General features: G+C 42.4%; 1 long non-coding RNA gene across 1 annotated transcript; it reads left to right on the forward strand.

Moving 5' to 3' along the window:
* Positions 1–2,075: 2,075 nt before the first annotated feature.
* On the forward strand, positions 2,076–67,983 carry LOC123353044. Its single transcript, XR_006574360.1, has 6 exons — positions 2,076–2,533; positions 29,358–29,504; positions 56,781–57,040; positions 60,967–61,046; positions 64,722–64,877; positions 67,880–67,983. It is a non-coding gene; the product is annotated as an uncharacterized LOC123353044 (long non-coding RNA).
* Positions 67,984–144,179: the final 76,196 nt, after the last annotated feature.

Raw genomic sequence — 144,179 nt, forward strand, 5'->3', positions numbered from 1 at the left:
GTGGCCTGCCCTTTAGGGCAGTAGTGTCTAGTGGTCAGCCCACCCCACCACCAGGCATGGCCTTTTAGGGATTTTGAACGGCCAGTAAAGATATATACAAGGATCTAAGGAGTTGTAGGGATAGACAAAGAAAAGCAATCCTTAGGAATAAGTTGTGGTTGGGAGAAAGACTGGCACTGTTTCTGTAAAGGTCTGAGGCCAGGCAGAGTGAGTGGGGCAAGGCTCCCTACTCTCCAACCAATTGGGGATGATCTGGAAGAAAGGGGCCAGCATAAAGCCCGTCTTCTCCCTCACAGGGAGGGGAGACACTAATGGCTATTTTGCTGAGTTCTCCAGACAGGAAGGCTAATTAGAGTGGGTGTTCAGCTGAAGGATGCTTGCAAACGCCTGGCCCAAGGCAAGAGGTCTGAGATCCAAACTCCAGATCTAGGAGAGGTCTGAGGGGGAACTTCTGTTTGGAGGAGGGAGATACTGATTGCTGTAAAGACGGGAGACAGAGGACTGCTTGCAATACAACCCAGCTTCTGCAGAGAAGGGCTGAACTGGTCTTTGAGGAAGCACCTTCATAGCTGGCTAAGAAGAAGTTGTGAAGAATTGCAGAGTCCAGAGACCTGGTGAAGATGTTGACAAGTGGGGTGATGGTAGAAGTAGGTCAGGAAAGAGGCAGAATGACTACAGGAAACGGTCCTTATTAGCCCAAAATAGGATCCCTGGGCTGGAACCTGGAGGAGAGGGTGAGCCTGGGTTCCCCTACCTCTCCTCCCAGACCAAGAGAAGGTTAAAAATAGTATGTGAGGCCAAGAATGACAAGCTCCAGACAGATGTTGGGAGACAGGCTTGAAGGCCATTAGCTTCTGAGTTTCCTATTTTTGGACACTCTTGCTTACCCTTGAAGGGCAATGGACTGAATAGTGACCTGGCTGGAGGTCTAGGCCATGGAAAGTGACAGACTGATGTGGAACCAGACTGGCTACAGGGAATGCTAAACTTGCAGGGGAGCCCCCAAGCACTGACTCAGATGTACCCTGGCAGGCATATTACCCTTATCAGACCACCTTTTCAATATTTCACTAAAAGGGGTCATGTGTGCTTTCGGCCAGAAGCTAAGAACTAGCTGATTGTCATGGTTATTGAGATGTTTATATGGAAAATAGTTTCAGATATGTAGAATGTTAGGTTGCAAAACCGTTGAAGTGAGGCTTGTCACCTGAGGAGAGACGGGGTTTTAGAGAGAACTCAATGAGCGTGGAGAACAGCGGACATCAATGGAGACCAAACTTTTTTGTTTACAGTCTTGACCAGGTGGAGACTTGAGCATTGAAAAGACGAACCCCAGGAGAGCTCTCTGAAGAGCCCCCCGGGGTAAGAGACAACAGTCTGTAACAGTATAAGAGCAGAAGAAATGGCCCAAGTTGTGATCCATTGCAGAGCCGAGGCTGCCAGTGAGGGGTATCTCAGGGCAGGTCTAGTTCAGAAAGCTAAGATCTACGAGCACTACAAGGTCTTGCCAGAGGTATAGGCTATACATGTTTGTTTTTTTTCTTTTAATTCTAACCTTGTGTTTGCAAACCCTTACACTTGCTTTTATTTGAATCTGTTTCTCAAGCTCTGTTAAACTTCAGTTTGGTTCTATAATAGACAGGTCTAAGTGCCCTGTTCTAAGGAAAGTGTTGAACTGAGGTGACCCCAGTGAGCAGGGGTGGGGAGAGCACGGCTTCGTGTACATTGTGGGTGTCTAGAAGACAAGTGACTGCACTCAAGTGCAACAAAGTGGGCTGTGTAAATTGCTAGCCTGCAGGAGGAAAGAGTGGGGCTTGGGGCACTTTGACTTGAGTGCCTGTATTCCCAGCAGCTGTGGCTGGGGAGAGTTTCCTCTAGTAGGTACTATAACAGTGTGATCTGCCCCTTTAATAGCCTGGGGGAGGGGAGGGAAATCAGGGAGCAGTCCAGCAGGCAGGTGCTAGGAATCAGCTGAAAACAGCCCATCAGCATTGCATGATTGGCCCCCCACGCTCAGCTGGACAATATAAAGGAGGAAAACCAGGAGAAAGGGGACTGGTAACCAGAGCAGAAGGTTGCAGCCAGTCCCTATGATTTAAATCTGTGGGGGTCAGAAAAGGCCCTATCAATTAGCTACACATGCCAGAGTACCCCAGTCTGAATCCTTGACCAGATGGTTTGCTGTTTTGCACACTTCTTTCCTGCTTGTGAAGACAATAAACAGAACCCTGAAGAAAGGGACAGAAACCTAGCCTGGGCATGGCTGATTGTCTATTCCCAGCTGGTGACCAGGAGGAGATAGTGTGTTCTCCAGGGTGAATCACTGCCACCTGCTCACTTCAGGGCACCCCGGTAACCTCCTGAAGTGACACAAATATGACACCTGAATACATGGAGGTTCTCTGGAAGCAAAAGGCTGATATGCAGCTCTGTCTCATTCATGAAGCCCAGATGGTACAGTATCTTCTCTTACCAAGAGGCTGGCAGAGATTGGGAGATGGACGATAAGCAAGTTGGCTGAAGTTTAATCTGGGTAAGACATAGAGGTGGTGATAGAGGAAGGACAGAATGGTGCAGTGGACTCTGTTCTCTTTTTACAAGGCTTTGTCTAACCTTCATCCAAGAGGTGGCAATTTTGGGAGTGTTTTAGGAACCCCAGCTACTTGTGGAGTCACAGGTAGCAAAAGCACCATCTCTCATCTGCATCTAGCTAGACGCTTGTGACCTTTTCTTTCAGATGCAGGACAATCAATAGGCCAGCCCTTTCTGACTTCTAGATTACAGTATTCACTCTTAGTGGGATCATACTTTAATATCACGGGGGGTCAAACGCTTGCAAGCTGCATGCTGAATCCCACAGAAGAGTGGAGTAGCAAGCACACAGCTTCTGCATGCCTGGGAGCTCTGGAAGACATTTGGCTTTGAGACAGAATGCCTCCCAGAGCTGCTCTGATGATACAGTTACATCCCACACCCAGGGCAGGGCTCTATCTAAATGGCACAATCAACCCTTACATGGTTTAGGATTGCTCTCGCTTTCTCCCTCTGAGCTGCCATGATGGTAGAGGTCAGGCTGGGGCACATGAGCTAAGAGTATCTAGACTTAATTGTCTGGGAGACGGTAGCAAGGCATCCTCAGTGGAGAGCTCTTGACTCTGGAATTCACTTCCCCAGGTGGCCCCATAGTCCCTTTGTTGACTGTTAGGGTCCACTCATCTCTCTAGTCTCAGGCTTTCACCTGAAGTTAGAACGGATAAGTTGTTAATTTGTTTTGGGGCTGGGCACTTTCTCTTTGTATAATTGTTTGTGGTTCTGTAATCTTTGTACCTGTGCCCTGAGATGTACAAATGTGCACATTTTATAAATCCATACACTAGGGACTTGTGATTTAGGCCTCCTCCTGCTCTAGCTGCTAATTTTCTAGGCCACACAGCCTTTATAGGTGAATGAATTTATTATTTCCTGGCTTTGCTTCCCCCACCCAGAAAAGTACCATATACTCCTGACAACCTCATACATTAACTTGACAAAGAAACAGCTGACTGGCTTAACCCTAGTGACCTTTCTGCCAGATTGTAGTTTTGGACAATAGAGCTAAAATTAAATGTTCAATTAAAGGTAAAGGTTTGTGGACATACCATGTGTTGCAGACACCTTTAACTTGGGTAGTGACTAGAATAGGTTGGCTGTTTGCTTGTAAAATCTAGTGGTATTTAATACACTCAATATTATTATTGAGTGAATAAAATAAATCTGTTCTTGCTTCCCCTTTCCTAGTTCATCTTCCATTACATCAGCTAAACCAGGGAGTTGCCATTAGGTATAACCTAGTCTATAATGTATAGAATACAGAAGCATGTGAGCAGATTAACATACAATGGAGCTACATATAACTGGAAACACAGAAGGATGTGAACATTAGAATCCAAGAAATACTGGCATTTGTAGGCAAAACCCTTTTTCCTCTCTTGATTTGGATATTAGGGGCCTGTGGTAGGGTGCTTTGTTTAGTCAGCAGACCTATTGGTCTGTGCCTCCAATTCCAGCTTTTCTGTTAGTTCAAGGTGTCCCAGCCCTTTGGATGGGGTCTTAGCTGGACTGACCTCTTTGATGGTAACCCCTAGCTCTGCCCTTCTTGAGGCCAGGGGTCATAGCTCCAGGGTGTTTAGAGGGACCTGGACCCTCCCTCTCAACTGGGACCCAGCCCTACAAGTGAAATGGCATGGACCAGCCTGAGTTCTGCCAGCCCCCTGGTTCATCTCCCCTGGACTACTTTCTATCACTGCTACATCTCAGTTTGGGGCATGGTTCTAGTGGACTTAGTCTTTCCTTCCAGCTTCTCACCATCTAGGGCTGATGCCTGCAGCCTTCTCAAGCCCTTGTCCCTTGGGGTTGGAGGGGTGGGTGAAGACTTAGATCTCCTCAGTAGAAGCTTTCTCTTGTTGCTGCAGAGTAGTGTTCCTTCAAGAAATGGCCTCTTTCTTTCCCGCTCACCTGGGGCTGCTGAAGTTTCCTGAGGGGCTGGGCATCCTTAGCCCAATGCTGCTCCAGCCCTTTCCCTGTCTTGGCCTTAGCTCAGGGTTTGTAAACCCTGTCACGGGGCCAAATCCATCCCTGGTGTGCAACTTCACTGACTTTAGTTTCCATGTTGGCCTGTCTGAAATTTTTTCACCAGCGATGAATCTGGCCCTGAGATTTCAATGTTGTGAGCTTACAAAGAATGGATGAGGATCCCAGGCTGTTGCACTGTCATCAAGAGTTGGAGTCTGACTAATAAGCTATGCTCATGACAAAGTGCAATATAGAACAGACTTTTATTTTCTATATGGGAAGAAAGTCTATGGATTGGAGAGTTTGAAAATTTTCCATTGAAACTTAGACTTAAAAAGCCCACCTAAAATCCCAACCAGCATTAGTAGGGAGTGGTTCAATGAGTAGGGCTCATGGGTGCTATGATAATACAAATTATGTGGGGTAAAAGTCATCAATGCTAGTGAAATGCCAATCATTTATTTAAATGCTCAAATGGGCTGGGCACCATATGTACAAAAGATAGGGTCCCTGTGTCTAAGAAATAAGTCTAACATGACTCAGTGTGAAGTGATAAGAAGGCAGGTAGAATGAGAATAACAAAGAGACGCTCATGCTAGCCAAGAGTAGAACTTGGTGGAATCTTAAATACAGATCAGTATTCACAGGCTGTCTTGGTGTGCGGTAGATATAGAGCTGTGGTAAGAGTAATGAGGGACATGTGTGTAGTGGATGGGATGGATGGGAACAGAGAGAGTAGGCAATGGGCAGGGATAGGGTATGAGTGGGTAGAGACAAGGATCAAGAGGATTGAAGCAGGTGGCACAGTGAAGGACTATATGGAAGTACAAATCAGTTAGCACAAAAACAAGTGAATTAAAAGCAAGTGGCAACAGTGAGTCAGTGACAAGTGGTGAAAGCCAGCATTACTGGGGTGTCTGAAGGAGATGGAATGATAGTGTGCTGGAGCAGAAGGTTGTTGAAGACCACAAGTGTGGTGGTTATGGTGAGGAACAGAGTGGGCTTGCACTTTCTATTGGAGTACTTGTCCCAAAGAAACTGGGAGTAATGCATTGGTGAGAAGATGGTTGTAGCCTTCCTAATGGTTCAGGTCTGCAGAAAATAAAGTCCTAGGCATGTGCCATGGGAAATCAGATAGAGGATGTCTGGGTGGAAACAATGAATAGAAACTATGAAGAATCAGCAGCTGGAGCTACCTTCTACGCTGTTGGGCTTTTTTTTTTTTGATGGACACACATTGCCATGGGTAGTTTCATGCCTGAATCTTGCTTATAAGTGTAAAGTTGTAAAGTGCTTTGAGATCCTATGCAATGAACGGTACTGTATAAATCAGCAGTCAGCACTATTTCTCTATCTCTGTGAAAGTGTTTGTTGGAATTGATTCTTCACTCCTTGTTTCTTTGATATTGAGACTTCAGCTTATAGGTGCCTGAGCAGTGCCCCCCCCCAGCCCAAAAACAAAACAAACACATTTTAGAATGAGAAGATCACGCTATTGTGGTTTGATTCTGAACAACCTCAGCTCCTGGCTTCACCCTTTCTATTAGTTCTTATTCTTGGAGCAATTTGAACTCTCAGTGGCTAAGTGATGCTTTTGTCCTGGCAGATTTTTTTAGTCATTTCTTCATTAAAAGTTTGCAATATGTTTTTAAACCTTTTCGGGGAGAAGTTGATCTTTTTATCCAGCCTTTTTCAGAGGAGACACCAGTGAGTTCTGGAGCTTTAATGGACTTATTTGCTGCAGTTTGAAGATGCTTTAGCAACTGCTTCTTTGAGCTCTAACAACAGCAGAATACTTTACAGCCAGGGTCATAATAGCATCCTATGGGAAGAATATTATTTCAAGGTCTCTCTCCTTAAGACTAGGAAATAACAATAAAGCAACATTTTTGCTGTCTTTTACTGAGTGCTTAATAAAAGCAGAAAATAATATACTTCTAATAGAAAAGATGTAGGAGTTTTACACAAATTAACCTGAAATGACTTCGTAACTCTTTATACTTTAAAAATATTTCTCTTAGCAAACAGCAGCTCCTGAAAACCGCTATGTAACTATTTTAATCTCTGTGCTTGAATCTGATTGCAGTTACTCTTTACGACTGGAGACGCCAGCTTTGAAATGTGGGACAGTTTAGTTTTTAGAAAACTTTCCTTCTCCTGTATGTGTTCTTTGGCAAGGGCACATCAAACACCTGTGCTCTCAAGCCTGGCCTGGTAGAAGTACCCACCACAGATGTCAAAGCTCTTTTGTTGACTTCCTATTAGTAGCCACTTAATGGATGGGAGCTGCACACAGCTTTCCTAAGCGCTTATCAATAGACAGCAAACATTCTTCTTTCAATGGGCAAAGGGTCAAACTGTTTCCCTTGGCTATAAAGCTCTGCCAGATAATTGCTGGTGATTAGCAATTTTAATTACCAGGTGCTAGGGGTCGTAGCTTGTGGGTTATTTTGCTGTTGTGGTTGTAATTGGACAGGTTATTAATAGGTAGGGCTTATTATAGCCATGATGTATATCTGACCAATACATTATGCACTTTTTTAAAGCAAGTGAAATAAAGTAAATAAAATAACCCATTTCTGTGTGAATCTGGTTAGTCGAATAGTGCTCCAACAGGTTTTTCAGTAAAACTTGTCTGATAAAGGAATCTTTAATACAACTCACCAAAGCAGCTTTTAATCCTCTTGTAAACACTTGTATGTACTATTGTTACTGAAGAGAGGCAATGATTTTAAAATCTTTTCCTGCTACATCGGTCATGTTGGAGCTAAGCTTGTCAAACATGTTCTACCTCACTGGTTTTGCATGCAGACTTTTAGGGGGTTTTCATAGGATCACAAAACCAACAGCACAATTAGCAGTGAACTAATCTCTTCCCATAGTCAGCAGCAAAAGGGGTTCAAAATAAAACTGACACAAAAGACTCTTCTGTGATCTCTCTCGCAGAGTATGCTGCTATAATACTTGAAGCAATAAACAGTTGCTTTTTATTTTTTAAAATCTCTATTTCTTAATAAACAGTTTATTCAGCTTTGAGGCCTTCAGTGTTTTCTAGGATCCTCTACAAAAAAACTAATCTCATTGGGAAACTGATGTTAGAATGGTTTGAGAGAAATCAAGGAAGTGTAGAAACAAATACATTTTCAATTAGGTTGACCAGACAGCAAGTGTGAAAAATTGGGACAGGAGGTGTGGGGGCAATAGGAGGCTATATAAGAAAAAGACTAAAAAAATCGTGACTGTCCCTATAAAATCGGGACATCTGGTCACCCTATTTTCAATGCATAGCACTACCAGGTTTTAATTTATATTGCGGTAATACCTAGAGTTACTCAGTCAAGTCCAGAGCCACCTGTGCTTTATGCTTTACAAATATAGAGAGCTTGATGGTGCTTGCCTCTTACTTGGCGGAGCAGAACAGAAAAGGGAAGCAAGCCCTCTCACCACAGAAGCTGGGACTGGCTGACATCATTGACAGGGATGGATCACGCAATATATTGCCTTGTGCTGTTTGTTCCCTCTGAAGCATCTGGCACCAGCCATTGTTGGAAGGCAGGACACTAGGCTAGATGGACCATACAGCTGACCTAGTATGGCCATTCTTATGTTCTTGCCTGAATAAGACTTGTGATCTTGGATCAAGGTCTAGGGCAGTGTGCAGCTGTTACAGGATAAAACCCCCTTAGAGCACGTAGGTGGGGAAAAGAATTTCCAACTCCCACTTGTGTGGTGCAGCTGAGCTGCTGCAGGGTTATCTGTATTAACTTCCTGTTGGCCTATCCCAGCAGTAAATTAATAACATATGCACATGTTGCACCCCAGGGAACAGACAGGGAATTATGGCTCTCTTAGTCACAAGTTCCTCCTGGGATGTTCTTTTCAAAGAGACTATGTCTTTATGACACAATCTAGCTATTGGGGAAGGGATAGCTCAGTGGCTTGAGCATTGGTATTCTTAACCCAGGGTTATGAGTTCAATCTTTGGGGGGGTCACTTAGGGGTCTGGGGCAAAAATGTGTACTTGGTCCTGCTAGTGAAGGCAGGAAGCTGGACTCACTGACCCTTCAGGGTCCCTTCCAGTTCTAGGAGATAAGTATATCTCCATTATTATTATTTTTTTATTCCTTGCTGCTCCCAGTCTGATGCTTAGACCACACCCTTCTTGTGTGTTCTTATTAGAACAAGAAAATATATGGCATATATTCAAGAACCTGTGCTTTCAGGCTTGTAAAAATATCATCCTGGGCCAGATTTTGATCCCTTTAGCTGTACTGAATAACACCTTGCCCTACAATCTGTGCCACTGATTTCAAAGGGCCAACTCATGCAATGAGATGCTATCCATTCTGAAAACAAGTGTACTATAAACTAATTTGTACTCAAAAGCTAGACACTTACTTCAGTCACCAGTTATGTGTTTGTGCTCTTAGTGTATAAAAAAGTAAAGGCATTTTTGGTAGGTCTTCAGTCTGATGCAAACCGGAAGCCCCGTCCCCTGCACTAGCCTATTATATTGCCAGCTGCATTAGAAAGAGCTGTTTGCAACATCTTTCAGGATGGGGAACTTGCACAGTCGCTGGCATTCTGGGCTGCTAAGGGCAATTCCCTGCCTTTGAGGTATAGTTCCCCCTGGATAATGTGGATCTGTGCTGCCCTCTGTTCCAGCCCTAATATGTGGCTACTGCAGGTGCTAAATTTCCGCATGCAAAACCCATTTTCTGATCTGAAATCTAATCTCAGCTACATTGGTATGTATTGTACTTTATAATAGCAGGTGTGGTAGACCAGGTGTTCTGGCTGAATTCCCAGATTACATTATGTCTACCTATACTCCCCATTGTAGTTCAGCTGGATTTGGGATTCTTCACTTCCTGTGCTAAACGGCTGTGTGATATTTGTTAAGAGCTGCCATGTTCCACACACACAGGGCCACAACTTTGGTGGTGGGAGAAGTGATTCCTTACCTTGTTCATTATCTTTGAGATTCTCTGGATGAAAAGAAGTATAACTTTGATTTTTCAAAATGAAACATAACATCTCTTGCATGCTCTTGGCATCCCTTTAAGTAAGACAGCTTTCTGCTTCTTTGTTGGATTGCAACAGCAACCAATTGTTTTCCTTTGGACAAGAAGTTAATGCACAAAACAACTTTCCCACCTCTGCCTCCATAAAATTATCATCCATCTCACCACCAATATATAATCTCCACCCACCCAAACCTCACTCCTCCCAAACACTTGCTCCATTTGGCGTGTTTCCTAGTTTGCCCTAATGTTCACAAAATACATTTCTGACCTAGGTAAAAGTAAACAATATTTTAATGCTATTAGTAGATGGTATCTTTACCGGGTATAGTATGGCCCAGTATGCATCTGCACACAAATAAAACAGCAGATTTTTGAGATGCAGAACAACATGTACCTATATACACTTGAGATTAGAATTCAGCCTTAGTTATATTGCAATTCCAAAGCTCAGCAGAGTGGGTTAAAGATAGAGCTTAAGCCTTAACTTTGAATTGCCTTGCTTTTGTGGGTTGAAGTTAGACCCATACAATGTTATTTGAACATAGTTTTTGGTACTTTGTTGATATTAGTTACCTGCTGTGACACACAGTACATGGCAGTTTCATTTTTGTACTCTATAATTCAGGTGTACAATACCTGTATTTTACAATCTTGCTGTGATAATATGCCTCTATTGATTCAACAAAATAAGTTGTCTATTTGTCTACACTCATACATCTCTATGAAGGAAAGACTGACAATCAGAACCATAAATATTGTGGACTTCACATCTTGTGGCATAACAAAAAACAAAACAAAACAGTGCAATAATTTCAAAATGAGAATTCGCAGACAATGCCACTCCATTTGAACCAGTAAGATGAACTTCCTACAAGAAGCACTTATTCTACAACAGTGTGAAAATGTTAGACCAGCACTCACTTAAAAATGTTTGCACTGAAGAACATTCTAGTTAATGTACCAACGTCTAAAGTATGAATATACAGGAACTATAAAGTAAAATAAAGCTGAAATTTTAATGACCACAGATTGCTTTATTTTTATGCCTTATTCAAAGATCTACAGTTTCTAAAATTATTGTACAGTCCTTGTAATAGGATAGGAACAGGTACAACCTCCAGGATGAAGGGAGAGGGGCAGGCACAAGAAGAGAGGCGCAGGGAGTGGTAGGGAGAACACGGGCAGGATTTGGGGCTGGGAGTTAAGGGACAAGGACAGGAGGAGGAGGAGTTGGGAGGGGAAGAGCTGGGAAGGATGGCAGTAGATGAGACCGGGGCAGACTTCTGGGGGTTGAGGAGCTGGGGATGGGGGCAGGATCAAGGAGGATAGCAGGAGCTAGAGGGGAACAAGGATAGGAGCTGGGGAGTGGGGGATAGGAGCAGAAGGCGGTGAGGACAGAAGGCTCTATGACTCCTAAAGCATACTACTGTACAAAACCTGGAATTTAACCCATTTTTCCTTAGCCAGTACAACTGGCAAAGCCTCATCCCCCTCTAGAGACAGGTCCACGTTGAAGATAACCCCTTAATGATTCATTTACCTCCACTAGTTCACGTGATAGGGGACTGTGTTATGGATCTAAAAATCTGAACCCGGCTGATTATCCAAATCTGGGGTTAATATAGTTTGATAAGGCAGAATTTTTTTCTATTTTTTTTTAAATTAGGAAATTACATAGCCCCTCTAACACTTAAAGAATGTTAAAATTGCAAAATTAACCACTCAAAAGTTAGGAAAGGCCTGGGATGTTGCTTATTCCACCTTAATTTGCCCCCTTGTATATATGCACTATGATAGTGTTTAATTGCATGATTACATACTAGCCTTTTACACAGGACTCCTGTCTCATTCTGTAGGCCCCTAGCCTGGATTCTAATTCCTGCCTCTGCCACAGAGTTGCTGTGTGATGCTGGACAAGTTACATAAAGCAAAACTTTCACTGACCACTTTTTGTTCCAAATTTTTGGGTTACCAAATTTGAGACACCTGAGGTCTAATTTGCAGAAGTCCTGGACACCCACAACTGAGACTAAGGTCTGGTCAGAACATATAAAGAGTTAATTACTCTGAAAAATCAGGCCTAAGGCTTCTCAAATATGGCACTCCTAATTAGTTGGCACGCTTGTTAGTTTTGACCGTAATCTCTCTGCTACAGTGCCCCACCTGTAAAATGGGGATGATAATATAGGCCTTTAATTTAACATAAAAAGTCTTAATGAGATCTATTGGCTGGAAGCAGAAGGATGTAGTGGATTCTCAGTCACTTGAAGTGCGTAAATTAAGACTGGCTATGTTTTTCAAAAGGATTTGCTCTAGCTCAAACTGAGGTTATGGGCTTCATGCAGAGATTTCGGAGGTTCTTGGGCCTGTGGTATGCAGGAGGGGTGACTAGATGATCATAATGATTCCTTCTGGCCCTAAAATATATGGGTGAAAAAAAAAACCCCAAACAGCTCCCCATTCAGTGCACTGAGTGAGGCAGGGGTCATGTGGGAAAAGATAGCATGTGATCATGTCATTAAAGACTGTATCATAGTCAGGGGTGGCTCCAGGCACCAGCTCTCCAAGTGCATGCCTGGGGCGGCAAGCCGTGGGGGGCAGCATGCCAGTTGCCATGAGGGCGGCAGTCAGGCTGCCTTTGGTGGCATGCCTGTGGGAGGCCCACCGGTCCTGCGGTTTTGGCGGCAATTCAGAGGCGGGTATGCCGAAGGCGTGGGATAGGCGGACCTCCCGCAGGCATGCCACCGAATCCGCCTTACCAGTGGTCCTCCTGGAGGCACGCCGCCGAAAGCCGCTTGACTGCCGTGCTTGGGGAGGCAAAATACATAGAGCTGCCCCTGATCATAGTGCATATGCATAAGAGGGCTGAATTAAATTTGCCCAGGCTACCTTCATTCTGGCACTTGAGTCCTTGATTTGGCAACCTTAATGGTCTTGTTTTGGATGTAATATAACATCATACAATGATGTAACCTTATTTTGGATGTAATATATTACCAGAAGGGCAGTAGCTCCTTTGTGCAGCCCAGCATTTGGTATAAGACCACTTTTCCTAAGGGTAGGTCTATACTTACCGCGCGGGTCGACGCGGAGAGTTTGACTTCTCGGAGTTCGAACTATTGCATCTAATCAAGACGCGTTAGTTCAAACTCCCCACGCTCTCCGGTCGACTCCGGAACTCCACCACCGCGAACGGCGGTGGCGGAGTCGACCTTGGAGCCGCGGACTTCTTTCCCGCGGCATCTGGACTGGTGAGTAGCCCGAACTAAGGTACTTCAACTTCAGCTACGCTATTCGCGTAGCTGAAGTCGCGTACCTTAGTTCGACCCCCCCTTAGTCTACCTTAGTGTAGACCAGGCCTTAGTCACAAGCTCTCCTGTCCACACATGCCCTCTTTTTTTTCCTAATCTCATCAGCGAGCTAGAGATGGGGGAAGGTATAAGCATGTGGAGTCGGTGGGAGTTTAACTGAGCCCATGAAGGTCAAGCTGTGTTCAGGATGCAGAGTTTACTCTCTTCCTTCTGACCCAGGTTGAATACTTGGGCTGTGGTCTACCTTTCTCTTTTGGGGTCCGTGGCAAAACTCCCATTGACTTCAGGTTGGGCAATTCTCCTTGCCCCATTTTGCTACTACTTTCCTGGGTGCTGGATCAGCCCAAGGTGTCTGAAGTTTTATATAGTGCTGTGTTGTGGGCCTAGATCTTGCTGGGCATGAGAAAACTTGCATAAAGCTTGATTTGAGTGCAAAGTTATTGCACCTTTGTTTACAATTTAGGCTGTGTGCTGGAGACAGTGTTTTCAGTCTAGTTGAGATACGTGGGAACACCCTGAACTGATAAACTTGAAATGTAGATAAGGTGAAGACCTAAGAAATTGTCCTTGCACAAACTGCAAAACTATTGGTCCTTAAACAATCTGTACAATGTTCAACCTAATTAGATTCAAGAAGTGCAGATGTTAGTAGGTAGGAAAAAAGTATATAAACTATGTATTGTGTGATATGATTTGGACCTGTTATCACCCTGTACATCAGTGATAGGCAACCTATGGCACACGTGCCAAAGGCGGCCCGCGAGCTGATTTTCAGTGGCACTCAGACTGCCCAGGTCCTGGCCATCGGTCTGGGGGGCTCTGCATTTTAATTTAATTTTAAATGAAGCTTCTTAACCATTTTAAAAACCTTATCTACTTTACATACAATAATAGTTTAGTTATATATTATAGACTTAGAAAGAGACCTTCTAAAAACGTTAAATGTATTACTGGCACGCGAAACCTTAAATTAGAGTGAATAAATGAAGACTCGGCTCAGCACTTCTGAAAGGTTGCCGACCCCTGCTGTACATAGACCTCCTGCATCTGGTCCTAGCCATTGTGGGCATATAAAGCTGTTACATGCCTAATAAAGTAGCCTGACTAATAAGCTGGAGATGAACTAAGCTTTTGGATCCCAGAGAAGTGGATGACATGTTCTCCCAGAATTGTTTTGGATAAGCCGACTGTAGGGTTAGCACACGTCTGGGCATTGCCTCTTTTTTGAGCTTCTGTCTGGGTGGATTTTTCAAGTAGGAGGAATTGTCTGTTTTTTCAGAGCAGATGCTGCAACTCAGAGCTCTGACTGGTCTGCTTCCTGGTTGGTCCCTCCCCTGAACTGGCAGCTGATTGGTCTATTCCCCTGCAGCCACAGCTGCTAGATCCTGCCCACCCAGGCCCTGGTTCCCAGCCCTGGGGAGGAGGTCCCAGAAGGAGGTGCTGACTGACAGCTGTTGCTGCGTCCTGGGCTTGCGCCAGCCACCGTACCACTGTGACAGGGAGTAACACAACCCCCCACCTCCCGTCAGTACCCCTGCCACAGGTACCCTTCCAGCTCCCACAACTGTACCCCTTCCTCCAGGTCTTTCTCTCCCACACCACCCAACAGTGTCCTCTTTTGGGGAACCTGAAATATGGTAATCCTAGCTGAGTGGAAAAGGTCTCAGAGTGAATCCCAACATCTGGTAACTCTATACATGTTAAATAGTGAGCTGTTATTAAACAAGTCTTCGTCCCTAACTCTTCAAGTTATTTTTTTCCCCTTAATATCATTATGGCAACACTGTAGCTCATAGTAAAAATAGAATGCAAGGAAGTGTCAATTAAAACAAGCTGCCACCCGCATTCTGCTGTGAGCATTTAAGACGGCTGGTTTTTTAATTCTGTGTGCTCATGGGAAGAATTAATATGCTACAAATAAGAGGAAAGCGGTTAATTTGGAAAAATGATTGAGATTTAAAACTGGGTCTGGGATCTTCAATTCAATCTTTACTTAAGCAAAGCTCAGATTAAACCTATGGGGCTTTTTGCCTGAGTAAGAACTAAGCACTGTGGGTTGAGACCCACAGTTTACTATATTCATGTACATAATAAAGTAGGTAAGGGGAAGATGATATCGATGAGGATTGATATAGGTATTTTTTTTCATAGCCAACATGTCTTTGTTGTATAAAATTTAGGGAAAATAGACCTCACGATTCCTTCATTACTCACATTGACTACTGTGGTGACCCTCCGTAGCAGCTGGAGAAAGTAGACCAGGAAATGCTCTACAGATTTAAAAATACAAAACAAACAAACCTGCCACACTGCTCGTAAGGAGGCCAAAACACTGATCCAGGAATGTTAATGACTTGTCTTTGAACAAGAGCAATAGTGAAGTGATGACAAATGTTTTGAGAGGTAATTCAGGATTCCGCTATAGTTTGTTGAATTGACTGTAAGATCATAGGCTGCTCTGGACCTACCCATAAGAAAATAATGAAGTGTTAGTAAACAAAGTCAAAATTCAGCAGTTCCTAGGACCTAGTGACGACAATATTTTTAGATGTCAGATACACATTTAGTCAAAAGAAGATGGGTGGTGTGTGTGTGTGTGTGGGGGGGGGAATGTAATGGGTACTGGCCTTCTAAGGTAGTGCGAGAGGCCAGTTACCCAGTTCCAGGTGTCTGGAATAACCAAAGCAGTTGAGTCCTGGGGAGAAGTTGGTGTCTGGCAGAGGGAAAATACAGGGCCATCCCAGACTATTGTTTCTTTAAGGGTACTGGCGCAGAAGCCTTGCAGCATGTCCAGAGCTCCCTTCTCTCCCAGTCAGCAAAGACAGCTGTCTGGGGTTCTTACACCCACCTGTGAAGGATTAAAGGTGTGTTGTGTTCAAGTGACGAGATGACTCAGGAGGCTCCAAACCCAGTCAGAGGAAGTGCCTCTGAAAGGGATCTGCTGAACGCAGCTCCTGTGGAAAATAAATCAAGTAGCTCACAGTTTCACTCAGAGGACTGAGACCCTTGAGTTGAGGGGCAAGATATGGGCCCGAGAGGCTAGAACTTAAAGCCACAGTCTGTAGAAGGTGAGCTGTGAAACCCTGAATTTAAGGGGCTCTTTTGGGAGACAAATGGTGCTTAATGAATCAGATTCTATGAGATGGAAGAAAATGATTTTAAATACTTGTGCTGTGAGTAAAATATTTCTGGGGACTTAAAGGAAAATGAGGCAGGGTGCCTGCAGGGCCACTCCATGCCACAAGGTGGTGCCCTGAGACAGTGCCAATCTACTGGGGGCATAAGCCTTCAAATATGTAAAGGGACTGTTATAAAGAGGATGGTGAGCAATTGTTCTCCATTCCACCAACAGCAGGGCAAAAAATAATCTGCTTAGTTTGCAATAAGGGAGATTTGGGTTAAATATTAGAACAACTTCCTAACTGTAAAAGGTAGTTAAGCACTGGAACAGGTTACCTAGGAAGGTTGTGGGATTCCTGTCCTTGCAGGTTTTTAAAGAACAAGTTAGACCATCCCTGACAAATGTTTGTCTAGGTGTACTTAATCCTGCCTCCGTGCAGGGTGGGAGGGGTGGCCTGTATGACCTCTTGATATCTCTTCCAACCCTACATTTCTATAATTCTGTAAGAAGAAATAATAGTAGGAATTAGCAGAAAAGGTTTTGAGAATTCAGTGTGAGAATCTCATGTGTAATGGAAAAATCCACTGTAGAAATGTAGAAAATATTTAGTGAACAGCTGGACTGACTGCAGTCAAAATTCATTACAGTTTTAACAGGGGGATAGGTCAGCAGATGCTAACAATGTTTAAGTAGGGATGTGAAAATTAGTATAATCAAGGATTTTTAAAAATATAAACCATCTGGTTAAAGAAGGAGAATTAGAGCATAATTTTAAAATATCAGGAGCTAAATTGAAGGCATAATTAGAGCAAGGGAAAAACTGAATTTTGAATTGCAGACCAATTCCAGCTATCAGCAAAACACATGAGGTTAGCACATGCTGCAGCAGGCTTCCCTTTGGAAAGGGAAGGGCAACACTTCTCTAAAGACTGTGATGCTTCTGATGCCCACTCCCCCATGGGACAGCAGGATTGTGGAAGTAGGCCTCTGGCATCCCACTTATCACCATGATCTGATCTGAGAACAAAACAAATATTGAAATATCAGAATTTCTTGCAGGTCAAAAATTGTGTTTCTATCAGCTCTAGCCCACATACAGAACCACCTGGCCCACTGGAGCTGAGAATTCTGTCCTTGCGCTGACATTTTTCTTGCTGAAGCAAGTCTTTTATTATGGACTTTGCTACTCCCTCTCTCCTCCCATCTCCCCCCCCCCAACTCTTTCCCCCACGAAGACGTGGCCCTAAATGGCACAGAAGTTGGCAACAGCCCAAACACAAATTCTCAGTTTTTAATAACAAAGTGAACGTCTAACATTCTTAATTTACAAAACCAATTGAAAAAGGCAGGTTATTAGCTGACAAAGTGGTACAATAAACACTCTTTTTTTTTTTTTTTAATTAAGACCAATGTGGTCTGATTCCGCTCTCAAAACTGACTTGGGGTATGATGCTGGGAGGGTTGAAACTGGAGCTGGTGAGCTAGAGGACCACAAAAATCTACAGAAAGAATATGGTGATTGTGACTTCCTCTCTGTGAAGATGTGCTAAATCGAAGGGGAATATGGTCAATATGGAAGAGAACTCCATAACTGCAGGATTTACTTAAATTCCAGTTTTGAGGCTCATGAGAAGAGCTTGCATTTTGAATGTATGTGGTTTGGCTATGCCTAGCCAATATGAATCATCTTGTGAAATGTCTGGTCATTAAGGAAGTTATTTCAAACAGGCAGAATCTCGATTTGAGTGTCGAATTGACAGTCTACTATTTATAGTGGGTTGTAAAGCTGCGTGTACTGATCTATTGTTTGTTTGTTACATCAAGTCCTGGAATGGGACCCAAAAAAATGCTACTTTAATATAAATTGTTCTGCTTCACCAGTGTGAATCCAGGATAACTTCACTGAAGCTGATTAAGTTACTTCAGATTTATGCCAGTGGACAGAGCAGAATTTGACTTCCATGCTCTTCTCTTTTAGTGGACATGGCCATATTTGTTGCTGTTTAATGATAGGAGGACAGCGATTTCTTAATTTTTTTGCAACCTTATGGACAAAGATTAATTTGTCGATATAGGTCTCCAATGGATCTTTAAAGGGAATCTAAGTATCCCAATCGCCATCAAAGAAGAGATAGTCATCAATATTTTGTTAGGATATATCATAACCTTATTCCAAAAATCTATATTTTTGGTTTAGTATCCTATAATTAATCAGCATTTATATTTAATTATTTAGACTTATAAAAATATAAAAAGGGCACTCCAGGAGTCCTTGACATTACTTAAAAATATATTCTGACTGCAGCAATCTAAGAGAAACCTTTGGAAATCCACCTCCATTCTTTGAGTTCCTCACTCCTACAATTACAATTATCCCCATTATCAATTGCCAGTGGTGGTGATGGGAGATCAGCTTTGCAGCATTCTCTGGGGGTCCATCATATATGTGCTACTTTTACTAAGGAGTGAATTGCAAAGCCATGGGCCCATTTCCCCACTGCCTATTCTAGTATCTGTCTAGCTAATGCTCATCATTGTGGCATCTAAATGCCTGGGACAATGATACCCTTGAATTATTGGTGCTCTTTAATAATTATTAATATGAACATCTTGTATTGAGTGTCTATCTGTGGCTAGTTAATTTTTTCTTTTTTGCCGCCTCTTTATTTTTCCCATTTCTACCAGATGTGTTTGTATCAGTAATTTGATGTGAAGTGAGGTTATAACTGATGATAACCCACTTTAACAAATGATGACTCACCTCACTGTCTCTAGAGACACAGGATTACTTTTATTTTTATAAATTCCAAATAATCTTGTCTTTTTCCCTTGTGCGAAGTGATATCCCTCGTTGTTCATTCAAAACATCTGTAATTCAATGGGGTGGGGTGGGAGGGGCGGAGGGGAATCTGAAGGAAAAGGATGCATCCTGCTCCAAAACAGAAAATACAGTATTTATCATTTTAAAAAGAACAAAAAAATCTGTAAGTTATGTGGGTTTCTGTGACAGTAATTATCCTTCTATTCAAGAATGAGTAATTACATTATTCTGTGTGCTAAACCCCAGTTATATGGAATGTGTGCATGTGCACATGAGACACGGTTGAACCATAAAAAAATAAAAGCAATGTGCAAAAGTGAAGGTATTTGTTTTGTTGTTGAATTATGGCTGTGGTACATTTTTTTTCATGCCTCACTGTATTTTAACACTGCAGAGAGGAAAAGGAAGGAAGCTGATTATAGAAACACATCTTTCCCATGTACCTGTGGTCACTGTGATACTCTGTACATTTTCACTTTTTTTTAAACAACCTGGACAAACTGCACTATTTGTGGGAACCACGTTAGGTTGGATGAGAAGGATGCTCTTGTGACATTAGTATATAAGAAACACATATTCACCATTGTCCACATGTTTGTATCACGAAAAGACCCTTTTCCTTTTCGTATTTTTGTGTGCAGAAGCTTGGAGCAGTATAAAATGATATTAAGCTCAATCTGCACTAGTTCAAATTCAAACCTCAGAGAGATGAGAGTCTCTGGGCCAAATTCACTGCTATTATACAGTAAATGGTGGTGCAAGTCATACTACTTGGCTGTTTACACTCAACCTGCATCTTGCGCCACTTTGGCATTGGTTGGGTAAAGTAACTTGCATGGCAAAGGGCAGAAGGACACACAACCATCAAACGCCCACTTTATTTTACATTCTCCTATGAGTCACTTAAAGATTACAGTTCTTCAGTGTAGCTTCTGCTGCTGTCACAGAGCTCCTCATGTTTTTTTAAGACAAACCTGGTGTGCTGTTTGTGGGTATTTATGAATGAATAAGGCCATTTCTTCATCCCTATCAAAGACACACCAGCAGTAACTCACTGAGAACCTAGTTCTTTTTAAAGGCATCCTTAAAAAAAAACTAGTTCCAGACTGATCCTTACACTATACCAGGAAAAAAAAATCCCATTCTTGGTACTCTACATCATTATATCTTTCAAGTGAACTATTTGAGTGATTGAAAAAAGTGCCATATAGGGCAGGCTGGAAAATACAAATTCTCATGTGAAATATTTTGAGGTTTCAAAATTTTTCATTCTTTGTTGGGATGAAAATGAGACTTCCAAGAGAGAGAGAAAATAGCCAATAATCCAGTGGTTTGAGCACTCACCTGGGCTATGGAAGATGTGAATCAGGCTGGCACTCCAACCTCTCATTTGACTCACTGACCCACCAGATTGTAGGGTATTCTGGGGTCCTGTCTCCGGTTTTGATCAGAAATTCTATCCTGGACTTGAGAAACGTTCCTGATAAACATTTTTGTCAAAACCCGTAAATGTCTATGAAAACCTTTGGTGCCAATGAATCTGAGTGTCCATAGCCAATCACTACAATGTATGTATGGGCAAATTTATTACAATGTTTCCATATAAGAGTATGGAGGATTTTTTAAAAAATCTGAAATTGGAGGGGGAGTTAAGGTTGTTTGACTAATACCTTGTGATATGAAACTATAATAATACATTTCTGAAGATTTGAAACTTGACACAAATGTTCATTAGTTGAGTGATACTGATTATATGATATTTCGGCTTGTAATAAATTAACAAATATGATAAATTCCTGCTACAAATATGTTTGGCTTTGGATTGTATATTTAATTTTTTTAACTCATTCTAGGCCTTCTAGGGTAGGTATATAAATGTGTCAGAAGTTGAAAGACTTTCAGTATTGGTAAAATAGGAAAATATATATATAATATAACAGTTTGGGACTTCAAGGGCATGGAGAAGTTCTTTGCATTTAAATGTTAGCTTCAAAGGGAACTGGAAAATCTATATCAGGTTTCATTGTGTTTTCCCCACAGCCCTCCATTCTCTTCATCCCTCCTCCCTCTTTTCAGGCCTCAAATAATGACAGTTGCTTTCCTAGTCCAGACAGACCTGATACAGCACTGCTCTAGAAGTTTCCTCACACCTTGTCACATGAGGGGACGTAGTTAAAAGGAAATTGCAGTAACAAGTTAAATCAGTGCGGAGTTGCATTCATTTGGTACAAGAAACATTTTCTGAGTGATCATTCTTACTGGTACATGTAGAATTACTGCAGCATTGTTAACTTGCTATTTCTTACTTAGCTTTTCAGAGCCTGTCAGACACCATGCGAGCCAATATATGTCCGTCTAAGCAATTGCATAGAGTAAAAGACAAAATGAGAAACTCTCTTTTCAGTTTCTAACTTTATAGCAAGTACGAACGTCTAGTTTTGCCTGGTTACTTGTCTGAGTGTAAAACAATGTGTGCACGCTGGATCAAAATCATATTTAACGTAACTCCATTGGCTTCAATTAATAGGGATGTTTGACCTCCAGATAAGTATTCCAGGTACTGAGTATCCAATAACTGATGATTTTTAAGAAAGCTTCTGCTAAAGTGATTTGAATTTAGTGACAGATATGGGGCACAATTCTTAGAGATTAGATAATGTTTTCACCTCTCTTAGCCAGAAGGCGGAGAAGGCCCTGATTCATCATGCCTATTCGCCTTAAGAGCATGTCTTTTGACTTTTGGGATTTAAGCAGGGGCTTAAATTTAAGATTACAAGGCAAGCAGGAGTCTGCATAGATTCATAGATTCTAGGACTGGAGGGGACCTTGAGACGTCATCGAGTCCAGTCCCCTGCCCTCATGGCAGGACCAAATACTGTCTAGACCAGGGGTCGGCAACCGGTGGCTCGCGGCTCGCCAGGGTAAGCACCCTGGCGGGCCGGCCCGGTTTGTTTATCTGCCGCGTCGGCAAGTTCGGCCGATCGCGGCTCCCACTGGCCGCGGTTCGCGGTCCCAGGCCAATGCGGGAGGCAGAAAGTGGCGCGAGCCGAGGGATGTTCTGGCCGCGGCTTCCTGCCTCCCGCATTGGCCTGGGACCGCGAACCACGGCCAGTGGGAGCCGCGATCGGCCGAACTTGCCGACGCGGCAGATAAACAAACCGGGCCGGCCCGCCAGGGTGCTTACCCTGGCGAGCCGCGAGCCACCGGTTGCCGACCCCTGGTCTAGACCTGGTCCATCCCTGATAGACATTTATCTAACCTACTCTTAAATATCTCCAGAGATGGAGATTCCACAACCTCCCTAGGCATTTTATTCCAGTGTTTAACCACCCTGACGGTTAGGAACTTTTTCCTAATGTCCAACCTAAACCTCCCTTGCTGCAGTTTAAGCCCATTGCTTCTTGTTCTATCCTTAGAGGCTAAGATGAACAAGTTTTCTCCCTCCTCCTGATGACACCCTTTTAGATACCTGAAAACTGCTATCATGTACCCTCTCAGTCTTCTCTTTTCCAAACTAAAAAACCCAATTCTTTCAGCCTTCCTTCATAGGTCATGTTCTCTAGACCTTTAATCATTCTTGTTGCTCTTCTCTGGATCCTCTCCAATTTCTCCACATCTTTCTTGAAATACGGTGCCCAGAACTGGACACAATACTCCAGCTGAGGCCTGACACGCGCAGAATAGAGCGGAAGAATGACTTCTCGTGTCTTGCTCACAACACACCTGTTAATGCATCCCAGATTCACGTTTGCTTTTTTTGCAACAGCATCACACTGTTGACTCATATTTAGCTTGTGGTCCACTATAACCCCTAGATCCCTTTCTGCTGTACTCCTTCCTAGATAGTCTCTTCCCATTTTGTATGTGTGAAACTGATTTTTCCTTCCTAAGTGGAGCACTTTGCATTTGTCTTTGTTAAACTTCATCCTGTTTACCTCAGACCATTTCTCCAATTTGTCCAGATCATTTTGAATTATGACCCTGTCCTCCAAAGCAGTTGCAGTCCCTCCCAGTTTGGTATCGTCTGCAAACTTAAGCGTACTTTCTATGCCAATATCTAAGTCGTATAGCTCAGAATAGATTCAATTCTAAAGTTAGGATGGTCTCTTTGCAGAAGTGCCATTGTGCAAAAAGATTCTAATTGCTTGCCCATCAAGGGGTCACTGATGTATAAGGACCCAGGTTCTTATTAAAGAGACCGTGTGGTTTAAACCACTTTCTTCTGACTGGCAGCTAGAGCTTGGAGGTTCCTTTGTACTGCAGAACCGCTGTGCAAAAGAAGGGGTTGATGCTCAGGCTCTCATTTGAAGACCACATGATCCTTGGGGAGAAGTTTTTAGTTAGAGGGGTTTCCCAGGTGGAGAGCTCATGAACTGGGGTGTGAAGAGAAGGACTTTTATTAAGCTGTTGTTTGCTTTGGTGTGAGATCCTTAAGAGACTGAGGCCAAAGATGGCTATTTTGGGGATAGGCAGTGGTGTCTTACCTGGGTTTCTGCAAAAGGGAGCTGCCCTTGTGCAGTTTACTGCCTCTGTTCAAGGAAATATACATTTTGTACATAAATTATGCTAGGAAAATATCCTGATCTTGTTACTGATTTCTGCTCTAAACAGGGAGTTGACATTCAAGGCCCCCAGATCTCCTACCACTCAGGAAAGGGGCAACATGCTGGTAAGTTGACAAAGAGACAGATGCATCTAAGGATGACCTGACCCTGTTTTTAAACATGCATTTTAAGAAAAATTACCATACTTCTTCTTTAAAAATTGCAAGTTCAGGTTCCAGAGATGCCATTTCGCCATACTGTGTATCTGGAGGATCCCTTGGTTGTTGGCCTCACACCTTCTTTGCACTACGTGTATCATTGATGTGAGCAAGAGAAAGTTATTGGATGCAGAGATGACCATTTGCTAACCAGTTTTCTTTCTGTATTACTCCAAGTCTTGCACTTCACAGATACAGAAAACTCTGGCTCCGTGGGGAGGTAGTGCTAAAGTAAAGCTTATTCTTAAAGGCCTCGATACCCTCTCTCATTACAGAGCTAGCATTGTCCTAACACTAGCAGTGTAGCAGTGCACTATACTTTGTTCCTGCTGAAGATGCTTGTATGTATATGGTGGAGGGGGGGGAGAGGGGAGCGAATAGGGGTACAGGTCACCCCTGCCCATTGTTCGTTGACTTTGCTTTCAGATTATTTCAAAGAGAGGTTAATAAAGGCTGTTTTTATTTGAGTGAACCTTGCTTTCTGTGATCCTTTTCTGATAATATCATTTGTTTTTCAGTCTCACACTCACGTTGTGGAGTGAGGGTCCCTCTGGACCTCCTTGACTTTGTATTCTAACTGGCAGTAAATATCTCAGCTCCCTCCCTTGTCACTTGATCTGGAATGAAAGAAATCTGGGGGCAGAAATGATTATTCTGAGGAAGACAGGATGTGTACTGTACGGTCTGTCCTTATTTGGCCTTACAATGAAGCACTAGACTCAAGCGCTGTTTTATTATGCCGGTTAAAAATGTCTCTTAATGCTCAGCCCGTGATTCTGCTGCAAATGGCTGGCTCCAAAACAACCCCGTGTGATGGAGAATATAAAGATACAATTACGTTCCATCAAGCTTTGAAATGAAACCTCTGTGCCAAACCCAGTGCAATATTTGGTTTGCCTGCAAATAAATAAATAAATAAATCCTGTCTTCTATAATTGATTGGGGGTGTAATGAAATATGTTTAATTTGATAGAGAGTCCCTGATAAGACATTATAGGGGTAGGCTGTTGATGTTTGCTAGCTGGCATTTGATCAGACCAACACGATAAAATCAGTGCACATTTTAAGTTGACTTGTAATTGACTGTAGAGGAAAGGTAAAAAGTGAACTCCTCTGTAACCCTGAGATTCTGTTCTCCACATCCAGCCAGAACATAATATAGCTACACTGGCTTGTCGGCCTGTGGGGTTTAAATAGTGTCTGCAATCTGGTGCCATGCTGATTTACTAATCCTTGATCTTAGCTGAACATGATCACAGTCTCTGCTTCTGTTCATAAGGGATAGGCTTACTGTTAATTGACAGGCTTTGGCGTCTTACCAAAAGAACTGCAATGTAGAGAAGAAGGAACTAATACTGGAGCCGAGGATGTTTCAGACAAGTTAATTTGGGGGGAAAAATCTATTCTGGTAGATATTTATGCCAAAAAATAGTTTTCTGTTTTGTTAAAACTACAGTATGTGATTTGCATTTTAACATGTAACTAATAAACAAAATAATCTGAAATGTGGCTGCACGGTAATTAAGTCACGGCATTTGGAATCTTCCCAGACACTCTGCTTTTTGTTTGTTTAATTATTGTGTGAACTTTCGTGTTTGGGTCTCCCCACAGAAACTTGCATGTGTGTGCATACACAGTCACACAGGCACACAACCTCACATGTTCAGTCCCCATATTGCCAAGGGATTTCTCAAGTTGTAGTGCTGTGTGCCATTTTGTCCAGCATGTTTGACATGTGATAGGTACTTCTCTGCCTTTTAACGTTTGCCTGAAAGATTCAAGCTAGTTTTTATTTTATCCAGATCCACTCTAGCCCCTGGTTTTGACCTGCTCTCGTAACTCTGTGAACCTGAATCAAACTTAGAATAAGTGATATTTGAGGGTATGATGGGACTTAACCTCCATCACCTGGTATGCTAGGGAAAGAACCCCAATGAGTTATGCTCTGCACCTGGAGTGTGATTAATTAATTGCCTGCTGGCCAGAGGAGGTGGAACCATGGAGACTGCTCACTTAGGAGGAACTGCAAAAAAGAAAGGTCTTGCTGACAGAGAGGAGCCTGGGTTGAGGTACAACAGGGGGAGCATGTTATGGGAGCAGTGAATGCTCCAGGTATGGTGAACAAGGAAACTATAGAGAAGCTGAAGTGGGGTGGAAGGGCTAAGAGTTTGAAGACTTGTTTGAATTTTTATTTGGACTTGTGCTACCCCTGAACGGGTTTGGACTTCTATGGGACTTGGCCAAAGGGCAAACCCCGGAGCACCCAGAGGGGGAATTGGATGGAGAGAGGTTGTTGCAGGTCTGTGGGAGAGCCAGGCAGGGGAACATTGGACACAGTTCCCTATAATACCATGTCCAGGCATGCGGGGGGGAGTCCTAGAGATGAGAACACTTGCATACAGTGGGCAAGTTGAGGATCTCTTCAGACACATATCCTTAGGTCCATAGGCAAAATAAGCCAAATTCTGGTCCCTACAGTCCTTATGCTGCCCAAGTTAAATGCACAGGGGCAGAGTCCTGTGGGGTTCAAGAGAGATGGAATCCCCTATCAGGGAAATTTATTGCAGACTTATGTCTGCATCATAACTTAGAGGCTTGTCTGTTTTGCACTGTCCTTGCTTCCATACTGAGTGCTGGGACAATTAGATCACTAATCCTACCTTACAGGATCATAGTGTTGCAGGATGCATGGACCCATTTTCCCATGCTCCCTAATTCCTGTGCCTGAGAACTGCTCCAGTCTCACTGCCTAGGGGGTGATGTGTGTCATGGGTGGAGCAGAGGCAAGAGGGAAAATTTGTGCAAATGAGCACAGGTGCCTTGTGCTTGCAGTTTGCACACAGACATAGCAATTATTTTCTAAATTCTAATGGGACCCGATTACTGTAATGAGCTAAACTCCTAGCAGTGCAAGAAATCGCTGACCATGTACTTCAGATATTCATGTGAATATATGAGTCAGCAAACAAAGGGAAAAACCCCACCATCCTTCTGCCCCACCCTGCATTCTTAATTCTTCCTCTGGACTTCTCAGGTCATTCTGGAGTCTGCAATATCAGGATCTAAAAAGGAAATGGAAACATACACCTGCTTAACTTTATGCACATAGTTAGTCTCACTGAGGTCAATGGGATTAACTCACAGGAGTAAAAGTGCACGGGCTAGTATTTGCACAGCTAAAGGCCTCAGATTGTAAACTCCCTGGAACACAGGTTGCCTCCATTTTGTCTTGTGCAGCTCCAAACACATTGTGAGCATGTAACGGTAGTAATAGACTATCGCCACTGATCATTCTAAAATTAAGGCAGTGTATGATATAACTGAAATGATGGTATTCTTTAAGCAAGACAGCACTTCTATCTCTACCGCCTTTCATTTCAGAAAAACCAGACTTAATTGCTATACTCAGTGATACTTTTTCAGTTGCAAAAGGGGCTACCAGGATTTTAAAGAGGGTCCTCGCTACAGGCATTCACACTGCTATTAAATATATTAGAAAACACTTAAGGATGTTCAGCCAGTAGGATTCCTCTATTAGCTAAACATTCAGACCACTATAATTTAGCATACAGTGGTCCATGCAGTGAGAACTGTTTTACTGGATTGTTTCATGGTATCCTCCAACTGAGGCGAGACAAATATTCCATGAGGATTTTAGGGACATAGTGTGATAGGCCTTTGCACTGATGTGAAAGGGGGGAGCATGCCAGGAGCCTTTCTTCCTGTTGTGCAACTTTCATACCTTGCTGGGGGTGGGAGGGAGGCGTGTGTACCTATCCGTGATTTACCCATGTCACAGATAACTCAGAGCTTGCAGAAATCCATCCATGCACAGCTGGGAATGAAATCTAATGGAGAGATTCTGCATTGGGCCCCTTAGAAGTTCAGAACAAAACTCTCAGGCCAGCGGGAGGAAGAGGCTATGGTGGATTAAAGCCATTGCTTGTGCCTCCTACTCTGGGCTGCTCTGGGGGCTGGAGTGGGCCCCCCTAGCTGCTGAAGTTACAGCAGCCTCCCAAGCCTGTCTTATGGGCTCAGCACTGCCTGGAATCTCAGCAGTGGTGTGATCCTGACCTGATGCACCACAGCGGTGGCCTGTGTCGGGGCTTGTGATTAGTCACAAAGTTGCTTCCAGAAGACCAGCCCTGCAGTTCCTGTGCCTGGGGCCCACAAGACAGGTCTGGGAGGCTCAACACAGAATCTCTCCACCAGATTTTGTTCCCAGCTCTGTATGATGGATTTGTGCAAGCTCTCAGTTGGCTTGCTTACTGGCTATTCCTGCCAAGCACGTCCCTGTGAAAAGGATCGCTATTTCACCATCGCCTGGTAAAATTTTTAAAGGGTGATATAAACATGAATGGTCGCATCTGGGAGACTCCTCTTCTTTGGAACTTGCATGTGGTGTTAACGAAAGTCATAGAAGAGCTTTTTGAGCCCTTAGCAGATTGCTCTCTCTCCTTTCATGATGGTCTAATTGTTCCTGGATGAGGTATTGACTACTAAGATCTCAGAATTGGTGGATTTATACTATATTCCACAAAGACAAAGTGGTACTTAGATCACATCCTAAATTGTATTCTATTTTCATGTCAGCCAGTCTGCATCATTGTCTGTGGTTTTACCCAAAGCCTCATAGTCTCCTTGGGGAGACAAGGACATGCAACCCTGGATGTTAAAGGGATTTTGGCTACTATGTAGACAGGATTAAGCTGTTGATAAAATTAAACAGACAATTTGTGGCCTTTTGAGAAAATGTAAGATGTTAGGCTACCCTCTGCTCGAAGACTGTGCATTCAGTCATATTATGAACTAATAATACCATTGGTGAATTGGAATAACTTAATTAGCTTGTCCCGAATAAGAGAAATAACTACTGGTTTAACTTTACAAGTTCAGATGTCTATGTCCAAAGTGTGTGTATGACACACACGCACACATTATTGAAATTTGTGGGGATAGTGGTTTTCTGGGAAGCAGAAAAAAATTGCGGGTGAGGGGGAAATGGACATAATTTAAAAAACGGAGCACATTTTCTCTAAAAGTTAGGGAAGTTTTTAATTAAATTTCATGGAAATTCCATTAGCCCCAGAAAGTTATTGTGCCCAATTTGAAGACAATATTCATCCATTATAGTGTGAAACAGAGAGGTGTATAGTCCTGGTTTAATTATAAATCCTATTACAACCTCCTCTGGAGTTGCTACCAACCCCTTCATAATATACTTGTCAGACTTGATTTTAAGGAATACTGGTTGATAAGTTTACTGTAAATGCTTTATAAATGTGAAAATGTTTTATAAATAGCAGTGTATTTATAGTGACCTTTGACTAATGTTAGTAAATGTTCCCTACAATTAAATAGCTTACTAATAATTCAGGGGAGGGGCCCGGGGGGCATCAAAAGATGCCTTTAAAAAGTCTTAAGTTACAGCTGAGAAGATGTGTTTAAAGACAGCCTGGGGGGGGGGGGAGGGGAGGAAAGTATTGTGGTGAGAATGTATTTAGAAAGCTCAAAAGGGTGTGCTCTGTGAAGGTATTGATAGGCAGTCCGTCCTTTTTTCAAGTCTTATCTTCAGGGTAGCAGAGCTCAAATGTGCCAAACACTTCTCATGTTCGACACTGATTACATCTGTGCAATTTTCTCTGAGATTTATGTCCGGTGTAAATGAAAGCAGTGGGCATTCGATCTTTTTGTCTCGTAATATTTAACATATTTGTTAGATTAACTGATTGCTTAAATGTTTTTATTCTTATCACATCTGCAGTGACAAAACTTCACTGATCAACAAAAGGGTGCTGGCTGGACTGATAACAAAGTGGCTGCTGCCTTGTGCGAGAGATGCATGTTCAGGAGGGACCTCAGGAGTCTTGCTACCAAGGCCAGTAAAGAGGAGAACATGTGCACTCCACAGGTAATGTTCTTGGCCTCAAGGAGGAGGGCAATGATATTAACTCTGAGGCTTTATAAGGATGGTCAGACAACCCTTCCCCCTCTTACCTCTTTGATACTTGACTTAGGGAGCTAGTACAGAAATGGTGAAGGCATCTGCAGAAGGGCTGACAAGGGAAGTTTTGACTGGGAAAATTTGTGCTGGAGAGTGACTGTCGCACCTTGCGAGAGAGGACAGGCTGAATTTTGCTCGTGCTTATTTACCGTGCGAAAGTTGGCAACTGTGTTGTGAGGCCTGGTCAGGCTACTTTCATCCTTGGATGGCAGATCTTCGAGAAACACCTCGGTGTTGAATGAAGAAGTACTTGTGATTCATTAGGAGCCACTCTTCTCTCTGAATCAGCACGGTGCTCCTGGGGATCTCATTTTATAGAAGAGATGCATATCTGAGACCCTGCCCATGTGTGGCCATTAAAGACCCTAACCTATTGTGCAGTATTACTGTATGCAATTCATTAGCTTCCAGCCAAGTGTTGGTTGAAGTGATTCTTACATACCTTTGGGGTATTCTGAGGCTGAATGAAATGACCTATTTCATTCCTGAGATTCTAATCTAAGAAGTGAGAAATGTAAGGAGGATGGGGGTGGGGAGGAAAGTGGGGAGGAAAATGGAGACTATCAGCTATAGATATTTATGTATCTATTTCATTTTCTTATTTTTTTAGTGTAATAAATAAATATTGGCTTTCCACAGTTGCCCCTGAGCGAAGCCGCTAAATACTGGTTCATTTCATGTCGGTATTGCAGCAGAAAAAGGTCTTAAGAAATTATTTGAAGGCAAAAAGGGCAGTAGCCTTATTGATCATTTCAAAGAGGGTATTCCATAGCAAAGGTTGATGTGGAAGAAAAAGCAGACACTTGTGGGAGGAAGGGAGAGGAAGCTGTTCAAGGTTGGCCTCCTGGCATGATGGGGGAGAGGGCAATGTGATAAGACAATACTGGTTAAGTAGGATGGGGACACATAATTAAGGACCATAAAGGTTAAGACAAAAAACTTGAGCTTGAGAGAGTGGAAGAGGGGGAGCCAGTGGGCAATTTCAAATGGGAATGATATGGTCAGAATGATGGGCCAGGAAGATTATTTTAGCAGCTCTTAGAAAAATTTGGCTCAAGATTACTATTTTAAAGTCATACTATTCAATATTCTGATCACTGGTTCATGATCTTCTGGCATTTCCACAAAGTTTACAATGTCATCTTCATACTCCTGATATTCTCCCTTGATTGTAATGCTTTCTTCTGTCTATTCAAGATGTGTGATATTCTTCAACAAAGAGGATGAGTTTTGGAGAGACAATAATTAGCCCACTTAACTGCATGCGTCAACATTCTCTCTGCATTTCAAATATTTATTTATAATGTGGCTGGTTTCAGTATGTGTAAAGAATGTAGAATTTGTGCAGGCACTCCACAGTAACTGAAGCATACTTCAGTCTTCCTGTCAAACTTGAATGTAACTGTCCCATTTATTATGATGTGGGTTATATTATGTTGTTGCATATAATGAACTTTCTCATCCAAAAAAATTAAACTTGATTTTTAAACTCTATAAATGTTAGAGTGCTTACATTTTGTAATGGCTGAATCCATCTTTTTTAAAAAATCTGGTGGGGGACCACAAACTGAGAACCATATTGCTAGCAAACTGGGATTGAGAGCTTTCAAAGTACTCATTTTAAATCTCTTAACTTCTTCCTTTTTAAAGGTCATAAGAAATAGCATTAAGAAAAGCTGAACTTCAAACATTGCTTTTGAGAGAATAAATGATAAACTGTATATTGTACCTGATTCTGCAAACCTTTGTTCATATTAGTAACCCATTGACTTCAAGATAATAAAGATTGATCCAAGACTATTGACTTTAATTGAACCCTGCATGTGAGTAAGCTCTGTTCAGGTGATTAAGGGTTTGCAGGAACTGGCCATTACTATTGTTAGATCATATTCAGAAACCTTTACTGAGGCAAACTTCTTTTGACTTTCTTGCAGAAGCAAATTCATATGAATTCAGGAAAATTGAAGAAGAATATCAGAATTTGTGCCAGTATTATGAAAATAAGATCTCACGTTTTGCTGTTTTTTCATGTGATGGACATAAACATATGTACTAGAAAAGAAATGTAATTTCATATATGTAATTAGTTGAAGGTCAGAAAATGCCTGCAGAATAGGTGAAATTCTAAAGCACCAGGACTGCACACATTCCAGGAAAGGGGAAAGATTCGGGCCAGAAGGAATGAAATTTTTAAAAATGCAAAATCACTTATTGGAGAGGAGCAAATGCAAAAGTCAACTGTTGCCTGTATTAAAGGTGTTCTTGGGCAACTTTAATTTGGCACGATCCTCCCTGTGAAAAATGCTGCTACAGAAACTGCTGGCTTGTTCTCATTCATCTGACAATCCAGGGTCTGCTCTCCAATGCCTTGTACAGATGTAAATGCCTATGCAAGAGGGGAATCAAACCACTGTGGTGGCTCTGCCTCAATTATATATATGAGTAGTCTCATTCTATTTATGTTGCCACATCAGTCACGATCCAAAGGAACATTAACACAAGTGCACATGTTCTCATCTTTGTCAGGAAAAACAGAAGCACAGAAATGTATTACATTTGTTTCATAGATAGACATTATTAAAATATTAATATTCTTAATTTTACTTCCTGTCTTTCTTCTCTTCTCTGATCGGCTTTCCACTCTCCTTATCCCATCCCATGGCCCCGGTTACCTCCTGTCAGTATTGCTGCTGCTTGTTCCTCATTGGTTCTCTTCTCTGTCTTGATGATGTGCCATCGTGCTGAGCCGAGGGGCTTCGCTGAACGACTGCACTGGATGAGCCTTGCACCTGGACTCCATGCTGCATTTATTTTTGCCGATTGTCCAGAGGTGCTGAATCCAGCTAGGCTGCTGAAGCTTGGTGTGGCAGCACATCAGAGGGCCAGGGAGGGAGTCCAGAGCCCCTATGCCCCCCTTGATTCTGGGTAACATGCCACTCCGCACAGGCGGTATTCTTCATCCATGGTATCCGCTGAACTAGTTTGTTTCATCTCGAGTCAATGAGACTTTTTTGGCAAGGCAAAAACTAGGTGTTGCCAAAGTATAAGAAAGAGACTGACCCTTCAAGTATCTGGCCAGAGTTCAGTAAGTCCCATCCACCGACCCCAGGTTAAACACCACATTCGGGGCTTGATCCCCTGTGTCCATTTATAGTTACTGTCAATTCCTGATCCACTGGCAGGTTGCTGTGCAATGCAATGCCATGCTGTGCATGCTCGCGCGCGCTCGCTCTCTTTTTTTTTTCCCCCAGCAGGGTCAGTCACAGCTTTTCCTCTTTGCTTTTTGATTAAATCTCTTGTGATTTCTTCAGATTACAAGTAATGTCTTTCTTGCACTTCCTGGTGTTTGACAGTAGACTAGAAAGTGTCAGTGTCAATCTCTCGTCTGCCACACTGACTGCATAGTCTTTGTGCTCTGGATTGAGATTGTGCTTTGTTTCTGCCTGTTCCCACCTCTAGTTTGTGGTCACTGACTCTGTTAGAGGCAAGAGTCTTCGTTAGTTTTGCACACTTCACTGTGCTGAGGCGGTCCACTAGCGAGGTGAGAGTTCTGTGCAGGGATCAGTAGCAGTTGAGATGGTTGCTGGATTTGATTAGTTCTTCCCAGCAATGTCTATTTTCATGGTTTAGGCACTGGTTTGGCAACTTGACCACTGTTTTGTTTTTGAATGGGTTGGTTATTCCACTGATCAGGAAGTTACGAGTTGGTCAGTGTGGTGAGCAATGGTAGCTAGAAATGGATCGTTTTTTTAATTTGCTTTATATTTTGGCCCTCTAGTGTTTGGTGGCAAAGGGAGCAATTTGTTGCTTTGGTTAAGATGGCCCCTGAAGCTGAATGTTTTCTGTATGTTGATTAATGTGTGGACCCGGCCTAGTTCTGCTCAGCATCTGCTGTTGCTGCAGTTCCTGTGCATGTGGAGGGCTTGTTTGCCAAATTGTAGATGGAGGGTTTTAACTGGTGATTTTTCCGAAGTCAGTGTAATCGGTTTAAGTTGGGCTCTAGGCTTTGTTCATATGTAGTATAATATTGTCAAATAACTTTATTGTGAGGTTTCGCTATTGCATAGCTTTTTCTTCTGATGATTTTAGAGCCAGGCGGAAGCTCCCTGATGTATCTCACAAGAAATGTATGTCATCTAGGGTGTGCTCAATCTCTAGAGTAAGATTTTACGTTTTGATTGGGATCTTTTTCTGAAACACCATGATTTCTCCCAGGGCTGCCCAGAGGATTCAGGGGGCCTAGGCATAGGCGCCGACTTATATGGGGCTCTGGGGCTTTAGCCCCATGAATAAATCCCAAGCAGGGGCTCTGCCCCACCAATGTTTTTTCTCCCCTGCTTGGAGCGCCCCCCCGCCGCTGCCGCCGCCGCCGCCAGGGCTGCCCAGAGCCCTTTAAATCCCAGCCGCCGCCGGGAATCAGAGGGCTCTGGGCTGCCTGCTGCAGCGGGAAGCCCAGAGCCCTCCGATTCCCGGCGGCGGCTGGGATTTAAAAGGCTCTGGGCTCCCCGCGGTTGCAGGCAGCCCAGAGCCCTTTAAATCCCAGCAGCGGCTGAGATTTAAAAGGCTCTGGGCTCCCCGCGGTTGCAGGCAGCCCAGAGCCCTCTGATTCCCGGCCGCAGCTGGGATTTAAAGGGCTCTGGGCTGCCTGCAACCGCGGGGAGCCCAGAGCCTTTTAAATCCCAGCCGCAGCCGGGAATCAGAGGGCTCTGGGCTTCCCGCTGCGGCGGGGAGCCCAGAGCCTTTTAAATCCGAGCCGCGGCCGGGAATCAGAGGGCTCTGGGCTCCCCGCCGCAGCAGGCAGCCCAGAGCCCTCTGATTCCCGGCCGCGGCTGGGATTTAAAGGGCTCTGGGCTGCCTGCAACCACGGGGAGCCCAGAGCATTATAACTCCGAGCCGCGGCCGGGAATCCGAGGGCTCTGGGCTCCCCGCCGCGGCGGGCAGCCCAGAGCCTTTTAAATCCCAGCCGCGGCTGGGATTTAAAGGGCTCTGGGCTTCCCGCTGCAGCAGGCAGCCCAGAGCCCTCTGATTCCCGGCCGCGGCTGGGATTTAAAAGGCTCTGGGCTCCCCGCGGTTGCAGGCAGCCCAGAGCCCTTAAATCCCAGCAGCGGCTGAGATTTAAAAGGCTCTGGGCTCCCCGCGGTTGCAGGCAGCCCAGAGCCCTCTGATTCCCGGCCGCGGCTGGGATTTAAAGGGCTCTGGGCTGCCTGCAACCGCGGGGAGCCCAGAGCCTTTTAAATCCCAGCCGCAGCCTGGAATCAGAGGGCTCTGGGCTTCCCGCTGCGGCGGGGAGCCCAGAGCCCTTTAAATCCCAGCCGCGGCCGGGAATCAGAGGGCTCTGGGCTGTCTGCTGCGGCGGGCCGCCCAGAGCCTTTAACATCCCCGCCGCGGCCGGGAATCAGAGGGCTCTGGGCTCCCCGCCGCAGCAGGCAGCCCAGAGCCCTCTGATTCCCGGCCGCGGCTGGGATTTAAAGGGCTCTGGGCTGCCTGCAACCACGGGGAGCCCAGAGCCTTTTAAATCCCAGCCGCGGCCGGGAATCAGAGGGCTCTGGGCTTCCCGCTGCAGCAGGCAGCCCAGAGTCCTCTGACTCCCAGCCGGGGCTGGGATTCAAAGGGGTCTGGGCTGCCTGCAACCGCGGGGAGCCCAGAGCCTTTTAAATCCGAGCCGCGGCCGGGAATCAGAGGGCTCTGGGCTCCCCGCCGCGGCGGGCAGCCCAGAGCCTTTTAGATCCCAGCCGCGGCCGGGAATCAGAGGGCTCTGGGCTGCCTGCTGCGGCGGGGAGCCCAGAGCCCTCTGATTCCCGGCCGCGGCTGGGATTTTAAAAGCTCTGTGCTCCCCGCGGGTGCAGGCAGCCCAGAGCCCTTTAAATCCCAGCCGCGGCTGAGATTTAAAGGGTTCTGGGCTCCCCGCCGCAGCGGGCAGCGCAGAGCCCTCTGATTCCCGGCTGCGGCTGGGATTTAAAAGGGTCTCAGCTCCCCCGGTTGCAGGCAGCCCAGAGCCCTTTAAATCCCTGCCGCGGCTGAGTTTTTAAGGGCTGCGGGCTCCCCGCGGTTGCAGGCAGCCCAGAGCCCTTTAAATCCCAGCAGCGGCTGAGATTTAAAGGGTTCTGGGCTCCCCGCCGCAGCGGGCAGCCCAGAGCCCTCTGATTCCCGGCCCCGGCTGGGATTTAAAAGGCTCTGGGCTCCCTGCGGTTGCAGGCAGCCCAGAGTCCTCTGACTCCCAGCCGGGGCTGGGATTCAAAGGGCTCTGGGATCCCCGCGGCTGCCAGCAGCTCAGAGCCCTTTGAATCCCAGCCTCTGTCCGCTGATTGCCCCCTCCCCAGACCCCTGCCCCAACTGCCCCCCAGAACCTCCACCCCTATCTAAGCCCCCCTGGTCCTTGTTCCCCAATTACCCCCTCCCGAGACCCCTGCCCCTAACTGCCCCTTGGGACCTCAGCCCCTATCTAAGCCTCCCTTCTCCTTGTCCCCAACTGCCCCCTCCTGAGACCCCACCCAACTTCCCCCCCCCAGGACCGCACCCCCTACCTGTCCCCTGATAAACCTCTTAGACTCCCATGCCTATCCAATTGCTGCCTGTCCCCTGACTGCCCCTTCGAACCTCTGCACCATCCAACTCCCCCTGCTCCTTGTCCCTTGACTGCCCCCCGGAACTCCCTACCTCTTCTCCAACCCCCAAACTGCTTACTGTGCCACTCAGACCAGCGTAACTGGCTCCATGCAGCTCCAGACAGTTGCTGCCATGCTCCCCCATGGAGCCCACAGCCCTCTCCCACCCCCAGCACCTGCCTTCCAGATTTGAACACCTCAAAATTCAGGAGTGCTCAAGCTCGGTTTGGGCAGCTTTTACTTCATTTCTCCCAAATCAGTTTCCCCTGCAAGGTGCCAACTGAAGGTGTTGGAGAACAGAGAGATCAGGTGGCCTCCTAATGCCTGGAAAAGAGACAAAGGCCGGAGGAGGGAGTGTCAGTGCCTGTGCGGACTTCTGGGAAGTGCACGGTGTGGAAGGGGATGCTGTGATGCTTTGGAACATCTCCATACAAAGCCAGTCAGGACTCTGGGGGAGCCTCCTCTCTCGGAGCATACTGTCTCCAGGGCAAGAAGCTTACACCTTCCTGGGTCTGACCTCGGAGCATTCAGCATGCCCTTCCACGTCATGCACTTTCCAAAGTGAGTCTGCCCAGGCTGGTCCTGGGGCAACCAGAGGTCGCTGCACCCCAACTCTGCAGTCAGATGTGACTCTCAGCCAGACAGTAAAACAGAAGGTTTATTAGATGACGGGAACACAGTTTAAACAGAGCTTGTTGGTACAGAAAACAGAACCCCTCTGTCAGGTCCATCTTGGGGGGTGGGGAGCCCAGAACCAAGTTCTGGGTCTCTCCCAATTTCCCCAGCCAGCTCCAAACTGACACTCCCTCCTCTGGCCTCTGTGTCTCTTCTGGACAAGGAGGCCACCTGATCTCTTTGTCCCCAACACCTTCAGTTGGCATCTTGCAGGGGAAACTGAGGCACCCACACAGTATTCAGAGAAAATATTAAGAACATTCCCACTTCATCACAACAGATGCAACAAAATATAATACCGTATATTGAAGTAGGCAAGTGCTGCTTCTGACTTTCCACTTTTAATTGACCCTTGTAATCTTGTGGCGCTGACGCGTTGTAGCTTCATTTTATATCGGCTTACAGGGCGGGAGCGGGGGGGCACCACCATTTTGGGCCCCACCAAAAATTATACAAACCTGCCGCCTATGGGCCTAGGGTCTTTGGCGGCAGGGGGCTCTGCCGCCGAATTGCTGCCAAAGACCCGGCATTTCGGCAGCGGGTCCCGGGGCGGAAGGATGCCCCGCCGCTGAAGACCCAGAGCAGAAGAAGCCCCATGGGCCCGGGTCCCGTGAAAGCTTTCTGGGGCCCCCGGAGCGAGTGAAGGACCCCGAAAAACTCCTGTGAGGGCCCCTGTGGGGCCCAGGGCCTGGGGCAAATTGCCCACTTGCCCCCCCCTCTGGGCGGCCCTGATTTCTCCCGTTGCCCAGGTTCCCCTGTAGGGCCCCTATATTGCACTAAGTTTCTAGAAGGTGGGTGTTTCTTTGGAGATCATTTTGCATAAATGATAGAATGAACAGCATGCAATGGATATTTTTATCTCTAAGGAGTTCAGTGGGAGTCTTGCTCTTGGGGATTGTTTCAGCAGGACTAGTAAGACTCTGACATAAATGTTGAATGGGGTCGAGCTGAGGTTACATCCCTGTCTGGTTCACCTCTCTTGCTTGAAGGCGTGAGTTTGTTTTGGGTGGGGGGTTGGGTGGGTCTTTTTTTTTTTGAAGTGGTGCATTTGATAGACTGGCACGTGGATTTAATGTTTTCCCTGATATTCAATTTTGTAATAATTTAAAGTTCAGTCCAGGATGACTTCTGCATTCAGTGCTGTTTCATCATTTTGTTTTCTATGTTGTCTAGGCCAATGTGATTTAATGGGTTTGGGTTTCTGAAGCCTTTCCCTCAGCTGTACAGGGCTCTTCATGGGTGTTTAGTAGTTTTTTAATGGTATTTTGAAGTATAATGCATTTCTAATGATACTATGTTGTTGTTGAGTTAAATTTCCAGATTGGATTCCTTTATATACCGGTACGTCTTCCCAGATTTTTCACCTCCTATATTGCTGGGCTTTGTTTTTCTGTTTGGCTTAAGTTATTTTCAGGTTTGCTATACTGAGATGGCTTCAGTTAGTGCTAATGTTTCCTTCATGTGCTCTGACTCTCCCTGCTGGGATACAGAATGGCAAACTGTGCATAGTTTAGTGTTGTGAGTTTCTGTGTTTTAAGTCGAAGTTTCCTCACCCCCTTTTTTTTTTTTTTTTTTTTGAGTGTATGGCGGATTGTATCAAACCATTTTTCTTTCTTTGCCATTCAAAGAGAAACAAATCTTGTTTTTCTGGTTGTGTTGTGGGATTGCTTTGCTGCTCTGTTGAGAACTGCATGGACGTCTGTTGTGGAAGTTAATGTAAATTGGTGTTTTCCCCATCATGTATGTTCAGAAACATAATAAAATTCTAAACTGGGGGGGGAAGGGTTGGTGAACGCTGTCTCTTTTCAAAGGAGATGGCGATGCCTTTGCAGTTCCTACTCCCGAGGAGCACGGAGTTCCTCCTAGAGCTCCCATGGCATCACAGTCCCTCTGTACCTCCCTCTGATTTGTAAAAGCCAAAATCAACCCTCTGGAATCCAAATGTTTGTTTCCTTTACAAGGACTATTTGTTACGCTCCATAACTTAGAGGTGAGCCAGATGAAATATTCTAGAGCTAAGGACTGTTTGTAGAAAATGTAGCTCCAGTCTACTGAGTGGAATTATGTGGGCCATGATTGCTGCCTCCCATCTAAGCTTTTTCTTGTGTTGACCAGTGCAAAGCAGAGAAGCCACCAGGTGTTGAGTAAATACTGAGTACGTCCTGAAGTTTAGCAGAATGGATCAAAAAATAAACATGCTCCTTGCAGGTAGGGAACTGGATATGGGAAGTTAAGGGGCCATAATGAAAAGAGTCATGACTTTGCTCTTATGTGAAGGTAACATGTAAACTCAGTACTTGATCTCAAAAGGGGGTGCTGTTGTTACCTCATCTGATTTCTGGGCATTATATGTATCAATTGTCATCAAGGCTTTAAAACCAAACAAAATGTTCACCTTCCTTTGTGTTATATCAACTTTGTGAGCATCAGCAATGAAGTCATTGCTTTTTTATGGAACATTTCTGCTATTATGTCTTCATTCAACACAGTGACATTCTTTAGAGATGCATTAAAACCTGTGAGAATGGGCAGGCTAAGCAGGAAGGAAAAGGGAGGGAATCAAGAAAGTAGACCAATTAATCAATGCTTGAATAATCGTTTGGAAAAAGTATTCTCTTGTACAAATGGTGACAATGTTGTTGAATTAAACAGACATCCCACAGTTAAATGGATGATGTCTGGCTAAAATTAATACATTTAACATCTGATTTCTTAGCTTACGAAATCTGAAAATTTAAAAAAATATTAACTTTTGGCAATTTATGCTGTTTAATTTCTGCATTTCTTGCAGTTCCATCAATTTAAAACAGAACAGTTAATTTAATTTCTCTCCTGGCAATTTGGTCTGACATAAAACTCAATACAACAACAAAAAAATATGGCTCTGAATTGTACAAAAATATGGCTCTGAATTGTACATGTAAGTGTGTTCATTCCTTTTACTATCACCCTTCTCTTCGCTTGTCTATCCCTGCCCAGTTTTCTTCTCTAGTCACATCACACTCCATTGAGGCAGTGTGATCCTGCATTGGTGCCTTAGATTGTAAGCTCTTCAGGGCAGGTGCTGCCTTATAATACGGACTCCGAGTCCTGACTGGGGGTTCTTAATGCTACTGTAATACAAAATAATTGTATTTATCGAGCTTGATCCTGAAGCATTGGAATCAACGGCAAAATTCCAGCTTACTCCAGTGGTGCAGGATCAGCTCCATAGCCAGTTTTGTTTTCTGGTTTTTATGGATTAGCACAGCTCCTCCTACCTTTGTTTGTTAAGAAACAATGACAGTGAGAGACCTGAAGCATCCACACAGGATACAGAATCAATTTATGAGTTGGTGTAGTGTTTGCAGGGGGAGGGGGGGACATTGGTCCGATAACAGATATTCCCTCACCCACCTTGTCTCCCTAGTAATAACAGAACCAACTCTGTTTACAAACTGAGCATGGGATTTTCCACATTAATCAACATTGACCTCCCTGCTCTCATTTCACCCATTGAAGGCAGAGTTAGGCCAGTGCTGAGTGTCTTTGAAAATCCTAAGAGCTACAATGCTGCAAACATTTATATGCACGCTTAAAGTAACACCCATGAATAGTCAATGGGACTCGTGTAAATAAAGTTAAGCATGTGGTAAGTTTTTGCAGGGGCAGGGAACAGGTTGTTCTCTTGTTTTGGCAAGTGCCTAGCACTCTTCCGGGTGCAATTAAAAATAATAAATAGGACTGGATGGATTTCTCTGTGTCCTGTCTTCTCTGGGATGATCCTTTAAAGTCCAGGCTTGGAGATAATGTAGTGTTTGGTTTTTATAAACTCTTTGGGGCCATTGTTGGAGAAGTAGGTTTTTAAGAGGTATTTGAATAAGGAGAACATGGCTTGTTGGGATAGCAGGTGGAAAGGGTCTGGGATAGGTCTGACAGTAAATAAAGTCAAACTCTTCAATCTGAGATTTATTTTCTTAACTATTTCAGAAAGCAGGTATACAATTTTTATGTCTTACCCTATTGTGTAAGTTCATCTTACTGAGACTGTGATAGCTTCTTCTGCAATTAGCTGTGATCGGATTTCTGTGGCCGGTGGGTGACAGTGACCTCACCTTTCAATTCTTTAGTTATGCTTCAAATATTTAAAAATCTTTACAAATAGCTGAAACAAAGGAATGTTAATATTGGTGTTTCTAAAAACACATTAGCACCATCAAACATCCATGAACAACCTGTGTGCTACCTAACAGAAGCATTTAGTCCTTAGCTAATCTTACCTATTAGTCAGAAAACACAGCCTTTGTGATGGGGCGGGGACGAGGTGTGCCTGGGTGCACACTTGCTTGTTAGGAGACCAAGAACCTCCAGACGTACCTCATAGAATACTCACAGGGGCTAGATGGGGATCAGGCCTTGTATAGGAAGCCCTCCCTCACCCCCTTGCATGGCCCACTCAAGAGCCAGGTTCAGAAGCAGTACCTGTGCTTGCCCTTTCCTCCCTCCTGGGAGCAAATTGCCCTAAAGGGATGGGGGGAAATGAGGCAAGGTCATGGCCCTTTCCCTGCTTAGTAGCCTGAGGAGCAGGATTGACATGCTGGAGCAAACACAGAGTATGCACCTCTCCCCCATGTGCCAGGGGACTCGGGGACAGATTGTGCCTTCTGATACCGAAATGGTTGTGGGGCTGCCTCAGGGACACACTGGCCCTACGCTGCCTCACACTGGGTTGCTGGTAAATTGCATAGTCTAGCCCTATTTTGTCTCGTGATGATCATGTCTCCTCCTCCTTGTGTCTCCACAGTTTCAGAGTTTAATAATTCCTCTCATATTTTAGCACTGATTCTGCTGGTGAATTTCATGCTACTAGGATACATTTGGGGGGTCCCAGAGCTATGGCTCCAGCCTGAATCTGGATGTCTACATAGAAATGAAAAAGCCCCATAGCCTGAGTCTTTGTACCCTTTGTAGCTTCAGACTCGTACCATTTTGTCCCAGGATGGGAAACTTGTGGAAAAGATAATTTTGTTGCTGAAACTGGAGTTATACAATACACACAAAAGAGCCTGATACTCAGTGCTTAATTTGTCATGAAAGAGGTGCCAGGGCTCAAGCAATTTATTTACTTTCATAACTGATGTGGCAAGCCCAGAGGTGCCAGGGCTAGGAACTGCCAAGCCCAGCGGTGCCGGGGCTCAGCCCTGGCAAGCTCTGGTGCCAATTAAGTACTGCTGATACTCCATGTTATGTGGCCAGAAGTATAGGGTGTGTTTGCAGGTTTTGAGGACATTGGAATACAGTTTGAATTAAAATCTCTGAATATTTTCAGTGAGAATAAAATATACCCTGTGAAGGCCTTGCATCAAGACACACAATTCAGTTGCTTTGGGAGATGTGGGGGGGCGGGACGGGGAGAAGGCAGGGGGGAAGAGAGGGTATGGCCATTGAAAGTTGTATAACTAAGCTGAAAAACCTAGCGTAAATTTGTGAATATGAAGAACTTACCCAGTGATGGTAAAGTCAGAGATCAAATTGCAGAGCTCTGTAGTGTTTATCACATATAGCATTTGATCAGTTAGGAGCAAAATCTCACTTTCAAGACTACAGGAGATAGCTAGAGCTGCAGAAAAAATGGAGTTCATGCTGGATCTTGTGTGTTTTCCTGACGCCCACCGGAGAGGGGCACACACAACAGGGTGCTGTGTTTTGACTATCTGAGTTTTCTCTTGGCCACATCATCTTGTCTGTTGCAGCACTTGGCATATGTGCCTCACTTGTGCAGTGCTGTCCACCCTTCTTGATGCATAAGGACCGCACAGCAGCTCCGCTTCTCCCTGCTCTCTGCCCCCCAGTCTATTTTGCCTTGCTGTTCCCAGCTCCAGTTGCAGCTCACACTGTTGTGTGCATATATATGGGACAATTGGGCCCTGAGTGTTTGATGCACACTTTTGTTACACACTGGTTGCTGTCTTTAGTATAAGGCTGAGCTGTCCATATAGGTTCGATTATACACTGTTATAAAACACTCCATGAAACTTAGTATAAAGTGATTTTGAAAACCTTCCACCATTACACTGGAGTATAAACAGTTAGCTACAATTGGAAAATCTAAGCTATAGACAATAGGAGATGGTAACCTCTTGTTCATAGGATTTAAAATCATAGGATCATTGACCTTAAATGATTTATGTAGCCTGGGAAATCTAGAGTTAAGCAGCTTGCAAAACCGTGAAAGCCAGACACAAGGCTAAAGAAAAGAAGCCTTCTTCTGTTGATATTCAGTGTTGTTTCCATCAAAGTACAGGTACCACTTAAAGAATGACAGATCATGTGAGCTTTATACCCCTCTACGTTGAATTTATACTTCATGATCCTGGTGCATTTGATTTTTACATTATAAATTATGGTTTAGAAACTCATTTGAACAATTGGCAAAATATAAATGAGAAGAATTTAAAAGGTGCTGTTTTGTTGATTGCACAGCTCTGGGAAGGGAACATCAAAAGGAAGAAAATTAGAAATAAAACAATCATAATATATCCATACCAACGTTTACAGAAATGTAACGAAAAGCATGAAAAACTATTTTCCTCTTACTAGACTTATTCTTATAATATTACTGCATTTTTTTTAAAAAAATACAATTTTCGAAAAAAAATGAACGATAGCTTTTTGCAGTGATAGGCGACAGGTCAGAAAAGCATTTCAGAATAATTTTACACCTTTTAACCTTAAAAAATACTTTGCTGACAATTGAGAGAGGGCCTTAAAAGAAGCGCTGATAGGCATTCTCACAGCAGGGTTGCCATGTCCCATCACATAGCAGAGGGTTTCTGCATAATGTATCCTGTAATAAGAAGTGTACTGCAAATCACAAGGCTTGAGTAGCAGTTTTAAGAAAGTAATCCTTGGCATGAACCGCTATTAGTGATGACACTGAAAGTTTGTTACATAAAACTCTTTAGAAGACATAAAGAAGGTAAACTGTTTTAAAATTTTGATTTGTGCTTGAAAGAACTACTTTGTCATAGAAATTTGTCTGCATTTAAATATAGATTTAGCATTCTCTGTTTTTCATTTTTTGCCTCATGCTTGGACAGTCTTGTTAAATGAAAACTGCAGAGTTTAGTTAAATTTATGTCACTTTTTCCTCATCCCTTTACTGAAAAAGGTAATTGTTAGAAAAGTGTCTTCACAATTACCAGTGCTAATTATGACTGCTAATACAATTGCTGATTACCAAGAGTTTCCCCTATGGCAAGCCCTGTACAAATGGGGTGAAAATTCAAAAACATTTCAGTGTAACAAAGAGGAACCTAGTCCATCAACGAACAGCAAAGCCATATTCATGCTTTAATAACTACACTAATCAAAATGGGATCTGAATCTAGGAAAATCCTCCCTGTTGAAATTAATTTTTATTTTTGTCTGAAAATGTAAATAAAAGAAAATGTGAAGAGGCCATTTCCAGGCAAGTTCTTTTCAATGCTAATGATGCAAATCATTGAAGTTTCTCAGTCCCTGGGGATTCTTTTTGTCTTTCTCATTTACATAACAATGATTTTTTAAGTGATTTAAAATAAAAATATAATGGAAATAAAAAAGTCTTTATACTTTTTCTTACAGTACAGTTTAATAGATACCTGGAAAACAGAACTGGAATTGACTCTGAAACAACAATTAAAGAGCCTCAGATAGGACTGAAAGCAAAATGTATTTTTTCTTTTAAATTTCTGGTGGAGACATTTTTGGTTGTCGTTGGTGCTTGAGAAAAGTTGCTAATATTCTGAAAGCTCAATATTTCAGTGTCATGTCTCAATTTCTCAATTGGTGATATTGGAAAACAAAATATCTCAGTGTTAGGTTTTAAGTAAACAATATATGACAGGAGCGTGGATGTAATGGTTAACAGTTTAGCTTTTTATTCTTTTGGTGGTTAGTTCATTTTCAGAACTGAATGTTCTTGAATGCCAAGAACTCTGGATGGATATTAAAATGTCTGTGGAGAAGAGTTGGGAGTTCTGAATGACTTTGTTTTTAAAAAAACCCTAGTGTTTAGTTTATAGGACTGGATTATGGCTGAAGGGCAGACCAAGGACCATGCTGTGATTTACAGGGGCACAGGATGGTTCCTGGCATTTGCCCCTTCTTCTGTGGGATGAGGAATCGGGGAGGGTGAAAGCAGCCCTATACCTGCAACAGATCACTGCCCCTCCTCCTTCCCCACAAGCTCAGGTGCCCTGGCTAATGGGTATGGGAAAAGGATTAAAGCACCACCCTCTTCCCCTCAACCCACCTGTGTGGGAGGGACAGTAGTTGTCCCAAGGAGGCTGCTCTAACACATGCATGCCTTCTCCTCGCACTGCAACATATGACTTGAGTAGCCCATGCAGGGAGCACAAGGTGCCCCCCTCGTGTAATATAGATTCACAGTTGTGCCTATAACGTTCATTTGAGGAAGAGGTGGAGGGGAGGCCCTGATAATTCTCTAGCCCCTCCATCCAAAGAGCGCATGGCGCTGTACAAACACTGAGGAATGAATGCATGCTGCTTCTCTGGAAACACGGCTTTGCTTTCCAGTCACTCTCCGAGTAAGTGGACTCCGTTTTCAACGTATTTAATGTGTAGTGGCCAGCATTGCAACCTCAAGCTGGGTGCTGAAAGTCAAGCTATGTTCCTTCTGGCTCCTGCCTCAACACTTGTAACAGTCTCCCACTGCGGAGGGGACCCTGTTCGGCCAGATCTCCCCCGAGCATCTGAAAAGAATGGCAGAGCTGCATCATCTCCACCTCTGGGTGCCAGCTTACTAGGAGAGCTGCTCCCCTGGAGTTGTAAAGGAACAGGGCCCTACAGGAGCGGGGGGAGAGGCCTGGGGAGAGCGGGGAGTTAGACTGTTGCTGAAGCACTGTCCCATGCAGACTTGAGGGACTAACACTGGTGGTTATTGAGACTCCAGACCGGTGGGATTTTTACATGGAAATGCAGTTCAAGGTTCATACAGCTTGAGAGTGTATTACCTCCCTCTAGGTCTCCTCTTCAGCTGCTGATGAGCAGCCCTGGGAGCATCAGCCCAAAACAGCTTGGCTCCTGGGAAAGCCAGGCTGCTGAGGGTGAGGGAGTGGAGTAGTGGGGGTAGATGGAGAGATCTCCCTGTGGATTGCTCATACCTATGTGGATCTAGGGTGTAATTTCCCCTCCCTTCTCAAAAAAAAAATCCCCAAAGCAGGAGGGTGTCACCTCTCCAAATTCTGTAGCCACTCATACCCTGCACTTGAGGGGATAATTCCTCAAAATTCCAAGAGGTCAAACACATGGGGTTAAACCTCAGTTAAGTCACTGACAAAACTCCCATTGCCTTTAATGGGGCCAGGCTTTCACCCATGGAGTATTTCTACCCTCCTGGGCTTCCTGCCTGTAGATTCCCCACAAGAGGATGGTGACCTGGGCCATAGTGAAAAATGTTGACACATGAGGAGAAACAGAATCTAACTCATTCTACCCTAACTGTATAGGTGCTGAACTGCTATAGTGTATTTTTTTTTAAATCCTCAACTTTGTAGCCACTAAACAAGTACACATTTAAGCGTACAGAGAGTTGATCTATTGATTTTAGAAGGTGGTTTTTTATATAGTAACCTTTCTGACCATAGTCACTCTAAACCTCACGCTTTTAAATTAGATAATTATTCCGATTTCACAGATTAATTTTGAACACCAGCTTTTCTTCTGTGGTCACTTGAAGAGCAACATGCAAATTAGTTCATGCTAATACAAGGATATTCTTAATAGCACAAGCCGACTTACGTGTGTCATGAACCTCCTGAAGAGCTCCGTGTTGCTCAATTCTTGTCTCGTTCCCCAACAGAAGTTGGTCCTGTAAAAGATATTACCTTCCCCCCACCCCTTGCTTCGTGAATCTCCAGTCATACATAAACAGTGCATCCGCAAGTAGTCTTCCTACTAAAATACCCTTAATAGACCTGACACGCTACTGTGCCACTCCATTTTTATCGGTGATTTCAGTGGAAGTAAACCAGTGTAAAAGTGGAATAATTCAGTGGTGAATAAAGCACAATATTTTTAACGATATTAAAAATACCTGTCACTCTACACTAATCTGGCTAGTTCTTGTTTAACTAATTTATACATCTGTAATTCATACCCCCAAAATAGCCATCTCTCCCCACCTTCTTCCTGCTGAGAGTGGTTAGTGAAGTGTTAAATTACTAAGACTTCTTTTTTATAATATACCCCACTGGGAGGTACCATAAATAAAAACCAATACTTGTTAAATAAATGAACTGCAATTGTCATGCAATAATCTGGATTTTTAATTGAATTGTTTGCTCTCTAACTAGAAAAATCCAGTAATTAAGACTTGTCCTCCCTCTTATTAGTGTGTATTGTCAAAGTATCCATCTTGGAACTTATGCAATAAAACCATAAAATCCCTCATTGATTATATTGTTCTTGGTTGCTAGAAACACAAATGGGCTAATTCTATTGAGAGGGCGTTGCTGTATGTGAATATTTCACCTCTCTTGCACACTTTCATTGCTCCCTACTGCAACCTGCTACCTATAGCTCTTCAGCTTCTGATACAGATATCAAGCAGTATTTCATCTTGGAACTGAGTGCTAAAATGGGCCCAGTATTGCCAGCACCAAGCATTCAAAAATCATGAGTCATGCCTCTCTAAAAATGAGACTGGCTCAAAAATCATGATGTCAGTGCGAGCTGGTGCAAAGACTCACCAGCTGGAGATGGAAAAATAAAGTTCCAGCTAAGGACTCTCTCATCCCTTTCTTCAGGGCTTGATTTATTTCTAAAACCACAAACTCGAAACCATAACAAATCAGTTAAAACTACTGGGTAGTAACCACCTGAGCCCTTTCCAGCTCGGCCAGCTGGGATGGGAAAGGACATTCCCCATCCCCTGTGGTAGCCTCCTTTTCTCCAGCTTCCTCTTTCATTTGATAACCCAGGCCAGATCAACCATGTGATAGACAGGAACCTGGTAACCCCTTCCATGCCAGAGTGCTTTCACGTATTGTCAAAGTCATCTTTGACCACCCCTAAAATAGAGCAGCAACGGTAGGAGACATGGTAATATTTTCTTTCTGAGGTCCCAAGATGACATTTGCCAAGATTAGGAGAAAGAAGAGCGTTTGAAAGTTTGGCAGGAGCTCCTGGCCAAGAATGGTGTTGGGCAGGGAGAAATGAAACATGAAAACTCGTGAGTATCCCTTTTGATCCAGGACTCCTGAGGTTCTTATATATTCCTCATGTTATGTTGCCAAGTGACACTTAGCAATGTGAATCCCACATTCTTCTCTTTCCATTTAGGTACATCTTCAATCTACTTTCCTCTTTGTCTTCAGAGTTAGCAGTATGGTTTACAGCATAAAAAGGACCAGATCTGGATGGAAGGCCATGCTGGGAAAATATACATCAGACCTGTGGAAAGTATAAATGAGTAACTTGGCTGAAACCTGTCAGTGGTAAGACTATCACCTGATTGATTCAGAAATCTATTCCAATCCATACTATTTACACACATCGCTCCCTGTCTTTGAGGAATATGCCAGCTCCTCTGCAGTACTCTGCTTTGTGGCTAGTGCTAGTTGTAGGCTGAAAATTGGTAGCTGCTTTTTTAAGCTATTTGAGTTGCACCGTTCCTGTGGAAATTACTGCAAACATGAGGTAACTTATGGTATGGGGGGAAGAGCCAGAGCGAGCATTGAAAGGGGACCTTCATTCTGGAGTAAACTTAAAAATCCCCCAATGAAGCCATTGCTCAGGTGAAGTTATATTTGCTAGCATCTAGCAGTGGTTGGAGTGCACGTTGTCTGAGGCTCCTGCCCCCTTTCCTCCCTAGTGAACCTTAAAGTGATCATCAGGGCCCCAAACATGGGTCTGTGGGACCCGGATTTGTGGACATGGTGTTTCCAAGCCTGCGCTTGAGTGTCCACGCTGCACTGTACACCTGGATTTACGTTTGCTGGACTCGGGTTTCTCAGCCATGCTGGCACATCCATACTTCACTATGCAGCCCTTCTGACTTTGGTCTGCAGCTTGCGCTGCAAAATGACAGGCCTTGGACCACAGTCACCGTGGGACTTGGGCTCTGATCCAGTCCCCAAAATAGCAGGGTCCTCCGACCCAGGTCCTGAGTGCTTGCTGACCTGAATCAGACTGATTGTGTGTGGATGGAAGGAGGACTGGAGCTCAAACATGACTCAGAGCCCGGGGTTAGTGTCCTGTGTAGACATACCCAAAGTGGCCCAGTGCTGGCATTAGTAGGCTCCTTGGTGCCCTCCACTCCACATACACACTCTTAGTAGGCTCCTACTCTCCAAATGAGCGAAATTTGAATCTCAGAAACCAAACAAGAAAAATTGGGCCACCGGCCTCCTGATGAAATAAAACTGGCTTGTCAGACTAACAGCCTTGGGTGGGCTCAGGAGGTGGAGGGCAATGAACCATTTCTCCTGTCCTGCAGACCTCAGGTGGTCCACAGGAGGAGGAAAAATGCCCCTCCCCCCCGCAAAGTACTCCAGCAATTCCCTTTGGTCACAGCTCCCCTCCCCCACTCCAAAGGGCTGCAGGAGCAGGGCTCCCTTCCTACATATCTCATGAGGCCTGCAGGGAAAGGGGTAGTGGGTGAGAAGAGGAGGCCTAGGGGAGACCAGTGGGTGTTCCGCCCCCCCCCCCGACCCCCTGCAACTTCCTTATAGGCCTTCTGGAAACTCTGAGGTGTGCAGGAGTGAAGACCCTTCTCCCCATGAGCCCTAAGAGTGACTAGCTGGGGGATCCATGAAGCTTGAGGAGGCTCCTCCCCCCAGAATAATCCAAAATCAAAGCGTCCATTTTCCAGTGGAACAAAATAGACTCCTCAGGGATTGACAAGTTGTTCTCAGCAAATACAGTAGTTGGTTTCTTTGGTTCAGGGGACCAACAAAAAATAGAAAAAAATTGGGGTCAAACTGAAAATTTTCAGTTTTTCTTGACAAAATGAAAAAAACACCCCCCCCCCCGTGTGTGTGTGTGTGCGAGAGAGAGAAATGGAATGTTTTCATTGACCACAAACTATTTTTTCCCCCCCTGTGTTGGGGGGGAGGGGTTATTTTTTGTTTTATGTTGTTGTGTTTTCAGGTGGTTTGTTTTTTCACCTTTTTTTAAAACATCTGGCTACATTTGGAAACAAAAAGTTGTCTCGGACAAAAAGTTAAAACAGTTTGTTTTGAAAATGTCTAAACAAATTGTTTTGAGGTATTATTTATTTATTAATAGATTTTTTTTTTTTAATTTGGCCACTGTAAGTTCTTTTGGACTATTTCTTTTGGCAGAGCTCACTAGATCCTGTCTCTCTGTGTGCGCCCATGTGCTCCACTGAGGTATCATGAGGCGTAAATGAGCGCAAAAGCTGATCTCTGAAAACGTGAAAAGTGAATCCCTCACAATATTTGCTTCTTTTGCAGTGAAATAAGAAACCCTGAACCCCTCAACCATCCCCTTTTCCCCCTCTTCCCCAGCCGCTGAATCCAAAAACATTTCTCAAGATGAATGATTATTTCTGTTGCCCTCCATGGTTTATTCCTGTATGGGAGAACACTGCCCCATAGTAGCCCTGGAGATGTATATGATGGCTAAATGCTTTGGTATGGCCTTTCAACATATTTCCTAACCACAACCCGCCCTGCCCCCCCTCCCTGTGGGAACCCAACTCCCCCTTCCCCGAACGGTCAGCAAATAGAAGCTATCACGTTGTGCTGCTTTTTAGCAATGTACTGGTAAACTTTTTAATCTTAGTGTATTGTCAGCTATGTTTCTGGTTATAGTTATCGTTCAAATGTTTCAAGAAACTTAGACTCGGCCCTAGAAAACCAGTGACCTTCAGATATTAAAAACTACACTGCAACAAGTAAGTAGTATCTAAAAAAGCTGTCGGGGGAGACTTTTTCTTTCTCTCCTCATCCTATAACAGAATCGATTGTTTTTCATTTGGAAAGCATAAAAGAGTTAATGAATGGACTGCCGAGGAGGTATGACTGGGATGATGTCAGAATATTTCCAGCAAAAGAATGTCAACTCTCCTCTGGCCAGTAGCAGGATCTGCCACTTCTGTGCTTTTTAACTCCACCCCTACATTCTTCTTGTCCGGTTCCCACAGACACAGAGTGGCACTGAAGGTCAGAGTGGACGAACACAAAAGAAGACCCCCTGCTGCCAGGGCCATCGTGCTGGGCTGTCACTACTACTAATTCATGACTTCACCTTTAATCTCACAGATCCATTATAGGTTAAAAAGAGACCCATTTTACAGCTGACAAGATTGAAGGGAGCACAACCCGGGGGGAAAAAAAAAAGAGCGAGAGAGAAATAAACCCTTTTAAAGTTTGTATAATTATAACCACCTGCTAAAAATAGACTTTTGCTTTCCACTTCTCCTTTCCCTTAGCTGAGAAGATATGTATTTTAGGAGGAGACGTGATAAATACAACTAATTCAGAAATCTGCTAGGTATTTTGATAGAGCACATTGTTAGGGGAAGAAAGAATGGGGGTGTTAAAGGGAAGAGCAAAAGAAAAAAAGAATAAGATTTCAGTACGAGGGATGTACAATGAGAAGGATAGGAGTGTTTTAAATGGCTCATCATTGTGTCATAGAATGTTTTGTATTTCTGTGCTAGATCACCGTGGGGAGACAGAATAAATGTTGACTAATAACTTTATAAAATACTGATGTTACATGTTGGCTAATTAAATGTGCATTAACAACAGTGGGGCAATGAATATATATTTAAAACACTTCTGATGTGAAATTGAATGTAACAATGCAATTATTTATTTTTAAAAATATTCATAAACTAGAGTTGTTCCCTCTCGTCTCCCAGTTACACTTAATTTTTGTCTGTTCCAAAAATACTAAATGAATGCTCTGAAAAAAATAGACATACATTGCAGCTGGGGATGGACAGTGTCTCCAGAGGTAATTCCACTTGATTATTTTGTTGATAGGGCAATCACCTCAAATATGAGCTATGCCACAGATTTGCATGCAGTTATTTTAAGCCAGTTAAAATTGATCTTCACCATGAATTCCGGGTGGGAAAATGGCATTTGTAAAAGTAGAGAAATAAATAGAATCTAATAATTCAGTACAAAGCAAAGTTAAAATACAGCCCTGGAAATTTTGGATGAATTTTCAAGAATACATGTTTGGAAATCCAGAGTATTGTTCTGCTTGGCTGAGGAAGCTGTAGTTACCAGTGTACAGTAGTAACGTAGGGAGGGACCTAGGATATTTTTGTTCAGATTCTTCTGGGGTTTGATTTATTTTTTTCAGTAGAGTTTGTGCCCAAAATTGTATCCACTCTTTGGAAAAAACAAACTATGTCAAAATCGGCTTATCAAGGTCGCCATACAAAGCGTACCCTACAGGCCATCTTCTGCTTCCATGGTGAAGAATAAGAGAACCCAGTGGACCTGGCCTTGGGACTCCAGGGAGAGGACAGTGCAGCCTTTCCATCAGTGTCCTCTCCACCACCTCTGTGGATACTCTGTGGGGTGTGCAGCTGTTTTGAGCACTGGTTCCCACCCACCCTCTGGGCCAACCCCAGCTAAATTTATGCTGTCAGAGCTACACAGGTTCCCCTCTCCATTTTATGCAACCCTTCCCACCCCGCCCCCTTGAAATGGGCTCCATGAGCAGGAGCTGGCACAAAGCCCATGGCCACATGGATCCATTGAAACAATGCTGCCACGGGCTAGGACGAAGGTTGGTGGTTGTGTAAAGTCAGGGGGCTCTCTGAAATCTGCATAGCTTATTGGGCGTCTATGAGCTCAGGGGTAATTCCCTTGCCACTTCTTCAGGAGGGACAAACATGCCACACTGCTGAGGGAAGGGTGAGGAGGCAGAAATGCCGTGAGTGAGACCTCACTTAGTTGTCTGGCCCCTACGTAAGAATAATCCACACAGGGAGGACTGGCCCCTTTGCCACCTCTCCCAGAAGTGCAGATCACCAGTTAGAGGCTTGGCCTTGCTGTTGTTGAAGTCAGCTGCTAAACTCCTATTGACAAAGCTCAAAGTGAGATTTGAGACCCGATTCTGTTTTCATAAAGGTAAATGGTAAAACTCCCATTGACTTCAAATGGAGCAGGATCTAGGTCCATGTCTGCTCAGAACTTTGGGCCAAACCCTGCTTGCAAACAGGCAGTCCTTTCACTGGCAAAACTCCTCATGAAGTCAGCGTCAGCAAGCTTTGCCTGAGTAAGTACTACAGGGTTGGTTTCATAGTCAGCATGCTGGGATTAATCCTACATTCCTTGTGTGACAAGCCATGAGGGTGATTTTTGCAAATATTCATTTTCCTATACAGGAGTGCAAGTTTTGTGTGTTGTTAGCAGCAGCATCAGTTTCAGTGCTGCTTTCTCTTCAACCGTAGTCATTCAGCATATAAGCCTTAAACTTTATCCAAGTATAATTATATGTTAAAGCTGTGGCACAGACTAGCAAGAACTTGAAGGCCACAGTAAAAGTTAATTGTCTGATTTTTTAAAAACTTATACTGAAAAGAAAAAGCTCTGGGTGGTTGGAAGAAAGCGGGATGCTATGAGTTCAGAACAAAGCTTTAATTGTGTATTTATTATGTAGATGTATATTTTTACCTGATAACCCAATGACTCCTTTGGACTCAGTGGAACAAATTCATTCCTGATGTAAATCTATTGACGTCAATACAGTTACACTAGCAATTAATTTGGCCTAGAACATCTTGTTGTATGAATGTATATTTAGACATATGTAAAGTCTATGGGTCTGGTTTGTGATCAATCATGTAAATGTTTCTAAGTTTGTGAATTCTTGAAATATAAAATTGAAATGGCTCCTTTGTATGTTGTGTCAGTCCAGCTGCTGCTCTCAAACACTAAGTTAATATGCTAAAAGTCATGATATTTTCATTTAAAAAAAACAAACTTGTGTGCATGAGTAATGAACACAATTTCTAAATTATAATCTAATGGGTCTGATACTTGTAAGGGGAAAAAACAGTTCTTTTTTGAGTAGCAATTCGGAAAATCTCCCCTCAGCCACCTCCCTCCCAAAAAAAACAAACCCAACCCCAAACCCACCATCCTCCTGTAACGGCTGAACAATTTACTCTTTCAAATTCTGTGTAACTTCTGCTCCATAACTTAAGATATATGCCACGTTTCAGCCAGGAGAAAAGCTTTTTATGGCTTACTGACTAAAGAGAGTGATTTATAATAGAAATGCTCATAATCTGAGTGATAGCAATATCCGTCAGAACCACTCGGCTGCCAGTGGGGAAGGATGGGCTGGTGGCAAGGGCAGGCCAACAGGGTTCTCTCCCCAAGCTGCTGCTGCTGACTCTGTCTGATCTTGGGTGCATCGTGCGGAGGTGCATAGTCAGCTGGCCAGAGACCCAGCTTCTCTTTTATTGAGTACGATTTGAGCCCGCATTTTGTGCCTCCCAAAGTAAATGAAGGTACAAATGTGAGACTTGTGCTTCTAACTCCCTGCTTTGCATTGACAGTTGGGTGGTTAGAGGTGCAAGTGCCCATATTTATGTCCATAATTCAATTCTGCATTCAGAAGCTGGAGGTGCAGATATTGTGGGCATAATTTACACCTATAAAAGATGATACATCTGGAAAATTTCCTATTTAATCTCTCTGCCTCTTTTTTTGTGATAATAAAGTTTATCTTCCAACTTCCATAAAGCCGTTTGAAAACCTTGGGTGAAAGACACTATGACCCAGTATTACAAAAGAGCTCAGCACACGGGGTAGTGAGCGCTTCTGAAAATCTAGCCCTTATTTCGGTGCCTAACTGGGAGCTGAGCTTTTCTGAAAAATTTGGCTCCATATCATTGCAAAGTGTTATTATTTTCAAGCCTGTACATGCTGCAAATCCTGATGTTTCATGCCAGACAACTACATGCCAGGTTCTTATTACAGTAGGCCTGCTATATCTCACACTGCTCTTGCACACTCAAGGAGTTATCTTTAGATCTCATATTTTAAGATAAGGCTAATCCATTTTAAATACCCTGTAACAAGAACTTACTCTTATAGGGAAAACATAACAAAAGATTTACTCTTATAGAGAAAGAATAACCACTACAGCTGTTAGTAATGCATTGGATACTTTAGCAAGATTTTTGTTTTTTTTAAGCCAGGAGTATGGAACTGAAGGAGTATGCCCTCCATCACTGTGCTGTGATGCTACAGAGGAAGAGTGGGATTTTCTTTACACTGGTCATAATAAATACATAAGTTTTGTTGATTAAATGTATTATGGTCTTGTTCTATTATGGTAGTAGAATCCAAAGATCCCAGTCAGGACTGGAACAAGTATAGACTTTGATTCAGGCTGGTGGACCTGACTTCAGAAGTTTGCTCATAAGCAGCTGGTGGAAATATTCTTTGGAGGAGCTGAGTAAAACTGTGAGGCCCCGTGTGTGTGTGTGTGTGTGTGTGTGTGTGTGTGTGTGTGTGTGTGTGTGTGTATGTAGGTCGCTGTCTTCATCCTGGCCCAATGCAAAGGGGAAGCTCTGGGAGGATGGTTTGCCGAGTGAGTCCACCCTGCATTCGCCCCGCAACAGCAGCTTCTGTCCCAGGGAGCTGGGCCCAGCTCCCCCTGCTTGGGTTCTTGCTGCTCACAGATTTGCTATGTTGGGCTTCTCTGAAGGAGAGGAGGCAGCCATCTGACCACTCCAAGAACACAGGGAGAGGAGGGGAAAAGGTTACCAGCCTGTGTAACACTCCATAGGGAAGATGGGATGCTAAGGCACTGTGGGGGGCGTTCCTGAGTGAGCCTAAGGAGACAGGAGTAATTGAAGAAGGGAGAGAAGGGGTTGGTTCAGTCAGGAGCTGTAGGGTCGATGGACTTGGGTGTGGGGGGCAGCAGAAGGAGTCGGGGCGGGGGGGAGATAAAGAGTTGGTGTCTCACTTGTTCCCTCCCTTTCTGTCATCTGCCCCAACTCTGGGGAGGCATCGCTGCTACACCAGGGATGGGGTTGACTTGCTGGGCACTGGCCACTCTTAGGACAGACACTGCCCACAGCACCATACCAGGGCCCCATGGACTCCCCTTGAACATTGGGCTGTGGGGCCTTGCCTGGCTTGTCTTGCTGCTGGGTAGACAGGCGGCTCAGTGCCAAGCAGGTCCTGGACTCAGTGGAGGTGGGACTTTGCCTGCTGAATTGGTGCATGCAGGTAGCAAAGTGGCTCACAGCTGGTGAGGGTGGGGGCAGAACCCCCTCTAGTCATAGCTACCCGCCACCTATGAATTTGCCCACACAGAGCTGACTGCAGGATCAGTCAGGTAGAGCAGGAAGAGATGGCACCTGTCCTGAAAAGCTTATTGGCTAATTAGATGTGTTACAACCAAGGGTGAGAAATGGGGATAAGAGATAAATGAAGGAACAACTAAAAGTCCAGCAGTTATGTAGGCTCCATCTGTGCAGGTCTTCTGGCTCAACAATCTATATATAGAGGCTGTAAAATATAGCCTGGCTCTCTCTACTTTATTTTTCTGTTTACCTTTCTCTCCTCTTCGTTTCTCCTTGCTAGCCCACTGAAACTGTTATGGAAGAAAACCCTTTCTTGGGATTTTCAAGTGTGATATTTAAACACTGAATCTGGAGCTGGCTGGGTGGGAAAGGGACAGCACGTTCATGATCAGCTCTAGTTGAATGCATCAATAGTATTGAACATTATACTTTGTGTGAACGTTATTAGGAATAGTTTGTGTGAAAATATGACCTGCCTTCGTCTCCATTTTTCACGTCATGCTGCCATGGAGAAGTAAGAATCTCGACCCACCACACAAGGGAACCTGGGTAAGGAGCACCTTGTCAGCTCTTAGCCAATAACAATCTCCTCTTGGTCTCCAGGGTTGTTAAAACAGCTGCAGCAGCAGTAACAGAAGTGTTTCCTGTGTCACTGCTGGCCAGCAAGGGTGGGGCAGGAATTGAACTTGCCTTCAAGAGGACTTAGCCAGGACTGTGGGGAGAGCAGAGCCGCCAGACAGACAGAAGAAGAGCAAATGGTCTCCCAAGGTCCCAAGAAGATCTTTGGAGAAGGAGGATGTTATATGAGTCACCAAGACTTTGAGTATGTCTACACTGCAAGTGAAGGTGTGATTATAACACAGGTAGGTGTATGCAAGCTAGCTTTAATCTAGCTAGCACAGGTAACAATAGCAACCCAAATACATACCCAGGGTCCCCAGCGGACTTGTATTGGGGTGGCTGGTCTATGCTCAAGCCCATGCTGCCATGTCTCCACTACTATTGTCACCCATGCAAGAGAGATTAAAGCTAGTGCAGGTATGCCTGCCATGATACAATCTCACCTGGGAGTGTAGACACTCCCTAAGTCTTGGGGGCCTGTGTGAAGAGGAGAGTGGGTAAAAGTTAGGCTTTTCTTCAGTTGTTGGGACTGCTGTACCTTTCACCAAAAGTACCTCTTGTCTTGTGCGGTGATATGCTGAATTGCTGCTTTCTTGCTGCTGGAAGTGAACACTCTTCTTCAGAAGGTTTAGATTTTTACACTCTGTTTTCAAGTATTTCACAAGTACTAGAGGAAAGACTTAGTATATAGCGCTTGGCTAAGGCAGTTCTTGCCTTCCCCTCCTTCATTTCATGCACCGGCACATTGTTTGATGCCTCTAGCAAGTTTCAAAACCTTCCCAATGAATTTTAGGCAGGAGAATACATTGGCAGGAGAATACATTGCACAATAGCACAAAGCAGCCATTATTCCATAAAATTATGGGATGTAAAATATAAGTAAGGAATAGGACACTTCATTCATAAAAGTCACTGCAGAGATATACTGACAGTATTTAAACAAAGGTTTATCAGTAGAACAAAAATGAGCCCTGCTTTAGGGCTTTCAATCACCCATCTCAAGAACATATTTATTTCTAAACAAAATTACTATGCAATTTTAAATCTACAAAAAATGCACTCAAACATTCTGCAGTGCTATTTATATTCCTGTTCCTCTCCCTCCCACTACTCCCAGGCGCATGCTTCCCTTCTTCTTTGCACATGCTTTCTTACCATCTGGTTCCCTTCTCTGGACATGCTGCCTTCATGCCTCCTCATCTTCTCCTACTGTCAGTTCCAGTACCATTGTCAGCTCCCAATGGTGGCCCCATCTTCTTTTCCTTCTCCTTCTCCTCCTGGGTAGCAGCAAATTTTAGTTGAGGCAGCCTTATTGCCTCCTCTTTGGTTTCTCTCTCTGCTTGAAACTCTTGGGATTTTATGTCAGCTCAATGGAGCAATTTCAGACAAGCCCAGCACCCAAGGGAGGTTCTGATCCAGAAAACACTTAAGCATGTGTGTAACTTTAAGTACACACAAAGTTCCATTGAATTTAAATGGGACTATTCGCATGCTTAAAGTTATGCACATGGTTTAAGTACTTTCCTAGTGCAGGGCTTAAGTAAATTGTGAAGTTTCAGAGACTTGTTCATCACTGCAGCTTTAAGAAACAAGCAGCATTATACAGTGACAATAAATGTATCTGAATTCACTTCTACGTTGATCCTACATGTTGATCATGGAAAAAATATTTGAATTTATTTAAAAGGCAAGGGGACAAATCAATGAAGTTCAAGCAGGAATTAAAGTCAATAGAGTTATACCAGAGACGTGTTTAGTACAAGGTTTTTAATAATCGTAAAGCCAATGACATGTTTGCACATAATATAACTAACCAACAACAAAAATATAGCAGTGAGCTGATGTGTCACCTCTACCCACCCACTCCAGACTGTTCCAGGCCATCTCTCACTCTTCAGCTGGCCATGCAGAGCCCATATGCCACGCTGTCAGGGAGCAATTCCCAACACAGCATCTGGCCCCATGGCAGATTCTGGAGGCAGTTGGTGTGTCGGCTTCGGAGCTGCTGTTGCCTTTGTCATGCATTTTGGGCTCATGATGGGCTGCCTTGTCACCCTGAAAACTGCTTTCTTTTGACTCTTCCTTGGATGCCAAGGACTTGGTCGTTTTTAAAAATTTGTCAATAAACTCCTGCTTAAATCCCTCATGAGATCTCTCTACAGGCCCCTTTATGGTGAAATAATGAGAATTTCCTAATGCCCATGTGTGTTTTCTGCAGAAATGTGGGCCAGTTTTAAAGTGGACCATGTCGTAGTACATACAGGTCACTGTCTGCTTGGATTACTTTCTCAGAAAACTCTTGAATACTCTTTGAGTCGTCCCCCCCCTTCCCTCCCTCATGAGTGTACAAGCCACTTCTTGGTGAATAGGATCTATAATGCCTGGAGATATTTGAGATCAAGCATATGGTCCATTGAATATGCATGTAAGGAGGGAGGGGAGGGAGTTTGTGTGTGACATTAAGTAAGCAGTGAGGGGGAAAAAAGTCTCTGAAAGCTAAGTACTGCGGAGTTGTATCACAGCATTTCTATTACAAGTAAACAAACTTTCATATTTGCTCTGATATAGCGGTTAGTAAAACTCATGATCAGTAACAATAGGTGCGGTTTTAGGAACCCATTTAACATCACAAACATTTTGCTATAACTTGCGTTGAACAGAATTGTAAGTTTTTCCTTTGGGTTTTCTATAAAATCTTTGTTTATAAAACAACAAAATCCTAAATTGTGCACCAGACAACAAATAGGTTAATACAGAAAACTTCTTAAACTGAGACATGGTCAAGGTGCAGAAGGTTATTCTTCAGTGTGTAGCTTAGGGTTAAATGAAAGTGTGCTTGGAGAACAGTTGTGAGTTTTCTTTTTAAAGTGAGGCACAGATGAAGGAGGGGGCCTGGCGGATAGAGCAAAAGGGAGACAAGGCTGAAATGGAGTGACTGGGCATGAAGTAGTAAAGATGAGGTCCTGAAAGCAAGAGAGGGGAGAGAGAGAGAGAGAGAGAGAACCTAGTAGAAAGAGAGAGGGGAAAAGGGAAAACCTAGTAGAAAGAGAGTTTATTTAATGGAAGCCAGAGGAAAAAATGTGACACTGATTGCTGGAAGAGGAAGTATAGAGCCTTTAAAGGTGAAAGGAGAAACAGACCGAGACCCAAAGAATAATGGAGACTAATCCTTGGAAATTGCTGACAGTCTAAGATTTGGGTATTTTTAAAATCATTGCCATAGTAATGTATTTCATGCTATACCATGTACATTACTTTACTAAAACAAGTGCATTTTTTCATTACCTTTTTCTGGGAGTAAAAATAATGTATCACATTAGGTTTAGTGAAATAAGTGTTGAAAATTCTGGAGCATTTTAGAATTATAGCACCTTTAAAGGAGACCACATCCCTAACGTATTATAGGAAAAATAATACAGTGCACCAGCATCAGTTCTTCTTACAGAGGAAGCATCCACCTTCTAATCCTATTAGCGAGAGGGGGAGGGAGAGAAGAAAGATGCTTCATTACAGCACATAATAGCCCTGAATAAATAAATCAACATCAACCTATCACACATCATAATCAAGTCCCACAGTTACCATTTTGTGGAGGATAATATATATATATATATAAAAATATGAAAAGTTCCTTAGGGTAACTTGTTCCGATGTTTTCTTCAAGTGAGAGAATCTCCACTTGAATAAAACAAAGCAAAACCACAAAAACAAACAAATAAATAACAAACCCCACAACAATGATGAGGGAAAGCTTCTGAACCTCCTGCTGACAACTAGAGCCTGGAATGACTTTCTGCACTCACTGAACCTACATTCATCCCCTAAACCCGATTTGGACCCAAAACTTCAAAGGGAATGGGGGAGACTCTCTATCATTCAGTATACTGTATTCTTCTTGGCTATTCAAATAGGGCTGCATTTTCAATAGTGTGCTTGCAATTAAGTTTTTCCCATATATTGTGTGCATATTCAAGGAAAATATGCTCATTCGCTAAAGGTGGACTAATTGGTCATGTGGTGAATTGAGAAGCTAGTAAAATATATGTATTGCACATGCATGTATATTCAGGCAGACATTCATTGATATACTGTACAGTCACATGGCGAGTGTGATTGCCTACTTTTGTGTGTGCTTTTCTCCAGATTTAATATTGTACATTCCTTACAGGAAAATTGTTTGCCTGTGTAAATACCACCTTCCTAGAGTGATGTGAGGTCTCTTCCCCATGGATGTAGGTACGTTGTGAGGTAAATACCTTATTTGGAGATGTTCATATCAAGTGTATCCAAAGCACATTAGATATTTAACAGAGATCAGTATCAAGTAGTACATCATAACATTGTTGGATTTTTTGTCCACTTTTTAGATAAGAATACGAATGAAATCAAATAAGGGTAATATTCAATCCTATTCTCCCTGTCCCCTGCTAAAAAAGTACACAAATACATGGGCCTTTTTGAGCTTCTCAGTTGCAGGCTTTGGGTAGAATTTTTAAATTCAAAACAAAACAACAATCCTCCTTAGGTGAATTTTGAAGTCTAAGTTTTTCCAAGTGTCTGAGAACTTGTTGTCAGCTCCCTCTGTCCAGAGGGGTGTAGTTGAATAAGGTGAAGTGGAGTGGATGAATGACACCCCAAAGGAGTGCTGGGACCGCCACGTAGATTTTTTTAAAGTTAAGAAGCTCCTGTTGGAGCTGAGCTTCCAGATGCCTAAAATTCAAAGCTGATGTGGAGCCCCTCACCTGTTTGTAGGAAGCACAAGACCCCACCCCCAGTGTGTGTTAGTTTGGGAGGGAGGAGATGGGTGGAAGGTTCCAGTTCATAGCTTCAGAAATTAGGCATTTTGGGTTTCAGAAAATTCAGGAGAAGGAAACAACTTGGTTGTATTTGCATTCAGATCCATATCTGAGTAAGAGCCCTGTGTCCAAGCAAACTGGGTCCAAATAACATAACATAAAATTGTTAGACTGTGCTGACAATTCAGAATGTCTTCTGGATTCATAATCACTCTGGCCCAGATTCCACAAAGCACTTAAGAACGTGCTTGAATCCCGTTGACTTCAAGCAGTTGTGAGCACATTGTGAAGTTAAGCATGTTCTTTAGTACTTTACTGGATGATGCATGGCCTTTCTTTTTAAACCCTTCCATCCTCCCCCAGCAAAGAAGCCAAGAAATGAATGGGCACAGTGACTGAACTACTGTTACCTGTAGAAACCCAGCCCCTCAGTGCAGGCCTGAGGTACACTGAAAGGACACCGAGAGGAAGCTGGTACTGAAGCAGGCTGCACTGTGTCTGTGTGGCAGATAAATAGATTTCACTCCCTAGAGGTGTCAGGCTGGCAGCTTTCAGGTCACACACACAAAGTTTTCCTTAAAGAAAAGGAAAAAAAATCCACCACTGGGTCACCAAGACATTAAAAACAGCAACAGGCAATCTCCAAAGATAGGAGGATGTAATTTTTTCTCATTATCTGGAGCTCAGGGAATAATTAGTTTGATTAAACTAAATAAGAAGTCATTGAATAGCTGGTGTTTTTATATAAAATATATACCAACTTCAAATAAGTTCATTTCTTAGGTAACATATGTATGTACTAAATCTGATTTTTCCTCCACATTATATCTCTCTCTGCATATGCTTTTACCTGTTTTTTTGTTTTACAAAAATCAATATCCACTGTTTCTGTATTCTCCTACAATACAATATTTTGTTCTGTTGCTGTAAATCCTACCAGCCAGCAAAGAGAACACAAGCTAAGCTAACTTTTCATCACGTTATGTATATGTGTTATATATTTTACATATATAAAAATATAACATGTTACATTTTCTTACGGGGGCTGTCGAGCGATTAAAAATAATCATGATTAATTGCGCGATAAAAAAATCGTGATTAATAGCGCAATTTAAAAAAATAATATAATACCATTTATTTAAATATTTTTGGATGTTTTCTACATTTTCAAATATATTGATTTCAATTCCAACAAAAAATACGAAGTGTACAGTGCTTACTTTGTTTATTTTTTATTACAAGTGTTTGAACTGTAAAAACACAAAATAAATGTTTTTCAATTCACATAATACAGATACTGTAGTGCAATTCTTTATCATGAAAGTTGAAATTACAAATGTAGAATTATGTACAAAAAACTGCATTTAAAAATAAAACAATGTAAAATTGTAGAGCCTGCAAGTCCACTCAGTCCTATTTCTTGTTCAGCCAATCAAGTTTGTTTATAGGAGATAATGCTGCCCACTTCTTGTTTACAATGTCACTTGAAAGTGAGAACAGGTGTTCACATTGCACTATTGTAGCTGGTGTTGCAAGATCTTTACATGCCAGATGCACTAAAGATTCATATGGTGGCAGATGACAGAACAAGGAGCAATGTTCTCAAGTTGCAGTGGGGAAAGTCTAGGTTAGATATTAGGACAAACTATTTCACTAAGAGGGTGGCGAAGCACTGAAATGGGTTACTTAGGGAGGTGGTGGAATCTCCATCCTTAGAGGTTTTTAAGGCCTGGCTTGACAAAGCCCTGGCTGGGATGATTTAGTTGGGATTGGCCCTGCTTTGAGCAGAGGGTTGGACTAGATGACCTCCTGAGGTCTGTTCCAGCCCTAATCTTCTATGATTCTATGTCCCTTCATGCTTCAACCGCCATTCCAGGGAACATGCGTCCATGCTGATGACGGGTTCTGCTCGATAAAAATCTGAAGTAGTGTGGACTGACACATGTTAATTTTCATTATCTGAGTCAGATGCCACCAGCAGAAGGTTGATTTTCTTTTTTGGTGGTTTGGGTTCTGAAGTTTCAACATTGGAGTGTTTCTCTTTTAAGACTTCTGAAAACATGCTCCACACCTTGTCCCTCTCAGATTTTGGAAAGCACCTCAGATTCTTAAATCTTGGGTCGAGTGCTGTAGCTAGCTTTAGAAATCTCCTGTTGGTACCTTCTTTGTGTTTTGTCAAATCTGCAGTGAAAGTGGTGTTAAAATGAACAGCATGTGCTGGGTCATCATCTGAGGCTGGTATAAAATGAAATATATGGCAGAATGCCGGTAAAACAGAGTGGGACATACAATTCTCCCCCAAGGAGTTCAGTCACACATTTAATTCATGCATTATTTTTTTAATGAGCACCATCAGCATAGAAGTTTGCCCTCTGGAATGGCGGCCAAAGCATGAAGGGGCATCCAAATGTTTAGCATATCTGGCACATAAATACCTTGCAATGCCGGCTACAAAAGTGCCATGCAAATGCCTGTTCTCACTTTCTGGTGACACTGTAAATAAGAAGTGGGCAGCATTATATCCTGCAAATGTAAACAAACTTGTTTGTCTTCGCGACTGGCTGGAGAAGAAGTAGGACTGAGTGGACTTGTAGGCTCTAAAGTTTTGTTTCTGAGTGCCATTATGTTTAAAAAAAATCTACATTTATAAGTTGCACTTTCACAACAAAGAGATTGCACTACAGTACTTGTATGAGGTAAATTGAAAAATACTATTTCTTTTGTTTATCATTTTACAGTGCAAATATTTGTAATAAAAATTAATATACACTTTGATTTCAATTACAAAACAGAATACAATATATATGAAAATGTGGAAAAACATCCCAAATATTTAATAAATTTCAATTGTTGTTCTATTGTTTAACAATGCAATTAAAACTGATTAATCGCAATTGATTTTTTAAAAGCAGCAAAGAGCCCTGTGGCACCTTATAGACTAACAGACATATTGGAGCATGAGCTTTCGTGGGTGAATACCCACTTCGTCAATTAATTTTTTGAGTTAATCACATGAGTTAACTGTGATTAATTGACAACCTTAATTCTTACATATTATGTATATCATAATATGACAGACTACGTAATGTATGTCAATATAATGTGATGTGCTCATCATCTCATGTAGGCATATTTGCTGACAATACTGATGTTGCTGATAAGAAGGAAGTGAGGAAGACAAAGTTGTGTTGGCTTGTGCTTCAAAGACACCAAGTAGGAAATCCCATGTTCGCCAAGTGGAAAAGGACAAACTAGAAGAGAAATAAATACTATGTTTAAGTTGGTAAGTGGGTATTAAAACCATGAAGGTATAGAACAAATTACAAAAATACAAAATACCCTGGCAATGTTCCTTTTAAGATACAATATAAAGGAGTACTTGTGTTGTAAAAAGTACCTATGATTTCCCTTATGTCTTTAAATTCTTTGTCAATAAGAGCCCATTCAACACTCCTTAATCATCTCTTTCTCAAGCAAAACTCTCCTTGCCTTCAGTTGGTTTTTTGCATTAGTAAGGAGTGTTGAATAGAGGTCTGACGAAATTGCCCTATAGGCTAAATGATTACAGGAATTTTACTACCTCATACAAAATGTTTCATTTTGATTGATGTCAGTGATGTATTTGGAGTGAATTGTCTGCCCAGCATCCAACCTGAGTAGCAGCTTGGATGCTAGGAAGATGAATCCTCACCCATTAGATGTGAGCTGCTGCAGAACTATTCTATGGTGGCTGATGTAGCCTCATGTAACCTCATTCCATGCTGGGGAAAGAGCAGGAGGGTTCAAACAGGAATGATAACCCTAAATTTCCGCTTTTCTCAGCCTGCCTGTGCTATGCTGCCACACTTCTTTGGCACTTGCCAAACAGTGAACCCAGTGAACCTGAGGTCTGTATCCCATAAGGGGTCCTCACACTCAGGTGCCTTCCCGAATCCCACTGCCCTCCCTTGTTCAATGAAACCAGAGCAGTTTCACTGCCAAGAGAGCCTCCATGACTGTGGAAGATGGGACAGGATTTCTCCATTAAGAAAGAAAATGTTTGTTTTATTATGGGGTGAGCATGAGTCTCTTTGTGCCCACTAATTCTCACTTTAATCTGCTGATCTTTTCTCATGTGAGTAGATCTGTTGAAGTCTTGAGACTACTCACATAGGTAAGGGTTTGCAGGACCGGGGCCAACAACTCTCTCTACAGTGGTGGTAAATTAGGAAGCTCATTTTGCCTTTTAATCCGTGTAAGGGTCTTCCTCTTAATCCCTTGCTGATTTAAGATGTATTCCTACAAGTTATCATTATTAGTTAACTTTTTCTTTCATCTAAGGTTGCATGAGCATAATGGACATTTCCCACATAAATTTTACCGGATGATTTCAGAAATTGCTAAATTGAATGATTCCTCCCCTCCCCCAATCTTCTTTGGTGAGTTTGGGAGAGCTATTTTTGAATGTGCTAGAGCAGTGTTTCTCAAACTGGGGTCGCTGCTTGTGTAGGGAAAGCCCCTGGCAGGCTGGGCCGGTTTGTTTACCTGCCCCATCCACAGGTCTGGCCGATCATGGCTCCCACTGGCTGCGCTTCGCTGCTTCAGGCCAATGTATGTCCCTCGGCCTGTTCCACTTCCAGCAGCTCCCATTCACCTGGAGCAGTGAACCACGGCCAGTGGGAGCTGCGATCGGCTGGACCTGCGGACAGGGCAGGTAAACAAACCGGCCCAGCCCGCCAGGGGCTTTCCCTACACAAGCGGCGACCCCAGTTTGAGAAACACTGACCTAATACAAGTACTGTAGTGCAGTCTCTTTGTCATGAAAGTTGAACTTGCAAATGTAGAATTATGTACAAAAAAATAACTGCATTAAAAAAAAAATTAAAACTTTAGAGCCTACAAGTCCACTCAGTACTATTTCTTGTTCAGCCAATCACTCAGCCAAAGAAGTTTGTTTACATTTACATAATGCTGCCCACTTCTTGTTCACAATGGCACCCGAAAGTGAGAACAGGCATTCTCATGGCACTATTGTAGCCGGCATGATATTTACATGCCACTTGCAGTACAGATTCGTATGTCCCTTCATGCTTCAACCAGCATTCCAGGGGATATGCGTCCATGCTGATGACAGGTTCTGCTCAATAAGAATCCAAAGCAGTGTAGACCAATGCAGGTTCATTTTCATCATCTGAGTCAGATGCCACCAACAGAAGATTTTCTTTTTTGGTGGTTTGGATTCTGTAGTTTCAACATCGGAGTGTTTCTCTTTTAAGACTTCTGAAAGCATGCTCCTCACCTCGTCTCTCTCAGATTTTGGAAAGCACCTGAGATTCTTAAATCTTGGGTCGAGTGCTGTAGCTAGCTTTAGAAATCTCACATTGTATTTTTTGTCAAATCTGCAACGAAAGTGTTCTTAAAATGAACAACATGTTCTGAATCATCATATGAGACTACTATAACATGAAATATATGGCAGCGGGTAAAACAGAGCCGGAGACATACAATTCTCCCCCAAGGAGTTCAGTCACAAATTTAATTAATGCATAATTTTTTTAATGAGCATCATCAGCATGGAAGCATGTCCTCTGGAATGGTGGCCAAAGTATGAAGGGACATCCGAATGTTTAGCATTTCTGGCACGTAAATACCTTGCAATGCTGACTACAAAAGTCCCATGAAAATGCCTGTTCTCACTTTATTGTGACATTGTAAAGAAGAAGTGAGCAACATTATCTCCCATAAATGTAAACAAACTTGTTTGTCTTCGTGATTGGCTGAACAAGAAGTAGGACCAAGTGGACTTGTAGGCTCTAAAGTTTTACAGTGTTTTCTTTTTGAGTGCAGTTATGTAACCAAAAAAATCTAAATTTGTAAGTTGCATTTTCATGATAAAGAAATCGCATTACAGTACTTGTATGAGGTTAATTGAAAAATACCATTTCTTTTGTTTATCATTTTTATAGTGCAAATATTTGTAATAAAAAATAATATAAAGTGAGCACTGTACGATTTGCATTGTGTTGTATTTGAAATCAATATATTTGAAAATGTAGAAAAACATCCAAAAATGTTTAATAAATTTCAATTGGTATTCTACTGTTTAACAGTGTGATTAAAACTGCAATTAATGAGCATTAACTGCATTAATTTTTTTGAGTTAATCATGTGAGTTAACTGCAATTAATCGACAGCCCTAGTTGAATCCCTTATGAGGCTAAGATGTTTGTTATTTGGTGAGATTTTTAGAAAGACTTGATTTAAGCCTTCCCTCTTCAATATTTATAATGCACTTGTATCTTTCAGAATTACTTCAGTATCCGTCTGTTCCTGTAGCTTAGCCCTACCAAATTCTTCCCTTCAGCAAAACCGTATTACCATCTTGACTGCATAAAGACTTGAAATTCCTCCAACTTCACATTCTCATGAATGGTTTGTCTCCTTGAAGATCTTTGATGTATTCATCATTGATTTCTCAAACCATGTACAGCAATGATTAAAAGAATTGCAAATCATATCTGAAACTTGCTTGTCAATGATCATTTTCCTTGCAGTGTCATCTTTCGAAAGCCATGTAGCACAATAGCATTTTACTCTCCTCTGACTTCTTTCTGAGGATCTGAAAGTACTTTACAGAAAACGATTTATTTCCGCAATAACTCCCTGGGATAGGCCAGCACCATTTTGGAGGTGGCAAAACTAAGGCACAAGGAGTGGCTTATGTAACTAATTATACAACTCAAACAGTGATTTCTGCATATTGAATACTATAAGCACTGCTGTGAGCAATCTTCAAAACCTCATCAGCACAAATAAATATATTTTACAGCTATTTATCAAATTTATTTATCAGACAATTATGAGTAATATATTTGTAAAGCCAATGATCAGTCTGAGGGCAATTCACAGACAGAAGGGCCAGATCTGACAAACAAACTGTTCATAATGAATAATTCAACCAGCTCCAAGAAGGGACCCAATGGGCCAATCTCAATCTTAACACAATCAATAGTAGTTGTTCCCAAGCCCAAACTTAGCTAAGTTTGGTCGTTTGAATTTGTTCATCCTACAAAGCAAAACTCAGCATGTATGAACCCACCCAAGTTGAGACGAAAAAAGTTTTGCATTAAATCCCTAAAATCCCGAACTGCTGAATTTTGAAAAAGCTATTGCTGCATTGCATCCTGTTTGTGAGTCAGCAAGCAGCCCACAACAAATCCATGCTTTCTTTCTCTGCTTGCCAGGGACCTTTGGGAGTAAGAAACAAAGGAAGGAGAGAGCAGATACAGTATCACTTTCCTCTTGTTCCTACTTCTGATTCTCTTTCTTTTCAGTGTCACCCAGGGATACTTCAGGTTTTGGGGTAGGAAAGGTGGGAAGAATTAACATGCTCTGCTTGTAGGTACTTGCCAGATATGTGACTTTCTCAGCTTGGAAACATGGAGCCAAATTTGAGCCTGGCCATTGTGGAGAATTTGAGTGAGAGTCCTGTGGAATTTTTAAACTAACCTGTAGAATTCTAGAGTAGGGATCATATTTCTCTATTAAAAGAGGTAAAATTGTTTAAAAATTCAATGGAAAGGGCATAGTTCTCGACTAAGTCCTATGGATATTTTGAGTGATTGCTCCACTACCTTAATTTCTGTAGATGTCCATTGATTTCATCCTTAAGTTCTACAGGACTTTTCCATGAGGGGATGGAAGTGAGTTGTAACTCCACTGAATACAGGAAAGTTGCAGTTACTTGCACCTTTTCTGAATTTAGCCCATACTGTTTGTTTATTCCACTAGTATGTTTGCAAGAGGCCTTTAAGGGTAAGAAATAGAGGAAGAGTGAGCAGATGCTGTGCTACTTTCCTGCTGTTCCTACTTTTGATTCTCTTTTCAATGTCACACAGGGAGCATTGTATCTGTATTGGTGACTGAATCATCACCAGTTGAACATCCTCTGACTTTGAATGCCTGATGTAGGCTTTTACTGTTTGACACATAGTCAGGCATGGAAACTTAGGCCTTGTCTACACTTGAAACAGCACAGTGGCACAGATGCAGCTGTGCTGCTGTAGCACTTCAGTTGTAGACACTCATTACAGGGATGGGAGAGATTCTCCCATTGCTGTAGTGAAGTCATCTCCCAGAGAGGCGGTTGCTAGGTTGATGAAAGAAATCTGCTGTTGAAGTAGCACTATTTACACTAGGGGTTAGTTCAGCTTAATTACATTGTTATGGGGTGTGGATTTTTCACACTTCTGAATGATGTAGCTGGGTCAGTTTAACTTCTGGTGTGGAGTTGGCCTTAATCTAGCAGTTGAAGCACTTGGCCAGAGGAGACAAGCCGATTTACTAAAGGAGGATGCACACACTTTGTTCTCTCATGTTATAATGCTTTGCATATGGTAATTCAGAACTGATGTTTTGAAAACTAACTTTAGCCAAGCAGATTCTGTTGATAGAAGACTAAACAAATCCAATTTTTTCAGTCTTCCTTCATAGGTCATGTTTTCTAGACCTTTAATCATTTTTGTTGCTCTTCTCTGGACTTTCTCCAATTTGTCCACATCTTTCTTGAAATGTGGTGCCCAGAACTGGACACAATACTCCAGCTGAGGCCTAATCAGCGCAGAGTAGAGCGGAAGAATGACTTCTCGTATCTCACTTACCACACTCCTGCTAATATATCCCAGAATGATGTTCGCTTTTTTGCAATATATCAATATCTATATATGATGAAGTATGTTTTTTCTGTTTTGCCACAAACACTAAGACTGGATCACCATAGAGCATGGAGAAAAACTTCTCCTGTGTCTACCAAATATGACAGGCCTCAGCTTCAGGATTCCTCCTGGGGAGAAGGTGACAGGAAGAACATCGATGATTTTTTCTCTGTCTCTACCTTGCCCACTTCAGAGATTGAATTGAGCTTAGAGCAGAGGCAGCCTTAATCTCACTTCTCTGTCTGGCATGTTTCAGGAAAGTAAATCATGAGCGAGAGGAATCAGAACTCTAATAAAAGTATGGTACCTGATAGTCACAGAAGTATTTTGTTCAGAGCCATCCTCATTTGCTATTAAATACAAGTCCATGGAAATGAAACATCTGCAGTACAGTCTGGGGAAGTACTTTCTGAAAAAGTTCCCAGCTATCTATTATAGGAAGATCTTCCTGCAGTGAGAGAGAGACTTTCACATCAATTGAAGAGAGGGAGTTCCCTATTTATTTTGGCCAATTTATTTGTATTAGGCTCATCTGGGATAAGACATCTAGAACCATGTCTCTTTGGGAAAACCAAGTCTCTTATGAATGAAGTTAAGCTTTTGGAGCAGACAGAGAGTTCAGAAGTACAGTAAAACCTTTCTGATGGGAATTCTGCATAGTATTGGAAACAAGAATTAAATCTGGACAATGGAGCAGAAAAGGCCTTGAAAATAATGGAGACCTCTTCCTATAACTTACAAAATTTAGACAAGAAGGTAAAAAAAAAAAAAAGGAAAGAAGAGAAAGAGGAATGAGGTCTGTATTTTATTTTCCATATTTATCCGTACTGCTCTCCAGATTTTCTGCAAAAATTAAAGAATTCTAGTCTTGAGCTTTTGTGCAAAAACAATTTAATGATAAATGAAAAGTATCTAGCAAATATATAAACCAGGCATGAAAGATTAAAGTCCATTTGGTATGTAACATGTCAATGTGTCTCTCTAACATCAGAGTCCTGGGAGTGGATATACCAGATATTAGGGAATCCGCAGTGAAAACATAAGTGGTATGAACATGAAGGATGTATTATTGTACAGCTCTAGAGAGGAAGGGACCATTATAACAAATGAGTCAACTGTAAGGGACTTATTTCACTGAACTCTAGGTAGACATTGAGTAACATTCAATTCTGACGCAGTAGCTAAGGTCTATGATATACATAAATACCCAATTGTGTTCTTGAAATCAATTGTGTTGTCTTATGATATACAATATAATGAAAAAGAGAATGGAGGGCTAGGATAGTACTGTGAACAGAAATATAAGCTAGAAGAAATGGATGAACCAAAGATTGGAAGAGGTATGGTAGGACACCATAAATTAGTTCACAGACTAGTACATATAATAAAAAGCCTGTTAGAATATCCTGAGTTATGGGAAGTGGTTGGTTGAACCCCCTTGCGAATGACACAATTAGGTGATTTTTGGCAGTTGAGAGACTGTATTGTGTATCAAATATGTTCAAGTTACAAGTCGATGAAAGCTATGTTGTTTCTAATACCACACAGAATTTGGTTAGCTTTTAGAACTAAAGCTTGGTTAGCTTTCAGAATTAAAGGAAATGGTTCTGAGGCTGCATCAACTGATTTTTCCTTACTAGTTTCAATCAGGTTGAGCTGATCATGAAGATGCAATGGTGCATTGAGGTACATAATTGAATCTTTCCTTCCTTTGGTCCCTCTTCAAGAGAACTGGACAAAACAAGCTTCTATGTCTTGGCTATCCTTTATCAGAATAGATTGGCAGGAAGTGAAGATCTGAGCTTTCTTCCATGAGCTTCTGTTTTAGTAAGGGTGTTTGGAAGGGTGCTTAGATACCTAGCTGGAGGCTGTTTAAAAATCTAGAATAACAGATTAGAGAGAAGAATTTGTGTGAACAGAACTTGTAATTGTCACTTCATAGTCAGGCCATGTGCCCCTTTTTCTGCCCACAAAGGCCCTCATCAGCCATTCTGTGGCACCACTCCAGAGGGAGACAGTAGCCTTTTCCATTAATATGATCTGGTGCCTGTGCAGCATATTCTCCATCTTTTTCTACTCCCCTAAATCAGGATCTAATTGTTTCTGAGTGCACCATCCAGCAACTAGTATCCAGGTCAGTTTGACATTAACCAAAGACATTTTTATTGGTGTTTTCATAGAGGGGAAACCCATATAATTAAATGTAGCTAAATATATACTTTCACTGGCTAATCATTTCTAGACTGGTGCTAAATGTAAAATCACAGAATTCTGGGAAATTACCTGGGTGGCAGAAACGTGTATAATTGCCAACTTCTGTCAGATGAGAATAGCATTATGGCAGGCTGCTGTGAAGAAGATTCATCCAAATGAATGAATGTCTGGAGGCTTCACCTTCTAGTGACATGCTCCTCCTCTCCTAGAGCAACATCTACCTTCTCAGAAGATGATTTCTTCTTGATGTGATGTCTGCTAATATGGAACCAACAGGTATAGCCTAAACTAAGAGCAGATTCTGACCAAAATTTATGAGCCAAATTCTCCATTCACTGGCATGCTTGTATATCTGGCATAACTTCAGTGAATTCCATGAAGCTATTGGCTTTATGAAGTATGGAGACACACTCTGCCAGCAGGTCTCTAGAATCATGGTGCCTCCAGGGGCACAGACAGTGTATAGTTCTTAGAAGAGGTACAGCAGGCATTCATTTTATGTAGCAACAATTCTACTGGCTAATTAAGAGGGGTGAGAGGCCATCCTGCTGAGGCGCCGTGGTTAAGCCTTTGACGAAGCTACTACTACTGTCGTTACTGGGTTGAAACCATCCGTACACTCAGTGCAAGGACTGCAATTGTGGCCAGTCCTGGCAGAGTCACAAGAGGAAGGAGCACTCTCCTTCCCAATGCACTCCTACGCAGGGCTGTGCACAACTGAGACCTTAATGGTTTTAACAATGAGAGTAATTAACCATTAGAGTAACTTACAAAGGGTTGTGGTGGAGTCTCCATCACTGACAAATTTTAAATCAAGATTGGATGTTTTTCTAAAAGATCGGCTCTAGGAATTATTGAAGGGAAGTTCTATGGCCGGTGTTCTACAGGAGGTCAGACTAGATGATCCAAACAGTCTCTTCTGGCCTTGGAATTTATGAAAATCTAACTAAGGGATTTAAAACAACTGGATTTTGACCACTCTAGTGCCTACAATTGATAGATATTAATTGCAAAGTCTTACAATAAGAGCACATGTGAAATGTGAGAGAATAAAATATTTTATTAAACTGCATCTACAAACAATTCTAGCTAGGGTATTTTTCACTGTACTTTTCCTATGATAATGATAAACAAGGAGCTATCTGCTGAAAAGTCATAGAAACTGAGACAATAGAACATAAGTAATTAAAACAAGTCTGTAAAAAGAGCTGGCATAAAGCTAGAAAGGGTAATGAGCAAACAAAAGTAAAAATGTGCTTCAAAGATTAAAACCTGATTTAACAAACTAGAGTCTCTTGTTCAAAGAAATGTTTCTCAAGTCTCTTTTCCAACCTGGCTGACCAGACTCTCTGGCCAGGACCCTTCACAGATCTCAAAGTGCTCGGTTCCTTTGTCTCCGCAGGCGAAGGATGTCAGAATGGCTTTTCCTCCCTCCTTCTATCTTCCCACAGTTCATTGACCTTGCGTCAAGGGACAGGAAGGCTTTCTGGGGGTGCAGGCTCTACCCCCTGATGAGATTATTAAGTGATCACCTTTCCCCATTTGCCCTCCTAATAGCTTTGTTTCCCTTGCATGTAAATATGCTTGGCTTTGGTCACATCTTGCTTAATTTACATTGGAGACACATTCAAGCAGGCAGAACCACATTCCTGTGTCTGGAACAGGCGTGGCTTAGGCACTGCTTGCCAAATACATTTGCAGAAAGTATTTCCAGCACATATTAAAAAACCATTTGTGGGTTTACCATGTTACATCATGCAAGACTATTAAGGATCAATGAATTACTATTTTTCCAATTATACATTACATGCTACGTTTTGGGTAGATATCACGACAATGGTGTGCCAGATGGCCTTAGGATGTTCTTAGGGTCACAGAGGGATAAATGTTTTTTAAAAGCATTTTGCAAAAAATGCATCCCATTTTACAAACAGCTACAGAGCTAGTCAAAAAAATTGAAATTGGGATTTGGACAGGGGGAAAAGGAATGATTTTGCTGTGAAACTTTTTGGGAAAAGATTTCCCATTTTCTGATCAGCTCTACATTTAAAATACTAATCAATCTAAATATTCACTAGAATAATTAGATCTGTGATTGTCTGGTTCTGATGTTTCAGGTGCTTTACCCAGCAATCACTGATTAGTCTGCGTAAGTTTCTATGAGGTTGCCTATCACAGTGGGATCTGAGTGCCTGGTACAAGGTGCTGGATGACTGGGTCAAGGGTTGTCCAATCCCGCTGTCCCAACATATAGTAACCTAATCTTAGAGGGACCACAGATGAAAGGGGCAATTCGTTCTCTTGCCTCTTGCACTTTCAGGCTGCTTACCTTTCTCAGCCATCCTAAATCTGGTACCTTATCTCTGTTCGGCGGTCTAGATAATACTGTTTGTTGTTTGTAAGGTGTTGACACGTAATTTTCTTGCTTTTGTATATGTTTAACTGCTTAATTTCAGCATTGTGTTCAAAGTAATGTCAGTGCTTCAACGGAACACCGCTGCCTTCCAATGCTGCATAGAGGGTAGCAGGGCACAATAGTTAAGGGGTTAATAAATTTGCTAGAGTTATTAACTAAACAAATCTTGTTTTCTGTTTTTAAGTATAAGCAGCAACCACATGAAATCCAGCTGTTTTCATATAATCCTACACTTTGCTTTTAGTAAATGTGTGGAAATGTATAGTTGCTACAAGCTTTATGGTACCAATTTACTCATTTGTTTCATTGTGGTTTAAATTATTGCTGCTATATCTAGTATAATTTCTTGGCTATGTAATTTTACCATATTTTTCTGAGGGGTAGGCAGCAACAGGATTTTATGGAACCATAGTTAAAAATAACTTCTAACTAGCTGGCAAGTCATTTCTGGGGCTGGGGAAGATCTGAGCTGGGCTCCAAAGTGACTGTTAACTTCTTCTCTTTTAAGTTGAGCCTGTAATTATTTTTCCCCTTTGGGTGCACACTTGCATATCTTTACAAGAAGGGCACTGTTAGATTCTATCCTGCCATAAAACCTGATTACAAGACCTCATCCATTACTGACCTCAAATGAACTCCAAGGAGAGGGAACAATAACAAAGCAAAAACTAGAAAACAGTGTGAAGCTTTTGTAAGATCTTATATAACTGAACTGGGACTATATCTGGAGCTTGCCTTTGGTTTTAATTATAGATTTAAGGGTGCACTTATCAGGCAGTGTGCCATCTTCTTGCCCCCTTCCCTTCACTCTGGATTTGTTTTGTATAATGAACAGACACTATGAAAAGGGTTGGTTTTGCCCTTTTCTTTTCTTTTTAAATTGTTAGTGGGATTCTTAATTATTAATAACTTTGTGTATAACTCTTATCTTGGACTTCAGTCGAGTTATTCCAAATGGTTTAGAATGTCATTTGTGGAATCTCAAAGAAAATATTCATTGGCCCAGATTTTTAAAGCTATTTAAGCATTGCTGTGTTCAGTGTCATAGCGCCTAACTGATTTAGGAGACTAAATCTCATTCTCAAATGGATTTAGGCAGGTAGGAGTCTAAATTTCATCAGCAGTTGATAGAATCTGTTAGGTGTTGCAAAGCTGAGCACAGCAATGCTTAAATACTTTTAAAAATCTGGACCAAATTTACCTCAGAATTCAGAATGCATTTCATCTCATTGGGTGGGGTGAACCTGTGAACAGGAAATCTCTTGTATTTCCTTTTGAACAGTGAAGTGTGAAACAAATATGTACATCATGGACCACATTGTTTTCTCACTTACAGCTTTTTCACAGAAGCCATAAAAGTTGCATTCAACAAGGCAAAGCTAAGGCAAGTCAGGGAGAATGCTCTTTTGAGGGCCATCTGAAATGTTATGAAAGAGAAGCAGTGATTTGGGACTATAGAGCTTGACTAATTAATAAGAGTGAAAATTAAGAACATATCTGATGTAGCTGATGCTGGAACATTGTTTTCTTTTGCTATTCTTTAACATGAATGATTCAATTCCCCCTGCCTGCCCCTCCATTCATATTCTACTTCTGCTGCTGCCTGCCACACCAACACTTGCAGCTTACCAGGTAAAGCAGCTTCCAAAGGAGATATCTGAACTGCACTGTAGGACTCTGATACATACATCTAGCACTGTGCTAAAGAGTGAACTTCGCTAGCATATCTTCCAGGGCTCTCTGGCCCAGAAAGTAGGATTTCTAAATCCACTTCTAACATCAGTATCTGGTGCCCTCAATATCTTGCCAGGGTGATAGTTACAGTAACATTCTGGAGTGTCCTGTTTGTTCTTTCACCTTTGGTCCAGTACTCAAGCCATTACTCAGCCTCAGCAGGCTTTTTCTCTCTCATGAATGTGTGGCAGTATTTAACTTCACCATAAAAGTTCCCATGAAGTAAGTTAGGTTAGCTTAATTAAATGCAGGTATATGAGGTATAATTGTCAATTAATATTCATAGATTTTTAAGGCCAGCAGGGACCATTAGGTCATCTAGTCTGACCACCTGTCTAACTCCGGCCATAGAATTTCACCCAGTTACCCTGGCATTGAGTAACTTGTAATATTGCTAAGCAGGACAGAGAAACTTTGGGAAGGCGATGAGGCTGACTTCCTATTGCATCACACCAATTCTACAACAGTGTAACACCTTGAAATCAATGGTGTTAGACAGGCATGAAACTGGTTTTGTTCAGTGGAGAATCAAGCTACTTATTTTTAAAACTCCATGTATGGTTTTCCCCCACCAAACTTCCAAAAAAAAAAAATCTCCACTCTGGGATGAGCTGTGAAATTTCACAGAGATGTTTGCTTTTGGAGAAACTGCTGGAGGGACTGGCCCCCTTTGTAAAATTATTGCCAGGCAGACTTTCAGTTACAAAGTATTACAGGACACTATATTAAAAGCTTCTCTAGGATGAAGCCCTGGGTCGATGTGGGTGTATTTCCCCTTAAACAAGTCTGTCTCTTGTTCAGCCATGCTCACAATTCTCATTCAGTGTAGCTTTATCCAGTTTTTCTGTCTTTCCCCTAAGAGGTGACTCAGTGCTTTTCACAAAGCAGGGCCTTTGTCTCTCCAAAACTACACCATTTTCCCAGCCAATTCCTTACATCACCTGCTCAAACCAGATTTGGAGTGAGTCATATTTCTCCTCCAAATACACGACATGTTCACACAATGTGCCATCTCCAATCTAATGGCCATTCATTGAAACTTGTATGTAGGGTCATTACCATGTTTTGTTCCACTCAGATGCACAACATTCATCTGTAGAGCCCGGTCTCTGTCTGTCTGGGTATTTATCACTGGGGTCTCCACATGCCTTAAAAGTGAACAGAGATTATCTCTAGTTCTTTCCCTTCCATCCTCTCAGTTTTATTTGCTATTTATTGTTGATTCCGGACAAGCTAAGTCAAACAAGTGAACTTTGCATTTTGTTCCAAATGTGGTGAGATTGATTTTCATTCTAATCTCTTACAGAAGCAAGGTCTGTGCTCCTGGGCCAGCTGCTGGGAGAATTTTATGTCCCATGCTCCCAAAGCTGCTGTTTCTGTCATTCACAAGAGACTTAGGGAGATCTTGATTGCAGAAAAAGAGGTGGTCTTCTAGGTAGGCTGGGGTAGTCCTCTGTGGGGCTTTGAATATCAGGATCAAATAAATGACTTTGCATTTGACTCTGTGTTCAGTCAGGAGGCGGTAAGAGACATGCAGTGTAGCCTATGTTGCTAAGTAGGCAGGCTGCAATATTGTGATTCACATGGAGCGTTTTTCATTTTAGGCTTTTGTTCCTCTGCTTTGTCTGAATTCAACTTCAGCAAACTGCCCTGCATCCAGGTGCCAATGTCTTCCAGGCAGTGGAGTGGATTGGGTAGGGTGCTCTTTGTGTTTCAGGTATAAAGGAGATGTAGAGCTGTGAGTCAACTAAATATCGGTGCCATTTGAGGCCATATTACCTCATAGTCTCCTCCATCAGCTTCTCATAGATGTTGATTGAGATGGGAGAAGAGAGTCAGAGGTGGAAGACCTGTTGCTATAATGGCCCTCTGGGAAGAAGTATGGACTTTACTTTAGGTGCCCAATACACTACCTCTGCTTCTGCCCAAAACAAATTAATCATTAAACAAATTTCAATCACGGGACCCAAATTTATCTTATTTTGTGTGTGAATATTTTGCAAACAAAACTTTGAACACAAGAATGTTTGCAGGCAAACATGCCACAGAATATAGTAAACTGAAAATTTGGTAACTAATTTGCTGTATTTGATAAATATTTTTTCCTACTGTTCCATCAGCTCTCATTCTTTGGCACTTTTTGACGATGATTTGTTTTAAAACAAGGCATCATTATTTTGTTTACTGAAACTTGCCATAGATGAGAGAAATAGATATTTGAGAACTATACACAAAAACACTTTGTAACAATTATTATCCTCAGTTTTGTATTTCGATAGACAAGAGTTTTGAAAATGTCCAAACCCACAATTGCTTCCTTCAGACTCAACCGAACTTCCTTGATCTCCACTTTAATTATGGGGTTTGTGTCCTTAAAGACTCTAATAATGATTACACTTTGCTTGTTGAGCTCCAACAATGCTGATGTGTCCAGGACGCTACACCATTGAAAAACCATCTTCACCAATGTTTTGTCAAGATTCACCTCTACAGGTCTTTTAGGGAGAGACACTATTCATTTTGGAGAATGTGCTTAAGAACCTTCTGAAGTCTGATAGCTTGTAACCCATTTTGAGCAAAATTCCAATTTTTAATTTATTTATGACAGTGGATTAAATATCAAAAATTTTTATTGCATATGTCACAGATCCTGCACCATATGTTTGATTCCAGGGGAGCACTCTGGTAGGCAGCTGCACTCTCCAATAGGAAACTATTGCATTGCAAATACCTATGCACTCTTGCTTTTCAATGTATTAAGAAGTGAGCTGTTCAGAAAAGTGATATACTTGGTCTTCAGGTGGACAGTGCTGGCTGGCTGAGTGTTCAGGTTTCTATACTAATCTCCATGCTGGTGGTAAGATGGTAGTCTGAGACCAACAGAGGAATGGGAGTGTTACGAGAGGTAATAAGAGGTAATGACTGGGAATCAAAAGGTTTTCTCCCTACCGGTACCTCCTGACCCATTGGAGCATTGGGAGACCCAGTGAATTGACCTCTCACTATCATGAATTACAAAAGGGAAGCAGAAACTTTTCCATATTATGCTGCTTCCTGCTAGCCCATAGCTAGCAGCTCTTAGAGCCTCTCTGCTGGTTCCTTACCTCACTCTGTTTGTGTATGTCTGTATTATATGCTGATGTGATGTTGAATTGTTTTGGGGCCCAGCAGAGAGGACCCCTCCTCCTGGATCATAAAAATTTAGCAGTAAAAATAGAAGGATTTGAAAAGGAACTGGGAGGCTGAAGAAGTAGTACATGGAGGGAGGGTTCTGAGTGTTCCCAGAAGAAGGTACTGAGAGCCATAGGATTCAGCTAGTCTATTCCGGGTTACAACAAGCAGGGGCAGAGAGCCAGGAGTCTGTCTGCAGGTTCACAGACTGGGATAGGGAAGAAATTGCAGCAGATTATCACAAGCCTTATTGGAGCACTAGCTAGACTGTAAACAGTTTGGTATAGGGGATGGGTCTGATCTGCGTTCAGAAAGCGCCATGTACATTGACAGTGTTAGAGGAGGGATTCTCCAATAAAATAATTTCTAACAATAATCCCAGTCCTCACATTTGTTATACTTCCAGTACACCACCCTTGAGGAGCAAAATCCCATCCTCATTTAGAACAAACAATCTCATTTTCCAATACAAACCAGAAATTGATGGTCAGAAACTGTGTTCAGCTATTGGTACTGCTCTTCAGTGATACAGACGCTCTCAGCAAATATCCACAGTGAAGCGGGAATAAACCAGTAACATTAAAAGAAAGGGGAATTTGTGACACTCTGTTTTATTTTTGTATTGATCAGTCCACAGAACTGTTTTTAAAACAGTTTCCACTCAAGTTTTTCTCACGTTTTTGCATGTGACTCATTATTGTCATCCTTCTTGGGGATTATGCATACATGGCTTTATGTCATGCAAATTCATTTTCAACCTAAAAGAAGTTACAGAGAAAATTCTGACATGAGAAAAGGTAAATGATTGTGAACATTTTTTAAAAAATGTGCGTAAAAGGCCCTCAATTTTTGGTATTACTCATTTTCCCCCCACAGTATGTAATGTTAGTTTTCTTTGTAATAACAAAAAGAGTGATCTCTGGATAGGACTACCAGGGACGGCTCCAAGCCCCAGCACGCCAATTTTTGGTATTACTCATTTTCCCCCCACAGTATGTAATGTTAGTTTTCTTTGTAATAACAAAAAGAGTGATCTCTGGATAGGACTACCAGGGACGGCTCCAAGCCCCAGCACGCCAAGCGCGTGCTTGGGGCGGCATGCCGCGGAGGGCGGCAGGCGGCTCCGGTGGACCTCCCGCAGGCGTGCCTGCGGAGGGTCTGCTGATCCCGCGGCTTCGGTGGACCTCTTGCAGGTCCACCGGAGCCGCCTGCCGCCCTCCCGGCGACCGGCAGAGCGCCCCCCGCGGCATGCCACCGTGCTTGGGGCAGCGAAATGTCTAGGGCTGCCCCTGAGGACTACCTTCTGTTATGAATGAAACAAACAAACACTACAGTATGTCTTTTGTTCAACATACTATTACATTTCATTACTTAAGGCATGTTCTTTAGTGCTATAAGAAGTCTTACCTTCCTCTCAAGTTTCTTATTGTAACCATCTTGATTTCTAGCAGATATTTTTAATCAGTTTTATTGCTAGAGGATAATACAAAAAGTCATGAATAAAATCTAACAAAATACAACCTGAGGGTTTTTTTTGTTTGTTTCTTTTTCAAACAGTAATGTAACACTTAAGGAAGTAGGAAATATAACAAAAGAGTGAGAGATAAGATGAAGAAATAAAGATGTGTTTTAGATGTTTCAACAAATCTGTTAGATTTGCAATATAACACACTGCTACTGGACTCCAGGGAAAATGAACAAGATGGCAAAGCACTTCTCTGACAGATGTTGAAGGACCTGCACTCAACAAGAAATCCTGCTTCATGTTTTTTGGTGTGATCCAGAATTAGCTTTTTATTAATAACTTGGTCTGTATTCTGCTGGAAAAAGTCACATACTTTGGTACCCAATACGCTAGTATCTTGGGATACTTGAACTTTAAAGAATGGGATGGAGATAACTGGATGCTGATTCAACGTCTGCAGCTGTCTTTCTGGGCAACTTATTTGTACGAGATGGAATACTCTGACTCTCCCCCCTTATTGAAATGGGTTCAACAGGGCTACAACTCTGTACAAATCAGCACAGCTCTACTCTGAAAATCCATAAAAGTTTGCACATGTACGGCATTATTTTGCAAATTATTTTAACAACAACCAAAAGATGGTGTCATTTAGAATGCTCAATTAACAGATGTACTTACTTACGTGAATTTAGTGACAGTGAAAATTGCCCGATTAACTCAGCTGGAGAGCGAGTCCTCTGTTTGTACAGAGAACATAAGAAGCATAGGTAGTGGCAGGGCCAACTTCCCATAGCCCCTGCCAATGTGCCTGAAGTGGATGGACCACCTCTCAGCAGGAGAGGCGAGTTCATTTTCCATGCCCATGCAGTCCTTGCCTCTGCCAACCAGGCTACTCCACTCATGGGAGCTTTGTGAAGTGGACATCTGTCCTTTAGGAAATGGAATGTGACCACCAACTTATTTCACACAGGTCACTGAACGTCAGTTAGATGATAACTGTAGGTATTGCTCTCTCCTGACCTGCGTGATTTGAACCAGTGACCTATATATTTATTTTATTTATTTGTTCCATTTATAAAATGTGCTTATCCAGCCTCTTTAAGCAAATTAAAGTTGCAGTTCAAAACATTAACTCCATATCAATTAAAGGGCTAAGTAAAATCTCTTCCCCGCAAAAGAATCATCACCCCGCCAAACACACCTAGAGGTACAAGACTCCATGTCCTGTTAGCATTCCACGGAGTCGGCCTGTTCTTCTGTACTGATTTTTTAATGGTACTTTGTCAAGATTCTACTCCTCTTCCTAGGTGCAAATTCATTACCCTGGGGACACACTTTAGTGAAGGTTGGGTCAGTATTTCCAGTGCTGTGCGAACTCTTGCTTTTTCAAGGCTTTAGAAAAGGAAGTCACTTTGGGCCATAATTTGGAACCAACCAACTCCTCACGGCAGCAATTTTTGTTTAAAAATTTCACAGGGCTAGTTTTGCCAGCTTTGATATTTTATAAACATGAATAATTAAACATTTACCCTTTTTTTTAATTGCACATTCAGTCACTACAAATAACTTCAGCTAAAAATCCAAAATTTGGCAAGTAATTTACTACACACCAAGGATTACTTTCTTATTTTAAAATAAATGTAAATAGCCAAGCTATTTAAATTGAAATATTATCTCTGTGCTTGCATAGTAATTACTGTGAAGAAGGATGATCTTGTGGCACAAGATTGGTATTCAGAAGAACTGGGTTTTATTCCAAGCTCTGCAACATACTTCCTGTGTGACCTTGGGCAATGCATTTACTGTTTTTTGCCGCAGCTTCTCCATCTGTAAAGGAAGATTATTAACTATTTCAAAAGGATATCTGAAGTTTTATTCATTACCATTTATTAAAGTGCTTTGAGAAGACCTTGCCTTTAGAAACTGGCATGGAAGGAGCTATAGATGTGTAAAGAATTAATTTTCCTGAGGTTTTGTAGTATAGACACTCCGAAAACATATTTGGAGTTTGATCTTGCAAAGGCATGTTAGTAACTTATATCACCTGTAAAACTGAAAACTGCCAAAGAAGCAGTCATAGTCTATTGGTAAACAATCCACACTTTACAAATGGTCTGTCATCAGCCTTCTTAAAGGAACTATTGCTGAAGGATATTTTTTATTTAGGATAGAAAAAATATGATCAGTGTTTCTGTAATACAGATACTGCATTTCCTATATTACATATATTTTATAGGCAATATATGCCAGCATCTAAAATAGTACAGTTATTTTCTATTTTAAGTACCGAGGAAACCTGTGGTATCTTGGATACCATTATGTGGTAACTGTTGGCAAATGCCGACTTTTTACTGGTGATGACTTACATTTTTAATGACTATAATTTGTTGTGTATTGCTGCCCCCACAGACCCCCTCTCATGCTGCACCTTTAATTCTCTCTACACTTTTCAATATTTTCTTCCTTTTTGTAGGTTGCTACTACACGCATACTGACCAGCTGCCTCTTTGGCATGAGTCATGCCAAACACTTGGCAATCCTGGGCAAATGGGGACATGTGATCTATCCCAAATAGCTGGCTGCCCCAGACAACACATTGTTCTGGATAATGAAAGAACTATTGGCCTAAAACACACTTAAAATATTCTCCACCTGTGTTTACATATTGTAATACAGAAACCAGAAAATAATGTCTAAACAACTATTAATTCAACAGACAACTAGGGCTAGTACTTTCAAAGTAAGGTCACTTGATGGAGGGCTTGATGCTGCTTCTACTGAAGCCTGTGACAAAACTCCCATTGGGTTCAATGGGTGCAGGATCAGGCTATCAGCCCTGTGACTCACTTGTCTTATTGTCATTCGGAGCTGCTTGGTGTGGCACACCTTTAAAATGGGCTCCTGGTGGCTTTAGCAGAACAATCGCAGTATCTAGTGTCAGCGTGTTTGTATGAAAGTGCTTTTGAATATTTTAACTAACATTTAAAAAGTAGAAAAGAGTCATTTAATCTTAAAAAGGCTGTAACAAAATGTTCAACCAATAAAAGCCAGGAAAAGGTGGGCACTAGTACTTTATTTTCTCTGTCTGCCTTGGAACTGCTGTGTGCTGTATGTGAAATCTTCCTGTTCAGAGACCCAGGCAATATCCCAGGCACAACGTGGAGGGTTAAGAAAGAATTTTCAGCCTTAACACTGAATCTCCTGTCTTTTGTTGGGTTCAGTGATCTTTTAATGGTCTCACTGTAATTTATTGTAGATTGCTGCTTAATGATGGATGATTGTTCCATGTAGTTTGCTAATGATGGATTTTGTTACACAGGGTTTGTTGTATAGTGAGAGATGATTTTGTCTGGTATTTGGTGCTATGCTCAGGTTACCAAAATGCATTTCATGTGTGGAGCCACACATTAAAAATACAGAATTTTCTACTCTGCTTCTTGGAATCTCTGCATTTTAAGATATCTTTATAAACTCACCATTGCTACTACTATTCTACAGGCCCAGTCCTTCACTGCTTCCACAACCAACATTCCCACTGGCTTCAGTGGGAGTTTTGTGCATGCAAAATATGCAGGGTCAGGCTCTAAGGGATGGGTAGGTAGATGGACACACAGCTGGGCAATTGCCTTTGGTGACCATAGGGGTAAGCTGGTGAGATCTAGTGGTTATAACTGGCACAGAGAATTGGTGGTGCGTGGGAGCCTCTCTAATGGATTAACCTGCCAGGCTTGTTTTTGGCTTCTATACTGCATTTGTTTTAATGACTCATTTGCTTTTCTTTCCCACACCTCCCCCTTCTTGTTTGAATAGTCTTCGTTTATTTCACTTGTGTTTGGGAAAATGTGTTTTACATTTTGAACATCTTTCATTGGTTTCTTGTTTTATTTTGTATGTTAACCTTAAGTGTGAGGTTTTCTTGGGTGTCTTTTCTTAACCAGGTTGTGAATTATGCCAGTTTTGTGTAGAATTAGATAAATATAACTTGGCCCCTTTGAGCACAATGCTCATTATTATTGATTATGGTGACTGTTCTTTCCGCCGTACACACATTTTATTAATTGGCAAATATTTAGTTTAGTGAGGGGGTGGAACGATGCAGATCAAATGCAAATATTTCTTTAATCCTTTAAAAAGTATTGTCTTAAAAGATCGGAAATTAGCAAATGAAAATATTGCAGCCAAGGATATTGTTTCCCAGAGGTGTCTGAAGTCTGTCATCATCGTCTGTTTTTCTGCAAAAATAAAATAGAGAGTTCTAAATTTCCCATCACTATCATTTTCCAGACAAAGGTTATCTGTGCATTATATTCAATATAGAATTTTCAAATTTTGAAACATTTATTATTACAGTAATGGCTATTGCCGTTCCTAACAGACACCCTGTCAGAAGGTTTAAAAAATGTATGCCTCAGTTCATGCAAAAAAAAACAAAGGTCAAAACTTTTAAAATGTCACTTCTTCTACAGTTTTGCATAGAAAATACATTGAATCAGTGGGAGGGCTCCTTGCCCATAGAAACAGGCTGTAAGAAAAGAATGTTATCCTGCTGCTGTAGTTTCCACTTTCACTGGCAGCTGCGGGCTGAGCAGAAAAGCACTGTGGGAGCCTATTGTTACCCCAGCTGGGTAATAGTTTTCTTATTTTACAGTCAGCAACCAAGGGGGGTTGGGGTGTCTCAGCAAAGTGCCTGAAAATATAACTCCTGCAAACAGATCACTTTCTCCTTCACTATGAGAAACAGGGATCCATAAATCTTTCATTTTGCTTGGTTCCTCTATCAAGGTAATTAAATACTTCAAACAAAAGGGGGACTTATTTTCCAAACAAACTTACACTACATGGAAATGTTACCCTGAAGATTGTAAAATCCAGGGTGTGTGTTTCTCCTGGAAAGCATGCTTTCTGGAATGCTAGCCCCTAACGGAATGCTGAGCAATATTCATTTTTCTTACTTTATATGAAATTTGTTTGCCAAACTCTGGACATCTCAAGAATAAACCTGCATGAATGACAACTTTAATTTTTACCAGAGCAAAGTGTTGATGAAAAATGGTGAATGTTTGGATATCAGGGCTTTTGCCTAAACAAGAGCTGCTATATGCATATGGAATATGGATTTACAGTGGAATATGCCAGTTTAGTTAGCTACAGGACAGCAGATTCTATTTAGCTCCAGTTTATCCAACTAATGAGAGTGATTTTTAGTCACCATGGCAACCCAAGTTTTAAAGGTGAAAGGTCACTGACCTAACCATTGAGCCTTACAATCTCATCTGAGGTAATTAATATTCTAGAACGTATCACATCAGCTGTTAGAAATCTTGACTTTAGGTAGAGTGGTCGAACTGCTGAAAGATGTCCCAAATGAACCTTTTTTGTGTTCTGAGGCCTCATTCCAATTTCAGTGGGAAAAGTCACGAAGAAGGTTCCATCAAATAAACAGAAAAACAAGACAGCTCCAGATTTGGCATATAAATAGAGCTACATGTTTCAGTTCATGGAGAGAAGAACCAATCACAAGTTAGAATGGCAATAGGATGAATCTAATCATCGGGGTAGCGGAATTATCAGTGCACTCTTGGTTCTCATCACAAAGCTTTTGCAGTCACTTAGAATAATCATTTTTTTAATACAAAGGGCGATCTACTCCAGAAGATTGTGACAGTGATACCTGTTTTCAAATTCCTAGTTAGCTATAGAAAACTAAGCAAAGATTGGACCTTATCGTTCCCCCTAAATCCGTGCAAACCTGTGTGTGGTGCAGCGGGCAGCTGCCATTATGCCCCTTGCTCGCCACCCCTGCAGAGGGCTCTTTCTGTGTCTGACAATTCATGCACAGGGAGAGCTTGGACGGGGTGGGGAAATGGCAGGGCTGGAGAGACAGTTTTTCTCTCCCTACCTCATCCTCATCTCCCGGCAATACATTCAGCTTATGACTTAGTCAAACACAAGTTATTAGGCTCAATACAGGGGTAACTGAGTGAAATTTAATGTCCTGAGATATACAGAAGGTCAGACTTGATCTAATAGTCCCTTCTGGCCTTAAACTCAATGGCTCATTAGTGGTGGCCCCTATTCAGTGGGGAGCCCCCTTTTAAAAGAGATTCTGAGTGTAGCTGCCAGCTGGGAAAGCCTTGGCTGCTTATTTTCTTTGGAGCGGCACTACCAGGGAACTGAGGAAACCAACAGGAGGCCCAAGACCTCTATAAAGATGGCCTTGTGCCTCCAGGTGATCCCTCAGGACATATGTCGATCTCAGAAAAATCTCTGGAGCTTGGGGGCTGGGTCTGCTGCACCTTCCTAGAGAAGAGAGAGTCAAATCTGACACCCTTGACGAAAGAATTAGGACAAAACTCTTGAAGCGGAACCTTGCGGTTTTCTTCCTGCCCCAGGCCATATTTTGTGGGGTTTTCCAGGGAAAGGAGAAAATTGGCTCATTATTTGCTAATTAAATTAACAACAGTAAAATAATGCAACCCATTGGTCAGTATGTGCTATGTATCATGCGCTGTGCTTGATTCACAAAGGATGTGAGTCTGTTACATCTCTCAGCTTGAGAGAATGGCTCCTCAGTTCAAGCTGTAGATACTCATGCATTTAGCTCTGAAAGTCCCTGGTTGACTCCCCAGTGTCTGCCAGGATAGTAGCCATCAGTATAACAAGAGAGACAAGGTGGGTGAGGTAATGTCTTTTGTTGGACCAAGTTCAGTTGGTGAGAGAGACAAGCTTTTGAGCTTACACAGAGCTCTGCTTCAGGTAAGCTCCTCTTCTGTGTAAGCTCGAAAGCTTGTCTCTCTCACCAACAGAAGTTGGTCCCATAAAAGACATTACCTCCTCCACCTTGTCTCTCCAATATCCGGGGACCAACATGGCTATAACAACACTGCATCTGACTATAACATAACATTTTTAGCACTTATGTCTGTTTCAGACCACAATGAGCTAAGTATGTGATCGCTCTGAGTCAGGGACTCTGAGGCTGCTCCCTCCCATAGGTTTTTCAGGGGGCCCCAGTTGGCCACTATCTTCATCATGCCACTTCAGGGGGCTTCCAGGTAAAAGGCCATTGCCCTCAGTTTGAAGGGTCTTTGGGGACAGGAACCAAGCTGCCATCCAGATGGCAGGGACCGAAGAGAAACGCTTCCTCTCACAATGCAGTTAGTAGCTCCACTGAGACAGTGGCAAACTGTGACCCTGATCCATAGGTAATATCTACATAGCAGCTTGGAGATGTAGTTCCTAGTGCAGGTAGACAGATTGCTAGTTCTCCTCATGTTAGCATATTTAAAACTATCAGTGTGGCTGCGATTCAGGCTGTCTGCTGACACATACACAGGGGGTCGGGTGGGATCGTACTCAGATGGCTAACCTGAGCTGCTGCCATTGCTATTAAAGCCACAATGCTAATCTTAGAGCATTAACTTGAGCAGAGTTAGCATGCGAATGACTATGCACACTGGGACTCACACCTCCCAGCTGCTGTTAGTGTTGTTCTAGGAACCTTTAAGGTTTTGTAACAACCGTACACTAAGAATTATGGGACCTGACATCACTAGGATATGATTGTTGGGAAACCCTTGAAGGTTCCTGATCTCCCATTTTATGGATTGAGAAGCACTTCTGCTACTGGCCCATTGGAGCTGGGGGCTGCAGTGGGAAAGGGAGTGTTACTTTTCTCAAGTTGGCCTGGAGGAGAAAGTGCTTCCAGATTCTCTGAAGATACTAGCAGACTCCTGGGTGATGGTACATGAGGGTAAATCATGAGGGGGGTAATTATAAGCAGAGTCAATGTGGGCAGAGAGGGTAGCGATTTTCTTGGATGTTCAGAACCCCAACTGGAACATGCAGCTACAGAGGTTTGTTTGTCGATAATGCCTCTCAACAGACCTTTCAGGGTCCAGTCTACATGAACCTTCCCTGCAGTGTTTTTCAACCCTCCTTCTGAGGATTTGAAACCATCTTTGGATGAGTGTAAACTGAGAGCATGTGATTAAATGGGTCAGGCCAGATAAAGGCAGGGCCTGCTAAATTGCACATGTGTTTTTGCATTTGGATTATAAAATGGTTCACTATTCTGCTATGGCCAATGCATTTTAAGTTAGGCTGGTTCCTTATTAATATTAAAAGCTGAATAAACTAGTAAGAAATGCATGATTTTGTTGCACTTTTCCTCCTCCGGTGTGAAGTACCTACTTATAGCAGTAGTTCGGCCTCTAATATTTATATGGACTTTCTATTGCAGGAGCTAATTAAATGAATTTGCCCATTTCACAAGACCAATGGATCTATTTCTCCACTGACTGACCTAGAATTCCAATGGGAATTTCAAAGATGAGTGGGGAGAGATTATCTCCAGTATTTCATCACATAATGAAATAGGGTAAAACTTTTTTTTATTTAATTTTAATAATTTTCCATGGTTGACTAGAGTCCATATTGGACCTGTTCGAATGAAATGAAGTAAAGCATTAATAAGAACAGCCAATCATCTAACAAGCTGGGCCACATTTACTGCACAGCTGAAGGAGGAGGCAATTTGCATTGCTGCACAGGAGGGTGGATTCACACTTGGAGGTGGGCCGGGGTAGTTACTAATATTTACAGCAGTGCCCAGATGCCCCAACTGGATCGTAGTGTGCTCTACACTGTACAGACACATAGTAAGCGAGAGCTTACAATCTATGTAGACGAGCCAGACAAAAGGTGGGAGAATGAACAGACAGATGAAGTGACTTACCCAACATCACACAGCAGGTCAATGGCAGAAGCAGGAATAGAATCTGCATCTCCGGAGTCCCGGGCTAGTGCTCTGTTCAATAGACCACACTGCCTGTTCCAGGGACTCTATTTTTTGGGAAAAGCACATTTAATGTCTAGTCAGGGCTCCATATGCTCCCATGAGCAGAGAGATTGGATCAGTGCATCTTCTAGAACTGGGAATGGTGGAGAGGCATGTTTTGGTTTCTTATAAACCAAAAGAAATACAAATTATCAGTCAAATAAATAAGAATTCAACATCTTGAAAAGAGAGACATAACTTTGGAGATTTTGAATTGGATTATTTTATTAGATGATATCCTGGCCCTGTTGAAGTCATTGGGTGCTTTGTCATTGACTTCAAAAGGGCCAGGATTTCACTCTTTATTTGTAATTATTTGCATTATGGTAGGATCTACAGTGGGCCATGCCCTACACACACATATAGGAAGACACATCTCCACCCCAATGCCCTGATCCTGCAAGTTGTGCTTCATGTGGTTTGACTTCAGTGGAATTCCACATCAGCTCCGGGATCTACTGATGTAGAACAGTTTGCACGATTGAGGCCTTTCAGATCTCAGTCTCACATGAGGGGAAGATTTTATACATTTTATAAGCCATTTCCATTATTATTTTTTAATTTTTATCCTAGCATGTCTTGTCACCATGGGCCCCAATTAAGCCAAGTAATTAAGCACATGTATACATTTTAAGCATATGAGAAGGCCCGTTGACTTGGACAGGACCTTTCAAATTAATTAGCAAAAATTCAGTGTGTGTGTAGCATAGAGAGTTAGTCTTTCCAGATCAAAATGTTCTTTAATCTATCTGAGATATAAATTTCCTATTTTTATATAAATCTTTTATTTCTTTAATACCTTTTGCATACCACTTAAGGTTTTGCATTGACTTTCCCCTAAACATTATATTAGGGCTACTCCATATATCAGACAATCCCAACTCCTCAGTAGTCCAAAGAGAACTTTTTAATATGGTCTGTGGGTGCTATTTAAAATAATCTTGTCTTCCAAATTGAGTAAGGGTCATTTCCCTTAAATCATGGGGTTCAGCCTTTGATTATTCAAAGCAAAGCAAATATGGTGGATCTTGGTTTTTAATCCAAAAGGTAGTTCAAAATCTATATCAAAACACCTAATGGTATAGTTTTGCATTTGGCAAATTTAAGCCACCTTTAAGCTTTTGGAGAATTTTGATGTTCATTAGAGATTTTCAGTAAGGTATCAGTTGCCTGTAGAGACATTTCTGATGTATTTTCCAGTAGGTTTAGTGGAGCAAACTCTGGCATTGAAATGGCACCTTGTCTAGGTTTTTACTATTTACTAAGGGGACTAATTGATTGAAATGATCAAGCCACTACAAATTGTTTGTGAACCTCTTGCACACCCATACACTTTCTAGACTCTTTCTCTCTGCCCTTCTCTCTCTTTTGGAACACATTGCCTTGAAGTTTAAAAGACATCTGGAACAATATGCTATGGGCTGCGAATTATCTCTGTGACTTGATTAACTCCCCTACAAGACCATAGCTACCGGCATACACTGAAATCTCTGCAAATTGGGAAACATCATAAAATGCCAGCACTAGAGATCTGGTCTGTAGTTTATTAAGAACCTGAGAAGCACGCTTATTCTAGCTACACACACATTCTGTTTTAAGTAGTTCATAAAGAGGTCGGCCTTCTGAGGGCAGGTCAGATTTGAATTTGCTCCAAAACTGTATCATACTGAAGAAGTGCATCACTTCTAGTACATTTCCCACCTCTCCCCTTTACCAATTACATGCCCAGAAGTTTAAACTGAGTTTGTAATAACATGCATTTTTCTCTGACTTTAATATTGCCTCACTTTCCTTCAGAACTCGCTTTAACCTTAGGTTATGCTCTTCTTCAATCTTCCAATAGACTGGAATGTCCTTTATATAGATTTCCACTCCCTCTGGGCCTTGCAGAAACTTGCTTATTTTACTTTGGAAGTGCTTGTAATGGTGAACAACAGGCAGCTGTTGAAAAATGAAAAAAAATGTCATGAGCCTGTTTTAAAATTTCAAAATTATTTTTGTTTAGTTGTCTTCTATTTTTGTGGATTTTTTTCATTACTTGATATTTTTGTTGTTCTCTGCTGTTTAGCTTACTTACCCTCTATGAATGTACTGCTGTACAATGCACACAGCACTGCTGTCTCATGAGTTTTTTCAGTATCGCTTCCATTGAAATGGACTAAGTATACAACTAGCAGAAGTTGTTCATGTACAGGCCTCCTTATGGTTTGTTTTTCTATGAGTATTAATGAGAGGAAAAGATGCTTCAAGCAAAACCAGGTATCAGTCAAAAGAACAAAATCCCTTCTGTCTCTTCCCTCCCCTTGCTAATAATGGGCTAATACAGCTCTAACAGCCAAATGATTGAGGAGAGAGCATTTTGTATTTAAAAGGCTTAAACTAAGTCAAATAGTATTCATGAAGCTCCATCACTCTTTAAAAAAAAATCATTTGAATTTAGTAATGTGAAAGGTACTAATGCACTTGACCTCAGTGAATGGAGTTAGGCCTCAAAAGGGGGAAAGGTGATGGACTGATGGCCCAGGAAGGTGAATCCATCTATGCAGCTGCAAAATAGGGACAGCATGTCAGTGGCAGAACAAGTTTCCTCACACTGCCCCATCAACATGCCTCAGCCCTGATGTAAAGAGACCAACTCTGTGGGTGAGAGAGTCATTCAGACTCCGTGCTCATTCCACCTTTGGCCTAATGAAGCTACTGGCAAAGGTGTCAATCTTGCCAGTTGTGGATGCTTGTTGTTGTGATGTGGACACATGTCCACTGAGAATTGGACTGAAACCACAAAACTTTTTGCATACAGGCACACCATGAACAAAATACACCATGGATTTGTACGATCTTCAGATGGCAGCAATCTTTGATTACTACTGACCCAAGTTGATGAATGTCCTTAACTTGTTTAGATTTCAGCAGTTCAGTTGTAATTAAGGATCACAACATGGGATTGTATAAAGTCAAAGAATATTAGGAAGGTGTGTGAGCTTCCTCTCTATTGTCTATTTCAGGGGTCTGCAACCTTTCAGAAGTGCTGTGCTGAGTCTTCATTGATTCATTCTGATTTAAGGTTTCGCGTGCCAGTCATACATTTTAATGTTTTTAGAAGGTCTCTTTCTATAAGTCTATAATATAGAACTAAACTATTGTTGTATGTAAAGTAAATAAGGTTTTTAAAATGTTTAAGAAGCTTCATTTAAAATTAAATTAAAATGCAGAGCCCCCCCCCAGACCGGTGGCCAGGATCCAGGCAGTGTGAGTGCCGCTGAAAATCTGCTTTTATGCCGCCTTTGGCACCCGTGCCATAGGTTGCCTACCCCTGGTCTATTCTCTATTCCTCCTTCAAGTCCTTTCTTGACAAAACACCTATTGAAGTCTGTGAGAGTTTTGTCTGAGGCTTTGGCTACACTTACACTTCAAAGCGCTGCCGCAGCAGCGCTTTGAAGCGCTAAGTGTAGTCAAAGCGCCAGCGCTGGGAGAAAGCTCTCCCAGCGCTGTCCGTACTCCACCTCCCTGTGGGGAATAACGGACAGCGCTGGGAGCCGCGCTCCCAGTGCTGGGGCTTTGACTACACTGGCGCTTTCCAGCGCCGCAATTTGCAGCGCTGGAGAGGGTGTGTTTTCACACCCTGCTGCAGCGCTGCAAATTTGTAAGTGTAGCCAAGCCCTGAGTAAGGATTGAATTAAGAATGCACGGTTAGATTTACATTCTGTGCATCTATATTACACAGTGATGTCTAGGTTATATTTTTTTTCCGATGCAGTGCTCTCATGACTCATGAACCACACATTCCTTGTTCTTATGTAGCTATGATTAGTTCTGGATTAGGGACACCTCTCTGACCACAATTTGTGCCAAAAGTTTTAGCTCTGGTCACTTCCTCAGGCAGAAAAAGTTTTCGGTGGCGTCTGAAAACTGTGAGCTTCCGCCAAATCATCCTGTTGTGCAGGAGAGTTTACCCCACCATAAAATAGACAGTAATTCCACCCCCAGAACCTTGTGGAGTCTCCACATGCAGGTAGATTTCTGGATTCACAGGACCATCCAAATAACGGCCCTGTACCTCTGTGCTGGCTGTGGGGGCTTTTGCCTCCCTCTCCAGCTCCTTGATCACGCAATTCCATTGAAGCAGCATTGCCTGGGCTTCTTCATTAGGTGCCTGCTCTGAGAACCCCCTTAAAGGAAGTTTCTCCAGCGTGGAGAGGACTCCACATGTAAAGAAACACAGTCTGAACTGGACTCATGCGGGATGGGAATGATGCCTTTGCTAGGCCTGAACTCACTGCTGACATTCCTACCTTACGCCTGCCACTTCCCCCTACACGGATCCTGGACCCAGAAGATTGCCTTTTTGTGTCCCCAGGGAGGTTGGAAGGTGCAGCAGAAGTGGCTGACCTTGCTCTTGAGCAGAACAGAGGAGATGCATGCAAAGAGGAGAATCTCCACTTGTGAGTCTAGGGGCTATGACCGAGGCCAGTGTAAATGACTTCCCATGCCGTGTGCTTTTCATGCATAGGGAGACTGCAAACCTTTTATTTTTCAGAGTTGGACCTGTAAGGGTTATGTCTTAAAGCTGAATGTAATACAGAATCAGCTGATGTGTAGGTGAGTCGCATTTCTAATCGATGTGTTTTTCCATAAAGTGAAATTAATAATTTATTCAGCCTTTGTGAAATGTACATGTATTGTCTTAAAAACAGACTATAAAATACTCACAACTCTTCCTGTGGCTTGGTTTTACAAATTCTTAATGTAAGTAAAAAACAGAACATTTTCTTAAGCTACAAAGTTTAAAAATTATTTTGTTTGCTTGTTAGGCAAGGGCAAAATAAGTATTACAGGGGAACACTGAAAGAGAAGACACAAGCAAAGCTGGCTAGCTAACTCTTTCTCCTTTGAATAGTTAACAATGATTGAAAAGTAAATTGCTTTTGGATAAGTTTTGTATTCTCCAGGGATATGGTTAAAGGGTTAATTTAACGCTTGACCCATTAAAACCGTTGAGTGCAGTGAGAACCTTGTAAGGCTGATCAGATGATTATTTCTAGAAGATAAGTGGTTGAAAACCGAGCTTCACTAGTTCAGGTAATCAAGGGAAATCGGCATAAAAGAGAAGATGCGGCTGAGTAAAGACAGAACGACTACCTGAGATTCTATTACTTGTCGTCTTTCAAGCATAATAATGAGATTATAGTAACCCTAAACTGGCTGAAAACAGAAATCTGGCTGTCTGTCAAGTTCATTGTGTTGAGTTTTACAACAGTTCAGATCTGGTTCCTCTGAACCTGCAATAATTATACTAGGAAGACAGACTCAAAGAAACCCTTTTCTACCTTGGAGCTTCATCAGGTTTTGGCTTATAATCCGTGCACCATTATTTGTGGCATGGAAAAACTAATTATTTTAACATGTTATTTTTAAATATGTGTGTGTGTGTGTGTGTGTATTGCCACAAGTGTTTCCTCACTACAGCTGTCCAACTTTTATTGTAAGTTCCCGAATGAACTTGCTATTGATCCATGAACTCCTTGGTTTCCTTGTGGTTGTTTCAATCAGAGCCTTTGTTTCAAATCATTTTCTCACACCCTTAATTGAAACACTCATTCATATCACAGATAGTAAAGGGCCAGGGGAATGCTCTTACTTTTCAGAAATAAAAAAATGACACAAAATAGGAAGGCAAAAACAGGGAGTCATCAAGTTCTCAAAGGCCCAAACATTTCCAATATAATTTACCCTTGAATTAACATTGTTTGGGTATTTGCCCTAGAAAGGTGTTTAAGATAGAAAGGTACTATGTGTTATGCCAGTTTTAAGGCTCCAATTCAGCAAAGTACTTATGCAAATGCTGAAGTCCAATTAACTTGAACCTCACTCCTATTGCCCAATGGGAAGCTCCGATTGTCCCTCCTTCTTACATGGCTTACACATGTGTAAGTGTTTTTCTGAGTGAGGACAGACATAGGCACATGTGTAAACTTAAGCATGTGATTAGATTCTGTGTTGGACTAGGATCAAAAGCCTATGATAACAGACATATTTCCAAATGCAAAAGATCTTTGCCTTTTGACACACACATGAATTAGGTTCTAAGAACAGTTTTCTAAAGCAAGTGTTCTCAAACTTCTTCATAGCAGGGACCCCATCGTAATAAAGAGTCTGTAGCACAGACCACCTTCCCTTCCATTTGCAGTTGTCTCAGATCCCTGGGGACTGTTCCCATAGAAAGGCAATATTAGGAAAGAATTTATTTTTAGCTTCTTTTAATGCATCACCAGCAAATTCTTCATGGAACACAAAAGGTTGGACAACTACTATTGAAATGTCATGTTACTATTTGCAGAAGAGTTATAATAACTATAGTTAGGATCCGAAGTCCATAGGAACCTAAATGAAGCAGTCAATTTTAAAAAATTCTGAGTATGCAGCTTCTGCCACTGACCTCAATCGGAGCTGCTGGCAGCTCAGTATTTTTGAAAATCAGGCCACTTATTTAGGGGCTTCAACATGGATTTAGGAGCCTAACTTTAGGCTCTTATGTTTGAAAGCCTTGATCTAGTATTGATTTCAGAGAAGAGGTACTAGAGTGATTAAAGAATTAGAAAACATGCCTTACAATGACAGATTTGAAGAGCTCAGTATATTTAAGTTAACAAAGAGAAGTTTAAGAAGTAGCTTGATTACAGTCCATAGGTATCTGATAGGGAACAGATACTTAAAAATGGGCTATTCAATGCAGCAGAGAAAAGTATAACATGATGCAATGGCTGGAAGTTGAAGCTAAAGAAATGCAGACTGGAAATAAGGCGTAATGTTTTCACAGTGAGGATAATTAACCATTTGGATAACTTACCAAAGGTTGTGGTGGATTCTCCATCACTGACAAGTTTTAAATCAAGATTGGATGTTTTTCTAAAAGATCTGCTCTAGGAATTATTTTGGGGAACCCCATGGCCTTCCTGTGTCATACAGGAGGTCAGACTAAATGATCACAGGTTCCGTCTGGCCTTGGACTCTGTGAATCTATGAACGCACAGCCTCAGGTTCAGGCCTGCTAGGCAGAGCTGGTAGGAATTTTTCAAGGAAAGTTTTTCCTCTGAAAATGCCAATTCATCTAAACCAAAATTTTCACAGAAATGAATCAGTTTCATCAAAACTTTCACTAGGAAAGGTTCTCAGGGCCAGGATAGAATTTACGGTCAAAATGAGAGAGCGAGAGCAAAAAAAGTTCCCCTAGCCCAGTGGTGAGGGTGCTCACCTGGGATGTGAGAGACCCAGATTCAAATCCCTACAGATGAGTGCCCTGAGAACTATTGGCTATTCTGGGTGGCAGTCATTCTCTCTCTCTGGCTTTTCATCAAAAAATTCAGAAAGTCTTGGCTTCATCGCAATGGAGAGCAGGAAAAAATTTTTAATTTCCAAACTGTTCACAGCATAGGAAAAACCATTTCCTGCCCATCAGTAGTGCTAAGGTGGCTGCCAAAGCAGCCCACAGCCAAATTTAGATAGCTCTGGAGGGGGGGCACCTAAGTTAGGATGACCAGCATATCCACAGAGCTAAGAGCTGGGGTTCTGCCTGCTCCCTTCTCCCCAGCCACATCTCCAGCACAACCCCTGCAAGGGCTCATGAGGAAGTCCTCAGAGGATATTGTGTGGTTGTCATCATCATTTCCTCTGCTAGGGGAATTCTCCTATGGTCGGGTCCAGAGACTTTAGAATCTCTTTACACCACTCTGAGCCCATGAATGGGCACAAAGGGGCTGGGGTGGGGTGGAGAATCTCACCTTTAGTTGTCTGTGGAGCAATTGCTGGTGATCCATAGAGCATTGCTGAGTATTTAGCACTTTTGAAAACAGACCACTTATTTCAAAGCCTGAACGTGGGTTTAGAATCCTCTCTTTAAGCACCTATTTTTAAAAGTCTTGGCCTATGTGAATAACAAATCACATATATGTACATTCAAAAAGGAACTTCAAACCTACTGAATTTACATTAATCTAACATGAAAAGAGAAGTCAAATATGCCATCATTAAATTGGCTCAGATATAGCTACTTAGAAATATTTGTAATACTGGAAAGAATGATGATGTTCGTCCATTGTTGTCGATGAAGACCTCAACAACTCATTCGTTCGATGACCGGACTCTGTGCATCCGAAGATGATTGATCAGTCCGATTCGGGCATGGAACGTCCTGTCACACGTCGGGCAGACATGTGATGACACTGTCGATGATGTGCGGGCAGCTCTGGACTTGCGCAGCTCACGCTTTCTTTCAGCCTCAGCAGTACGCCTTGCCTCAGAGGTATTACTGCCTGTGTGAATGAGGCTGCGCCATGCTGGACGGTTCAGTGCGAGGGTTTCCTATGTGGCGGTGTTAATCTCAAGGGACTTCAGAGAGGTCTTCAGCGTGTCCTTGAACCGCTTCTTTTGTCCTCCATGGGAGCGCTTTCCCTGGGCGAGTTCTCCGTAGAAGAGCTGTTTAGGAATGCGCTCGTCTGACATTCTCACGATATGTCCAGCCCATCTGGTCTGGGCTCTCATCAGCAGTGTGTGAACTGACGGCAGATTGGCTCTGATAAGGACTTCAGTATCGGGCACTTTGTCCTGCCATCTGATTTTTAGAAGCTTTCACAGACAGGAAATGTGGAAGTGATTGAGCCCTTTGTGCATGACTCCGATAGACAGTCCACGTCTCGCAGGCGTACAGCAGAGTTGGAAGCACCACTGCTCGGTAGACTTTCAGCCTCGTTGGTAGGCTGATCCCTCGACGTTCCCAGACATTGGAGCGCAATCGGCCAAAAGCAGAGCTGGCTTTAGCAATTCTGCACTTTACTTCATCATCGATTGACACTGCTCGAGAAAGGGTACTGCCCAGGTACGTGAAGTGGTCCACTGCCTGAAGTCTCTGTCCATTTACAGTGATGGACGGTTCTGAGTACAGAGTGTGGGGAGCTGGCTGGTGCATGACCTCAGTCTTCTTGATGTTAATGGTAAGGCCGAAGTTGTTGCATGCAGATGAAAACTTGTCCATACTGGCTTGCATTTCTGGCTCTGTACTAGCATTCAGAGCACAATCATCGGCAAAGAGAAAGTCTCGAAGTACAGAAAGAATAGTTAAGTCTTCAAAAGTGTTTTTCAGGTTAGCTTTAATTTTTAAATGATCCTTCAGAGCAGAGGTTCCCAAACTGGTGAGGTACGCAAGACATCTCTGGGGGGGAAATGTGGGAGAAATTGTGTAAAAGTGTTTTTATTTATTTAATGCATTTTCTTAACAGGGTGCTCATACAAAGCTTTGAAACTCTGTGGGAATTTGTTATATAAAATACGGTAGTTAATTTACATCAAGACGTACTCATGAGAACATAGATACACTGGGATGCTGACGTACAGAACCCTCACCTCCAATCACCATACAGCGCAGGTTCACTTGCCCAAAATTGTCCAGTCTAACGGAGCTCAGAAATTCAGGGTGGTTCTTTTTAGTTGTATACGTCACACTATAACCATATCTGTACGTAACAGTGAAATATGGACAGATGGCTAAAGACAGGTAGCGTTAAGAAGAACTCTCAAAGTATCAGTGATGAGAAGGGTAGGGGTACCCATGCAGCTGGTAGGTCTGGAAGGGGGTACGCAATAAGAAAAGATTGGGAACCTTTGCTTTAGAGGAACTTTAGTGCTCAATATTATGCTAAGAGTTATAAGGAAATTGCAGAGTTAATGAAATTGAATTGAAGTTAGAATTGTTTTTTAAAGTAACTTATTCTGAAGTTGGAAAATGAAAGAACTTTTATTCTTGTTGAACTGCTGGCTCCCTCCACCCAAAACATATTTATATACGTATTTAACTGATTTCACTAGTGAACAAGCTAAGCTAATGTATTCTGAAGCCATTTATTTTAAAATGTGAACTGTAAAATTATGCTACAAAGTTTATTAAACTTTCAGGTGTTACATTTTGACATACTCAGATCTTTCCTTTAACAATGACAGAATGCTACACAAAAATACTGCATTTCATCTGGGGTAGGTCTTTATCTTATCTTGACAGATTATTGCTGGTTAAATTGTAGAGCTGACTTAAAGGCAGGACTCTTCAAGGGAGTCAGAAATTAAGGCTTCACCAAATGGTAATAAAGCTATTAAAAATGCAAACAGCAAACAGCTACACTGTACAGGTTAGACAGCTAATCCAAACTAGCAGTTTAAAAAAGCAGAGCAATTACACTTTTATTTAAATGCAAGGAATATGAGCAAGAATAGAATGAGGAGCCTTGTTTAAATGCATTCTTTTGAATATTTATTAGAAATAATACATGTAGTTAAGCCACTTATCTGATTTCAGTGAATAAGTAAAATGCAAAAGATCAATTTTCATAATTATACCAAAGAAGTCTGTCTTTCATAAAAATCTCATTAATAACACCATTATTACTGAAAAAATATCTCAGTATTATTATTGTTATTCTAATTATCAGCAAAATGCTACTGATAATGTTGTCATAAAATTCCTTTTTAGTATCCTATTAGGGAAGATAGACTAAGTAGTGGTTTAAGTTAAATCTAGATCCTAAGTGGCATTATAAAAAACTTCTTTGTGTATTTGGTTAAAATACATTATGTGTATAATTACATAAATTACTTCAGGTTTGGCAAACAGGGGATAGATATATATATATGCACGGATACACACAGGCAAATATAAAGAGAGTGTAGGATATATATGTGTGTATATATATAATATATAAAGAGAGAGTGAGAGTAGGTTTTATATCTATATATAAATAAAACCTACTCTCACTCTGTATACAAACACACACACACACCACAGACAGTAAGGGAGTGGGTTATATATTAAATAACACATAGGCATACACACATAGTAGTAAAAAATTGCTCAAGGGTAAAAGTTGCTGAGATTGTGTCACACAGCTGTAAGCTAACATCTGAGGACAGTTTGCCCAATTCAAGGAAAATATTAAATGAGGGCAATTTTATTATTATGTTTTACTGGTATTGTCTCTGGAAACAGTCACTAATTGTTTTATTATCTATTTGCATTTTATTAAAATGTTAAAGACCTTACGAGGTATAGGAAGTTTAGTGCCTCAAGGGCTCAGTTGTGGAAGGTGCTCAATGCCTCATAAATCAATGGGATTTGAAGGTGTTCAAGTCAGGTGCTCAGTATTTCACAGAACTGGGCCTAAGTGGGCTTTAGCACACAGAGTGGAACAGGAGGCGTTAGGGGAATTGGCAAGCTTCTTGTGTTGAAAAAGGCTGAGGGAAGCTGATGGCTCCTCATCCTTGGGACATCCCTGCTCTCAGACAGCGAACTCACTCCCAGGGGGCAGATGGAGAGAGACAGTTTGATTCTTTCTTTCTTTCTTTTCTTTCTTTCCCAAAATGTCTAGAAGCCTCAGTCATGGGCCAGAACCCCATTGTGCTAGGCACTGTACAGACACAGAACAAAATGATACTCCCTGCCCCCAAAGAACTTATGATCTAAGTAATAATGGTAGAAATCATTAACATCAATAGGATTTCTTACCCCTTACTTCGACATGAGCAGCATCACACCCACAGTTAGCTCCTTTTCCAGAGTGAGAGACACTTGGAGGAGCTGCACAACTTTTTTATGAAGAATATTTGGGGGACAGGCTGCCATTTTGACTGCCCTGCTTGAGTGCCCCTATCATACATCAGTAATTACATCAGGAATAATGTTACCAGTTTGTGAGCAACCTGATTGATTGATTAAATGAATCTAAATGGTTCCAGGCAATTTCTGACCCTGCCTCCACAACCACAGTGACTTAACCGAAAGTAGAACTAGTCTGATTGGACTGTGCAAGGAGAGGCAGAGTTCTGGGAGGCGGTGCAGGCATCCTGGTCTGGTGTGGAGTGAGGCTAAAAAATCTTCTGCTAAGGATATGAGCACGCAGAGAGAGAGAGTTATTATGGCCCTGATTCAGCAAAGAACTTAGGCACACTAAGGAAGCAAGCTGGGATTGAACAGTGCTTTGTTGAACAGGCTTGGACTTAAGCAAGTGCTTAGGTGCGTTGCTGCATCAAGGCCTATATCGGTAGCAGCTGCCTTTCTGTTAACATGTTTTTATTTGTTATCAATGTGTAACATGTTTTGAAGTTGGATGGAAGTAGAGACTATTTATGTCTCCATCTGTGTTATCTATATCTAGCCTGCTTTCACAGAACTTAAAAACCTAGAGTAAATGGATTTAGCCAAGCAGATGGAGTCATATAACTTTCAGAAATAAGTATAACTTTCAGCATATATATTCTTTCACTGCAACAAAAAAAGTTATACTTATCCTCAGTGTTTCACAGGTGGCATTCACCGCTATGTATGAATGTTAAAGCAAACAGAAACAGCTTTTATCACAGCAGATGTCATGATCTGCACTTAGGGTTCAATCTTGCCATCCACTACGTAGGCATGAATTGACATGCATCAGAGAACACGATTGAGCTATCCACTTATTTTAGAAAGTGTTCTAAAAATACATCCAATATGAGGGGTTGTAAAAATTCCTTTTTTACTTGCTAGGGAGAACTATGCATAAATGCTGGCTTTATATTGCTTTGCTACTTGTGAATTATGGGACCCATGCTAATAGCTGAAAATACTTCTTTAATACTTGTGCTATGTGGGGTGTCTGTGTGTGTCTATATAGGGATTGATCCATCTCTCTCTTTCTCACACACACGTACACACGCATGCACACACAAAGAAACTTGCATTGAGAACACATGCGGTAGGCAATCCCCAATTTAAAGAACCCCTGAGGTTTCCAGTGCTGTTTTCGTCAAGCTTTATTTAAGATCTTTATTTAAGATCAACTGTCTCTGCAAGGGAATTGATTTTTGTTGATCTCTTGGATGGTTACTTGAGAGATTTGAATTTGTCTATCTTTGTTTCTGTCTTGCTGTCTACGTTTAGTCTAGATATTTTATAAATGGTGATTCATTTTGGGAAGAAAACAGACAAAAATAAGTTTGTAAACACTGTGAGGCAGGGACTGCCTCTTTTTGTCTAAAACAACTGGTTACTGTAACAGAATTATTCACATCAGGACACACAGTTACCCATATTTGGGCCAGATCCCACAGTCCTTCTGCCAAAAAGTTCCCACTGATATTCTTTGGGATTTATTTGCAGATTAATTGAATAATAATCCAATTGTAACATCAGGGCAAATCTTCTGTCCTGTGCAAGCCCAAAAACATGAGTTCAATGGGATTGCTAAGGATCACAAAACTGAGTCCTGACTGCACAGCCACAACACTGTCCCCTGACTTGCTTGTATTTTGATAGTCTTTAATTACATGATCACTAGAGCTAGGTGAAATTTTTGGGGCAAATTTTTTTTCATCAGAAAGCACAGATTCAGTGACACCAAAATGTTTCACACATATGTTTTGGTTTCAACAAATAATTTTGGCAGAAGAAAAAATTATGAACAAGTCAAAATGTTTTGTTTTGACTTTTTTGAAACACAAAGTTTCAATTTTTCCGGACTTTTTATTTCAAAATTTCCTTGAATTTATTTTTTTAAAAATGCAAAAATATAAAAAAGTTTGAAATCAAAGCAAAGCATTTTGTTTCAGGTCAAATGAAATTTTTTGTCTGACCTGGAACAGTTTTTTTTCAACTTTTCAATTCTTGAAAAATTCCAAAAAATTTTAGTCTTGGGTTGACCTGAATGATTTTTTTGTTCACTGTTCGAAACTGCCAGCCAACAAAATATCGGTTATTCGCACAGCTCTAATGATCATATCCAGTTTCTCAAATAACACAATATCATACAGTTGTTTCTACAACCTTAGATCCACATTATAGCATCTTGTAACATCTTGTAACATTCTTTTCAATCTAGTACCTTAACTTCATTGTCATAATCTTTATTGACGTAGTTGTTGCTATGAGAAAATCTCTTCTCTCTAAGATATGTATTTTCATAAATTTCTCTGCATAGCAATACTATACACTTATGTAACAAGACGGGTTCTTTTTGAGACAGTAATAAATTACCATAGTATCTCTCAATCAGTTTCTAAACGAAAACTGTGCATGTGTATTTAATAGGTTTTATGACTGTCTCTTTTATGTACATGTGTATCTAATTTCTATTTTTCATGTGACCTGTCCTTACACTGTCTTAATATTAATCTGATTAGTCTGATATGTGTCTCTCTCTATATATTGGATTTGTTTTCTTTAAAACATTCTTAAGCTTTTTCTTTTATCTGACGTAAGAATTTGTACTGAGAATGAATGCTTGTTTGGTACTGACTGGAAAGTTAGCAATATATTTCTAAGTCATACCTACAAATACATTGGAAAATGATTTTTCTCATAAACAGCTATAGAGTGTGTATGTATTTTCAAATGGTAAACATGTAATTGTACTATACAATAATAGTATATTTATACAATGATGTACTTATGAAGCATCACCAGTAGTGGCATGGCACAGTTATTAGTTGTTTACAGTGATGTTGTAGCCGTCTTTGTCCCAGGATATTAGAGAAACAAGGTGGGGGAGGTAAGATCTTTGATTGGACCAACTTCTGTTAGTGAATGGTACAAGCTTTTGAGCTACAAAGAGCTGGAGAAGAGCTCTGTGTAGCTCAAAAGCTTGTACCATCCCCAACCCAAGTTGGTCCAATAAAAGGTATTACCTCACCTACCTTGTCTCTCCCAGTTATTAGTGAAAGAGTTCCTATTGTCATTTTATAATGAACTCATATGTGGGCACATAATACTTTGCACTATGACTCTGGGTGATTGTATTTTGGGCCAGATCCTGGCTACCACTTTGCTAGTGCAAAGGAGACAGAGAGATGGCTTAAACAGTCACCTGGGGACTTACCTTTGATAGAAGAATCCCTAGGTGCTTTACAACTAGAGTAGCTGGTTCTATGTGACTGGCTACTGTCTCCCCAGCCCAGCATAGGGGGTGTCCTAGGGTGGAATGGGATCTCTGGACAGCAAAGTAGCCCCAAGAGGGCTGTTCCTGCCACCCTGAGACTGCTCTAACTTGCACCAAGATGGAGTGGCAGGAAGTTGGTGGAAAGCACAGCTCAGTCGCATCTGAGTATTTGTTCCTGATTATAATATGCTGAGTGAGTATGTTTTACTGTTTGCATTCCATAAAGCAGACTTTCAAAAGCATCAAACAGCACTACAATAGTTGTAGGGGCAAAGGTAGGATATTGTTAGTATTATTGGAGAAATAGTAGGTGATTATGGAATTCAAAATGGAATGGGATGAGTGCATGGACAATAGCTGCTGCACTTCAGCATTTGTTTTGTATCTTCAGAATGGCCAGTAAATGTGTTTAAGTCCTGTTGTGCCCTGCCCATCCCAATCCTTTCCTCTGCCAAATATGATTATTTATTCTGTAACACAGAACCTAGTGGCCACATTGGCTTCGACGCAGCAGGTGGAATTGTCAGGGGTCTATTGGTGTTTTGTGCAGCCCAGTCATTTCTTCACAGGATGACCTGCTGGCTCATTGAAAGTGCTGTGCAAATAGTGTGCTGCCAGGGACATGCAAGAAGTAGCCCTGCATTTCCCAAGGCTGGATTGTGCCATAATGGGAAACTGAATAGTTTACCTTATACAGATTTAAAAGAAGTTCCCTCTTCAACAATATTGCAGGTAATGTTTTACTAATTGTCTGTTGAAAGTAAAGGGGAAACAATTTTAGACAATAATATCGAAGAATTACTTGCACACACGTAACCTTTCCTACTTATGTATCATGAACAAGTCTTTAAATGTCACTTCTTTAACTTCCAGTCCCTTATTTTCTCTGTTATACACTGCAAGTTCTCTACACCATATTCCTGCAATACCAACACCTCTCCATATGTAACTTCTGTTGACTAAGAGCTGCTGTTAACAAAACATTACTCTCAAAAGAATCTACCACCATTTCCATCCCATTCCCTTTCCAGATATTAAAAGTGCATCATTTTTAGTTGTATTTAGTATTTTAGGGGGAAGGTATGTTTATTATTTTAACAATGTGTTTTCTTATGCTTAAAATACATTTTCTGTCTGGAAATAAGAAGGCAAATAGCAAATTAGCAGTCAATGTGTATTGAACTGCCAGCTACAGCCACTTTAAAGTACAGCTATCTGCCTAGAATCATTTTTTTTTACCTTTAAGAAAAATATAATAGGGAAGGGATAGATAGGTGGGATGATTCATAGGAAGAATCATTGCTCCTGTGGAGCTATTCTCTGTTTCACTACACAATCCACTCTGTACTCCTGTCTGTTTAAAAACCAGATTTTAAAAAATCAGTTCTTTCACTCCTGAGTTATATGGTAACAGCATGTTGTGATTCTTAACTTTGGGAGACAGCAAATAGTGAACTTCATGCACCTAATTAGTACCACCTCTATGGAAAATTACATTATTGTAAACACAGACTGAGTGCAATTAATTGCACTCAAGGACACTATTCATTAACATTTATTGTGATGAACACTGAGACCACTTGACTGTGAACATATGTCTACACTGCAGCTGGGGGTGAGCCTCCCGGTCTGGGTACAAAGCCTCGCATTAGCTGTACTTGAGATACTGCATCATGGGTGTGGCTTGGGTTAACCACTTGAGCTCGGATCCAGGGGATCAGGTGGGCTTGGACTCTCATGGCTTGCCTGAGCTGCCACCCAGGGCACAATGTTGACACTGCTATTTTTAGTGTGCTAGCTTGAATGGAGCTAGTGCGAGTCTGTCTACATGGCTGGGAGGCACACACTCAGTTGCAGTGTTAGACACATGCTGCAGTGTTGATTAGGCCTTGGTCTCATTTATGCTCCATTGTAAATCCAGGGTCAGACTCTGGTTTGAGTCCAACCCCTGCCACCATCCACACACACCTCTGTCTGATTCAGTTCAGCAAGCACTCCGGATCCAGGTCCTAGGACCCACTGAGGGGGGTGAGTCTGAGACAAAGTCCTGCTGAAACTCAAGTCCAAGCCCTGTTCACTTTGCAGTGTGGACACAACTCAAGTTGCAGACCAAAGTCAGAAGATCTGTGTAGTGCAGTGGTTCTCAAACTAGGGCTGCCGCTTGTTCAGGAAAAGCCCCTGGCGGGCTGCATCCGCAGGTTCAGCTGATCGCAGCTCCCAGTGGCAGTGGTTCACTGCTGCAGGCCAATGGGAGCTGCAGGAAGTGGCACGGGCCAAGGGATGTACTGGCCACTGCTTCCCGCAGCCCCCATTGGCCTGAGGCGGTGAACCGCAGCCACTGGGAGCTGCAATCGGCTGAACTTGCAGACACGACAAGTAAACCAGCCCGGCCCGGCCCGCCAGGGGCTTTCCCTGAACAAGCAGTGACCCCAGTTTGAGAACCACTGGTGTAGTGTACTATGGATGTATTAGCATGGTTGTGAGACCCAGGTCCAATGACTATAAACCCAATGCAACATGGACGCTCAAGCATGAGGTTCAAAACACTGAGTCCACAAGCCCAGATCCCATAGATCCAGCTTTATAATACAGTGTAGACATATTCTAAGGGCACTGGCCTCTAACTCAGGCCCCCGCCCCTAAGAGTATATCTTCACTGCAGAATTAGCCCAGGTGATTGATACCAAGATCTGCGCACCCAGGTTAGCCTGGGCTGGGTGTGAGTGTCCCTACAGCAAAGCTCTACTCAAGTTACTGTGTCCTCACTGATGCTGCACTCCCCCATCTGTGTCACTAGGCTTTTGGGGGCATAGCTCATGGTTTTTCATGCTGCAGTAAGCTGAACTGTTCTATGACTTTTTTGTGTGTGTGAGAATTGTGGAGAACTTGTCTGTCTTTCAGGGCACACAGGGGGAATCTGGGAAGGCATTGGAGGACTATCAGCACTGGAATGATTCACGCTCTATATTCACTGCAAAATGGTTGGGTTATCAGCCTAAGTGAAAACAGCATCTGGACTCTAATCCAAACCCTTAGCCAGGCCAGCTAGCCCAGGACAAAAGCACCACCAGGTGAGAGGATTTTGAGTGTGGATGTCGGATGGCTAGGGGCAACACCTGGGTTATCGTCTCCCCTCTCAGTCTTCTCTTTTCCAGACTAAAAAACCCAGTTCTTTCAATCTTCCCTCATAGGTTTTCTAGATCTTTAATAATTTTTGTTGCTCTTCTCTGGACTCTCTCTGATTTGTCCACATCCTTCCTGAAATGTGGTGCCCAGAACTGAACAGAATACTCCAGTTGAGGCCTAAACAGCGCAGAGTAGAGCGGAAGAATTACTTCTCATGTCTTGCTTACAACACTCCTGCTAATCATCTCAGAATGATATTCACTTTTTTTTGTACCAGCGTTACACTGTTGACTCATATTTAGCTTGTGGTCCACTATGATGCCCAGATCCCTTTCCATAGTACTCCTTCCTAGGCAGTCATTTCCCATTTTGTATGTGTGCAACTGATTGTTCCTTTCTAAGTGGAGTACTTTGTGTTGTCCTTATTGAATTTCATCCTATTTACTTCAAACCATTTCTCCAGTTTGTCCAGATCATTTTGAATTTTAATCCTATCCTGCAAAGCATTTGCCAGCCCTCCGAGCTTGATATCATACACAAACTTTATAAAGGTACTCTCTTTGACATTATCTAAATTGTTAATGAAGATATTGAAAAGAACAGGACTCAGAACTGATCCCTGCAGGACCCCACTCATTATGTCCTTCCAGCATGACTGAGAACCACTGATAACTACTCTCTGGGAACAGCAGCAAAGAGTCTTGTGGCACCTTATAGACTAACAGACGTTTTGGAGCATGAGCTTTCGTGGGTGAATACCCACTTCATCGGATGCATGTAGTGGAAATTTCCAGGGGCAGGTATATATAAGCAAGCAAGAAGCAGGCTAGACATAACGAGGTTAGTTCAATCAGGGAGGATGAGGCCCTCTTCTAGCAGCTAAGGTGTGAAAACCAAGGGAGGAGAAACTGGTTTTGTAGTTGGCAAGCCATTCACAGTCTTTGTTTAATCCTGAGCTGATAGTGTGAAATTTGCAGATGAACTGAAGCTCAGCAGTTTCTCTTTGAAGTCTGGTCCTAAGTCTGGGAACAGTTTTCCAACCAGTTTTGCACCCACCTTATAGTAGCTCCACCTAGGTTGCATTTCCCTGGTTTGTTTATGAGAAGGTCATGCGAGACAGTATCAAAAGCTTTACTAAAGTCAAGATATCTTGAAAATATTACTGCAGAATAGTTATCACTGCAAAGTACACTCTGAAATTACAGTGCCCATAGACCTTAGATGCATAAAGACAACACTGACAGTATCACTTGCCTCCAAATGAGATTACAACTGTATGTCTCAGGGTGATGATATTACAATCTGGTATCAAGTTTTTTTTTTTCAAATTGTGTTAACTGATTATATTTAACACCATTTTTTAAATTGAAATAATCTCAAGTGGAATCCTGTGACACAGCTCATGTTAGTGTTATACTTAATATACTGTATGCTTTTCTAGTTTCAATGCTGTAAAAAGACAGTGGCTGCAGCCGATGAGTCCAAAATGAGAAGAATTGCTTTGCAGCCCTTATTTCAGATTGTTCTGTTCCAGATAAGGTGTTGACATGTTTATATAAATACAGAAGGAAAGATTAATGTGCTCTGTAGCAAGGTCAGAGTAAACGGCTTCATCATTTCAAATGTGTTGACAATTCCTAAGACGTTTTGCAATGGGTCCAAGAAGTTTTCCTAAATGTGTAGCTCCTATTGCTATGGTGTAATGATACTCTCAGATGTAACAGTGCCAAGGACCATATAAAAACCAAGAATGAATGCAAATCTTTCTTATATCATATAGAATTGTGGGTCACACTTTGCACTGACACTCTTTGTAAGTCAGTGGGGTTCATCAGCTATCATGCGGCACAGAATTAGGCCCAATCACATTTATAACAAGGTATCATGCCAAAGAAGATACAAGATTACAAACATGAGCCGCATGGTTCATGCATATCCCCGAAGCATTAGTGTCACTAGCATCCAGCTCTAAACATTTAACTATTGAGGAGAGCTGGGAGAATAGTGGGAAAATTTAGCGATAAACATTTGAAAATTACATTTTGAATCTCAGAGTTCACACCCCTCTTGTATTGACTTTCCATGAACATTTAGACAACCAAAATGCTATTTGTATGAAATTAATTTCAAGCTTGTAGCCAAAATTATTTTGGTGATGAAATGAAAGTCATTTCAGATGGAAGTAGAAGGCCCATGAATTAAATGCTAGACCTATGTGACTGCAGGAACAGAAGCAGTGCCATCCTACGTATTACATGGAGAGAAATATCAATGTCTCCCAGCTCCCACAAGATGGTTTCTCATTACCATTTGTCCCAGTGAGGCTGGCCTGTTGGGATAGTTAAGTATGCTGTACTTTTGCAAAGCACTGCGTTCAAGGAAATAAAGCACAGGGATTTCCCATGTCAAGTCATATGTTCCTCAAAATACATTACAAATTTTAAATTAAATTAAATTAAAATAGAGGTTATGAACAAATTCTAAAATGGGGCTTCTCGCCCACCTGTTAGCAGATGTTAAATGCATACAGAGACATAGATGACTATAACTGTTGTGCAATCAAATGCAATAAAAATCATTTGAGAGAGACAGTCCTGACTTGTTGACTGGCGGACTTGGGTTGTCTTATGTGTTGCCTGTCTGCTGAGTGCCCGCTGCCTAATACTGAGTCTGGTATTTTCACTCTCGCTCATGATCTCTCTGTCTGGAGCTCCCCTCCCCACACTTATCTGACTAACTGAAGCTGAATTGTCTCCATTAAAAAGATTGTGTGCTTTCTTTTCAAGGTAGGCAGGTGCTTTGTATGTTTTCTGCATGGAGCATGTTATGGAGAATGTATCATTATTAGTGCTCCAAGACCGTCTTCCTTTTCCAAGTTCTGGTCTTAAGCACTGTGACTCCATTCTCTCTCTATTCCTTGTCCCCAGAAGGCATGGACATTATTCCTTTATTATCATCTTCCTCTCTCTTTTAGAAGGAAAATACATTACATATGTTATTCATGGCTAATCACTCCTCTCCAGATACATGGAATTCATCTGCATCCCTCAAAATTGTATCTTCTAACTTCATTTGTGGTCAACCTTGTGCTCTATTTCTTTCAACCTCAGCTCTATAAACTTTTCTTCCGCACACTGAACATGAACCTATCTTTGCAGTTGTCTTGTTCTCATCTGGTACAAGACTGCAACTTGCCAGGAACATCTAAGTATCAATTTGTTTGTAACAAAATCAGACCAGTGGGTATTAATAATACACCATAATTTTGACACAGAAAACTGTTTAGGTTCCTCTCCTCAGCTGTTTTTAATGGCAGTGTTTCTGTTCCATATAACAGAAGCAGAAACCACTGCTTTGAAGACTCATAGCTTAGTCGTCACACCAAAAATCCCACTGCCCAAACTGAGGCCATTGAAGATACTGAGTTGACAGTGAGGCAAGATGGATCCAATACATGACTTTGGTTATAGAACCTCCTGCTGTCAACCAACTACCCAGATAGATAAAACTATCCACCCATTCAATGTCACTGCCATCTACATGCAGCATTGGCAGGTCATTTGTTTCTGTTTTACAGGCGTTTTGGTTTTACCCCCATTGATCTTAAGTGTATAGATTGTACAGTTTTTCACAGCTCTTCCGGCGCTAGCTGTAATTGGTTACTAGTCTTTCCAAGTAAGGCACTATCATCCACATTCTCAAGAGTCTCTAAAGACGGACCTTTGAATTTCACACCTCCTACTTTGGCCTCAGTCAGTTTTGTCATAATAATGGGGGTGATACAATGATCTGAGTAGAACAGAATGCTGATGGCTGGAAGGGACAAGTTAGTGCCTGAAAGACCCATGGGAAAGATTGCAATAGCCAATGATGATTTGGGTGTGGACAGGGGCGTGCACAAAGGGGGGCAAGCAGGGTCATGGCCCACCTCCAAAATCTCCACGCATTGCCTTGCCTCCACCCCCTGGCTTTCATCAGTGGGCAGCCTGTAAAGCAGGTAGCAGTGCTGGGACTCCAGCAGCAGGGAAGGAGAAGCAGCAGCTGGGGGGTAGGGATAGGATACAGAGGGACCTAGACAAATTAGAGGATTGGGCCAAAAGAAATATGATGAGGTTCAACAAGGACAAGTGCAGAGTCCTGTACTTAGGACGGAAGAATCCCATGCACTGCTATAGACTAGGGACCGAATGGCTGGGCAGCAGTTCTGCAGAAAAGGACCTAGGGGTTACGGTGGACGAAAAGCTGAATATGAGTCAACAGTGTGCCCTTGTTGCCAAGAAGGCTAATGGCATTTTGGTTTGTATAAGTAGGGGCATTTCCAGCAGATTGAGGGATGTGATCATTCCCCTCTACTCAGCACTGGTGAGGCCTCATTTGGAGTACTGTGTCCAGTTTTGGGCCCCACACTACAAGAAGGATGTGGATAAATTGGAGAGTCCAGCGGAGGGCAACAAAAATGATTAGGGGGCTGGAGCACATGACTTATGAGGAGAGGCTGAGGGAACTGGGATTGTTTAGTCTGCAGAAGAGAAGAATGAGGGGGGATTTGATAGCTGCTTTCAACTACCTGAAAGGGGGTTCCAAAGAGGATGGATCTAGACTGTTCTCAGTGGTAGAAGATGACAGAACAGGGAGTAATGGTCTCAAGTTGCAGAGGGGGAGGTTTAGGTTGGATATTAGGAAAAACTTTTTCACTAGTAGGGCGGTGAAGAACTGGAATGGGTTACCTAGGGAGGTGGTGGAATCTCCTTCCTTAGAGGTTTTTAAGGTCAGGCTTGACAAAGCCCTGGCTGGGATGATTTAGTTGGGTTTGGTCCTGCTTTGAGCAGGGGGTTGGACTAGATGACCTCCTGAGGTCCCTTCCAACCCTGAGATTCTATGATTCTATGAGGGGAGAAGGAGCTCAGCTGGCAGCCAGCCACTTTTCTGCTTCCTCCCTCCCCGGGCTGCAGGGACTCAGAGAGTGCCACTGCCAGGGAGGGCTGCTGCCCTCCTTGCTACTGAGCATCCCACCAGAGGTGTCCTGAGAAATCTGGGAGGGAGGGTGGTCACACAAACCTTTCATTTGTGTGTGTTTAAGGTGCCCTCCCCCCCTAAAGTGATCAAATTTAAATTCCTGCACGCACCCCTGGGTGTGGACAAGCAATTTGACTGGAAACAAAATTGACTGGAGAGATTTCTGAAATGTTAGGGTGGGGAAAATGGCCATCATTTGGCCATGGCCCGTATGTGAGTGGAATCTAAGTTTGTTCCCAGCTTATAAGTATATTGTTAGGTATATCAAAAAATAGAGGTAGAGGAGTGTTTTGTGGAAGAAAGATTATGAACTGTGTTTTGGCCATGTTGAATTTGAGTTAACAGCAACGTGATGTCTGAGAGAGAGTGAACCTCTTTGCGACTCTGACAAATGAAAATGAATATTAAAGCTGGCCCCAACTGTGAAACATTTGGCAGATTTTTCTATCAGTGGTGTGTTAGGCACGTGCTGACCAAAGTTGCCCAGAAGAAAAAGCCTAAAGCTGTCTGAGATAATCTGTAAATCTGCTGGCCTCCACAAAGCAGACCTGCTCTCTTCCTGAGGGAATCAGAGGCCCAGGGAGCTGATCACTCCCTCCACTTCTTGATCTTCTTATTCTGTGTAAAAGCTTTGGTTGGGTAAGTATGCAATTATACATTCAACCCAAAGAACAGGGGATGTACTCCCCAGAAAGATGGAAACAACCAATTCATAAAGCCTTCTCCTTCTTTGTTAGCTACACTCATCCAATGACAGACAAGAAACAATACCATGCAACTAAGGTGACTGATCACACAGTGGAAATGACAAATAATAAAAAAACAAATACATACAGCAACCCATCAGCTGAACTATATTATATACGGCATATATTCCTCAAACAGTGATGAAAAATGAACACATCTGTAAAATCGAAACTGTTCTGATCAACTTGCCAAAAGAGAAATGGCCATGGCATTGTTGGCCATGATTAATTCAGCCAGCTCTATTCCTGCAGTGGCTGTGGATGTGGGGGCCATGGGGAACCTAGCTGAATGGACAGATGTTTCTTTTTGTCATCTTTGACAAAGGGCAGCATGATAATAGAATAACAACAACTAATAATTAATAAATGATATAATATAGTTTCAGAGAGAATCTGTCCATAGGAACTAGTGAAGGAATAAAACCAGATCATCCTAGGAAGGGGAGAAGGAAGATGGGAGGCTGTGGAAGGACATGAGTCACTGATTGCTCCAAAAGTGTTTCCAGTGTGATGCAAATCCTTAGTGTGCTCCCAAAAGAAATAAACAGCATTTGAGCTATAATACCAATATCCTGCATTTTTAAATGTCGTCTGCATCATTCTAATACATTTCTTGCTTACTGAAACATTTGATCTGTGGGCAGAATGGATTTAATTTTTAATTGACACGGCTTCATGTTTTGCTTGTGCATATTGTGTTTGGATTGGATTGAAAAGTTCTTTGTAGGACTGTGAGAGATGTAATAAAATTAAGAAAGCATCTTTTATCAGGCATTGGAGTCTTGTTAAACTAAAATGTGAAACACTGGCCAGACTCCATACAAATATTAATACCAACACATCCAAATACATCGTATGACTAGTCTATTGCCAAGTGAACAGCTATCTGCATCTTTATGCTGCATGTTAAACAGCTAATCAATAGCATGTTCAAGAATCAAAGGGCTGGTGTTTCAGACATGAATTCACTTCACTTCTGCAGTTTACTGTGAAAGCCCCTAGCTGCTGAGCTCATTAAAGTTCCCTTGGCTGATCTGGCTTTATAGGCAATTTTGTGAAGGGGCAGCATCAGAGCTAGCCCACTGATTGGGGCTCCATTGGCTCAGCAGGGATCCAGGAATTCAGGGGAGAGAGCACAGTGTTCAGCTAAAAATATGTCTTGGCCTCTGCAATGCCAGGAAGATTGCACGGCTGAGCTAATTGGCAGGGGTGTAGAGACCTGGGTGGGAGCCAGAGCTTTCCAAGGTGGGACCTCTGCAACATGTATGCAGCTCTGAATTTAATCTCCTGGTTTGTCATTTATACTATTGCAGGCATTTACAATCAGGTCTGAACTTGTTTTGCCACTGACTGTTGCTGGACCCAGGGCATATCTTATATGAAACACAGAAGTGACTCTGCAATAAATTGACTACAAAACTGTGTAGAAATTTGAGCAGAATATTGAAATTACCAGACATGAGGATCAAACACCAGAAGATGCACAAATATTCAATATTCACCCTCATTCAGTGGATTTAAAGCAATAAAACTAAAAGATTTCACTTAAAACCCTCTCTTGTTAGGGTTGATTTTCTGTGTTCTTTCTCCTTTGAGTCTCATTTTTAATACTCTAAACAGAGTACTCAGGACTCTGGAGCATGCCTCAGGGCTCAGCCCAGCTCCCTTTCATGCAGAGGACAGCTGTCTCTCATCACCTGCATTTGGAAAGTGAGGAGGATCTAGTCTACAGCCCCCATCCCAAGAAGAGTTTGTAAGGGAGAGAGAAGTAGAGGAGGGAGAATAGTTGGGAGAGTTTGAGGGAGAAAGGAGGAGAGAGGGAAAACACTGAATAAAAAATGATAAAGGGAGAAGGCTAACTAGAAGAAGGAAACTACCTAAAGGAAATGAGCGGAAGGAAAACTGAAAATGGGAAAGATGTTTAAGAAAGTGAGTGTTTGCTTCACCTGACATGTTGAATTTACAGCTTAATTTTGTTTTTCAGAGGTTGGTTGGTTGGTTGTTTTTTCCAGTGTCTTTGGAAAAACACTCACTCACCCAAACTTACTTTGGATTCTATAGTCCGGCCATAGGTGTGGAAGCTGGCTGTTTTCTTTTCCCTACCTTCCTTCAGCACTTCAATTCCTGGTTTCAGCTCTATGCCACGCATAGAAGCAGAAGGGGTGTTTGGGCCTCAGTTTGAAGACTTGATTAGGACATTATTTTCCTTTTCTTATAAAAGCCCACAGAAGAGGGAAACTTAGTTTTGTTACTCTCTGGCTTTTTAACCCTTCAGGTGCACCCTGAATTCCTCCAAACTCAGATGAGTAGTCTTTTTCTGAGTTCATTGGAACTAATTGTATGAGTAAAAGAAGCAAGACTTAGCACACAGTTAGCATTTAACCTAAACTCATTATCCATTGTGGATCAGTAATTATTTACTTTTGTGTTTATCCCGTCTTGTTTTCTGTGACTGGCATGATGAGAAGAATAAAACAATATGTTTTATGAGAAGAACAAATTATATAGATAGATAGATAGTTTATTCTTCTCATAAAACATATTGTTAAAAATATAAATATATATTTTGAATAATATGCATTTCATAGAACATGGAGAATGATTCTATCAGGCAACTGGTATTTATGTTTCTGTCTGAAGTCTTGGCTGTAGCATTTATTAGTATAATGAGGCAGTATTTCCTCCAGCTCACGGACATGTATTAAAGAAATGTGGAATCATCTATGAAGAATATTCTGCTCCTCCAGCATACAATGAGTTCCTATGTTTCTCAGGGCAGCTCCACAAAATAAGGGTGTGGCTAAGCCAAAAATACCAAATGCACACTTTTTTTTTAATGCTGCTGTATGAAAAAGCTGTATCTCAAGCCAATTTAGTGAGCATCACTGCAATAACTTACGTGAGTCTCTTCAAATGGGAGACAAATATGGAACTCCAGCAACATGTTTTATTCACCTTTCAGTTAAATCACAGATTGTATAGAAAGGATGAATAATGTAAATAAATATCTTAGTCTCATGATGAAAGCAAATAGTGTCTTTTACCTAGCAGAACTTGAAAGTGCTTTTACAAATTTACATATACAGAAATTTACTTGATATAGCACTAGACATAGTCATCTCCGTGGTGAAAACTAGTGACTATTTAACAACGCATATAAACAATGCACACGCGGCAACATTCCAAGACAGAAAACAAAGAATACTCTCCTCAGCTGATGCTACAGGGAATATTTGAGGTTGCTAGACTATAATTACTAATAAATAAAATTAGGTGTTTGCAATTCCATAGTGCCTTTCATAAAAGACTCTCGAAGAACTTTGTAAACATTAAGTCTCCCAACAGCCCTGTGAGATAGCTATATAGGACATACAGCTATTATTACACCCACTATGGAAATGCAGCTACTTCCGGGGTAGAACATTATGGACTTGATTCTGCCTTTTTTCCTTTAACAATAGAGCATAACAGCAATTGGAACTCTATATAATTATCAAGGCAAAAAATGAAGAACTTCATATCTAATTGAATCAGAATGGGAATTTAAGTAGACAGATATACCCAGAGCCTCAAAGATATTTTAGATTCTAACTCCCAGTGATTTCAGTGTGAATTAGGTGCCTAAATACCTTTGAGGATCTGGGCCATAGTGATTGACTGAGCTGGAATTTGTCCAGAACACAGAGGTCAGCACTTCTATGATTACGCAGTGTAATAGGATTGTTCATAACCACAGATGGTCAAGCCTGGATGGTCACACTGGTCCCTTCTGGCCATAGAATCTATGAATCTAGAACTTAAATTTTATATTTCATCCAACACAGAGACAATAAGCTTTTCCAAAAAATGGGTCTCTAAAGTTAGTTCCTAAGTCCATATTTAGACATCCAAAGAAATGGACTGATTTTCAACAATGCTGACAACACAACAGCTCCCATTCATCCTCTCCTCCCATCCTTCTATATACCCAGGATAGATTCATAAATTCCAAGGCCAGAAGGGACCACTGTGATCATCCAGTCTAACCTCCTGTACAACATAGGCAGTAGAATTTCCCTAAAATAATTCCTAGAGCATATCTTTTAGAAAAACATTCACACAAGGGGTATGAAACTGAAGATACCAGCTGGCTCATTTATTTATGCATTTATTTCTCCAGTAATAAGTCAATGCAAGTTGCTATTTCAGGATTAAAATAGTCTTAATTTTGCTTAACTGTTTCAGAATAATTTACTCAAGTGAACACAATGGAATAACCCAAGATGTTGTTGATAAATTGAAGAGGGTTCAGAGAAGAGTCCTTAGAATAATTAAAGAGTTAGAAAACACATCTTTTAGTGATAGATGCAAGGACCTCAATCTCTTTAGTTTATCAAAGAGAAGGTTAAAGTGTGATTTACTCACAGTCTGTAAGTACCTACCTAGAGCACAGATATTTTATAATAAAGAACTCTTCAATTCAGCAACAATGGTATAACAAGACCCAATGGCTGGAAGTTGAAGCTAGACAAAATCAGACTAGAAATAAGGAACAAATTTTTAACAGTGAGGATAGTTAACCATCAGAATAACTTATCAAGGATTATGGTGGATTCTCAGTCACTGGAAATTTTAAAATCAAGAGTGAGATGCTATTCTAAATGTTAAGCTCTAGTTCAACTACAACTTTTGGCCGTGAATCAGAAATTAATTCAAGGAAGGCCTATGGATTATGAAGGAGATCAAACTTAGAGCAGTGTGAACAGTTCAGTGGTCAAATTGAAAAACATCCATTTTGGGTTGACCCAAAATGAAATTTGTATAACAAATTTCAGTGAAACATTTCACTCATCCCAAAATGAAATGTTTCATTTAGTTTTTGAGGATTTTTTTTTTTAAAAAAGGAAATAAAATTCAAAATGACAAGTTGTTTGGAAATGAAAAGCCATTTTGAATTTAAAAAGTTTAAAGTATTTCATTTGGGAAATGTTAGAATTAAATGTTTTGACTTTTAAAAAAAATTTCAGCCAAAACAGTTCACCAATTTGACATGAATTCACAAAATGTTTTGGTCAACCCAAATGTACATTTATAATTGAAAAAAGGTTCATCCAATTTTTTCCCCATCTCTAGTCAAATTAGGTGATCACAATGGTCTCTTCTGGCCTTAAAAAATCTATAACAATTACTTATCCAATAAAATATTACTACATAATGCAGTGGCCAGATATATAATTCTGTATGGTAATGCTGAGATAAACTGATTTATTTTGTGACTCTAACACTCATAGGGCCATAGTCTAACCTGTTTTTTTGGCACAGAACAATCAATGATGTAGAATAAGGGTAGAATATTATGCATAAGCCTGATATTAAGATCACTGAAGTAAAAAATTGGAATCTATATACTGACTTTGAGGGGTATTGGGTCAGGCCCTTATTTAGGATCCGAGAACAGTTCTACTGCCTGATCCTGTGTACAGATGGGCAAAGTGTAGGAATTCTGTTGATTCAGATTCAGACTGTGATTATAAAATTATGATGATCTGTTTTATGTCTGGTAAATGCTCTGTGACTTGGGAATAAATTCAACCCTCAGCAAGGCAACTCCACTGAAGCCAATAGAGCTTTGCCAGTTTAGGGCTGGGCTGAAATTACCTCTGGCAGACTAATCCTGGATTGGGCAGGCAAAACAAGATGCCTAATTGATACATAAATGCAAAATTAGAGGCCTATATCATTTCTTGACCAAAGCCCAGACATGGAAATTGTTGCCTACCCATAGATCTATGAGCATGAACAGCAAAGTGCAGAATATGATAACATTTCCTCTTTCCCGGGCACAGAGAGAGATCTCCCAAAGTTAATCATTTATATGTGAGGATAGAATTTGGATCTGAACTTCATTTATTTCAATCAATAATTATGGGATCAGGTCTCAGGGATGGGTTTGATAAATATATAAATAGCTGTCAGAGACTACATAGTTAAGTGGCAAGAGGTAGAGCAGGTATTGCCAACCTGAGCCTGAGAAGGAGCCAGATTTTACTAATGTACATCGCCAAAGAACCACAGTAATATGTCAGCAGCCCCACATCAGTTCCTCTCCCCGCCCCCGCTCTCAGCACCTCCCATCCGCAGGCCACCCCGCTGATCAGCGCTTCCCTCCCCCACCTCCCGGTCAGCTGTTTCGTGGCATGCAGGAGGCTCGGGTGAGGAGGGGAGGAGCGAGGGCATGGCAGGCTCAGGGGAGGAGATGGGAAGAGGTGGAGTGGGGGCAGGGCCTGTGGCAGAGCCGGGGGTTGAGCAGTGAGCACCACCCACCACATTGGAAAGTTGGCATCTGTTGCTCCAGGCCCAGAGTCGGTGCCTATACAAGGAGCTGCATATTAACTTCTGAAAAGCCGCATGTGGCTCTGGAGCCACTGGTTGGCCACCCCTGAGCTAGAGTCTTGGACTCTTGGATCCCATTCTGTAGCTCCTAGAGTCACTGTAATAGCCTTACAAACTCTCCTTTTCCTTATTAACACTATCAGGAATTTTCAGATTTCATGCTGTCAGTTTCACTTAGTCCTGAAAGGGAATCTGATCCTTTGACTGGAAATCTTGCTAACATGAGCACTGGAGACAAACTCCAGGGATGTCTAGCACAGAAGGAGAAAAAGCATTTTGGCATGCACTAGCCTGTGTGCTGACAGAAAGACTGCCTTTTAAAACCATTTCAGTGTACCTCTGGCCTCCTAGCTTTGAGCACCTGGCTATGTCAGTGTCTTTATTCATAGCCATGGTAATCATTTAAAAACAATACCAATCAAGTATATCACTCCCTGGATTGACGCCTTCTCCTGAATTACTTACACACTCCAAACTCCTAGTGAGTACTGAATGTGCAAGAAATACAGGGTGGCGCCATAAACATGAAGAGCTTATATAATGGTGAGTGCACTGGCAGTTCATTTACACTGGTGACGAAAGGACCTAAACAACTGAGTCCCCACTCATGTGAGTTATGTGTCATCTGCTCATTTGTGAAGTGACTAATCCAGTAGTGAATAGGTGTCTAGTGAAAATACATTGTATTGTCCTACTGACTGCTCTGATGGATTCTTTATATGTTCTTTCTGTTATCATTCAGTTTACCCTTTTTAACCAACCTGTGGCGTGTCAGCCATGTTATATGGAATTTTATCACAGCTAACAGGACTCTTCACAAAGAAAGAAACAATAGGACAAGCAGGAAATAAATAATAACTAGATAACCAGGAAAGAGCACTAACACAATGGATGCTCAGTCATTAGTTTCAGCCGTCACATTTGTCCTGGGATGATCCGAACAATCACAGTAAAACAGTAACAAAGTTTGCAATAAATCCAGGCTTACCTATTCCCCAGGCCATGTGAGGGACAGGACAAGAGAAATAAATAGGAAAAATTGAGTCCTATATTGAAAGCATTTGTTATGAAATAACATCTCCAGCCATTTGAAATATTGAAAACTTTCCCAGGACTTAGGGTTTATAATAAGAGTTGTTTCACTTGCCAGCCATTTATAATTTACTTACGACCATATTAAAATCTAGATAAGGTCACTCATTTAGGATAGGGTATCTTTCCAGTCTTATCTACTTTTGAAACATCTTGTAATAAGACCATTTTTGTCTGTAGTGCTTTTTCAATCAATGTAGCTGGCACAAGATAATTTCAACATGTGGAACTATCACTCTGATCATTGACCAAATGTAGAACAGCTTCGATTATTTATCCAGAGAACTGCCACTCTGAATATTTGAAAATGTAGAACCTTTGTATTCTTTGTACACTAGGACCCTTATTACAAGACTTGGCAGTAATTGAACTTGGGCCCTACAGTATGAAATAAACAGAGGTGGAGATTGTCAGCTTTGTTACCGGTCAACACTTACAGCAAAGAAGGGTTTTGTTTTACCACTGCAGTATGATGCTCGTGCCTTCTCTTTAAGATCTCTTTTACTGGTGGTGTTTGAAGCAGTTCTCTTGGTTCCAAAGTAGAACAGCAACATCTGACAGTAAACAGCGGCGTTCCTTTTGCTTTTCATTTTAGCTTCCACATATAAAGTTTAATTAGAGCTAATGAGTCATCACACACAAAAATAAACATATTTTTCTATACACGTCACCGTACAAAGACGAGAGAGATTTGAGTTTTTAATTGCGGTTGTTTATGACCCCCTTTGGTAAGACTTGCTGAATTTCTAATGAAGTGCTTAACAACTGTAACAGGCACCATAGATTACTGCATAAAAAGTCTCCCTTCATCGTTTTCTTACGTTACATAGCAGCTTCGATCAAGGAAGGTGTGGGACTGCGCTCTTGGCATTTATTGAAAAACCATTATTTAAATGATTTGACTTGTTGCAATGAATTTGTCATACATTGTATTTGACAATAGTTTCTTCTTTCACTTGTTAGTTACACAAACCCCTCCAATGTAGCCAAAAATAAAGCAACGAGCATACACACGTAAAAATACCCCCCCTGCACCCTAAAAGAACCGGAGGTAATCAGAAACATATAGCAAAATACAGTATTTATTGTTGCAATCAACCCCTGATTATATTAAACATTTCAAGCATTATTTGCTATAAATTAAACTCGATCTTGTTTTTCTAATTGAACATTTCTAATTTGTTCCATAACTAATCAGAGTTCATGGGAGAATAAATATAGAGAGAAGAAGAGATGAGATTCTGATCTAAATGACACTGGAGTAAAGACCTGATCCAAAGCCCATGGAAGTAATCTTTCTATTGACTTCAAAGGGCATTGGATTAGGTCCTAAACCAGGAGTAGCCTAAAGTTAAAATGTGTGAGATCAGACCCAAATCCATGTGCAGAGCTGTTACGAGATGTCCTGAAATCCACTAGTCTGTTTCAACAGGATAAGAAAAGAGCGTAATCACAGTATATGTGCATGCACATGGGTATGTATGTATCATTCAGCTGCCCATCTGAATAAGTTTGCCTAGTTCAGAATCCTGGCTGGGATGGGAGATATTTTCATTCTCCTTTTGGCACCGTCGTCCTCCAATGCGGAAAACAAAATGCGCCTAAATGTTTTCTCTATTTGTAATAGCGTAGAAAAGGCAGAGAATTGTCTGCTGAAAAATGAAACAAGAAAAACCTAATGAGACGTGAGCGAGTGAAATGAAAATATCAGGTTCGCTTTTCCACTGTGTAGACATTACACAGTAACTTGTAGTAATTTAAATTTCATCATTATCTAGCACTTGTAGGGGTTCTTCAAAAGTTTAGTTGATAGTTAATTTAAGATTGCTGACTTAGATCACAATACAGTAATTAGGCAGAATTAAAGTAAAAATTGAAAGAAAATGAATCAAGTAATACAATACATTGTGTAGTTTTCTCCACAAGGCATCTCCGATAATGTTACACTATTTGCATTCTCATGAAAGAAAGACGCTCTGATTATATATCTCTGTTATAAAACTACAGTAGCTTTGAAATAAGGCGGCTATGCTTTGGCTTCTAGCTTGCACTGAACCTATTAGAAACATTTGTATTGCGCTCGCTGTACAATAGCAGTAAAACTGAGAAAGGGCTCAAGGATAGCAAACTTATCCATAATGTGATGAACTCGTGTATATGAGGAGTGATGTTTAATATGTGCCACTTATTTAAAATATATGCCTCATATTTGAATAGGCTAGTTGAAAGATCAATAAAGATCCAGAGGAAACAGAGATAGCATAACATCTTGAAGGAATTCTGTTCCTTATTACGACATAAAGTGAAAGGAAACATACAAGGAAGAAAACGCAAGGCAATATTTCAGAGGAAAGCACTTTCTTGTCCATTCACAGTGATTTTTAATTTCATGATTGGTATTTCTGATCGTTTGTCACGAGGGTGAATTGTTCATTTAGCCCCTCTGCATAATTTTAAACAAACACTGCAGGAAGAAAGAAAAGACATACCCCTGTATGCTCCATTCACTGACTATATGATTTTCGTCCCCCATGTGTGCGTGTGCCAGATGGCACTACACAGCCTCGGATGATAAAAAATACAGTCAGTGCACGAGCAGAGATAACTGTGGCTGAATGTACCAGGGATGCTGCGGGTGGGGGGAAGGGGCGGAAGTGGAAAGTTGTGAGCTCAGATGAAGTTCGTTCTGCAAGAATCCAGCTGCTGTGCTTTAAATATTAGCTTGGGAGCAGCTGCAGAGCCAACAGATGAAGAAGACGCTCTGGGTGACGGTGGGCGGGGGGGGGGGAGGATACAGGCTTAGCTAAAGTTGGTTTGGGACGTCCTATCAATGATGTGACCACCACCCCGGGTACTGTACGGGATGAACTCTGGGAAACTCAGTAGCCACCCGTGCCAAAGTCACATCATGTAGTGGTATGATAGGCGGGAGGCAGAGGCAGCATGCTCCGGAGTGTACAAGCATACAAAGAGGGGCCAAGCCAATGTGGACCCGATCAAACCAGCTCAGAGCGCTGCCCCTGGCGCCGGGGCAGGAGTGCGGTGGCGCAGGGATGTGGCAATGCTCCTTTCTTGGGGAGAAAGTGTGCTTTGGAGAGGGGGTTGATGGGGGACTTTGGTGCATGAGACAAGGGAGAATGTCTCCCAGCTCCCCAGCTGTCACCCTCCTGGTTCGACTAAGTTATCTCCCGCCCCAGCAACGCTCCATCCCCGTCCCTCAGCCCCGGGAAGACACAGATCCAGGCTCGCCATTACCACGCCACGGGGTTCGCTCCCAGGGAGAGCCCGGCTGCTCTCTGGAAGGGGAGCCCGCTCAGCAGGGGGAGACGGAAGTTTTCGGCACCTTTGAGCCTCTTCCTCAAGCTGGGGCTCCCGATCTGCTTCGGAGTTCCAGTGTAAACAGAAACAAGCACATCACCACAGGTGGCCGGCCAAGGCCCGGTTTTAAAAAATAATACTAAAGACTATAGTGACTGGCCAGGTTCCTGGGCAGGGCCTTTCAGTGGAGTTCCCTTCCTGGGCTGGGGGTGGCAGGAAGGGGTCTTGACCAGCAAGATAAGAGACAACATGTGAGTGGAGGGACAGCTGAGCCTCTTTACCAACTACAATCTTCCCCTCTGCCCAACGTACTTGTTAGCTAGGAAGCCAAATTCTCTGCTAGGGTCAAGTGGGAGCTCCAGTTAGAGCTGCGCTGGTTTATGCCAGCAGAGTATTTGCCCCATGCACCTGTGATGGTCCCGTGGAAACATCGCTTTATCTGTTGGCTAAGGGGTATGCCTACACTGCAAAACAAACCCCGCGGCTGGACTTGGGTACGTCTTTCTACACAGCAATTAAACACCCGCGGCTGGCCCGGGTCAACTGACTCTGGTTTGAGCTAGCGGACTAAAAACAGCAGTGGAGAGTTAAGATGTGAACAAATTATCTGAAGTTATCCCTGCTGCTGGGGCTGGGACCCGGACTCTGAGACCTCCCCGGTAAACAGCATTGGCTGTCTGTGGTTGTCTGCATTTCGGGTTAGCTAAGGCCAGCGGGAGCTGAGGTGTATCCAGGGCATCTTCCGGAAGTAAACTGGGTGCGGACATTGAACGTCTTATATTTTCAGTGGTCAGCTTTACTGTGGAGAAAAGGACTTGGGGAGATATCTTCCCGGGAATCTCTTTGGAAGAAACGGTGCAGAATTTAAAACATACACAATTTCCACTTAAACATGACCAGGGACATGGGCATGGACTGGAGGAGTGGAGGGCTGTGTGCTCCCTTTCCTCATTTGGTTATTTTCATGAGACTGGCCTTTTTTGTTGACTTTTTCTCTGGTTGCCTTTTAAACCATAATTTCTATTTTGTGTACTAAGGCTTGGAAACGGGGTTCTCTTTGCCTAAGTGAAAAGCTTGCAGCCAGAAGATCAAATGACACAACTGTTCTAATGCAATGAGCTCATTTGCTTTTGGGTTTTTTTTTCTTTCCGGTAATCCCATCTATTTTTTCTTAGCGCCACAGTCACTTTATTCTGAAAATGACGAGGCCTAAATGCAAGAGGCTAATGACGTTTAATAGGAATTCCTTAATCCAAGATAACTTCAGTATTAACACCTGTCTGACCCCTTTCCTGGAACTCCTATTGTTCATGAAAACATCACCTCCTTTACAGTAAAAGAGTTAAGGTAGGGAACAGAAAAGGTCAGTTCAAATTTATATGCTACTGCAAAAAATATGATTAGGTTTCACTGAAGATTAGTTATTTTATCAAGATGATACTTTCTTCCCTATTCGCATGTGAATACTAAACATACTCTGTTCTAAATTAAAGTCTGCATTAAAATGTGTGAGCATCCCACCATTGAATAATGTAATATAGTCAATATACATGTGCATTCGTTCCTGAAAGATAACTGAGAAAGTGAGGGGGGGGACATTGGCTACATAGACGTATGCTCCTAGATGCAGTCTCCTGACATGACGGCGTTTGAGAGAGGCGTTTCCTCAGCTAACCACATGGAGATCACAAAAGTCATCTAAAGGCAAAAGAAAAGGAAAAGAAATTGTAAGTGAAACATGTTCAGCGATCTAGTCCTTGAAAAAATACACATTAACAATTCAACCGCGTTAAACTCTACTAAGATGAAGTTTTATTTTCATGTAGCATCTAAGGAATTTAACTGTGGTCCTCACACTGGAAACTGAAGATCTTAAGCAGGGCTTTAATGTATATTTAATAGGGACAGCTATTTAAGATAATTAGAAACTGGTTGGTCAAAAATGCCAAAGCCTTCATTAAAACATAACTACGTTTCTGGATTAATTACTTGCAGAGACATAGTCTAACTATTTGACCCTGAAACGCTTTACATATTTTAAGAACTGCAAGAAAAGATTTAAGGAATATTTCACTGACAAATTCCAAGACTGGAGCAAGCTAGTTAGATCTCCTCAAAAACTGCTACAACACAATATAAACTAAGTTAAAGATAACCGACAAACTGATTTGACTCTAGAGGCACCAGGAAATGCGGGCACGTTGCAACAAAACTAAGGGGAGGACATTTAACATCAGATTCACAACAGTTATCTAATAGTATATGATTGAATAATAAGAGGACACTGAATCTTATTAAATAATGGTGCTCGAATCTTCTCCCCGACCTCTTCCCTAAGCAATCTTAGGTTTTTGTGACTCACAAACGTGTTATGGAACAGTGAAATCTTTGCAGAGGGCTGCTCATGCATTCAGAGTGTATAGTTTTCAAAATCTGATGTTTTGCAATGATGACATTAGAGTAGCAACCAAGGTCCGAGACAGCAACGCTGCTGCAGCTGGGCTTCGCTTTGAAATTCTCAAGACAATGGGAGCCAGTGTTCTCCATCGCTTCGCCTTTCCATTGCATTTGCATAGTCTGTTCTGCCTGACTGACCAGCTTGGGCTGTCCGAGGGACCTGCATTGTTCACAGATCACTTCAAGATGGCAGAGATGACAAGATTCAGGTGAGAGATGAAGTGGGATGACTCTCAAATGCCATAAGAAAAAGCTACCCTGGGAACCTGAAGCTCAAGAGGAACAAACGACCGCAGAGTTTAAGCAGTTTTAGTATTTAGAAAGAGCTAATCAGTTGTTAATGGAAACATTATGCCTTTACATATAAAAATATCACAGAAGTATCTATTCCCCCTCCATCCCCGCCCCCGGCCAAAAAGAGAGCTGCTTAATTAAAGGCTTTTATATGTAAAAGTTTGCTTATAAATAAATGTAACCACAGGACAAAGTCCTGTTTTACAGTTCTTTGTTGCCTGCTCTATAACCAAATGGCAAGATTAATTAATTAGTGTTTTTAAAGCGCTATGAACATGTAAAGCCCCTATACAGATGCTAAATGTGATGGTGATTATTAATAAGCAGCGCGCAGCTTCACTCTGAAATCCTCTATTTTCCAGAAAAATTAAGGGGGTGTGTTCTGAGTTGGCAGATAGAAAGCGGTTATCTGCGAGGGTCAGGATTGAGGAGAGGATGGATTAAACCGCGTTCCCCTCTTCAAAAGTTGAAAACTCTGTACTGTCCCAGGGCTCGCTCTCTCTCTCTCTCTCTCTCTCTCACACACACACACAATTTCATTCAACACTGCTGTTTTGACTTCATCTCAAAAAGACAAAATCTTTGCCATACGAGTATGTTTTCCCTTGAGGGGTTTCCAGAACGATTTGCTATAATTTCTTTACACCTAACAGAACTGATGGGATCTAAGCAGTAAAACATATTCCCACCGTAGTTTCACTCTCTCGCTCCTTTTCTCCTGAGGTTTAAATAACTCTCTAGTATAAATATTGCCAAAAATTCGCTAATATGGAAATTTTCAGAAGGAGGGACTCCTTCCTCCCTGGTATAACCCAACTAAAGCCATACAACTTTTTTCCCCCTGAAGCTACAAAAGGCAGAGCCCCAGACACTGAACAGAGCTTGCTGCTGTATTTCTCAAACACAAGTCACCTAAACCAAACAAACAAAATCAGGCCCATCTCCCCTGCACCGCTACCTCTCATCTACTGCGACCCAGCTCTGTATTAGGTCCCAGATTTTCTGTTTATCCCCACCCCCACCCCCAATGGATGAGGTTAAAGCTGCAGAGGAAACTTAAGTGGCTCTGAAGTTTGTTTAATTTCCCTCTAGTGTTTACTGATAATTCGAGAGACGCTTATCTCGGGGAATATAGCGATTAATACAACCGCAGGTTTCCAGATAAGTGATTGTGATGGAGATTGTTGGCGAGAAAATAGACAATTATCCGCTGTTAGCTTTACATAAAGATCGCATTAACTTGAATTAGTTATCAGACAAAAGAACATCAGAAAGCTGCACCTTTCTGCCAAGGCAACCGCTTGCAGGCGGTGTGCTCCACACAAGCAAACGCAGCGCTGCCTGCCTCCCCAACGCTCCGCAAACAGGAAAGAAAACGAGAACTTGGGGGTTTCAGCGGGAGGGGGAGATTTCATGCCTCTGCCATGCCAGGAGCACACCACGATCATGCGGGGGCATGGCCACTGCAAGGGCGAGAGAGCCCAGGGACTGGGAGATCGCTTTAATATTAGCGACCCGCCAGTCTGCCTTCATTTCCATGGGGCGAAATTAACATGGAGGTGGGACAGCCGCTAAACCAGGAGGAAATGCACCCCAAGGAGGAGGTAGCAACAAGGAGCCCCTCGCTGTAAGAAAAGGGAGGGCATGTGGGGGAGGGGGGCTTGTTAAAAATCAACACAATAATACAGTCCTTAAAAAAAAAGAAATCATCCTAGTAACTTGGAGGCTGGTCCTATTTGCATATGAAACTAGTGACCAGCAGTCCTGCAATTCCCCTGCTTCATTGTGCACGCTCGAGTCCGAGGTTCCCCAGACTGAAAGCCCCTTGATTATTTCTCCTCTCTACAGGAAAGGCTGATTTCTCAGTAATTGATAGCGGGGAAGGGCTGTCATAAATTTCACCGCAAAGTAAACTGCGGCTTCTTTGCCTGGCTGAGGGAAAAGCGAGGGGAATCAGAAACAGGGGAGAGGGTGCGTCTCCCAGTAACCCCAAATAAAATCCAGCAACGCCTCATTTCAGCCAAAAAAGAGCCCCCTCCTCGACTCCTTCCCACCCCCACCCCCACTCCCACTCTCACTCGGGAAGGAGGCAGGCCAGGGACTGGGGGCTGCTTTCATTGTGTAGGAAAACAATGAGTAGATATTGACAGTTGCAGTAAGGTTATATGGGACTTGGATTTACCTAGAGGGCTGGGGAGACCGTTACAGGATCTGCTTATTTCTCCCTGAAATGTCCCATTAAAAGACACACTTTAAAATGTGGTGTTAAGGAACTTCAATGAAGAGGCTGCCAGTTAGGATCAGCTCATTTTCCATGCTGGATTTCAAGTTAGACCCTTGAGCAATATTTTATATAAGGAAGGGGGGGAGGGAGGGAGATTTCATGTGTGTTGGGTTAAAGAAAAACAAGCATAGATATTTCATGCTGTGAGGCTAAAAGCTATTGTACGTTGAGTTACAATAGGGAGACGGAAGGTGGCTGAGGAATAGACCCAAGGTAGCCGCTATGCGCTAGTTTAAAGGGAAGGCGGTTGGAATAAACGTGGGGGAGGTGTCAGGTGAAGAGCTGCTGCTGTCCCCTGGGACAGAGGGACCGGGGAGCTGTCCCCGGCGCTGGTACGTGCGGCTGCTTCTGGGTCCCCGCTGAATGGAGCGGATAATGACCCCCGGTTCCCAAGGCAGGCTTGCTGCTGCCTGGTGAGCCTTGGATTTGTGTGGTCCAAGCCTTTCCCAGCTTGTCCCATTCTGTCACCGGGATAAGGGGCTCCCTCGGCTCGTTTGCACCTGCGTCGCTTTTGGCTCCTTCAGGAATGCGCTGAAGCTTGTAATCAGCTTTGTGAAGCCATTGAGTGCACGGCTGAGTGAAACTTCCAAAGCTCGCGGAAAACTGGCCCGCTGAATAGGAGTCAGCATGGGGCTGCTCTCCAAGCCTTTGGGCTGCCAAATTCCAGCAGAGCCCCTCACAATCAGTCCACACAAGCTTTACTGCTTTCCCCACACTAAGAAAAGTGAGAAAAGAAAAGCTAAAATACCAGTCACCGAGGTTAGCAGTTTGTTCCCAGATTAATGGCAAACGCCTCTCCCTGATGTAACTAACCAATTCAGGGGATATAAAAAAAAAAAGTGTGTGTGTGTGTGTGTTGGCGAGGGGGGGGTGACATTGTTAATATCACTTTACCTGATGGCAGATTGCAAAGCCTGCTGTTGTAACACACAGGTATCGGGGCTTCCTCACTTAGTATCACCCTCGCCAGGTCAGGCTTATCGTCTCAATAGTTTCAGCAACATTATGGTTTTAAGGCTATGGAGGAAGGTGACCCGCAGCTGTAGACAATTTTGCACGTGGACATGCTGCAATGTGGGGAAGGAAGACTGGGCAAGGATCAGTGGGAAAGTAAGAGAAAGCTGAATTACAAACAAACCACGACAAAGCCGTACAATGTGTAAGACTCATCTAAAAAAAAATCCTCTTTGATTCGACGTGTTAGGGGCCCAGGGACGTTGCGACAGGCGTTTCCATAGATGCCCATTGTCTTGGGTCTAGATATATATTTGCAGGAAGGGTTTTTTAACGATTTAATATATTGTTTACTTATAGCAAAGTATCTACAGATAGTATCCCCGAGGGTGAGGGTACCTCCCTCCAGTCCCCACTGATGCAAGGGGCCTGACCAACGGGTATGTATGCTCTGTTTTGCAGTTCAGGATGTCATGTGACCCAAAATTCCAAAGGTGGCAACTTTCATTCCAGTATCATTTATTTTCGGTAGAGTTGTATGATACAATATATTGTATAGAGTATTTTATTCTTTTTCACCGGGATTAGCTGTTTTAAGAAAAGTTCCCAATTAGCCATATTTTCTTTTCTTCATTATTGATTGGAATCTACTCTACATGCATCTGACGAAGTGGGTATTCACCCACGAAAGCTCATGCTCCAATACTTCTGTTAGTCTATCAGGTGCCACGGGACTCTGTCGCTTTTTACTCTGCACTTGTTATTGCGAAGTAATCAAAATATAACGTCTTGCTGCATTAAACTTATTCAGCATCTCGTGACATAGGGATAGCGTGCAGCATAAATGGTGCCACTCAACTTGCAAGCACTTGGCACTACTTTTTCATAGTTTAACTCATGCTTTGAAGGTCTGGCTTATGTGTAGGCAGCTATCGACTGACTTTTAGTTTGAAAAATAACTCCCTTCATACAGCTAAGGTCTCCTTAAAGAAGTCATTTTACAATAACAGAAAGTTGCCAACATCTTAAATCTGCTAAAACCATTAAACAAGTTGTAGGACACAATCTAATTGTATTTAGTTTAGTTCCATTGAGTTGAGGGCGTCACTACGGGACTTCTGGGTTTTTTTTGTTTTGTTATCTCCTTCCATGTACCACAACCAGTAGCATCGCTATGCAAGACGTATACATGTTCTGGACTGGAGTGAGTAATACTTCTTTAGTGTCTTAAAAATATTTTTTTCACTGTCCCTACCTCCATAGGTGGGTTGATTTGATTTTTTTAATATTAAATAATATGTCATGGTTTATAACTTCCACACTGAAAAGATCGCATCCATTTCATTGCTTGCAACTATTCCCAAAGATTTCAGTGGACAACTACCCCATGTAACTGCACAGGTATATTGTCCCAACAGTGTTACGATACCCGTAACCTATTCCTAATTGACAACGTTAATTTCAGAGATGGTTGAAGAAACCAGTAAGAGAAGTAAGTATTTTTGCAATAGCTGTCTGGCGCCTCTGTACAGTGTTTAGCAGCACTATTTCAGTGCAGCAAACGCTAATTTTAAACAAATTAGCAGCATCAGCTCGGTGTCTTTTTAAAAACAAAGGTTTGGAGGTAAAAGCAAAGGCGCCAGTGTTTCGTGGTGAAGTCTTGCCACGCGAAACCGTTGAGGCTCGAACACTTCTAAATGTGCCTACAAATGGTTTAAACCGCCATCTATTTCTGCCTTGGACGTTTCTTTTCCTTTTGGAAGTTGGACGTGTTATTTTCAACCGTGTTGCTTCTTCCAGCCATGCTCGGTGACAAGTCATGAGGCTATGCAGTAATTCAGAAATTAGTGAAATTTTATTCTTGGTGGGGGCGTTGGATTAAGAGGCTGGGAGAGTGTGAAACAAGTCAACGTGTAATTGTATGATAAGGCTCTCACGAGGAATTTATTGGCCAAGTTGCTATTTCTATTCCTTCCTAATCTCGTTTAGCACATTCATTCTCTGCAATCTGTCTCCATAATCTTCTGTGACAGAATGGCAGCCAATAGACGCATGCATGTTTGGAGAGAAGAGAAAATATGCAGAGGCGTGATAAACTGATGCTAATTATCCATATTTAGGACACCGAGTGCAGAAGATCAAGGTTTACAAATAACAAACCAGAGCCAATGATGATGGCTTCCTAGTGTGGAATATATTGGAGGGGACAAGATAAGGGTTTCACATGCAGAAGAGATTTATTGGTCAAAGGGTTCACCTTCCACTTTTCCACTTTTATATAGCAGTAAATTATTTAGTCTAAATTCACCAGAACATTACTCTTTTATTTGGCAATGTGCCATGACTTGCTCCTTCTTTGTGTCCTTTCAATGCAAATCCTTGTAGTGTAACATCAGTTGATAAGAAACAAATAATTGAAGTAATAGGTAATTCCCTTTAAATTGTGCATATAGGATAGTAAGGTAATCATCTCGTGTGGAACGAGACCGGAGTATAGCGCAGATAGCTGAAAGTGAAACAATATCAACCTCAGCTATTAAATTACATTTGTACTAGAGAAAAAATAACCTGCAGGAGACACGTAGGTTGAACAAGAGACAATACTAATCTACCTAGCTTTAGACCGTTTTCCTATAGACTTCTGAAATGTTTTTCACTTTAAAAAAAGAGCTCTTCTTCCCCCGCTCCCCCCGCCGCCGCCCCCGCAGTCTGCTGGCTCCGAGAAATAATAGGGGAATTCAATTTGGCAATATTTGTGCAGTATGGTTGAAGGGTCAGTGGTAGTGATCTTAGTACTTTGTAATAATTGTATTGTAAAGTTTCCAGAATGCTTGGACGATTTGAGAATAGTGTTTATGGGATTGTGTTTATTTTGAAGTTTAAAAGCTTATGCTAGACATACACTAAATTCTGATTTTGTGTCTCCTTAGGCACTATTTGGAAAGAAATTGTCCTTGAAGAAATTATCCAAGTAGCAAATCTTGCAGCAGCATTCCTTCTCGCATCTCCTGCGTCATTGTTCTTGTGTTGACAAAACAGCAATATTCTGTAAAACGCATACGAAATGTATATATTTAAGATGTAGCATTAAGGAGAACGCTGTTATAATTTGAAGTATCTTTGATTCGATACAAGGAAAGGTATTGACCTAATGGAGCTATTCATTTAACAGGCGCGTTTTCCCTTGGCCTTTTATTGTACTGCAAGATTACCCTGTGAATGTTTGTTTCTTTTTCAAGTGTCCATTTAAATTAACGTTTCTATTTTGTGTTCTATGCCCAGGAAAAATGTCTCCTGGTCACAAGTCTCACATATTAGCAGGTTTTCTTTAAACGGAGAACTCCAGTGCTCTGTCCAAATTCCAGCATTCACTGACTTCACTCAAAAGCAGCAGGAAATATTGTTATCGTTATTTAAAAAAAGACAGGTTAAAAACTTAGTTCCTGGGAGTTGCCATTTTGTTGCCAGTCAATAGGAAATCGGGGAAGGAAGAAACTCATCCTATATAGAAGATAACAGGAAACGCGTTGGATTTAGAATGCGGATTTGAGCTTAATTACAGCCAGGGCCAGGAATTTCAGACGAAGTCAGATAAACTGTGCCTCTCTCTGAAAGAAAGCGGGCTTTCAATCTGTGCACTCCCACTACCTTTCTCCAGTCTGGTACTGTCGGATCAGGCTAGACCACTGGCCCGCATCATCCTCCCGCTCACTCTGGAGTGCAACCTCGACACTAAACCTCACTTACTCGAAGTCTACCCCCTGCCGTCCGACCTCTGTTCCAGATATCACCAGCCAAGAGCACGAAGATTCCACCTGGTCTCTGAGGAGTGGTGGAGTCTGACATGCTGAGCTGAAGCGGGAGGGTGATGGGACAGAGGTCTTTCGCAGGGATGGAAGGCGCCCTGCAGAGATGGATGGGGCCAGTTCATGCTTTCATGTGAAATTCCTTGACATTCCTAAGGACACAAATACAAGTTAAGTTAAAACAAAGCTAAATTTACACCCCGCCCCCTCCCATTCTCAACTCCATATTAATGTAACTGGAGACATTAAATAGCTTTTGACAACCAAGGTTTGGCTAATCAACCTCATTTTCAATGTAAATAATCGACACTAGGGACATGACCCGATTTTAAACAGGGAGTTTCAGATAACAGGTACAGCTAGGGGAGGTTATACTGCACTGAAATTTATCTAAACGTCGTAATCCAAACCCAGGGTTGTACCCAATTATCTCAGTGCAGAACAAGTTTTTTTCACCATCCTCTTTTATTTCGTGTCTGTTAGCAGGAAAATGGCAGCTTCCATTCAGAGGTACAATAGAAAAGTTGAAGAGAGTTCTTAAATAACATTTGCTACTTTCAGTTATAAACACACAGAGATGTACAGAACAAGAACATGCTACAGCGCGTTAGTAATTAAAGGAGTAACGATCTGGTGACTTTACACTGAAGTTTGCCTTTAAATGCATGGCGTTTGTGTTTAATTGTAATGAAAAGTACCACTCCAGCTATTGCCCAACCATTTTGCCAAATAGCAAGAGACCTTTTTATGGGTATTTCCTGCGTCTTCTTAAAATGTTTGCAATGTCTCTTTTACAACAAAAGTATAAATCCAACGTCAGTAAATGTGTATATGAATTTATCCCTCTTTCTTTGTCAAGAAATACATGGTATTCATATCTTAAGTATTTGGAACTTTTGACATGTTTATCATCTGGAGATTGGACCACTTATCTAGTTAGGTTCACGTTACAGCTCCTAGAATGTTGGTATATTCGTGAAAATCATGTGTGGCTTACTCCTGCAGCTGCAGATTGAAAGGGAAACAAATAAAGAGGCTTTATTTAGATTATGACCTATGCGTTGCTGTATTAAAAGGAGCTTTTAGTTGAAATGTTAATGGCATCTTTCTCAGCCATGGTTTCCAGCTATCCAAAGTTAGCACATTAACTGGATGCTCAGCACAAGAATGTTTCGAAAAATGTAATTTGCGTGCTTATTTTTCTTCGCCTTTCCCATTCTTATATTGCTAGATGCTAAACTAGTTATTTGATGTCAGATTGTGGTTTACCAAGTACTCAGTTTGAGAATGCATTGCATGCTTACAGGCCTTCCTCTTCATCTAATGATATTTTGTGACAGGCTATTGTTTTTTGTTTGTTTATACTTTTTTCTGTGAATAATTTTTGGCTGTTTACTTATCTCTAGCTAAACAATCTGGGATCTGCATCTCGCTGGGGAGTGGTAGCCAAGTTATAATATACACTCATCCCCTTTCCCAGTATAGCTTTTCTAGCTGGAAAACTTTTCGTTCTGCAAGGATGCTTCTTGTCCTAGTGTTCCTCTCTCTCTCTCAAAATCTCCCCTTTAAAGGTCTAAGTAAATTCATTGCATGGGAGTTTTATTTTTCCTGTTCATTTTCTAAATTCCAATTCTAATATCTGGAAAGAATTCCAACTACCCTGTACTACGTACTCTTTGACTGAGAGCCATGAAGTGACTCAATGGTAGACTCTCCATACATATAATACAAACAAACCTCTCCATACATATAATACAAACAGACCTCTCTGTCTGCTCTTTACCTAGGTATAGGTAAAGTTAGGAAGCACTTCAATATGTTTAGCCAACCAGATCATTGATAACTGATCATTTCTAAAGGGGAGAAATAGAATAAAAGGGTTGGAAAGGACCTCAGGAGATCATCTAGTCCAACCCCCTGCTCAAAGCAGGACAAATTCCCAGGTTTTTTTACCCCAATTCCCTAAATGGCCCCCTCAACGATTGAACTCACAACGCTTGGTTTAGGTAGGTCAATGCTCAAACCACTGAGCTAGCGAGAAAGTATTTACACCTAATGTGTTTTGGCGTGTCCCAGAGCCTGGCCTTTTTCCAATTAGCGCGTTATATTTGATCGTGATTGAAAAATTACGCCTTCATCCCAGGACTCGTTGTCTCCTTTACGATAAGACAGTTTGCAAACTCTCAACTTGAAGACAGGTTTCAGAGTAGCAGCCGTGTTAGTCTGTAGAAGAAGTGAGCTCATGCTACAATAAATTTGTTAGTCTTTAAGGTGCCACAAGTACTCCAGTTTTTCAACTTGAAGAGTCTCCCATTAAATTTTGCAAACCTAACTAAGACTGAACAAATGAAAAAAAGTTCTTGCAACATAGTCTTTCTATGTCATTCCTCTGTATGCATTCCGCCTTCAAAAACGAGCTGAGTATTTGTGAAATGTGTGCAATATAATGTGGCCCAGAAAACCAAGGTTTCCATATTTCCCCACACCCTTTGGTAAATTATCCCGCCCAGAACCTAGGGTGTCGCTGTTCGCCGCTCGTTTTCAGTCGTTATGGCGAGTTCTATCCCTTGCTAAACTTTCGATCCCTCCTTCCGGTGACAGCGCCTCCATTTTTTAAATGCCCTGGTTCCAGTCTAGGTTTCCTCGTGGTGGTGTCTGCTCTATTTCTTCAGCCCGCGCACAGTCCTTTCCTCCAGAGGGAGGCACACTTCCCTGCACGCTGCAGGACCCCTTCTGTCTGGTTGAAGTTGCACTTCTTCCCGTTCTCCAGAGTTATGTTCTCTCTCTATCAATTGTACATCTTCGACTATCTAAGATATTTCCCGCTTCCTCTTCATTTTCAGTGAGTCTCGTTTCCAAGAAATTTAGCTTCAACGTGCCCCTCTTCTTGCTGCTGGCAAACTCCGGGAAGTGTTACATCAGCGATCAGACTTTGTTTCCCGCTCTTCCTTCCATGCGTGTGTTGGAGGTAATTTGAGTCCATTTGCATTAGTCCTCAGGCAAACGCAGGCCAATTTGCCCAACGTTAGCGTGATCCCCACCATACATACCCATCATCCTTAGTTCACCAGCGTTTTCCTGATCCAACCGCAAAGCTGCAAAATAGTTTCCAATGCCCACAAAACCAGCAACATTTTTTGTCATGACGACGGCCTCAAAACTTCTGTTAGGTAGCTTCCGTTGCATATTTTCCCACATAGACAATTATTTCATTGTATTCTTTGGAGTAGTCAGTTTCCGTTACCAAGTTTGAAGTCTCCAGCTATAAAACAACTACCACTGCGGGCCTTGCCTTTCTGGGCAATAAAAAATATTCCCGTGCTAAAAAACCTTCTCCCCTTTGATGTTTTGGGGAATAAAATGACTTCAGCTCCTATTGCAGGTTCCCTTCTTTTGCTGTCTTAACTCAGGAATTGTCCTAGAGGTGATGACGTAAGCTAGGATCAAACCCTGTCTGCTTGGAGGTGGTTAAATATTTACCTCTCTACAGAGCTCCGTTCTCATCTTCCTGGACCTACTTTCCTTTAATCTGCGCGGGATCCCTGAGACAGACCCTCAGCTGGTGTAAACTGTAATAGTGCCATTGATTTCAATGGAGCTTTGACAATGTAAACAAGTAAAGGATCTAACCCCCTATCTCTCTAATGTCTCCATTCCACCTGGTGAGCACTCCCTTTCCATGTCACTGTAAATTTCGTTTGGCCTGTAGAGACCCCTTTCTCCCCACAGGAACTGCAAGAAATCGAGTTGTTCAGGTTTCGTTTTCTTATTCAGGCCTTGCAAGGGCTGCATTTCCCTGGACTTTGGGTCCCCCCCTTGCCTCCCTCGCCCTCCCCCCAAGCCCTGTGAGACTGCTTACTCCTATTCCTCCTGTGAGATTCGTTTTTCCTTTGTTTAGAGCTCATTTCACTCTCGTTCTCTGGGTTATGCGGGTCTCCCTTGATGTGGGACGTACATTCTTCTGACCCCCGCGGGGTGCAGTTCAACCACAGACCACCTTATACCCCCTTCCTTCTTCCCCACTGGAGCTGCACTTCTCCAGGTCTGATCTGGGTCTCTCCTTCCTATGAAGCCCAGGAGGTGGTAAAGAACATAAATCAGAGTGAGTGGGCACCAGTTCTGTTTGATTAAAGGGCATTGCATGGGGATCTCCTCTCAATACATGGTGCCGACCCTTAAAATAAGTGTAGTTGCACTGTAAGTGGAACGGGACATTCTTAAGAGAAAGCAGCAAAGAGTCCTGTGGCACCTTATAGACCAACAGAAGTTTCGGAGCATGAGCTTTCGTGGGTGAATACCCACTTCATCGGATGCATGTAGTGGAAACTTCCAGGGGCAGGTATATATATGCAAGCAAGAAGCAGGCTAGCGATAACGAGGTTAGTTCAATCAGGGAGGATGAGGCCCTCTTCTAGCAGGTGAGGTGTGAAAACCAAGGGGGGGGGGAGAAACTGGTTTTGTAGTTGGAAAGCCATTCACAGTCTTTGTTTAATCCTGAGCTGATGGTGTCAAATTTGCAGATGAACTGAAGCTCAGCAGTTTCTCTTTGAAGTCTGGTCCTGAAGTTTTTTTGCTGCAGGATGGCCACCTTAATATCTGTTATTGTGTGGCCAGGGAGGTTGAAGTGTTCTCCTACAGGTTTTTGTATATTGCCATTCCTAATATCTGATTTGTGTCCATTTATCCTTTTCCTTAGAGACTGTCCTGTTTGGCCGATGTACATAGCAGAGGGGCATTGCTGGCATATGATGGCTTATATTGCATTGGTGGATGTGCAGGTGAATGAACCAAATGAATGAAGAATTAAGAGTGAATTCTTAAGAGATTCTTTCCAAGGATGGTTGGATTAATCAGTGTTAGTTCCTGTTTTGCCCAGGCTGTGCTTGCTCCTCAGGGTTGTCTCCTGCTCATTGTACCTCTTTGTATGGCACCATGCTAAGCAGCGCCATGTCTGTGGGGGCGATGTCACTTCTGGAAGCCAACTGAGAAGTCCATGAGAAGCACTGGGCACAGTGGAGGTCTCAGCGGCGTCTGAGTGACGTCAGCTGCAGAACTGCACGTGCCAGCTGGGCAAAGGCGGTGGGGCGCGCCGTCATTTCGCGTGCAGGCGCCTCCTTATTCAGCGCGTGGACAGTTGCACGCGCACAAACACACTCACGCGAGTGCAGGGGGCATTTTTGTACGTGCACCTTGGCACTTCTTCAAACCCCTTCCAGGAGCACGTGCGGCTCTGGACGGGGGAGGAGTCCAGGTGGGTGGGCACTGAAGGGACGGAGTGAGTTTTGGTCTCTTTCGGAGCCCTTTTGCCCAACCTAGGAGGTGGCAGATTCCCACGGGAAACACAGAGTGGCGCTGTCCGGCCACGGGGGCTGCGCCCTGGCCCCTGCCGGCCCTGGCCTTTCCCTGGCTGAGCCGCACTCCGGACGCTCCGCGGGGTGGGAACATAGATTCCTTTGCATGTGCTGCCCTGCGGGGAAAGGGGAAGAAAAGCTCGGGCCAAATACGACATCATGGGAAGAGGCACCGCCTGGCTCACTCCCGGAGGGCCTCTGCCCGCCGGCTTTGGCCTGTGCACCTCCCCACACCGGGCCAGCCGCCTCCCTCCTGCGATCGGCAGCGTCCCACCCTCCCCGGCCCCAGCGGCCTCCTGTCCCCTCGCTCCCTCCCTCGGCGGCGACGGCTCTGCCCACCCTCCCGCTCCCCCGAGCCCCCCGCCCCCCACGCCGGCGCAGCGGGGGGACGCTGGTTTCACCTGTTGCCCGGCCGGCCGCTTGCTGCAGCGGGAGCCGTCAGTGTTCCGCTGGGTGAGTGTAAATGGGTTTGACTGGCCGCTGATCCCGGGGTCAGGGCTCTCTCCTCCTCGCTAATCCCGCGCTCTCCAAACAGCCCCCCTCCCCCGGCCCCTTGCGTCATTCAGCCGCAGCCGCCCGGCTGGAGCGGCCCGCGCCGCCGCAGCGCGGAGCCGCAGCCACTTGTGGCGCCTTGGTTTGCTGCGCTGAAGGCCGAGGCGATCCCTCCCCTCCCCGGCACCCTCCGCCTTGGGCCTGGCCTGGAGGGGGCTCCTTGCCCACGAGCACCTGCCCCCAGCACACGCACAAGCAGAGGGTATTGCGAGAGCCGCCCACCAGTCTGCCATGTGGCTCCGGGGCGGGGCGGGGGAGGGGAAGCAAAGGCACGGGGAGGAGAGGGGAAAGGCAGGGGGCAGCGCTAAAGGACTGGGGGAGATGAGCGGGGCCTTGGGGAGGAGGAAGGGAAGGAAAAGGGAAGGGGAGAGGGAGTGGGCGGGGGAATGGAGCAGAGGGCAGGGGAGTGGGCGGGGGTCGGCAGAGGGATCGGGGCGCAGGGTGGAGGGAAATGGGAGAGGGCAGGAACACGAGCGGCCACCCCGTTTCCCCCAACAAATCACGCCGCATAGCAGGGTGAAGGGAAAGCACAGAAGCAGCTGCCGGTGGCGGTGGTGGTGCAGTCCCAGGTTATTGTGTCCCGCCGCCCGCCCGGATTAGCTGGGGGTTCCGGGGAGGGGTCTACTTTCTGAATAAGAAAAAAAACGTTATAGCGCGGCCAAGCGCTCAGCGCCTGTCCCCCCTCCCCGCGAGGGCTGATGTTGCCTGGAGGAGGTAGCACAGCTGGGAGGGAGGGTCCGCGCCCAGCCGCCTGGCTCATCTCTCGGGCTTCCTCTCCCGGCGTGGCGATCGAGGGGCTTTGCTCTGGGTGTCTGCAGCGTTGCGGGTAGATTCTGGAGACCCACCCCCTTTCCAAAGAGAGTATTTGAACGGGCCACTTCATGCAGCCTAATGTCTCCCCCAAGAGCTCAGCGTATTCAGTCGCCAATGTCCCTCCCCCACTTTTACCAGCCCTCGGGCTCCTGCACGGTGCCCTCCCCACCAGGGGGGAGTGGAGTTTGCGGGAAACCCTAATCCCCAGAGCCCAGCACAACCCTCACCTCAGCTAGTCGGGCTCCCCAGCCCCCCCCCCCTTCCCCACCCCAACCGTTGGGAAAAGAGCTGCGAGTCAAGGCCAAGTTTGCCTTCTCGTTTGAAGTTTAGAAAGAATCGACCGCCGCCCCCAGCCTTAGCAAGTTCTGTCTCCGACTTTGCTGGTCCCTCTCCCTCAAGAGGTCTAGATGAGGGCCGGAGCCAGGCCAGGAGGCCAAGAGAGGGGCAGCAGTGTCCAGGGGTGGGGGGCAGAGCTGCATCTCTACCCCTGGGGGGGAAGCCTGAATCCAACCCCCCCAGTTCCATATAACAGAGCTCAGTACAAACGATATTCTCCCCTCCGCCCTCTTCTTTTTAGTGCCTGGAATTTCCTCCTTTACTGAAAACGAAATGCGTAGTTTTTAATTCCTCCATATAGGTGATTTTAATAGCTCTGTCAATCATGTTATAGGATGAACATTTCATACATTTTCGATGTAAAGTACTTAATCCATAAATCGTTTAAACCTATCTTTAGTTTTGCATATTAAATTATTCATTTATATATAACTTGCAAAGAAAAGAGCCCGAAGAATGAACTATTTTACCATACCTAACCCTATTTTTCCGCCTAGCAAAGTTGTTTTAATGTTGCTTGTAGATGCTGTCCATAGCCACACACGATTTAAAAAAAAATCCAAGGAGCAAAACCAATACCTCATGAGCAGATAATACATTACATAATCATGTAATTCTCTCTTTGACATTCATGGAGAGGATTTTTTTCCCTTGAAAGGAATGCTTAGAATATTTGATATTTATTTAACTGTATTCGGGTTTGTTCTTTTTAATCCCGATAAATTAAAAGTGCAGATATTTCTATTATTTATAGGGCTAATGCTAAATGGGGGAGGGGAAGGAAGAGTGAGGGGACAGAAAAGGAAGAAAGAAAAGAAAAATCTCGCCAAGAGTGGATGGAAATCGTTCTGTATTTAGTTTGGAACTGTTCAAATGTTTATTTCCCCAAAAAGGATTATTACATAATTTAGTATGTAGAACAGTGCATACAACAGCATTTCCAAATTATATTTTGTTTATGCGAATTTAGTGGCTTATTTTCTCCCCCCCCCTAATAAATCTGAACTTCAGTTACTCTGTAACTCTTAGAGGAAGGGCAGCTATCAAGGGTGCACCAAACGTTTTAAATATATATACACTCCTATAAACACACACGTGTACGTATACACTCATATTGCGCTACGAGCCGAGAAATATATGTGTGTATGTGTGTGTCTTATTAAGAAATAGTTCAACAGGTACTCAATTTATTCTGCATATTTAAAAGTACAAATGTGATTATTTTAGATTAGAAAGATGTAGGATCATGCCTGGCTAGAAGGAGCACAACTACAGAGCTTTCCCATAAGGTACGGTTTGTGTGTGCGGTGTTTGTACACTGAACGTTTCACAAACCTACTCTGCTGAAAATCTAAACCTGCACACACAACGGTTTAATAAAGGATCCAAATAGTTACAAAAAGGATTTTTATTACCTTGTTAGAAATCAATAGACATCTTTCAGTAAAATTTCGCAATCACTTTAACGAATGAGTGGTTTAAACAAAATTATCAAAATGACTCCAAAGAGTTACATATGTCAATTGTCATGTTAGCATTATAGTTAAAGTGCAATCTATAATACGGACCGAACCCGCTCCTTATTAACCAACTAACAGTGCCCCATTTTTGGATGGATAAATTACTTATTCACCACCAATAAAAAGATGCTCTAAAGCCTGCTGTAACGATGTTTCCACTCTGGACGTTAAAATATTTCTTCTTTTTTTTTGTATAAATATGTTACGACTAATTTCAAAATTTATTCGCTACAATATGATTTTTAAATGCAATACTGAGTGCTGTCGTTACTATTAAATGAAGTTTACAGCAAACTTTTCATTCCAGAATATCGCAAGGTACCGATAAACACGTAGAAAAAAATATAGTAAATTTTCAAAGCATTAAACAACATCAGGATCCTGTTAGGAACAAATACATCATTTTTGCTTGACAGCTTTTCACACCAGTTGTTAAGAACTTGCATTCCAGTTACACAGGATTTGTGTGTGTGTGTGTGCGCGCGCGCGTGTGTGCGTGTGTGTGAAGTCCAGCGTTGTTTGCAGCCCCCTCAGGGGGGTTGGGAGGGCCAGGACTTCTTTTAATATTTTTGGTACAGAGATTGTTTTTCATTACACTCAAACCCAATCAGTTTCTCTTGCAATTGTTGTGGTGATTAGAGAGGAACTTGTTTGTGCATACGCTGGAGCCTTTGTATCCCTCCGGGACAAGGTTTCCCCATCGCTGCTGAGATCCCCAGTCTGAAATCTGAGGGAAAGGGAAGGCAGATCGTCCAGACCTGATAAGAGCCCCTAACCTAATTCAAGGTGGAAAAGTTTCCTAGCCATGAAATCACTCCAGGTTTGGACAGTCAGTTCCACAAATAAAATAAACAAAATGAACCACGAGTACTATGGAAAGTATTTTAATAGGTCGCCTTCTTAACAATACTTAACAGCTATTAAAATAATCTTTAAAAAAAAGCTACACCACTTTTGTTACTTTCATCCCTTAAGTTTTATATAGATTGTGAGAAATCTAAACACAATACGGGATTTGTTTTATGTTATTTTCTGATCATATTTTTAAATTCCTTTTCAATTTCTAGG

The sequence above is a fragment of the Mauremys mutica genome, chromosome 1, assembly GCF_020497125.1.
Source record: "Mauremys mutica isolate MM-2020 ecotype Southern chromosome 1, ASM2049712v1, whole genome shotgun sequence".
NCBI lineage: Eukaryota > Metazoa > Chordata > Testudines > Geoemydidae > Mauremys > Mauremys mutica.